Genomic DNA, 144,179 nt, shown 5'->3' on the forward strand with positions numbered 1-144,179 from the left:
GGGTGAGCCCTATTGCTGTGTGGGAATTATCCATGAACACAGGATACAATAGACTGTACATTTATTCCACTTATATATGTATCTATTCACGGGTCTAATATCGTGTGGACTGCAAAGGGAGATAACTCAATATTTACATATAGGCCACTAGATTGGTTGGTTGGTTTGTTGTTTAACGCCACACCCAGCAATATTCCAGCTATATGACGGCGGTCTGTAAAATAATCAAGTCTGGACCAGACAATCCAGTGATTGATATCATGAGCATCGATCCACGCCATTGGGATCGATGGCATGCATCAACCAAGTCAGCGAGCCTGACCACCCGATCCCGTTAGTCGCCTTTTACGACAAGCATAGTCACCTTTTACAGCAAGCATGGGTTGCTGAAGACCTATTCTACCCCGGAATCTTCACGGGTCTAGAGGCCACTAGAAAATATGGCAAAAAATATAACTTTACAACTGCATAGTGCTTACCTACTTATTGTCTTGATAGGCAGCACTGGGCTAATTGTGGCATGTATGGTCTGTATATGTAGGACACAGGAGACAAACCAGGTGAAGAACTTGGACTGCAGAGAGTAGATGGTTGGGTGACTGCTTGGAAGGTTCACCTCCAGAAGGTTTCTGAGGCGTCAGTCCTGCCCCACACTATATCATGTTTTGAAAATACAAGTGTGTGGGTGGCATCTCCTTAGGCAGGACACTTATTGAGCCAGCAGTGAATGTGTACCTCACTATGTAAATGCAAAACCTCCTAGCTCCTAATAGGCTGCTTGGGTTGTATACTCCCCAGTGAGCTGAGAATGTCATGTGTGCACACAGGTTTGAGGGTATGGATACAGCACAAAATAATAAATATCATTAATTATTATGAATATGTCCAAACTCATGCTGGAAACTTCCTATTCATTGAGGCAGGTCAAGCAACAGAGGATGCGTTGAACTCGGTGAGTTTAGAGATAAACATTATGTGTTTTCAGAATTGTGTGATTGAGTCTTCAATGCCCGAAAACCTCATTTGAAACCAAGAGCCTCATCCTGGATTATCCAGCGTATCTTAATGGGATGGAGATATAATAATACACTGGATAATTGAGCATGTATTCGCGTTAGCATTTAAGCCATCACTTGTCACACCGATGGCACATGTTCGATCCTGACATGGTTCCAGTGAAGTCCATGTCTGGTGTCCTTGGCTGTGATATTGCACGATTATTTGCTAAAAACTGCAAAAACCATTCCCACTTACTATTGGAGGTGAACTGAACTATGTCAGATTAGTGTTTTGAGACGTTTAAGATATTTGAGTTGAGTTGAGATTAACAGTATTAAGTCACGCCACAGCATCAATGTGGGTGGAAATCCCCAAATAATTAAGATCTTAGACATTGTCCACTGTTTTCTCCATCTACATTCGTTGTGATCAGACACAGGGATGTTGAGTGGTGACAGTGTTTCATACGTGACAAGAGGCAATTAAACACTGGTTTAGACAATATTCCAGTCACATCTCAAGTTAATATTGCAGGAAAGCCCAGTGTGATGAAGGGAGTAGATGTTTGACAAAGTGTTAACATGATGTTTTCACAGCAGCCTGCAAATAATCCAGTTTGGATCAGACAAACCAGTGATGGATATAATGAGCAATGTTCCATGAGGGTAAACTAAGCCACCGAACCTGACAATCCAGTCCACTCTCAGTCACCTCGTACAACTGTACAGTTCACACTGTCAGGGCATGAAAAAATGCAATCAACCACATCTGTATCAGTTAACTCTATATCACATCAAGTGTTCTGTCTCAGAATACACCCATGGGAGTAGCATGGGGTAATGGGGACCTATTCTGCCCTGGAATCACCACAGGGAGACAAGCATGGGGTACAGGGGACCTACTCTGCCCTGGAATCTCCACAGGCAGACAATCATGGGGTACAGGGGACCTATTCTGCCCTGGAATCTCCACAGGCAGACAATCATGGGGTACAGGGGACCTATTCTGCCCTGGAATCTCCACAGGCAGACAATCATGGGGTACAGGGGACCTACTCTGCCCTGGAATCTCCACAAGGAGACAAGCATGGGATACAGGGGACCTATTCTGCCCTGGAATCTCCACAAGGAGACAAGCATGGGGTACTGGGGACCTATTCTGCCCTGGAATCTCCACAAGGAGACAAGCATGGGATACTGGGGACCTACTCTGCCCTGGAATCTCCACAAGGAGACAAGCATGGGATACAGGGGACCTATTCTGCCCTGGAATCTCCACAAGGAGACAAGCATGGGGTACTGGGGACCTATTCTGCCCTGGAATCTCCACAAGGAGACAAGCATGGGATACTGGGGACCTATTCTGCCCTGGAATCTCCACAGGGAGACAATCATGGGTACTGGGGACCTATCCTGCCCTGTAATTCTGAGAACTTTATGTCTCCATGTCTCGGCACAGCTGACTTAAGGATCAGCACATGTGGTTTTCCCTGTAACATTACACTTTTATGTTTTACTTCCTTTCTTCTGTTCATCCTTTGAGATTGTTCTTTAGAAAGTTGAGTTCTGGTTTAAGAACCCACATAAATACAGACATTCCAAGTTGAACTGATATGAAATAGTTTTTATTGATAAATGTGTTATCTTAGAAGACAAAATATACAAATAAACATCCAAATGGATGGCATGACAATAGCTATGTAAAACAGTATACATTATTATGGGTATTGCAAGGTATGGAAGAGCATGTTTGACAATGCATGGCAACAGCCCATGGATTGAATACGATACCTATCAACTTTTAATAGCAAAAGCAAGACTTATTTACATATTATACATATATTGGTACTTATAGTTGGTCATTTATCACAAACACATTTCCATCATGAGCACAAGCAGTTGTACGACATAGCAGAATCAATGACACAATCATGTACCTTACTGTAGTGATCATCCAATCATCATTCTAGTCAGGTCTTACAAGCTTGGGAAGAAAGTATCACAGAGCTAAAAGACAATCACACAAGAGTGACTGAGTGGGTGAGTTTAACACCAATCTGGACAGGATTTCAGTCTTATATTGGCATGTCAGCTTAATAAGAGAGGAAAACTTGGGGTGATGCTTGTCCAAGACGTTTAGCACTTTGGTGAAACCCACGAGCATTGGTGTGGTGCTGACAAACCAAAAATTGTAAATTAGGTGATTCTAGGATTATCATGCCAATATAGCTGAACTTGCAGCCATATTGAAAACTGGATTTGAGCCTCTTGAACAATTTCACTTGTTATCACTGGTGGTTATACAGACCAGAAGAAACTGACATGAAAAAAATAATTCAACCCAGACATTTTGTACAGCAACCAAGTTGTTGTAAAAATATGTTAACTAAGTGCTTGAAAAATACCAAACCAAAATCAACCCTTTGGAATTCTTTTTTAAGATCATGTGAATCAGTTGACCAACTAGCTATCAGTATGTGCTGTCATACCAACATACATAGCTGCTTTTAATACTAAATGTCTGGGTTATCAACAGTTTCTACTTGACTATATAGGTTAGGTGAAGATGGGGCTTAATGTTTTGAACGTTTTTTGGAATGATGTGGCAGGGAATCGAACCCTGGACATTTTGCTCTCCGGGTGGACACTCTACCACAAGACCACTGAGGCGGTCTACTGGACTACATAAGCCTGCTGAGTTTATTATACAGATTTATTGACCTAGTAATTACTGAGATGTCTGCAGATGATGTCGACAGTGGATGACAGACAAGCAGGCCATGACATGAGCTCACTTGACTTTCAGTGGGGTGAGCTAAAATCAAACCTTCCCTGAACAACAAAAGGAAAAAGTATAGTTCTGTGAAGAGATTCCTGTCAACTAACATCACAATGGAGATAATGGAGGTCAGAAACGCCATCTGGAGTTTCATTTCAATACATTTCTACATCAGCTGTAATTTGAATTTGTGTGTCTTGTTGTGCGCTACTACGTCATACATCACATGCAACAGCATCGGGAGTGATGTCATGACTTTGTACCTGTGGTCAGTTACGAATAAATCATCGTTCAATTCAGACATCTTGTTGCTTGATGTTCCTCCCAGTCTAGGTGCGGGTCATACAAGTACCTGAGCATGATGTACAGTCTTACAAATACACTACAGAAAGCACTGCGAACAAGGTCTTAGAAGCATCTCAAGTACTGTGAATTCTGGTAGCACTGTACGGGAAGAGGGTGGCTGCATTTCATCTGCAGACATATGTACTGGGACAGAAGACAGCGATTCGGTGCGATCAGACTGTCTATTTTTGGTGAAAGGAAATATTCCTCTTCCAAAGGAAACAAGACTGAATCGAAAGCAACCATAGATACTAACCCTCTCAAGTCATCCAAAGATAAGGATTCTTTGAAGTCAACCACTGCAGAGACTGAGTTAGAGCATGGGAGTCAAGATTGAGTGAGTGAGTTGGATTTAACGCCAATTTTAACAGTATTCCAGTCATATCACGGCGTGTCAGCTTAATGTGGGAGGAAAGCCCGAAGTGATGCAGATCTCAGACGTTTACCACTTCGGTGAAACCCACGAGCACGGGTATGGTGCTGACAAACCTAGAAACATAATTGGGCCGAACCGGGATTCGAACTCACAATCATAGGTTTCTGGCGTGCCCAAGGGACGCAACTCTGCACAGCAAAACGCGGCGCCTTAGACGACTGGGCCACCCGTGCCCCCTAGTCAAGATTCAGAGAAGAGAACTAGACTGAAGACAATTTTCACCAAGTTTGCGCACACATGTTCCCTACATAGAAATAGTATGCAGCCTGCTTCACCTGCCCAACCATCTGCTACAGATGAAGAGACGGATGATTCTTTGGGTAAGTGAAATAGGGATCAATGTTTAAGAGTCTGAGATAGAAGAGTATGATCCACCACTGTGTGTCTGAGTGGTTGTGCAAAGAATAAAAATGAATAAAGGCAGTCAATTGTATTTAATATCTCATACTAATTTCATAATAAGACCACAAGGTAACATGACTGATGTCCTACGATGGTTCATTGATTCAATATAACACTAACGTGACTTCTATGCAATTCCTCTCGGGAAGAAAGGCATTGGATAATTTCCAGAGCTTGTAAGTGTCTCTGTTGACACCCAAGAATTTATCTGGATATTGTGCCTCTTGTAAGGGAATCTTTGTTTAATGAATAGGCAGAAAATATATCCTTCATTTTTATCTGGGCATGTTGTTTTCGCAGACTCGTCAATAAAGGACAAAAGTTCTTGATGAACACCTACAAAAAGTTATGCAGAAGACTACAGAATCTTCAGTATTGAAGACTTATGATTGATTACAGATGTCAAATGTTACAGAAAGTCCCAGAAAAGAAACGCCTGAAATAGTTATTGTTGAGACACCCAAATATGCGAGTCAATAGTCCCGGCCAGCCCGGCAGTGAAAAGAAGAATATCCGGGGAAGGCCAGAGCCGGCCACCAAAGAGATCACATAAGCAAAGCACCAGTCCGCATCCGGGATAGTTCAGGTGGGGTACCACAGGATCGGTCTAGCAGCCAAGATGCCAGACATGATCACACCGAATCCCCTTGTCCACTGCGGGGTTGCCCTACTAAAACCAAGAAACTAAAGAGACATTTTGTGGACCGGCATCTTCCGTGGTACTTCAAAGATAAGGAAACGAAAGTAACTATACAAGAACCGGAAACCCACTTCAGAAGGGCAGCCGCATTAAAACAATTAGTCCGATGGAACCTGGGAGCCGAGGGGACTGTTTTCCAGCTATTGGACTACGTCGATCACTATCTCATGATCTCACCACAGATTGAATTTGCCCAACTGGCTTGTGCTGGGATGAGGGAGTTGATCGGAAGGGAAGGGTGGTCACATCCTCACTGCCTCAGCCTCCATCCTCTAAATTCACCGGCCTGTTTGATATATTGGAGAATGCTGGTGTTGCTGATGAATGAACTCACTACTTCTCAAACCGAGCACCTGTTAGCGGAGGGTCCACAGCCGGTTCCTCAGCACAGAGTCAGCTTTGTCGGGGCAGTGGAAGTATATTGCAACCCCGAGACGTATCCGTAAGTGGGAGCCTGGGGAAGTGGAAGGTGGCAGTGGAAGTCCATCCCAAGAAGGTCAACCAGTTAAGTGATGCTAGATTCCGACAATTAGTATGCTTGTGCAGCCAGCCAGGAGTAGCGGTTAGGGAAATTGGACTGGATAGGTCAACAAGTCCTGCCGGATGGAGTAAGCAAAAGTAGGTTCTAAGGGAGGTTCTCGCCATTACGCCAAGGGACAAGGTGATAGTGCTCCACCATATTGCCAAATTGAGGGAACGCGTGCCATCAGATTAACCTCTGCATGTTCACTGCTTTATGGGAACTCAGGACACAGTTCAAGAGTGGCTCCAACACTACCCCAACACCTTCTTCGGGTTTACCATAAATTCGACCAACGGCAAGTGCAAGGACTCCTAGCAGTTCCCATGGGGCGATTACTATTGGAGACAGACTCCCCATACATGCACCCCGAGTGTGGACAAATGACTGCAATGACTGGGGGGGTAGCAGCCCTTGTTGCAGCCATTGCCGGAATTGGGTACCATGAGCTGTTGTCCAACATGTCTATGGGTGTTGAGGCCGGCCAGGGAACAGCCCCGAAACCCTCGACCGTCGTGGCTCTGGCGGTCCCAGTAATTCAGCTCCCAGTTGCAACTGATGTGCAGTTGGTTGCCCTCCCAGATGGAGGAGACCCAAGAAAACACATTGGAAAATTGTGGGTTCCCGGCAATGGATCTGTCGGGATGTGTCAAAGGTGAGAGGAAGCCCCTTCAGGGTTAGGGGGGCTAAGTAAACAGGGAAGGATGTAGTGATCGTAGGTTTCCAAAAGCATTCGGAAAGGTTCCGGTTGGTCGTCCCATGGCTGACTGCAGGAGGCCCCCTAATTTTGAGTGTGTTGTCAGTCATCATTGTAAGTGAACCAAGTCAAGTTTCTAACTCAATGCAGTATAGACCAATATACTGAGTCGACATACTGACAGCCCTTGTAAGTTAGTATATAACAAGGTTTGTGAACCCGAGATATCATTTTCACAACAAACATTAGGTAGGATGTAATACTTGTTTTAGTATAGCATGTATGACATTATTTCAGTGTACCGGTAGGTTATAATTGTGTGATTTGAGTGTATGAATGTATTTTAAGTCATTAGTATAAGTACAGTAATGATTATAAGCACACCATTCATGTTTATGATTTTCTGATATTATGTGAATGTGCTATAATATTTTTTGTGATACAGGCGACATTAGTATTTGTGTCCACCATTTTGTCGGCCATGTTTAATATTCAATATCATGGTACATGTAATGTTTGTGCCATGAGAAATGAATCAATATCAATTTAACTCATGTGCGTTGTGTATAATTATAAGTATATTACAGCACAGGTAATGTTGCGCTGGTAAGGCTTAGATAAGGGTATTTTTATGTAAGTTTATCTATACCATTCCATTTGAGATTATGTTTATAGTAGGTTTAGAATGAATTAATATGGCAGTCGATTACTATGTATATTATTTTATGATATTTATTTTTAACTAAGTTAATATGACATGTGTATGTTATCACTTATAAGAAGGGTCTGCAGTGACAAGCAGTTACAGTAGATTATACCTACTGTCACCCGAGTGCCACACATTCAGTAGGCATATGAAACATTTATTGTTTATATTTCATGTATGTTTATGCCACCAATGTGTGTGGATACAATTGGTATATTTCACATCATGATTAATATTGTGATATTCTATTTATAATGTATTCATGTCCTAGTATAAGCTATATATTTGTGAACTGCATGTATGTATAATTTACATCTTGTACATACAGGTATAAGTGCATTGATGCAGTTTAAGTAATATGTATCACAGAGATGTGTATTATGAATCATTTGATATCTGTCATAGGTTCATGTGACGGGATGCGATTAATGATTTATGTGTATTTGTCAAAACTAAGTTCTGAATATAATATATGGAGAACACCATGATTAATGTGGTGAATGCATTTAAATCATTATATCAATAACTGTGATACGTGCAATCACTCCATAACTCCATGAATGTTTTACCTATTTGTTGTTCATTATGTTTCAGGGTGAATATTGATATTGGCAAACATATTTGTGGTTTCTTGGTCACGACTCACCCCCAACTGGTGTTGGTCTTCCTCTTGAGTTGTGCACCACCCTAACCTGCTACAATTGAATAGGTTTGTTTCAGGACGTTTTATAATGGGAATTAAGTTAGACAGGAGGATTATACTGAAGTATAAGAAAGAATGATGCAAGGCTGATTTAAATTAACAAATGAAGGTTTTCCCCTTATTTGTGTTTCATAATGAACTTTGGATCAACTTCATTCATTTGTGTTTTGATTCTATAATTGGAAAAGAATACTGCCAAGGGAGAGGAGAATGCAACACAAAGCCATCTGCAGAACACATCTTAACCTTTACCATAGATCTATTTGTTCTACTATCACTGGGCGCCATTAGAGGGTACCTATTCCAGATTTAGTGCTTATTATTCTAATAATAATCTGCTTCTGACAAATAAATTGATCCATTTTTCTTCAAGACGGATGATCAGTTTTTTAGTAGTGCCGATGTTAATCTGCAGGAACCATTTATCGACTTGACAAGTTAGTTGAACCACCTCAGCAAAATATGTATCCAATATCTACACTGTATTCACCTCTACCTCAAGTTGGAAATAATGTCGGTTTAAGGGGTAGACAGACTGGTAGGGATACACTTTTAAGGTCAGGTTACAATGCACCTGCACATCAGAGCAGGGACTATCGGTTGTTTGGTCACTATGTACCAGACGGCATCATGACAGGTGGGTGTTCTGTTCATGTCAGCACTCCAGAAATACAACAGAATAAGTCAAGGGTTGATTTTTGGAGTCCCCCAAGTTTTGATAGTGCAAGACCATTAAATCCAGGGACCACTGTTTTGTAAGAATTAAGGTGGTATCAATTAAAATAAATTTGTACATACTGGTAGTTTAGGTTTTTTGTTTTTTTCTGTCTTGGGGGGAAACCTTCACGTTTCACTTTGTTGTTCTGGGAGGTATCTGGGAGGGCACAGATTGTTACTTTCAGATGGCCTTACAAGTACATGCCGATCAGAAAGAGATGGCAGACTCCTTGGAGTCCGAACACGCCATTTGGCCCAACGAGGGCATGGCCTGTGAAGTACCAGGATGTTCTGGTCACCACTATACCAAATAAAGAGACTTGGTTAACCATTGTGTTCTGGAACACCATCCGAAACACAACCTTCAGGAGTGCTTTATTTGTTAAAGGGTTTTTCAAAGAAAACCAGATGCATAGACACTCAGCCATCCAAGCTCTGCCAGTGTTCTTTACAACCGTGCAGCAGAGGAGCCTAACTTATAAGGACCGAGTAGCATGCCTCCTTCCACGACCAAGATATCCCAAGAAATACAGGGAATGCACTTTGGAGCCTCAAAGAAACAGATTTCCCTTCACACAGGGATATTTTACTGTGGTCATTGTTCTCACACATATTGCACAGTTTCAGACAATTTACAACATGGACCAGGAGCCATTGGGCTCACATGAGGCCAATTTTACAGGAGAGTAGGACAGGAATATGCCACTGTGGACAACATTGAATTTTTTAGTGATTGCCCTATCACAATACAGACAAAAGGAAACTTCCATCTTCTAACTTTGAAACCACATGAGATTAGGTTCAAGAGAGCTGTTTGGAACTTTTTGAGGCCAGTCATGGCACAGGTGCACAAGATGCTGTTTGGGGTGTAATGAAGAGGAATGAATGACACAGCAGCTTGTGTCAGATACCATGCAAGTATTGATGTTAATATGTCATTTCATATATACAAAGCATGACTGACATAGAACTTTCCTGAAATCAGTGCTTTAGTTTCTGCCCATTTTTCATATATGTATATATGGAAAAATACATCGGTGGAATATAAACATTTCAGGCTGTGAGCATTAACCACGAAATTAATCTTTCAACTCAAAATTCTCTTTTCAACTCTTTTTTTCACCAAAATAATATTCTAATAAGAGCACCTTATTTCTAATTTTGAGAGCGCCCTTGGCGCTTATTATGTCGAATACGGTATATAAGTAATGTATAAAAAATAATCAAAATCATGCAAAGTTACATTCTCACATACTAATATGATTATTTGAAATATAAGCATGATAAGTGAGTGAGTATGGTTTTACGCCGCTTTTAGCAATATTCCAGCAATATCACGGCAGGGGACACCAGAAATGGGCTTCACACATTGTACCCATGTTGGGAATCTTACCCGGGTCTTCGGCGTGACGAGCGACCGCTTTAACCACAAGGCTACCCGACCGCCCCTGTTTGAAATATAAAGTGTGCTTGGTTTATAATTTCAGTTGCTGTCTGTTATGAACAAGAGCAGTATCACTCTCAGTGAGAGTTCCAAGTTACCATTGCTCGGCAATTTTGGCTAGTACAACCAACACAAATATTTTTTCAAAACTTGATGGAAATAGCTGAATGTGAGATTGGACAATCACACATACTGATCAGCCAATCAGAGAACGTTTTACAAAATCAACATGGGTGTTCTGAAAATGTGGTCACTGCTCTGACCACAGCCATTGCCTGTCGAATTTATTTTCAAAGTGGGTCAAAGTTTTCAATCAACTTGCTCAAGTACTTTTATATCTTTGAGTGCAAACTTCAACTTGAAAGCTTATGGCAGTGACTGAAACGCGGTGCTATTTTTAGACGATACCTACTATTGGTTCCATGTTATTGAGATGTGCCGTGTTGTTTGTTACTGTGTAGTCTGTATGCCTCTATTGTTGTAAAAGTGAAATGGGGCAGTAATAAGTATCTTTACTATGGTAATCTGTCATTTTGTTTGTCTGTCAGGGTTGTCATCTTTGAGAGGCAATTCGAAATAATAACATCTGTTTAGATATCGTGTTTTTATCACAAGGGACATAACTTATGTTCTACACAGGGTGGTGCAACGATCAAGTCAAGAAAAGTAGGCTTGAAATGGCAAGTATGGACTCTAGGCTTTGATAAAGGCTGGTGGACACTCTTGTCTTGGAAAAATGCACAACCATGTGCTCAGTCTGAGGACATGTCAGGTCAATCACAGTAAGTGCAGTCCTGTCCCAAACAAATACAAGTTGTGTTATCTTTGCACAACCCTGGTAACAGTTACATAGGTAGAAGACAAGGCTGTAGTATGGACCTATTCTATACCTCAACTAGCACAAGTTTGTTGACCTTCCCTTTATCCAATCATGATCTTCATTTGAATTACCTTATTAGGAAAGAAATACTGACCTTCTCACATGAGATATTGCTTGTGTGAGGTCAAGAATACCTCCGAGGTTGCTGATCACCTATTGGTAAATTGACTGAGGTGTCAGCTTGTGGTTTAGATGTTCATGTGTTCATCAACCTGAATAAAATTAAGTCACTAAGACTTTCATGTTTGTTACAGAAACAATACTTTAATGAGTCACTTGGTATTTCATGTTTGCCAGCATTAATAACATATTGTCCAAACTATCTTTAAATCCCCACCCCCCACCCCAATATGCCTGCCACAGAAACTTATACGACTCAACATTTGCTAGGACCAAAATAGTTAAAGGTGTAGTCCTCAACAAATGTTGAGCTGTACAGTTTGAAATCAGTGATAAGTGTAAACACGAAAGATGTGACTACATGTTGTTGCCTGCTGACATCTCCATGATGACTGAATCAAAACAGGGGCCCAACTGCACCAAGGAGGAAAGAACTGTATTTGCTGACCATATCACAAAATTCAAGATCATCCGTGCAGCAAATCAAAGAGTAGGGGAATCAGAGAGAAGGAAAAATTAAAGAACAAGCCTGGGTGGAGGTAGTTGAGACTCTTTTGGAAGTCACTAGTTACAGTTGTCAGATGTCCTGCTTACACTACATTATAAATATAGGATTATATTATCTATGAGGCCGTACTTTGAAGCAAATAAATACCAGTACATAAATTTCAAGTAACAAAAAATGGTGCTAGGCAAAGCGAAGTGTCTCAATTGCATTGCAAACACAAAGTCTAGTGTATTCCAGCTGAAATGGCTGTTATCAACTCAGTATTGAAATATATCTGTGGCATGTAAGCAAGTTTGGAAATTAGTTATTCATCAGTACTTTAGGAAATTGGTGAAGTCTAGGCCTTGTCAGTCAGTGCACAGTCTCATCAAGCAACTCACCTGCTGTTCTCATTCCAAAGCATGCATTTATCATGTATGTGTGGAAAACAGAAGGTAGGAGAGACCAAGCTTCTCAGCAGCTACATCCACTACATATTCTGCACCAGTCATGAGAGCAGCCATAAAAAGAAAGGCAGACACTACTGTAAAGCAGGAAATATTCTGAACAGCACTGCTCTCTCCCAGGAACTTCAGAAACACAACAATGGTGTGCAACTGTACTTCATCACAGCTGATGAAATTCAAGGTGAGGAAAGAATATCAATCAAGATCAACAAACCATAAAGGTAGCACAGGGTCAGCACTGAGGGCAAAGTAACAGAATATGTCCGGTTGTTGTCACATGTATCACAGGAGGGAAAGCCCACTACAAGCAAATAGCCTTACACTGGTGACAGGTTACTGAGGATCACAACCGTTGTAGGTAAGCACCAAGGGTTTGTAGCTCACCTGGTCCTGTAGCTCACCTTGTCCTGCAGGTCACCTAGCCCTGTAGCTAACCTGGATCCATCTACACACAAGTTTGTTCCATGATTTAACGGGGATAAAAAAGGCATTGACAACTGAAATGACGATAGTACAAACCCACGGCAGTCCAGGTGCAGTAGTTCCATCATTCCTACATTACTTCATAATCCACATAAACAAGGCCTGCATGCACACCAAACTACCACATGAATCTCATGAGATTGGCTTATCAAGAACAGACACAATTGTTATTCTGTGCTCCCCTTTCTTGGTCAGAACCAAAAGCGTCACAGCCAAAAATGTTGTCAGGGTAGATTTGAACTTCCACTAAAAACACACAGGATTTCTTTGTACGATTTAAGTTCAGAAAAATACATTTTCAATCAAACAAGAACCTCAATTGTCTGTCTGAACTGATCCTCAAACAGATGATATGGCCTTTTTTATCCCATGAGTTAAGAGAAAGAAACAATATAATGTCTTAATTTGTAGGTAGAAATGAAAATGTTGATTCAAACTCTCAATCATTGTTACATGCAGCTTTATTCTAAAATAGCATTTAAAATATTGTGAATGATGAGATCTGTTGAACAAAAAATAAATCCATTGCAACAGGATTAGATACAAAAACAAGAAATATATATGTACTGGCACTGGAAGGAATGTTTGTTGTAATGGATTACCCATTCTGTTACAACAGCATGTTTGTTGTAATGGATTACCCATTCTGTTACAACAGCATGTTTGTTGTAATGGATTACCCATTCTGTTACAACAGCATGTTTGTTGTTTAACGTCGCACTCATCAATATTCCAGCTATATGACGGCGGCCTGTAAATAATCGAGTCTGGAGTCATGAGCATCGATCCACCCAATTGGGATACGATGACATGATTCAACCAAGTCAGCGAGTCTGACCACCCGATCCTGTAAGTCGCCTCTTACAACAAGCATAGTTGCCTTTTACGGCAAGCATGGGTTGCTGGAGACCTATTCCACCCTGATTTCTCCACGGGTCTTGATCAAATAAATAACAATTGTTGAAATTATTATCAGTATAATTTTGAATTTAAATCTGTGGCCTGACCTGGTCAGCCCCTCATGATTTTAACCCTCATTAAATGTTTCTATTTCTTTTCTATTTTTTGTTTTCAAAAGAAATAAAGCTCTTACATAAAAACTGATGCACAGAGTGCATACAGTTGAAGTAGGTCTAAACAGATGGCATCACACGTGTGTCTGAATATCTCATGTATGGTAGCATTGTCTTGGATAACACAATCTTAAGCAACACAAGCATTCTGTGATCAACAGTCCTTCACATCATCCTAAACATATCAAAATATGTGGAGATAGATGAGAATATGATGGCAGTAGTCAAAGAAAAGAGATCATTCATCTTTCGTCTTTGGTGGAAACATAGCAGCAACAGCCATGGCCTCCAGTTTTGGGACAGCGATGACGCAGAGCGCGGCGGCGATGACATACGAGAGGCGATAGATTGAGTCCATGGCATAGAGCAGCGACGAAAACACCATCATATACAACAGCCACGAAACCATGGTGCAGCTGTTTCTGGAAAAATGCAGAAAAATCATGGTACAATAAGTGGTATGCTCACATGGTATCAACCAAGTCACCAAGCCTTACCACCCGATCCAAGTCATCTCTTACGACCAGCATAGGTTGCTGAGGTACAATTCTAACCCTGAATCCCCACAAGGGACATCTGTTGGACAAACACAAGGACAAGATGAGCAAGGAAAGGTATGATCAAAATCCATTTTGTTTTAATAATATGAATATGGCATGGGTTCCTGATAGAAAACATTTCTTGAGGATACTCACTTCTTAAATTCTACTTTATCATTGATGAAATACAGCAGAGATACTACACTGGTGATGACTCCAACTATCTTGCTGGGGTCGGTCGACAGCGCAGCACTATACCTGCAAACAAAACAATATATATATATATATCACATATAATAATCATAATTAGTAAAAGCAAGGGAAGTTTTTAACAATATGAATATCACTGCAACAGGTCTAAGAACAGTTGGAGGGAGGAGAGAGATGACACAAAGGTTGAGAAAAGTCCAGAGACTTCCGGAGTTGCTTAGATTACAACCATTAACCATCAATATTCATTGTTGAGTGCGTGAGTAAGATGTTCATTCTTTGAACACTTAGAGACAGCTTCAAGTGGCAGTATATTTTTCTATGTGTAGAGCACAGGTCACAAATCAGGAGAAGTCAAGCAACGTTGGTTGTAGAGAGTAGTTGGATGGGTGACAGTGTTCAGCCTGCCCCACACTGAAGTACATGTAGTACTTGTGGGGTCTACTTAGGCAAGTGACTTTGTTTAAAATGTGCCTCTGTTCCCCCAGTAGTGAACGGGTACCTGGTAGGATGATATGGTAATGTGACTGAACCTTTTTAGAGCCTCACAAACAGCTTGGGTTGCATACTCCACTGAGAGCTAAGAATGAAAATCTAGTACACACTGATCCATTGATTGGGGTAATAATGTAGTGCTCAGACCAATCCTTAAGGGTGTGGATCTATCGCATTATAAATATGCACATTGGTATTATTTGTGAATAAACGATAATGTCACAAAATTACCAAGGATTTTTGCAAAGTGAACCATCTAGACACTTGGCTACCCTACTTTAATCACATTTGTAGCATCTCACCTGAAATTCTTGGCCCACACAATTAGAGATGGTGAATTGAGAACTAGCAGCCAGAGATATATCATCAGCAGTATAAAGAAGAAGTTGAACTTGGATTCATCCTCTCTCACTCTGGTGGAGGCCCACCTGTTGCACAGCCACAGCACCTGGTAGAAAACATACATTATCTTATCTTACACATTCGTTTCTTATTGCTTCCTGAATGGGAGATTTTTCCCCATGCACCCAGCTGAGAGATAAGGTAGAAATTTCACATGTCCCACTGGGAAATGTCGAACTTCTTACAATGCGAGTACAGTGATTTGATTATTTCATCTTGAAATGTAGCTTGGCGAACGCGGTGAGTATATCCGATGGTCATGCAACATCAAAAAACTTGATGTATTTACGTCCTCTGCAAGCTGTCACCATGTCTGTGAAACAGTTTACTAGCTAGATGGAGACATGTTAGATACATGGGTGAAAACTAAGCCAGTAAGGTAGATTTCTTGTCAACCAGTCCTTTAGGGTATACAGTGTGACGTACCTGTGTGCGTGTCTACGTAACCCTCCATCTACTGGCTACATCACATTATATACCCTCGCTAAGTAATATTGTCATATAATACTGTCACCCATCAAGATAAGGCTTTATCTCAGTCATACTGACCATTCAATACATGTATAATTTCATTTCTAAAGAACACAGGAAACATTCTATCCCAGATCCAGAAAAAAGAAAAAGCAGCATTGAATGTTTTGTGTACAAGTAAACAATGTTGACATGAGTTCTATGACTAGTACCAGATACAATGTTGACATGAGTTCTATGATTAGTACCAGATACTGACCTTTGCCACCATGAGGAAGTAGCAGAGAAGTATAGAAACAGATCCACACACTGTCAGGGCTGACACCAGCGCCAGGACACACACGCACACCTCCACGTACAGACTCAGATTCAGGATAAACTCGGGAACCCTTCAAAAAATAATTTTATGTTCTCACTAGTATGTAATTAAATGAAAAATCTACACAAATGCATATTCAGTGAGTGAGTTAGTTGGGTAAAATGCTGCTTTATAACTGTAATCAATCCTATCACAGTTTGTCAGCTTAATGTCAGAGGAAAGCCCAAATTGGTACATGTCTCAGATGTTTAGCACTTTGGTGAAACCCATGAACACAGGGTATAGTACCAAGAAACCGAGCAACACAATCAGGGCAAATATGGGATTTGAACCACAATCCTAGGTTTCTGGCATGGCTGATGGACACAACTCAGCATGGTGAATTCCTGAATCTTTGATTCCTGGGCCACCCATGCCCCCAAATATTTAATGAACATGTGCCAGATTTGGCTTGAGAACATCTCCTTACCATCTGAAGACAAGTCCGAGCACCCAGCTGACAACAGCGATCACACTCTGCGTGAACCGCACGTGAACCAGCGAGATGAGGAATGTTGAGAAGAACATGAGGAATGTCAGTGCCTGGAACCACAGGTCACGTGACTCCAGAGCCTCTTTATCATCTCGCGGGAGACCGAGGCTTGTGAGCAGTTTCTCTACTTTCTTGTAGCTGAAAGTTAGGAAAAGGTGAATTGAGCATACATTAAAATCTTCAGAAAACGACCATTTCTGGACAGTAGGCACATAAGTTTTGGCACAGACATAGTGCGCTGGCTTCAAGCCCAAACTAGCATCCTATGTCAAAGATTTTGAACACCAACACAACCAAATTTGAAATATGACACAAACTGGTTTGATGACTAAAATTGTTTCATTTATAATTAAGTTCCGACCCTTTTGGTTTCTGGTTCAAAATATCCTGGAATATATTGTGTTACTTGACATACATGATTAACATTGTCTTGTATATAATTCTTAAATAAGTTTCTTGGCCCCTAAATAAAGCTTTGGCTGGCATGAAAAGAACATAAGGAGACAGGCGGATAAGTGCCTGAAGATTCGCAGGATCAATTAGGCTAGCAGGCTCACAAGTGTGAGTGTGGCATCAGTATGCCAGGGACTGTTACAAGGGAAGCAACTCTGTATGGCTTGCTTGCATGACTAGGATTTATCAGTGAAAGTTTACTAAGAGTATTCATCAATGCAAAGAGCCTAAATGAAAACAATTTTAAAAGAAAAAGAAAAAAACCCAGCTTTACACATTGCAATCTTGCCTGTCTGCAAATCATTCAAATCAGACAAAATGGTTAATGGCACTGCACATAGAAACAAAAATACCACAAAAAATTTGTTTTATTTTACAAGTTACAATTTTATCTAACATGTTGAAGATATGATATTCCCCGTGGGGTTTCCGAGTTAGAATAGGTCTCCAGCAACATGTCCACAAAACATAGAATTGCTGGGTACCTCTTCTAGCAAGGACTTTAGGGGATAAATTCTAGCAGCAAGGATTTGGGGGGACAAAACATACCAGCAAGGATTTTGGGGGACAAATCATATACACAGCAGCAAGGATTTTGGGGACAAACCATACCAGCAGGGACTTTGGGGGACAAGTCATACCAGCAAGGACTTTGGGGTACAAATCATACCAACAAGGACCTTTGGGGACAAATCATACCAACAAGGACCTTTGGGGACAAATCATACCAGCAAGGACTTGGGGGTACAACTCATACCAACAAGGACCTTTGTGGTACAAATCATACCAGCAAGGACTTTGGGGGACAATACATACCAGCAAGGACTTTGGGGTACAAATCATACCAACAAGGACCTTTGGGGACAAATCATACCAACAAGGACCTTTGGGGACAAATCATACCAACAAGGACCTTTGGGGACAAATCATACCAGCAAGGACTTTGGGGTACAACTCATACCAGCAAGGACTTTGGGGGACAATACATACAAGCAAGGACTTTGGGGTACAAATCATACGAACAAGGACCTTTGGGGACAAATCATACCAACAAGGACCTTTGGGGACAAATCATACCAGCAAGGACTTTTGGGGACAAATCATACCAACAAGGACCTTTAGGGTACAACTCATACCAGCAAGGACTTTGGGGGACAATACATACCAGCAAGGACTTTGGGGTACAAATCATACCAACAAGGACCTTTGGGACAAATCATACCAACAAGGACTTTTGGGGACAAATCATACCAGCAAGGACCTTTAGGGACAAATCATATCAACAAGGACCTTTGGGGACAAATCATACCAGGAAGGACCTTTAGGGACAAATCATACCAGCAAGGACTTTTGGGGACAAATCATACCAGCAAGGACCTTTGGGACAAATCATACCAACAAGGACTTTTGGGGACAAATCATACCAGCAAGGACCTTTAGGGACAAATCATATCAACAAGGACCTTTGGGGACAAATCATACCAGGAAGGACCTTTAGGGACAAATCATACCAGCAAGGACTTTTGGGGACAAATCATACCAGCAAGGGTTTTGGGGTACAAGTCATACCAGCAAGGGTTTTGGGGTACAAATCATACCAACAAGGACCTTTGGGGACAAATCATACAAGCAAGGACTTTTGGGGACAAATCATACAAGCAAGGACTTTTGGGGACAAATCATACAAGCAAGGACTTTTGGGGACAAATCATACAAGCAAGGACTTTTGGGGACAAATCATACAAGCAAGGACTTTTGGGGACAAATCATACAAGCAAGGACTTTTGGGGACAAATCATACCAACAAGGACCTTTGGGGACGAATTCTACCAACAAGGACTTGGGGGGACCAATTCTAAAAGCAAGGACTTTGATGGCACAAAGAAGAAAAAAGGTTTCAACTTTGTGTAAGTTATTCATTTACCTGGCGACATATCGGAAGGCAAGCACAAAGGGCAGCACGATAAATGGCTTACTGTACACAAACACAGCCTCAGCTCCTGGGCAGCATATGTCACCTGTAAACATAGACAGGTATTGTGTCACCTGTAAACATAGACAGGTATTGTGTCACCTGTAAACATAGACAGGTATTGTGTCACCTGTAAACATAGACAGGTATTGTGTCACCTGTAAACATATACAGGTATTGTCACCTGTAAACACATACAGGTATTGTGTCACCTGTAAACATATACAGGTATTGTGTCACCTGTAAACATATACAGGTATTGTGTCACCTGTAAACATAGACAGGTATTGTCACCTGTAAACACATACAGGTATTGTGTCACCACTCAGCAACAATGTATCAGAAACACTACTTTACAATGTGTGCTGGTTTGATTTTGTGTTCACTGTCAAACTGTCATGTATGGGGAACCCCTTATCAATCACCAATATGAAGCAGATCTGCTGAGAATCTTAGGCTAAAAGTCCAACCTTCAAACATGTATTATGTAGTTATATATGTATATAAAGGTGAAATAATTACCATCTTACAACACACCATGATCGTTCATCTCAAAACTTCAGGAATTTACATTTTACACATCAAACTTTTGACCTGCTCCCTTATTCAAGGTTACCTAAATTTGAGTGATTGATAAATTTGGACAAATCACAATTACCGAAATAACCATGAAGTAGAAAGTGTATGATCTGGGACTCACCTGATGCTAGTTTCAGGAAGTGACCTCTGAGGGTCAGGAGCAGCACACACACAAAGAAGCATGGAAACAGGACTCCGTAAAATCTCACAAACTGAAACAGAATAAATATGTGTTATCCACATTGCCCACCCTCAGAACACTTGACTGTAGAGAGGAGGTGGATGGGTGCCCACCCTCAGAACACTTGACTATAGAGAAGGGTGGATGGGTGCCCACCCTGAGAACACTTGACTATAGAGAGGAGGTGGATGGGTGCCAACCCTCAGAACACTTGACTATAGAGAGGAGGTGGATGGGTGCCCACCCTCAGAACACTTGACTATAGAGAGGAGATGGATGGGTGCCCACCCTGAGAACACTTGACTACAGAGAGGAGGTGGATGGGTGCCCACCCTCAGAACACTTGACTATAGAGAGGAGATGGATGGGTGCCCACCCTCAGAACACTTGACTACAGAGAGGAGGTGGATGGGTGCCAACCCTCAGAACACTTGACTATAGAGAGGAGGTGGGTGGATGGGTGGGTGCCCACCCTCAGAACACTTGACTATAGAGAGTAGGTGGATGGGTGCCCACCCTCAGAACACTTGACTATAGAGTGGAGGTGGATGGGTGCCCACCTTCAGAACACTCGACAATAGGGAGTTTTAGAGGCTTAGGCCTGCACAATACTGATTCAAAGGTCATAAAACATGTGATGGCTCCTTAAGCAACTGACTTTGTTTATAATAATAATCACCCAGCAGTCAATGGGTACCTGGCTGGATGTGATGGTAATATGAATGCAAAACCTCCTAGAGCCGTAGCAGCAGTTTGGGTTGTATACTCAAGCTGAGAATGTCACTTGAGTGCACACTGATCCATTAGCTTTGGTAATAATTGTATAATGCTATGAGAATGCTTTAGGGACGGATACAACATATAATCATGATTATTATCATCACTATCAATATTTTACTCAGTAGTCACTGTGATCATCCAATCCCCAGATTAGGTACCATCAAAGACAAATATGATGCATAAGCAGGGACCTATGCCCTGGAGTTGCAATGACGTGACACATAAAAACATCAAATAGAGCTGAATGCTCTGATCATCAAAACAGGGAAACAATATTATTTCAAGCACTACAAAACACAAGACACTTTAAATTCCCATCAACATTACCTCTGTGTGACAAACAAAGATTAGAAGAGTCATCTTGGCTTTCAGAAAACAGATCAGAGTATAATTCTGACAATCATGTGTTTTTCTGTTCTTATGCATAAGATCAACCAATCTGATAGCCATAAAATCATGCATACATTTCCTGAAAAAAAACTTTTTTTCCAAAGAGTATTCTCCTTTATATCAATGATGACTCAAAATGCGGAAATTTCTAAACCAACTTCAACTATTTCTGACTTAACTGGCACATAAAATGGACGACCGTCCTGGCTTCAAAGAGTGACAAAAACATAAAATACATCCATCCACATCCTATTCTTTTGACAACGCCAGATTACGAGATAAACCAATTACAGAGAACAAGGCTATGTTTGCCAGCCTTCAGAACCAAGACACGACAAAGAGATGGAAAATTAGAAATTTTACACATGGGCACCCTTTACACTTTACCCCATCAATAAAAGATGGCCTCTGAGGAAGCCACCTTGTGTTTAGCCGATCGCGAGAGCACTTGGTACCAGTTATCTGATGAAGGAAAGCAAGGTTTAGGAATATTTCTACAGACACCCATTTTTTCCCAATTCTTGTTGAAAGGGAAGTCATTCTCTATTTCAGTGTTTGATGTTGGAACAGCAATTATTCATCATTGTCATTTAAGGTCTGATAGTATTACTAAAGGGGTTGATACAAATGCTTATTGTGACCACAGGTATGAGATACACAGGCCACATCAGAGCACAAAGTAGTCTATTGTATTTACTATTTTAGAGAAGCTATTGATGGTCACGGAATACATTTGGGTGTTAAAAGGCTTGGCCTTTGAATCTCTTGGATTAAGCCTTTTAACATAAAACTTTTCTCTGTAATATTTCCGAAACCCTGTGAATGGCATTATCACTGATCAAATGTATCCTTTGTAACCAGCAGTAAATGGGTACCTGGTAGGAACAGAAAGCCAAGTGCACACTGTTGAGCATTCTTGCTGTATCCTCCCCAGGGAGATGAGACAGATTGAAGGAAATTTGTATCCTATGAGTGAGTAAGTAACACCAGTTTTAGCAATAGTCAGGGCATATTAAGGCACTGGTAACCAGGATTGGCAACCATTTGTGGAATCAAACCCATGATGAGCGATGACATCACCAACTGAGCTACTACACCACCTCCATAACACATGGGAGATTTACATCAACACAAAGTTATATCAATTTTTCCAGTTTATCAGTTGCATGTCAACTTAATGCATTGGGAGGAATGGGAGGCCAGTCATCAATGGTGCTGCAATTTGCTGTGCAGAGTTGCATCTGTTGGGGGAGCCAGAAACCCATGATTCATCCCGACAATTCGTCCCAAAATGTTTGAGGTTTGTCAGCACCATACCCATACTTGTAAACATCTGAGACCCTCATCACTTGTACTGGGGCTTTCCTCCCACAACCTGACACACTGTGATATACTGAAATACTTGAAAAAGAAGCATAACAACCTCACTCACTCACTCACTCACTCACTCACTCACTCACTCGAAGACCCACCCACCAAACAATACATCCACTCACTCTATATTCCGGCACATATCACAAATCATGGTTTTAAGTGGCACTATTCAAAATGAACAAATCTGTTTAGGTAACCAGAGTATCATCAAGCTCAGTGTTCAGTAACAAAACCTCACAACAAATCTTTTATATGATGTTTAAGAATGGCCACAAACCTATTAAATAGATCTGTTTGTGTGCATTGGATAGAGTTACTGGCACAAATTCGCAAATTCCTCTCATTTCAACAACTTTTGTAACAGATCCCAAAAAAACAATCTGCTGTTTTTTTAAATTCTTGTTCCAGAGAAAACTGCATTACAAACAGATATGCAAAAACATGAACCAATCATTTATATCTCTACAGACTTAATATTGGGACAGAACTGATCACCCAAAGAATTATTCCATGCACGTTTTTGTGGAAGAAAACTGTAAACCACCATGTGATAAATCACATTAATAATCTATAAATACCAGCACCTTCATTTAAGACAGAGACACTCAAAGCCCAAATTGGAATAGGGCTTGAATCAGCTGGCTGTGGACTCGCACATATTATACAGGGGATCAGGAAAGTGTGTTCCATTTAAACAGCCATTCTGATGGTAATCTGACCAAACTCTCAGCATAGCAAGTAGGTGGTGACAAATCGGACGCAAAGCCGAGGAGAAAATCAGCATGACATTGTTGTGTATGATATTAGCCAAGTGACAGATCTCTCCTTCCATTCAACAGTCATAGCTACAGGTGGTGTCAGAGATCTGTGACTCAATGGCTGAGAGAACACCTTGCTGCCTCTGCTGTGATCGCCAGAGTCAATGTCCTTCACATGTCACATGGAGGGGGCTGGCTGCTCCTAGCAACGACATATAGACCTATTGATCCGTCCATTCCATCACAGGCTTGAAACGCAACACGAGTCGTGCCGATCGCCAACCGCTGCCGAGGATTGCCGTTGTTGGAATTAATGTCCCGGAGTAGTTGACAGAATCGAGAGAGTGGGCTGACAGAAGGGCGGACAGTGCTGAGGATAGGGGGCAGCACTTTAAATGGGAGACATCTATTAAACGTATGCTTGCTTGAGAATGAAGGTGAGTGCTTTTACATGTTCAATCTTATCTCAAATCTCTGCCAAATTACTTGAAGGATTCCATACGAAGCCAATCCTCTGGTGTGTCGTCTGGTGAAGTTGAATCTTTTAAATCAATCAAACATGTACTTGGACAGCCAAAAGAGTTAGCAGCTCAACTGGGTAATCACATCAGCAACGTTGGCAACAGTGCAGATAATACTTAAGGAAAGATTTGATTACTGAAATCCCTGTCCTGAAAATTAAATCTCTCAGCTATTATATTCATAGCTCCAAACTAATTATTTTTCCACATATAGTATTCACCTGCATACTTATCATATTCACAAGATTACAAACTTTCACATACTTCTACTTGAGTCCTTGATAAAGTATTTGAGATACATTTTACTAAAACAGTCATACCTAGGTAAAATCATTGTGTTACATTTGCATGAAGAATCCTTTTAACTTTCTACTGTTTTAACAGCAGGTCTGTTAAAAAAAACATTATCTACAAGACATACAGCTTCTGATCAACTGTAAGCATGGTAACATAATAGCTCATAATCTGGGGGTTGGGGGGGGGGGGCAGTAGGGAGCCTAAAATTAATTCCTTATCATGCCGAAGACAGGTTCAGTTTCCAACATGACTTCCTATGCGAAACCCATTTCTTATATACCTTCTTTGGATTATTGCTAAAAATCCACTTACTCTTAATATCCACATACAAATTTGTGCAAATCATTTGAAGAATTTGTATGCTGTACAAAGAGATTATGTGGACATAAAATAATAATATAATACAAAAGGTCAGCTCCTACACAATTATCATGTATATGAGCATCAAATACGTACATCGTAATATAGTGCAGCCAGCCAGCCAGCCAGAAACATCAGAAACAAGTTATGGCAAAACGACATCAAAGCAGTACCTCTGACAGAGAGACTATTGTACTTGTCAGCAGTCCACATGGAACAGCTGTCATCAATGAAGCAAATACTTTAATGTTGGTGTGTACCACTGTAGCTGCAGATTGTGTTTATGGAGTTCTGTCCAATGTAGATTGCCAATCTACATACTGTACACAAACATAAACATAACACTATTCATTGCTAACAGAGCTTTAACTGTAATGGTTGTTATAGAACAGAAGTCAAACTTCCTCTTTGAGTGAGACGTTGGTTTGTAATAGGTTGTGCTGGACCTTAGGAAACTTTAAAAGAAAATGTTTTAATTCTGAGTCCACTGGGAGAACTATTACCTGAGTTTGAAAGTCATAGCATCAAGGATAAATTGGTTTTCAGGAAAAGGTTGCAAATGACATCCAGTTTTTATTAGGGTGAAAAAAAGAGGTGTATTCTTGTGTGTGAAAACAAAAACAAAATACTGTAAGTGGGATTGCATTTGCTTATGAAGCAGTGCATGACCGCTGATATTATGTTTCTTTTATTTTTTTAGATTTTAAAGCTGAAACCTGTCAGGGTTTAAATATGGTGGTGAGGTGAAATGGGGTTTCATGTTGTGTTCAAGATAATTGCACGTACATAGTGATATGTGTCTGTGTGTGCCTCCATGCATGTACTAATCCGGACTGATGCTGATTTTATAGTCCAATCCCACTGAGATGTAACCATGCCGCAGTTTAACAGGAATACCCCACTCAAACACAGCATACGGCCTCCGAGACAACCAGTCCTGGTTTCAGCCCCTTAATGCCAAGCACAAGGCAGGGTAACAACAAGTACCATTTTTAAAAGCCATTTGGTATGATGTAGCCGGGGATCAAACTCTGACCTTCAGCACTCCAGACAGACGCTCCACCACAAAACCACTGAGGCGGTCGGGTTTAAATGTGCAATTTGACTACTAAATGAAAAAGTTGAATCTTTTACCCAATGCTCTGAACACAGTATGGAAGTTGGAAAATGTATTTTTACTGTTTTCTAGTATCACATGCCTCCCAACCTAATGTTTTTGAAGAGTGGCTATGGATCTGTTACCCAATAAAACAACTCCAAATCTAAATATCTGCCCATCCAACATTAGACACCTCTTGGAAATCCGGATAAGAAATGTTCCCCAGCTACTTATGCTTGTCATAAGAGGCAACTAAACGGATCGGGTGATCAAGCTCGGTGACTTGGTTGATGCATGTCATCGTATTCAAACTGTGTAGATCGATTCTCATAATGTAAATCACTGGATTGTCTGGTCCACCTATGATTATTTACAGACTGCCATCATAGTAGGTGGAATGTTGCTGAGTGAGGCGAAAACAACAAAACAACAAATCAGACAAAGGAAAACTCAAAATATTTAATGATGGCAAAAGAATTTCATTATGGTTGTGTAGGAGCGGTTTAACAGCGCTTTGAACAGTATGCTTAATGTGGGAGGAAAGCCTGAAATGATGCAAGTCTCAGACATTTCCCAGTTTACTTGCAAGCATTGGTATGGTGCTGACAAACCTAGAAACAAAATCAGGGCAAATTTGTGATTCAAAACCAAGATCAAAGTATTCTGGCATGCCTAAGGGACACAACTCTGCATATCAAATTGTGGCACTGCAACTGGGTCACCTGTGTCCATAACGTGAATTAAACAAAGTAGCAACATGTTGGGTAAATGCCCTCAAAAGGGAACTATTTTGATGAGGGTAATCATTTATCTGAGGTTGAAAGGTTACAAAGTAATAAAACGATTGAACTTTATTATCGATTGATCTTTGGTTAGCCAGTTGAATACAACAGACACTTGAGTGTGTGCAGGGAATATATATATATATATATATAACATACAGACCACAGGCTAAACAGTGTTTACACTCTGTCGGTCACTGAAGCATGACAACATTTGGAAAATACTAAAAAGGCTAAAATCACTGATTTCATAAGCAGTACACCTCTTCTTTGTATGAAGAGTCAGAGTTCAATGGTGTTTTGGTTGAAGACAGGCTTTATTCAGATTTTCATTATTCAGGTTTTCATTTTTTATATTTTTTTTATTTTCGTTCCAATAAGAGGTACACAGAGGTTTTAAATTTCGTTGTAATTCTTTGTTTTCCTCAAAATATGTGAATGAAATCAAGCTATTCTGGTCTGTCTGACATTGTGTTGTGAAGGATTGATAAATCTGTTCACGCCATAAAGTCCATTTCATAATAATCATAATTAGTTTGTTCAATTATCAAGAAATATACATAATGTATACAGTGTATAGTTTATGTGTAATTCAAAACAAATATGTTTTATTTGATAAGTACATTAACAACATGTCTTATCGCACATGAGATGAGGAAGAGTGTATATGAAACATGAAATAGTAAGTGTAAGGCTTGCATGAAACCGGATCAAACAAGATAAAACCAGATGAAACAAGAAGAAACAAACATAAAACCAGAGGAAACCAGATAGAACCAAATGAGGGGTCCATATTGTTTTAGAAAGGATGAGTGAGTGAGTAAGGGAGTGGGCTTGAATGATGTCAGCTGGTATGATTTTGTGTTCAAACTTAAATTGTCATGTGCCAGCAGTTCTTTAATGACAATTAAACTAAATGGCATACTAAACGATATGGGTGTGAGGTATTACCGGTATATATCGATAAATTGAGGTTCATCCTTGTCGCATTACGTATCAAAATTTCATTTTTTCATGCTTGATATTTCAAGTGATTTCAAATAAGGATTTTTATCACACGTTTAATGTTGTATACTTGCCAAATGCCTTGACTGCCCAGGAGCAAGCATCCGGAGCTCCAAGATCGCTGCGTATTTATTGACTGAGTAAACATTATATTGTACCAGCATCTTGTTTTGTTTCATTTATGAACTTCAATTCATACCTTAATATATCAGATTGCTTCTGGATTAAAAATTTAGAATTATACAATATCTGGCCTTGTGCATTGCAAAATATTGTGATACACTTTAACCTTTAGCCTGCTGAATTATTTTCACACTTCTTACCCCTGCCTGCTGGATTAATTTTAGCATAAGGCGCTCTAAAGAGGGTGGGTGATTTCAAACAGTCGGTGCCTCATTAAACAAGGGCCAATTGAAGAAATATTTTGCACATTTATTCCTGATAGAAAACTACACAGTACTATATAAAAATATCCCGATGTTTTCAATCATACCAATGTTAAGACCAAAGCGAACACAAAATTTGTAAATTTTCTTGAACTTACCTGAATTGCGTTATTGAAGGTGGTTTGCATTTCATGCTAGGAACCTTTTAATATCGTAAGATTTGTGCAAATTAAATTCAATAATCATATCTCCGATATCTTAATTTTAATTGAGTAAAAATTCGGTTTTTGTAATCAGCAAATAACAGCGCGATGGTAAATTAGGAAGCATTTCAGTGAATTTATTATCTAAACGTTAAACAGAAAAATAACTTCATTTTCGAGGTCATCATGTCGGTTGCAGAAATACGAATATTCGGGTTAATCTGACGTGTCATGTTATAAAATTTGCAGGAAACAATTAATGACTTATAAATATTCACTAATCCTAATTTCAAGCGTTTTGGTTGAATATTTACGATATACAAAAATAAACAACCCGTGTCATGATGCTAGCAGACGTCCTAAAATCAAACATGGCGCGCTTCGCTCGACCTCCGCATAACTTATTGCTATTTTAATATCAACAAAGTTTACATTGCCATTAAAAATATAACTTGGCGAAAGTTGACGATCTTCTCAATCGAAGAATGTTTTATTCGTCATATTCCAATCAATATGACGAGAGAAAAATGAAAATAAAGATCGTGAATTCTGACAGCACTATTTCAATAAGTGCATAGGTCACCGGATGTGATGTCACAGACAGGGGTAGTCTGCTGATAAGCTTTCGTAACAAAACAATTACAGTAAATTTTGAAATAGTTCGCCTATCACATATAGCAAAAACATAAGTCGATACACAGTATCAGTAATCGCCACTAACATGAAATAAAAATGTGACTTTGACGATATAATTCGCGTATTAGTTAATCCGTTTGACCTTGCATGCTCCCGTGACCCGGAAACGGTAGACGATAAATCAACATGCCACATGCAAGTTTCTCGGTATCTTTTATTTGAACTTCTGTTGATATTTAAGAATCACCATTCAATGTGGGGAATATAAATGGGACATGATTCATATTTCTGCGATGTACACGCTGATAAGTTTCACTACAACAAGTGTATCCCACGTAATACGTCTATGGATATCGTCGATCAGCAAGATCACCCTCTTCAACAGGTGCGCGAAAATGGGCTTGACAAAAAGTGTTTCAAAATAACATCCCCTCGTTGCTGAATATGATAGGGTATATATAAGCAATAAAATGCTACGTACATATTTTCGGTGTTAGTTCCACATTACATTTAGGATAGCTTTCCTTTCGGGAATACATTCATAGATTCTAGCATGATTTTAGAACAGTTACACGAAGGATTTCTAAATTTATTCCAAAAATATGAAGACCACCATGATGGCGTATTGATGATAGATTTGTAATTGTTTAATTATTTACAGCTGTTTACAGGTTTTAAAATTTAAAGTTATATTTAATAGTTATTTTTCTCACAATGATGGTGTGTGGGGACAGTAAATATTAGTCTTTGCATCAGCACAGTGTAACTGATCAAACTTCAATTATTATCTTTAGTTTAAACATATTTATTCAACAATTATTATCTTGCACTCTGAAAATCAACTATGTGAATAAGTAACTCTCTGATGTCATCATTTTAGTATTCCATGAATAATGAATAAATCAGATCCTTAACATATACATACTAAACTCATATGGACATTAATCTTGTGCATTATGTGATTTGTTTCCAAATAAAACAATTCTGAAATAAAATTTAATAGGAATTAATTTAATTTAATTACAGTAACAGTACTTGTAACAGTACATGACATTTTTGTTTGTTTAATCACAAGAACCATGGTGGCACATGAGCTGGTAAGTTTGCCACAGGTTTCTTAGAAAATGCTATCTCAGTCTTCTTGTTGGAATGAAAAGAAACATGCCTGTGTACATGTTTACCCTTGCCAGATGTATTTTTTCCAGTCAGCCAATCCATTACTTTTGTTCACCTTATGTGGTCTATTTTATACATACAGGTACTGCTTCCAACCTGTTTTTTCTTTGTATGCAATCACAGTATCACAACTTCCTCAGCTGGTGTGTATAAAAGTTCCCCTGTCATCATGAAAAAAGAATTATAAAGGAAAGTCATATTTTCATTCAAAAACATATCTGTCTTTCCTTGAATACTCTTTGTCTAAGTGCCAGAAATGTCAGTGTCATAACAAAATTAAAAACAGATTTTCATAAGGACTTTTCTTAGGTAGACCTAGATCTAAGTCAAACCATGTGACAAGTTAGGTAGAATAATAACCTTATAAGCCCTCATTTCTGAGGTGTCCATATTTTAAAACATTTTTAGGACTAAACGTGATCCGTGTAGATCTGCCTGTTTTGTTATGTAAAACAAATTCTTGTCTTAAAAAATGAGAAAAGGAATCATTCAGACGAATTTTTTTTATCCCATTGATTCACGAAAATCAGTTGAAATGTACAGTGGTGACTTTTGTACCCAAAATTTCTAGTAATTTGTTACCCAAATGGGTATGTGATTTTGTAGATCTACCTAGAATTATTTCAAAGATATACATTAAGTTGGTGTCTTAAACTTAACATATCACTTTCCTATCAAAACAATTCATTCTAACTTAGGTTTAACCAACTTAACTGGCCTCTCCTTCAGTGACAAGACGTCAATTTTCTCTCAAAACTAAACAATCAATTTCAAGGATCACAGTCATAATCATATTTGGAACTTGATGAAATATTTTATTGTGTGTTCTGTTCATCTACATGAAAACATAAATATAATTATAGATCTATTTTCTTATTTTCTTAGGTACAAATTCACAAAGTATTTTGGGTACAATTCAATTTGTTTTGGGTACAAAATCACATATATAGGAGCCTAGAATCTATATATATTTACACTAGCCTACCTCGTTGTGTACCAAAATTTTATCGGTTCAGAGGACAGGAGGTTCTCTGAAAGTTTTCAACAACATCGTTAATATTTAAATTGTTCTTTTTGTAATGTTAGACCTATAACAATATTATGTTATTATTATGGCATATCAATACGTTGTATCGCTCTCCGTTGCGTTCGTTTTTAGAAAATATTTTAAAATTAAAATCATCGAGCGTGAAATCCATTACGGTTTCGGATTTAGACTTACACATTTGATGGCGACAATCACGAAGAAATATGAAACAAATAGGAGTAAAGACTGCTCTCCAGATCAATAAATAGTAAAGAGTTGACGAAAAATAGTAAATTATGTATTTTCTTTTGAATTTGAATCTATTTCGGAATTTCTTTATGATAGCTTACCAACTTTTGCATATTTTGTTTCCATGTGTCACATGCGGTACGTGCTTCCGGTTTCAGAAATGATAGCTAATATTGCAAGTATTTTGATTATTTCTCGTAAAATGCATTATTTTGCTATTGAATGGTTTACCTAGAATGTATATCAGTTCAGATTTTGCGTATCATCCAATATTTGTCATTTTTCGCAGTGTTTGTTGACTTTGTTCAACTCAACAAATCGCGAGTTAGGCCACGCCCGAACGTATCACTGACGTTTGTCAGCTGTTTGTCGGCTTGTCAATGTGTCGGAAAGTTTATCAAACGAAATCATTTCCAAACTCTTTAAAAATGAAATTCTTTTTACAAAGATTTATACATACGTGTCAATAATTCTAGAAAATTAAGTTAGATGTAACAAAATGATTGTAATAGTCTAACGGGATAACTATGCATGTGGAGTTGTTTGTTTACCGCCGTTGCCATGATAGTACAAGTTTCATCCAATCGATGATGTTACGATTCAGATTGTTTTTGTTTACAATTAGTTACACCGAAAGTTGCTAATTTTTAGAAATTAAGGAACATGAGTGTTTTCCTTTCGTCAGCAAACAAAAAATTATGACCGAATAGGAAAAATGATGAAATTATAAAGAAAATATCGGACTGCATGCCGCTCAACGTGAAGTGCCAAAAGTCAACAATGGCCGTTTCTGGTAGTTGTGTGCCGAGAAGTTTGGCCGAAACATTTTTAACTCGCGATATTTTCTTTTTGAGGTAAATAAATGACTGAACGTTTTGATATTGAGCAAGCTGAGGATTTATGCATGTCATACGTAATTAAATGTTACGCAAAGCCTTCTTGGTAAATAGATATGGCGAGTTTTATTTTGGGGTGTTGTTATGCTATTCGCCTGTCGAATGGGTTCGACATCAGATGCACGGGGATGGACACCTCTGTCGAATGGGTTCGACGTTAGCGTGCAGAGCTTTAAACCTCCAATACCCATCCCTAATAAACGACATACTTAACATCAATATATCATTAAAATGAAGCGATGAAGCTAATATTGAATTAATTCCTATTTTAAGACAGGTTGCTTATTGCGCACAGCAAACATGAATGGCAGTAGTGCAGAAAGGATCCTGAAGCTGTGACATCACTGCATTGACACCTCGTTACGAGATGTCACAGCACTATATGACATCATCAGTGGAACGTCGCTATACATTCGAAAATGAGGAAATTATGTAAATGTGCATATTTTAATCCATTTGCTGAATATTCCACACACTGACATGATGTTTTTTCCATCTGAGGTTAAAATATTTAATAAATATGAAAAATATTACTCACATTTATCAAAAACTGTTCACTCACTGATTTCTCTATATGTCTCTTTCGTAAAATGTAAATTTGGCTCATTCGGCAGTAAGATTGCCCAAAGTAATAAATGCACACTGAAGCCCTTCTTGTTTCAATTGGAAATTTAACTACAGACCCTTGAACAGTATTCAGTATGCACAATAATAACCTTAATGTGCCAGGAAAGCCCAAAGTGATGCAGGTCCTTAACATTTATGATTTTGGAGAAATCCACAAGATGACTCAGTACAGTGCTGACAGACCCAGGAACATCATCAGGGCGAATCTTGGATATGAACACATGATAAAGAGTAAGGGATGAAAATTCGGTCTTGTCTGCTACCCCAAACCAGTTTTGCTTACAGTATTTTCTTGAGTATAGTGCACACTTTTTTTCCAAAAAAACACAGCATTATACACGCCATAATGAGTTTTGATGTTTTTTGTCCCCCAACGCAAAGACATTACCGTGAGCACGTAACACCGGAAATACCATGTCGACAAATCGATACTGAAGTGCGCAAATTAATCATGTAACGACACTGTCTGCCTATAAAAAGTGTTCATTATATATCTGGACTTATGTTTGTAACTATTTTCATTTAATTTTACTCAAAATTCCTTTTAATATTGTCTTAATAAATTTTGGCAAAATCATGTGTGAAGCGATCGGAAGATCGCACAACTCACTGTTATTAACAGCAACCAGGCCAGATTACCACTATTGACGCCTTGAAACGAATATTAGTTGACAGAGAATGGATACATATATCATAAATGCCATACTTTGACTCGTTAAAAGTCATATTTGTTGTAGTTTGACATGAAGTTCTCTCGATCACGTGCGCGGCAGCCTCGACGGTGACTGGTCAAAATGTTCCATGTGAAAAGAAATAACCGGCAATAGCAATCAGCTGCACCGACGTGCTACGCTTAGGGTTATTACAATTTTAAATATATTTAGTAAAAGCTTCAACTAAAATAACAAGATCTTGGAATATATTATTCCTGATAAAAAAAATAGTTTCAGATACATTTTTTCCCGATCCTTGCATCAAAATCCTTTAAAATTATATCATTGGGTAAGTTTTAACTGAATCACCGGAAGATTCCAAGAAAATGTGTGTACAGCTGATTGCTGTTTCCGGGTTAGTTTACGAGGAAAATACAAAAGGTAATCTTAATCCCTGGACGTAAAACAATGCCTAGCAGAGCAAAAAATACAACTTAAACAGTTAATCAACATGTCTGGTGATTTTTTAGCTCAAATTTCAAATTTGTACTGACCAAGTTTCTTATCACACGTTCGTTTACTGGAATTCAGTGAGGGGATACGGTGTAATCTTTTTCTGCGCATAATATTCGAGAAAGAATTTTCCAAAATACTGAATCTGCTAGAGTGGGGTGCGCATTATACTTGGGTACACACTATACTCAAGAAAATATGGTATGTTAAAGCTATCCTAACGGCTAGTAGAATTTCAAACATTTGGAGGGGGCATTGCTGTGTTATGACTATTTGGGCTGGAAGAAGTTCTTGGTTAATTTCCATCCCTGAAGGAGACCTAACTCTCACAAGTCACTGAAATGCTAACAAATCATCTAAGCAACTGTCAATGACTTATGACGTACATATTTTCAATCCTTAACCAATTGCAGTATCGTTTCTTCGGAAGTTAAAAATATATTCACCTTACAACTTTAGAATATATTCAACATGATTCTTTGGAAGTTTTATACTGAATGGCTGCATCAAAAATATTGCCCCATCAAAACCAAGATGTTGAATTACGTATAAAGTTCACCTGAGCAATCTGACAAGAAATCAATTTTGCACAACAGTGCATATATATCGGGTTGCTGGTGACACATAGGTGTGTGCTGTTTGAGAGTCTTTGATGTTACTCCAGGCCACATAGCAGCACTGTTGGCGGTTGCATTTTGAATATTTTAATACAAATGGAGTTGTACACATAGAATACTCAGTTCATAACACAAGAATGTTGTTTGTGTATGAGTCAAAACAGTATCTCATATTCGATCTGTTACAAAACATGCATGACAAAATCAGTAATTGTTCATTCACCATACTCATGTCTTTTGCTTTTTGTAATAAGGTTTATGCACAATAATATGCCTTTGTTTCATTGGCCCCAACCACTTTCATTTTACAGGACTTTTGTCTGAATTTTTTTTCAATTCAATTTCTCTCAGAAAAGAGAAGAAAACCAAAACAAACAAAAAATAATTTATAGCATAGTTTACAGAGAACACAACATTATTCAATTTTCAAATTCTGCCAGATTTTGGTCAAGTTTGTCCACTCAACATCAAAAGGTACTGCCAGACCTCACAGTGGTGAAGTGTTTGTAAGACTGCACTCAGCCTTATTCACGGCTATATGAAGGCAAGCCGTAAATAATCAAGTCTGGGCCAGATCAGCCAGTGATTGATATTATGAGCAAAAACCCATGCCATCTGGGTACACACAATCAAACTCATCACCGCGACTGACCAACCGATCCAATAAGCCGCCTCACATGAGTGAGTGAGTTAAAAAATTTCATCACATCGGCAATATTGCTGCCATATCGTGATCCGCCTCACATGAGAAGTACAGGTAGCAGGGAACACATTCTAACCTGGATGTGGCTCATGGGTAGGGTGTTAAGTGCTTTTAGCATTGTTATCAGATGAGGGGACCCCAAAATTTCAGACCTGTGAGACCCATTGAAACAATACCATCCTGGACAGTTTTGATTCCATACAAATACACTGGCTAACATATACTGATGCAAATGAATAGGGGAACACTTAGTTTTAGACACAGTAACATGATATGCTATCATTGGTTCCCAGCCTTGTCTACCAAATACGTGTTGGAAACAATACACATTTCAACATTTGATTGTTTGTTTGTTGTTTAACGCCGCACTCAGCAATATTCTAGCGACATGACAGCGGTCTGTAAATAATCAAGTCTGGACCAGACAATCAAGTGATTGACATCATGAGCATCGATCTACGCAAATGGGATACAATGACATGAATCAACCAAGTCAGCGAGCCTGACCACCCGATCACATTAGTTGCCTCTTACGACAAGCACACTCGCCTTTTACAGCAAGCATGGGTTGCTGAAGACCTATTCTACCCTGGATCTTCAAGGGTTGAATTTGTATGCATAATATTTCAAATTTACTGACAGTAAAGCTTATTTCCCTATATTTTTCATTGTTCCCTTAATCGTTTCCATCAATATATCTTCTTGCAGATAAGAGAATAATTTGATCCCAAATTAAGATCATCTGGGAATAAGATCACTGGACTAACCAGGTTTCATCATGGCTGCCAGAGGAGTTTCCTCCAACAAAAACAGGCCATTAATATCAATACCCAAAGCAATGCAGTCAACTATAAAGACAACCTTAGTGTCAGACAATCGTATAGGATCTCCAGGCCTATTGCCTAGACAATGTGTTACTGAAACAAAATACAGACCCTGGTGATAACCAGACACTGAGGGTTGGTAGAAATAATCAGTTTATGATGACACTAAAAACACATGTGACATCTTCAGTGTTGAAGGTCCGACACGACCACCATGTGTACTGCCCAGTAGCACGAGGTCTGCCATAATGGGAGACAATATCCATCAAATAGACTAAATAATCCTAGGTTTAAGTTAGGTCTAGACTTCTAATGAAAACAAGCGTGATATTCATTGTCAAGTTTGCCATATAAATGTCCAGGAATAGCTGAGGTAAATGTGGCTCTGTCAAGGGTTTATTTTGACTCACTTTCCGTGCTCCATGCGTTCAGGTTGGTCAAGTTTTGATGAGGAATCTAGTATCTTTCAGTCTGCTGGTTTTCTGTGTGTTGTTTGTCATCAATATGACATTAAAACCAAAGCTGTCATATACTATTTCCAATCCAGACGATTATATTGCTCTAATGCTGCATCTAGTTCTGCCATTATTTTGAAATTGACAAGAAGTTGGGAAGTTTCTGCATGCTCTTTTTCCTTTCTGTAAAAAATATATCATGAGTTTTTGTGGCATAATGAAAGCCGATCTGAAAAGGCTGAGTACAAAACAGTATTTGCTGAATGTTTTTGAGCAACTTCAATAGGATAATACAGACTCTTTATCACCTCTGACAGTTAGGACATCAAATGAACCGATCCCAGCAAAGACATTTATTGACTGTTTAGGACAAAGATTCAGAATCAGCTGGGACATTAATGAAATGATTAGGACTGGACTCCAAATCTCTCTTCACTGAAAGAGTGTAATGGATGTTTTATAAACAAATTAAATTGTTGACAGACAACATATAAGGAAAACTGCTTTGTCCACATCTTCTTATTGAGGTAGAGTTCCCAGTACCCAATATTGGTCTCCCTGCGGGGAAACTTGGCCAGAATAAGTTCTCAGTTTGTATCCACTTGAGATTCCAAGTCAGGGTAGGCCCCAGGTACCCTATATTTGTCTCCCTGTGGAAATTCCATGTCAAAACAGGTCCCAAATACTTCATGCCTTTTGTAAGCTGATTAAACTGAGGTGCTAGAGCTTACAATTCATGAACTGTTTTTGTAGCATTAAATCTGGATCATTGCTCATGCTATCAACCACTGGTTTTTATGGCCGCATGTCTTTTGTATGCAGGATAAGGCGATACAGCAGGGAAATAAAACAATACTCAACTTTTGATAGGGTTATACATTGTGTAGCAAGACACAGCAAAATGATAACTTATATGTTTATGGAAACATAATGAATTATCTCAAAATTAAGGAGCTCTTGGCATCCTTGAAGTCCTCTTCTATCATATTTTAATCAAGGAACCCCCTAATTTCAAACACTGTCTATCCTTATCAAAAGTAGAGTAGCTTAACTGCCAAACATATGATGGCTACATTGATCAAAAATGGAACATGCTACAGAAATCTACAAAGTCAACTCCTTCACCAACTTTAAAAACATAAAAAAACAATGTTTGAAACCATTGATTGGAAAACTTTAGTTAATAAAACTCAAATTCTTGCAACATAAAGTAACCTCTATCATGTTTTAATTATAAGGATGAAAAATATTCTCTCTAACACCCAGCAATCACGTCTTCCCCACAACTTAATTCAATTAAATGTGAAAAGTTACGATGCCAAGATGATGAAATTTTAAACAGATGGAGGGTACAAAGTTATTAGCTAGAACTAAATCACATTTACAGCGTGTACAAAATTAAAGAGTAAAGAGCATTAAGATCAAAGGTGACACTTGACTGTTTTTCAGTCATAAATCAATGTCTTCTGCAATAAATGAGGATAAATCAATGCCTAATACCAGCATGGGAGATCGATCAAGGCTGTACATCATCACTGAGTCAACACACACATCTACTAATTTATATAATCGAGAAACTAACATTTGTGAAGACTCACAAGGTAAACCGATCAACTGAGAACTATTCAGTGAGCCTGTCAAGTGATTATACCTGTTGTGATGGAATTGAGGTAGAGGAAAATGACTATAAAAGCCATAAATTTGACTATTATGCCAAGATCAATGTTTTAAATTGTCAACACTTGGTTCGGAATAATATCCCAGGTTTATTTTGAACAAGCCAATTTGTTAGGATCACCAGCCATGAATTATCAAATTTGTTTGAAGGGAGATCTAAGCCATGGCTTCAAAGAGTTTGAGTTGATTGAGAATGATTTCGTCTGACTAGTTCCTGTAGTTCAGACACACAGAGTGAATCGTTTATGTAATCAAAGATTCCCTTGGATATTTCCATGTATTTCTGGAACTAGGGCACTGGGGTGAGCGGGAGAGTGGTTTATTTTTGTTACATTAACCCAAATTACAGTTTACTATTGTCGTCCTGAATAATCAAGTCAGGACAAGGCAATCCATGCTGTCAGGTACGATGACAAATAGCTGGAAGGTCCGACATTGTGACCACTCAATCCTCATTCAGTTCACTGTCACAACACGCCTGGGCTAATAGGGGCCCCTCAAGTAACTCAAAGGATGGCCCCCTCAAGTAACTAAAAGCATGGCCTCTCCAAGTAACTCAAAGGATGGCCCCTCAAGTAACTAAAAGCATGACCTCTCAAGTAACACAAAGCATGGCCTCTCCAAGTAACTCAAAGCATTGCCTCACAAGTAACTAAAAGCATGACCTCTCAAGTAACACAAAGCATTGCCTCACAAGTAACTAAAAGCATGGCCTCTCAAGTAACTAAAAGCATGGCCTCTCAAGTAACTCAAAGCATGGCCTCTCAAAGTAACTCAAAGGATGGCCCCTCAAGTAACTAAAAGCATGGCCTCTCCAAGTAACTCAAAGGATGGCCCCTCAATTAACTAAAAGCATGGCCTCTCCAAGTAACTCAAAGGATGGCCCCTCAAGTAACTAAAAGCTTTGCCTCTCCAGTGACTCAAAGCATGGCCTCTCAAGTAACTAAAAGCATGGTCTCTCAAGTAACTCAAAGCATGGTCTCTCAAGTAACTCAAAGCATGGTCTCTCAAGTAACTAAAAGCATGGCCTCTCAAGTAACTCAAAGCATGGTCTCTCAAGTAACTCAAAGCATGGTCTCTCAAGTAACTCAAAGCATAGCCTCTCAAGTAACTCAAAGCATGGCCTCTCCAAGTAACTCAAAGGATGGCCCCTCAAGTAACTAAAAGCTTTGCCTCTCCAGTGACTCAAAGCATGGCCTCTCAAGTAACTTAAAGCATGGTCTCTCAAGTAACTCAAAGCATGGTCTCTCAAGTAACTCAAAGCATGGTCTCTCAAGTAACTCAAAGCATAGCCTCTCAAGTAACTCAAAGCATGGCCTCTCAAGTAACTCAAAGCATTGCCTCTCAAGTAACTCAAAGAATGATTTCTCAAGTACTCAAAGCATTGCCTTACAAGTTACTCAAAGAAAGACCTCTCAAGTAACTCAAAGCCTCTCAAGTAACTCAAAGAATGACCTCTCAAGTAACTCAAAGCCTCTCAAGTAACTCAAAGAACGACCTCTCAAGTAACTCAAAGCATGGCTTCCAAGTAACTCAAAGGGTGGCCCCAGAAGTAAGTTCCAAAGCGTCTGACAGCTTATGGTGTCTGTAACCTTGACACATATCTGTCTTATTTGCCGACTCAAATATCAGTCAATCCCTGCACATGATGGCATGAAAGCATCAACAGTGTTGAAGAACCAAGCCCTCAAATCCATTATTTAGACTCACAGCCATATTGATTGTTTCACATCCAAACAAGAGACAATTACCTGGCTGTGATGGGAAGGTGTATACCTGTACGTAACGTTCCGGTAACCCAGAGTACAGGTAAATATAAGATAGAAAACTAGTATTAATAATATTTCTTATGATCAATAATATTGTACACAGTAATCTGTTATAATTTAGATTTTTATATTGTAGGGTATGTTTAATATAATCCAAATAATATATACTACTCAAAAGTAGTTAAAGAACAACCCATTTTTTCATATGATTATAGTTAATCTATCATGACGATAGTTTCATATGACTGTACTTAATCTGTCATGAAAGATAACAATAGTCATCTGAAAACATTGGGTGTTCTTTAACTTCTTTTGAGTAGTACATTTCTATTTTCTACCCCAGAAACCTTAAATGGAGACTTTGGTCCACTGACTGGTGGCATATTTTCAGACTAGGTCGCGATGTTGTAATAAGTCCATATTGAAAATTGACACATTATCTGTGAAATTAGGGTATTACTTCTTGGTTGATATACTTCATCAAATTTGACTAACACATTGTGTCTTTTAAGGACAGGAAACGAATCTGCTAGAACTACCATTTTGTTGGGGACCACATCCCCATAAAGTAAAACACCTGCTCACATGAAAATGACAACAGCGCCTCACAGGCAGCTTGGTATGTATATTCCCCAGGGAGCTGAGAATGAAAAATCGATTGCATTGACAGGGATAATAATGTAGTGCTTTCAGCATGCATTACGATGTGGATTTGGCGCAAAATAAATGTGCACATTATTATTATTAACATATAGTAATGAAAATGTCTTAAGTTGTTTAGATTTGAGGATGTCTTGATGAAACAATAGGCACATGGTTCACATTATCAGTAAAATGAAAGTAATACACAAAGGATATGTTTGAATAGAAAAATATTTTCTTTTTAAATACATTGTACATTCTTTTTTCCAAAAGGTATTCCTTTGTTTCTCCATCTGTCAATCCACTATCTGACAGCTAAATAATAATACGACTTTTACTATATCAACATACAGTTATGCAGTTACTTAGTGAAAATCTTGATCATTTATCTCACAGATCTCCTACCAGTAAATGTTCACATTTAACAAATGATTCACAGTCGGCTATCTCCAAAATATCTTGACAATAATACAAGAAACAAACACCACGTCAATCATAGTCCCCAAATCTTAAGCATAATGGTTATATCTCACCTACAATATCTTAGAATTTCCTACCATACAATATGCTTCGCATGACTTACACACTATAGGCATGTGGGTAATACCTTGTAAATCTCAAATCTGCAGGAAGCAGAATAATGAGATTAAACGGGATCATGTCCCTGGCAATCTCGGGTAATCCTCTCCCCTCTTCAACCTACCCGTATGTTTACGTTCGCATCGCTGACGTAGCTTTTATTACGCCCAGTCACACGGAAAGGTACATTAATCCTGTGAAACAATCGTTGGCATGTCCAAGTGATTGGGAATCTATCCAGTGCCAAATCCTCAATACTGGAGATTACCATATGATAAACAGGCTGGGAGTTACTAAACCATATGAGATTAAGTGTAGCCCGGTCTGTTGTGAGGGCATTTAAATGGGTCATTTCTGCATGTGTCAAGTTCTCTATATTGGGTTGTATTTTTTCTGTTAAAAGGACAGGACTTGGAATATATATCGTTCTGAAGGAAGATGGCACTTGGAAACTTTGTTATGTAAAGGAGAACTCTTTGAATATTTACCACTGAAAGCATAGCTCTTGTACTGTTCATCATTTAGAGGATAAATCTTTAACTAATTAAGCGGTAGCACTCTTGGAATGTTTATCATTTGGAGGATAGCATTTGGAATATCTATTCTTCAAAGGATAGCACTCGGAATATTCTAGCAAGAATCTTGGCTTGTAGAATCTTGTCACAATGTGCCCACTAAAACAAAAATGATAAACATTACCCAGATTTCATAGGGAACATCAACCCAAATACCAACTTATAGTATTTAACCCCTGAAACATGACATAGCCGAAACACATAGCAACATAACACCTAACTTGCTCACTGGCATCTAATACACGGAGTCCAATAATTCATCACTGCACTCTTGATAAGAAAAAGAAAATTAACCGTTTTTTCGCAAAAGCCCTGCCACTTTACCATTCATGGCAGCAACAATTAACACTACTCAGACCCTAAGGAACAACCCTGAGCCAAGCTGCACCTATTTCGGGGCCAATCAGTATAATAGCATAGTTTGCATGCAGGTCCTACCGTATCTCACTAGATCTTTACAGATCTTAATGGTCAGAAATACGGCTCATGTGCCAAGACTGTGTAAAATGAGTGACCAACACGAGCAGCGCTGTGTGGTAAAGGTTATTCTGGCATTAGTTCCTGACCCACCATTGGCGCTCTTGGAAATGACTCATTCCTGGTACTCTCAGATGCTGAGAAAGTCAACGGCACCAATTCTACTTGTAATACCATCACGTTGTTCCTGTCTGTGAGCACTGCTATCATTACCATTTTGTTGGGAACTACAGTTTATTGATTTTGGTACCGTTGTAAATTATCCTTTGTAAAATGCCATAAACTGATGTGATTACTGTGTATATCTATGAATATTATCATACCGATTCATGTATAGTTTCTTCGATGATGAAATTCTTCGATCTCATTTCCAACATGCTCAGTGATTATGAACAACACAAATGTAATATTGAACAACACAAATGTAATATTGAACAACACAAATGTATAATTGTATTTGAAAAACAAACAGCAACAGATGTTTGTGCCACAATCTGATTTGTTTAGAAGAGATGTCAGTTGCATTTGAGCCCAGCAATTTACAGTGACAAGATATGATAAACACTGCAGCAGCAATGACAGCAAGATATCCTTGTCAATTTTACGATAATCAACAGGAAACCTTCATTTGTATTTGAACCCAGCAATTTACAGTGACAAGATGTGATAAACACTGCAGCAGCAATGACAGCAAGATATCCTTGTCAATTTTACGATAATCAACAGGAAACCTTCATTTATATTTGAACCCAGCAATTTACAGTGACAAGATGTGATAAACACTGCAGCAGCAATGACAGCAAGATATCCTTGTCAATTTTACGATAATCAACAGGAAACCTTCATTTGTATTTGAACCCAGCAATTTACAGTGACAAGATGTGATAAACACTGCAGCAGCAATGACAGCAAAATATCCTTGTCAATTTTACGATAATCAACAGGAAACCTTCATTTGTATTTGAACCCAGCAATTTACAGTGACAAGATGTGATAAACACTGCAGCAGCAATGACAGCAAGATATCCTTGTCAATTTTACGATAATCAACAGGAAACCTTCATTTGTATTTGAACCCAGCAATTTACAGTGACAAGATGTGATAAACACTGCAGCAGCAATGACAGCAAGATATCCTTGTCAATTTTACGATAATCAACAGGAAACCTTCATTTATATTTGAACCTAGCAATTTACAGTGACAAGATGTGATAAACACTGCAGCAGCAATGACAGCAAAATATCCTTGTCAATTTTACGATAATCAACAGGAAACCTTCATTTTAGCTGAATTCTACATTCTCCTAACATTGTGATTTTGAAAAAAGAAGACACGTGTAATGTTTGATGAAACAAACGTTTGATGATGTTACCCGAAGTGTGATGACTTGAGCCAATGTTTGGTATCACGAATGACATTGCTCACAATGACATCACATTACACTAAATGATATTAATAGCTTTTCACAGTTTTACAATCAGACTTCAAATTAAACAGTTACGCCATTTTTAAAAGAGAATTTATTACATTGCATCATCTAGGTTTTATCCAGTCATTCAATTACAACAAATTAGAAAATAGTAACCCCAATTCGACTGAAAATAATTGCTAGAAAAAAATTGAAGGCTATTACAGAAGCTACTTGAGTGTGCCATAATGATCCTCCGCCATTCAACACCTAAATCCATATACCAGAGCAAACCACTTCATCTCATCGGCAATCTCAGCCCACACAATCGCCCTACCGTAAGATGGAACCTTTTGTCTTGGCGCATGTGAGAGATATTGATTGGCTATAATACATCCTACACCTTATTATGTTCAAGGCTGTACAATGAGTCTTCATCAGCATTGTGAATTATGCAATAAACTCTTGATTAATAGAATGCTGTCTCGGACCAGATCAGTCATCAGTTCACACATCACTAGGGACACACTGAGCGACAGAAAGACATATTGGGACGAATTATGCATCATAAACTAGATAACCAAATCACAATTGAGCAATGGTTAAATCATTAGTGCATGTACGATCTCTGATTTGGTATTTTATCCCATTTAGTTGTATTAATGAGATGAAAAAGATTACATGATCGATGAGTAATGGTGTGTGGAACAAAAGTTAATGAAATAAGACATATGTTATGCAATGTGTCAAAACTTAATCATGGTAGAATCAATCTAGACAGGCTTGATTTGTTTATCTGAAGTAAATAAGGGACGAACTGATGATGACCTTGGTAACAGTACACGTAATCACATATTTATACTCTGATTACAGCTTCAGCTTCCGTATCTTCAGAGAGGATGTCAATTCACTAATCGGCATTAAAAAAAGCCTGTACATGAATATAACATGACTACATTCATCTTCATGGAAAACAGGACTGATTAGCAAATGATTACACATATTGTCATTGATGGATGATAATTGACTGAGAAGTATTTTTAGTGTTTTCACGGGCCGATTGCGAATACACCGAACAAGACTTGGTGAATGGTGTTTAATGCCATAATAAGCAATATTACAGCCTTATCGTGGTGGCATGCAACTGAACAAACCTTGAACAGAAAATTCAAGTTTCATTACACTTTGAAAATTATTTAAGCTATCACTAAATGTCGACAATGTGAAATTAAAGCCCAATGTAATACAGGTCAATGCAATTTACCAGTTGGGGGGGGGGGGGGGGGGGGGGGGGGGAGGGGGAGACCCTTGAACAAACAGATCAGGTAAGTCCTCAGTGAACTTTGACCACCCAATCAAAATGAAGTCTGCAGTGGTTCTTGAACCAATCAGTTATTCAGGCTATGATGACATGATTATTTCCTGTGGCCACCCATCCGCTTACATTCACCATTTTGACCAGCAAATCCCCATGTATAATGACAAGCACAAGGCACAGCATACAGAGCTGTTCTGCACTACTATAAGTATGGGAGACTATCAACAAAGAGAAATGACAATGCTGTGAGTTTTTTTAACCATGCAATCCCTATTTAATGTTTTTTTCTTTCTCAAATCACATAAATATACAGTAGAATATGAAAGGTCGAGGGTTTTTTTGCTCCATAAAACACACCATCGTGAGTTTTGATTTTTATCAAAAATTCTTGATTCAGACTGTTGAAAAAATGCTATCATTGTTGCAAGGTGTTTTTCTTCAAATAAAACAGGCTCATAGTTTTAAGTAAAAATCACTGTAGCTCAAAACATATGTGATTGAGAACCAGGCAGGGTGACAACAAGTACCATTTTTGGGGGTATTTTATGACGCAGTCGGGTATATTTAACCACCCACCTTCTGCTCTATTCACCAGACCACAGAGGCAGTCTTCTACCCATTAAGCCCAGTAGATTACACCTACAAAGACTAAAGATTTTAAACAGACACTCGTTCGTTAGGTGATTTATGAGTTAAATTAGGATATAATTTCTTTGTCAATGTCTTTTCATTTCATTGCAAGTTTCTATCAGCGCACAAATCATTGTCAAGAGTTTGCTATCAGTTGACGACACACGTTGCGGCATCGTTGAACCTAGCTGACATGCACAATGTAATAATTGCTTAGACATTAACTTGTTCAAAAAATGAATGAAACTCAACATCTATTTCCCACATATAATCCAAACTTGGCATTATCATTGATGTTTTCCCAACATCAATCAAACATGGATGCTACATAATTGCCAGTTATTATCAAGGGAGTCATACTGATTATCTCTGCCTCACTTATAAGAGAACAAATAACATCTACACGTTTCATGAAGCTTGGAATAAGACATTATACAATGTCAACATTAAAGAGTTAGTTGTTATCCTTTCTATGTATGCAGTGGGTGTATTCAGTATTTGTTCTGCAAATGTGTTTCTGTGTGAGGACAAACAAGTAACTACTTATCAGAAGCTTTTCAAAGAAACTAGTCTTTCAAATGCAAGAAAAAAAAAAGTGACATTTTCTCAAAGAGAATAAATTACTGACTGTGTAAATGGTATTAATCTGTTCAAATGGAGATGTAAATAATTAAGCTGAAAGAAAGGACAGTGGGTTACCTGATTGTGTTCAACAGCTTTAGCTATCGTGGGTATATCATTACATTGAGATTGGGGTTGAGTGGGGTTGGAGGTCGAGTTGGAAATTTAGTGGGATGTGTTTGGGTGATTAAACAGTAAAGTAAAATTTTATTTTAAGATTGGTCAAAAGTTGAAGAAAATAGTCATGAACTATGTCAACACAGTTCCGATTTTTTCAAGCATAGTGTCTTTCGGATGCCACAGGATGATCCAGACCTAGTCAAGACACACTTTGGTGTTTTTTAATATCCCTCAATTTATTTGAGTCCTAAAATAACATATCCATTTCAAAGTCATAAGTTATGGCTCCTACATTCGACTCTGAACACATACACTTTGGAAACTCCTGGATCACCCTTGAAAACATGTCCATTCAGTCTTACATGCATTTTACATATCTCTTTATTAAAAAAATATACACAAATCTAAAAAAAATAATTGAAAAAATTCACATCATTGATAGAACATTTGATTTTCTCTATCAAATAATTAAATCAAGAATCTGCTGACCTTGCATTCAAATGTAATAATTACCCTCACCCAACTCAAGGCCAACTCTAAACATGTCTCAAAGGGTCAGGCAATGCTTGTGTCTATGGAGGGTATTGTGACCTTCACACAGGGTTCTAAGCAGCACGCAAAGGAATTACCCATGCATGTAGTTGTCTGATTAAAGATCAGTGGAGCCCTGCGATACCATCACAAGTATTGGCCATTTTACTTGGCTTTATTCAGCCATCAACAAATGAACCTGGCCCATATAGCCACAGATCAGATACTCAACCACATTCAATATTATTACAATCTGATAGGGAAATGACCTATTGAGGGGGTATTGTGGTATTTACCAAGAATAAGTCTTGATATATAGATGTAAAGGTAACGTGTAATTGTATACAAATAGATGGTATAAATACAAATGGGTTCGCTGATGTCTTCATTACTGGTGTTGAGATTGGCTTTGATGTAGGATTGGGAACACAGCTTGGGTTTCCCTGGGGGGAGTGAAGCTGCTTGCTTGATTTGACGCCCGACCTTCCTATAGTTCACAAGTCATGTACCAATGTAACACCATGGGCAAACCTTCCTTGGTTTTGGAAGCAAAGCTTTCTTACTGACATCAGACAGATTCAACATTTTGTCTGGTTGACCAGAGTGCCCTGTGATTTTGTGCACCAGAACAGTTGTTGAGAATCAATTTAGAAAGCAAAGATGACTTTACATTGACATGAGAAAGGTTCAACACCACGTAAGTTGATGAGAGTATCCTAGCATCTGTGAAATGTTGAGAATTGTTTGGAATTATAAAATCAATCATTGTTACAATCGGTTGCTCACACTGATTAATCATCAATGTATGCGAATGAATTGGGTTTAATGCTATCTTAAGTAGTCTTTCACTCATATCATTGTTAAACAGCTTATTTTTTAAAAAGCCCAACATGAAAAAGTTGCAGAAGTTCACCTTTTTCATGAAACCCACAAGCAAAGGCATGACGTGAAAAGACCAAGGGTCATAAGTGAAACTGAGACTAGATCTCACATCAAGCAGATCCTGGCACCACAAAGCAACACAAAATTGCACAGTGAGTGTTGTATATTATACCACTGGTATCCATATTTTCAATAACAATGGCCCCATAACTGAGGAACTGAAATGTGTTAAGGTTCCCTGAACAAAATGATTCAAATGGATATTAAGTGTCCACAATGCCTGCAGTGTTAATAGTCCATGAATGATTGGCCTGCCTGACTATAGTGTCCTCATGTTGCTGATGATTCACAAACGTTCAGCCATTTCTACTTCCTCTTTCAAATTGGAATGTTAGATTGAATCATCTACATTTTAAAAATTCCAATCTTTGAAAGAATTCATTCCTCTGAATAAAGACAAGTTGACATCCTTAACACTCCACCATCCCACTGATCACAGCCCAACAGCAAGAGTCGACCATTTGATACTCTGGGGGGCCAGGGACTTTTATTGTTAAACATCTGTTCCTGAAACTGCTAGAAATACAATATTTAGTCATATTTGTAGAGAAGAAATAAATCATTCATTCATCATGCTGGATGCTCTAAAAACAGTGTGTTCTGGGTGCTACTCCACTCAAAAGTTAAAACATGTATATGCTTTGAAGCAATCCCAGCCCTAAGAGTATAAAATAGAGATCCAAATTGCCCCTTGTTACAGCCCCCCTCCACCCACTTCCCAACTGTTTCTTGTTACAGCCCCCCTCCACCCACTTCCCAACTGTTCCTTGTTACAGCCCCCCTCCACCCACTTTCCAACTGCCCCTTGTTACAGCCCCCCTCCACCCACTTCCCAACTGTTCCTTGTTACAGCCCCCCTCCACCCACTTTCCAACTGCCCCTTGTTACAGTCCCCCTCCACCCACTTCCCAACTGTTCCTTGTTACAGTCCCCTCCAACCACTTCCCAACTGCCCCTTGTTACAGTCCCCCTCCACCCACTTCCCAACTGTTCCTTGTTACAGCCCCCCTCCACCCACTTCCCAACTGTTCCTTGTTACAGCCCCCCTCCACCCACTTTCCAACTGCCCCTTGTTACAGTCCCCCTCCACCCACTTCCCAACTGTTCCTTGTTACAGCCCCCCTCCACCCACTTCCCAACTGTTCCTTGTTACAGCCCCCCTCCACCCACTTTCCAACTGCCCCTTGTTACAGTCCCCCTCCACCCACTTCCCAACTGTTCCTTGTTACAGCCCCCCTCCAACCACTTCCCAACTGCCCCTTGTTACAGTCCCCCTCCACCCACTTCCCAACTGTTCCTTGTTACAGCCCCCCTCCACCCACTTCCCAACTGCCCCTTGTTACAGTCCCCCTCCACCCACTTCCCAACTGTTCCTTGTTACAGCCCCCCTCCAACCACTTCCCAACTGCCCCTTGTTACAGTCCCCCTCCACCCACTTCCCAACTGTTCCTTGTTACAGCCCCCCTCCACCCACTTCCCAACTGTTCCTTGTTACAGCCCCCCTCCACCCACTTCCCAACTGTTCCTTGTTACAAACCCTTGCCTCCACCCACTTCTTTACAAGCCCTTAAGATGGTGACGGGATCAGATTGACTCTTTACACATATGCGGTTGAGCATTTCCGCTGCTGTGTTAATCATTAATGAGGTGAGCTGTATGGTGGGGAATGACACAGCTCGACATAGCTTGTGTAGCATCTGACAGTGCAGGTGTCGCACTCCATGTTCTCTCTCCACACGAAGAGGTGCTATACAGAGACGAGAGCAGGGTAAGATTCATGGACATGCCAGTGACTGGCACTTTTCGGGCAAATCTATCATTAATGAATATTAACATAATGTTTGTTTGTTTGCTTGTTGTTTAATGCCGCATTCAGCAATATTCTACCTATATGACGACAGTCTGCAACTGGGATCGATGACATGCATCAACCAAGTCAGCAAGCCTGATCACCCGATCCCGTTGGTCGCCTCTTACAACAAGCATAGTTGCCTTTTATGGCAAGTATGGGTTGCTGAAGACCCATTCTACCCCAGATCTTCACGGGTCTATTAACATACGATTCCTCATTATGTTATGTTCACGATTCGTCATTAACATAATGAGGAATCATGAAAGAGGTTTTATGGTTTAGTTTTAATGAAGGAGACACAGAGAATGACAGGACATAGAAAAGGACAGGAATGAAACCAGGGACAAGAAATGACTATCACAAGACTATTCTATCAATAATTCAACAACCAACAAATGCAGTAAGCAGAGCCAGTGCAGGAGGTGTCCTATGTCAATCTGTAGGACTGACCTCTGGGGAATCATAATCACTATATCACTGTGACTGCCTCACAAATTCCCTTTATAGGGCCTCACAAGCTAAAAGTCGTGTTGAACATGTGACTAACCATGTATGTATTTTTGCTTTTAATGGTTTGCTGACAAAGTGAGTCCATCATCCTCTATTATTATAATACCCAACACCCATTCACCACAGCTTCATTTCCGAAATAATCTCATCTCCATCGTTCTTATCACTCTCACAGCAGAAAATTCATCTTGCCAGTAGAGTTAGTGGCTATATCCATTTCTCTAGCCCATTCAAAACGTCACAAGCCATGGTCAAGTAGGCTAGCATTGATTATCAATACAGAAATGCATAACCATTTTCTAATATATCATATGTTCAAAGTTTATTGATCTTCATATGTTACGGCCAGGTTAGTGTATGTGTTTTAAGTGTTCCTAATGTCGTACCATCACACAGACTACCTACAGTCCAGACAGTTCAAATAATATGTGACCTCTCGAGTATCCGGCTATTAGCTGTTTTATCTGGCACCATTTGAAGAGTTTCAGGGTAAATAAGTAATAGTGATCTGTTTGTGAATGAGCAGTTGACTGGACCCACAGCTTGGTCATAGTATATTCTTAAAGGTTCTTCAGCATTCCTTGTCAGTTACCATCAGAGTGGTACCATGAAGGCGTCTAAGGCAACTGTAATAATCAGCTGCAACAATACTCTGTGTATGGAACTACTTTTTTTAAACAGATTTGTGTTTTTTTCCTCACAATAAGGGACATTTTGGTATTAGGTTTCTTAAAATATATTTCTTTGTTACTGTGACTTGACCCGCTCCTAAAATTGCCCCTGCTTTTAATAAAACTATTGTATCATTTTTAAACACTGTTAAAAAACATATTTTTCAAACTGATTTTCGTTTTTCGGCCAGATTCTGACTTTTAGCACAAGAAGAAGTAGAATGAGGCCAAAATATGTCACATGATTCATTAGAATTTAAAGCTACTCATATTTACTCAATACATTTGATGAATTATCAACGACTGCCCTCTCGCCATTTTGGTAGAGGGAACTTCAACTAAAAATGGTCCACAGATGAACCAATCGGATGCAATCTATAAATGTCTGTTAACGTGGAACTTGATACCCAAGCAATGTTAACACAATTCAGAAGAAAATTCAGTTGAGATGTGTGTTAAGCAACTGTGTTTTAATTCAGGAAAACAACACTGACAGTCAATATTTATACAGCAATAAGTGTCCACCACCCATCATCCACCAATCCATCAATTACAATCAATCTCCTAGACTCCTACAACCATCCACCATCCACCACCCACGCTCCCTCCTTACCATCCACCACCCACTATCCACCCTTACCATCCACCATCGACCCTTCACCCATACCATCAACCACCCACCATCCACCCTTACCATCAACCACCCACCATCCACCCTTACCATCCACCACCCACCCTTACCATCCACCATCGACCCTTACCATCCACCACCCACCATCCACCCTTACCATCCACCACCCACCCTTACCATCCACCACCACCATCAACCCTTACCATCCACCATCAACCCTCCACCCTTACCATCCACCATCCACCATCCGACATCCACCCTTACCATCCACCATCGACCCTCCACCCTTACCATCCACCACCCACCCTTACCATCCACCGTCACACCCACACCAATTAGAAATAAACTGCATTACATGATGTCAGACCCATGAAGATCTGTGTTAGAATAGGTCTTCAGCAACCAACACTTGTTACAGAGACGACTTGAACGGGATCGGGTGGACAGGCTCGCTGACTTGGTTGGTGCATGTTATCATATCCCAATTGTGTGGATCAATGCTCATGGTATCAATCACTGGATTGTCTGGTCCAGACTTGATTATTTACAGACCGCCATCATATAGCTGGAATATTGCTTAGTGCAGCGTCAAACAACAAACAAACAAACAAACAAACAAACAAGCTAGCATGATATCTAGTGTGAGGATTAGTATCACTGTAATTCTCCAGATATCAATCACCAAACCACTGACAGGTAGAACAGCAATCCCTGGTTCTAGGCTGACCAACAGTGTAAAACCTAGGTGAGACATGTAGATGAAAGCAATGAGTCCTATTCTCATACCTGACATCTGCATAATCCAGACCCTACCAGAAGATATAAATGACTAATCTTCCTATATCTCATGAATAAATATTGTGTGCGATTATCATGGCTTGTGCTTCAGCAAGAGGCTTAGTTATTGGTGAGAGTGTCTTCAGAGAATGTATATTATTTCACTATAATATCATCTCCAGACAACAAAGAATAAAGTTGTTCAACATTGCCAAGAGTTAGGTGAACATTGATCAGAGAGACAAGGCTAGAGAAGATTTACACCAGCATGTTTTGTTGTTGTGTTTGGACATCAAGAGATTCTTGTGAAGCTGTTGTGTGATTTATCAGAACATATTGACAGGTTCAGACAGTACATGGAGACTGACAAAGAACAAATGTCACTCCATGTAAAAAATACAGGACTCTTTTGTATCAAGCCGGCTTGTCAACATGAACAAATTAGGATCTTTCTGACATCTATCTTTGTATCCGAGATAAGATACATGTAGAACTATGTGACCACCAGTGTTGCACTTGTGTCAGGTTTTCACTTTGAAATACTGGTTGAGAAGATTGTAACTGGAATATACCAGTTTGTTCTTGCTTTTGACACCCTCAGTGTTCAGAAGGAAAATGTCAATATTCAGGAAAACACATGACTATGGTCACAAAGTATTTTACTGGACATATTGATAATTTGTTTTTACTGGAACTATTAAGCAGTTGCCAAGATAAGACTAAGTGATGACATTATTATTGGAATATGTAAAGTTTTAGTCATTCCATTTTTGTGTCACCATAACAGCAGTGGAAGTTGATGGTTTTGATACACTGAAAGTCTGATAAAACAAAATAGTTGTATTGATGTTAAAATAGTTGTATCATTGTATCTCTGAGTGAGATTGTGGTTATGGGGTTTTATGACTCCATTAACAATATTCAAACCATATCAGGTCAGTGACACCAAGAAATGGCTTAACACATTGTATCCATGTGGGGAATCGAACCAGAACTTTGAAGTTATGAGCGATTGCTTTAAGCATGAAGCTACTAGAACCCTGTGTCTATATTACTTTGACTATTTACAGAATACCTTTTCTTGATGAGAAACTTTGACCGGGAGGTAATAAATAAAAGAAAATTGTCCCTTTGGGGATTTGGGGGCAAACTTGGTCTTAAAGAAAGAGATGACTAAACTTGTTTTTCAGTTATTACATTGTGAGACCTGATCAATTGATGGTCATCATGGCAGCATGTTTCTCTAGCCCAGGCTACCGGTACAGGCTGTTGTGACACGACAGAGTACAACACAAGATAACATCACATTCAAATGTGCACTCCAGCATCACATGGCTGTGAGGTTAGAAATGGTTGCATTTGTTCATTGGAAGTCATTATCCTTGATTATAGTGTTGTTTAATATTTTTTTTCTTCTGTCTTCTTTTGAACATAACATAATCATGATAATTTATAAACCCATTAATACACTTGGTTGGCAGTAACTCCTACAAGCTACCCTTAAGCCACGACGGGGCCAAGCCACAATTAAATGAAGAGATTCACTCGACTATGTATTTTCCTACCAGTGAATGGTGGATCATATTATTGATTTTACACTTGAGTGAGTTATTACCAATTGTCTTGTGAGTGAGTGAGTGAGTGAGTGAGTGAGTGAGTGAGTGAGGTTTACAGTGCTTTGACGGAACCCTGCATATCATATTGCAGTACCTTAGAAGACTGGGCCACCCATGCCCCTGAGCCACAAGGAACCACACTGTTTGCTTGATATGATACAAGGGGTCCTTATACAGGAGATTACACTCAACTCAAACACTAAACTCAACTTTCACATGTTTGCAGTGAATGGGTACACGGTAGGAGATCATTTTAACTGTCTAGCGCCTCACAGGCAGCTTGGGTTGCATACTCCCCAAGGAGCTGAGAAAGAAAATTGAGTGCACACTGACCCTTTAACCGGGGTAATAACGTAGCGCCAGGAGCAATCACTTGAATGTAATTTGGCACATTATAAATGGATTTATTACGATGTTTGTGGCTTGGTTTTGTATGGCTTCATGATGTCATCTTGTCTGGTCCCTTCCAAACCAGCTTAGGTATAGTCACTGTGTCTTTATACCAGTCTCTCATTGTCCAAATCCCAGAAGGTCGCTATTCAGTCACTGACTCTTTTCAGCCTCTACAATTTAACATCTGGCACCAACTGACACAACATAGAGAATTATCATTGGGACTTATAGCATATAAATCTGATACTGGTGTCACGATGTGCCAATTTATGGGTGCGCCACAATTCACAGATGTATTTATGCATGTTACTATACAATACACACCACACTTATCTATCGATTCATATATTAATCCAGTATTGATTTGTAATAGTAATATCAATGAAGTCTGTCAACAAATACAAAAACAAATAGCTGCTCAGGCTAGCTTACCATACTGCCTGTCAAAAAACACATAACACCCTGATAGGAGGATAATACTATTAGAACAAGCATGAACTAACCAATCACTGGTTTATAGCAACCTTATGTCAGTAATCGCCACATGTTGCATCATGAGACAAACTGTTTCGGGAGGTATCTCATTGATACTGCAGTATATTCATACATATTGTATCAGGAGGTAACGCATTGCAACATGACACCCCAACAATCTGACCTCTTTGGAACACTGAGAGTTACCACCTATCTTTGAAATAAACTCTCCAATACTGTCAAACCATAAGTTACACGGATAAAACATATGATTAACCAACCTGTCCTTTCTGATCAAAACTCCATAATCAATCTGCCCTCCTTTGAACTCAACAAGATAACAATTACAAAAGAACATTCCAGTAATATTCCGATCCACTCATCAATTGACTCATCAACTGACTCACCATGCTTCCATTAAGATAGATAAATACAATAACTGACCTATCCTTTGGAAACCTAATAGACAGCAATCACAAAAGGTCTACCAGTAATAAGCTTGCCTCCTCGTGCTCAACCGATAGGGAAAAGATAATCACTGACATGTCTGTCCCCTTCTGAACCCCAGTAGATGCAGACATAAAACTTCACCACTGCTCATTACTCCATCATGGTGGCTGTTGCCAAGATGACTATCTACCAAACATCCAGCACCCAATACTCTGCACGTCTGTCTGCTCCCTCTCAACCCAGGGCTTACCGATTTATATGTTGAGTCAGTATCATTCCAAAGGAGACAATACTCCACAGAGTTGCTATCTCATGTCATCAGGGTCCATCTTGCTGCTTCGTATTCAGACATTAGGTTTTGATGCTGTTCAAGTCAACAACACAAATGTTTGGAAGGAAACTTGGGACAGGCTCCAGAAATCCCTTCATCATTAAATGTCCGATGTGAGGGGACATAGTCTGATGCCTATCACTGAGTTTGTGTCTGAATAGGGCTTAAAGATAGAGTTAGAAATATGAAATTTCTGAAGAAAATGCAATGTCAGTGAAGGACTAATTATTAAGAGTTGAAAGAAATAATACTTATTTTATCTATTTCTGTTCATGACGTGACTGACATCTTGCAGTACATTGTGTGATTGTGTCACTCTCAATACCATAACAAAACACTCCAATTGCTGTGCGCTGATATAAACAAATTGGGTAAAGAAATAATTAACATTTCGAACAATTTTAATCATAGTTGATTCTCTTACTGAAACACTGCATTTTCAGAGATTGTTTTGTGTGCTCCAGTATCATATATATCGTTTGACATTTTGTTAGCTGTTTTACACTGCTGTCAGCAATATTCCAGCTATCTATATATCACAGCGGTATATCAAGTCTGAACCAGACAATCCAAGGACTGATATTATGAGAACCGCCCCATGCCATCAGGGCCAGAGAAACAAGTGGGTGATATATGTATGGGGTACATCAACACATGTATCTTCCCATCAAGCAATAGAGAGCTGGGGACGTATTTTAACTCTATGATGTCTGTGAGCCAGTGGTGATCTCCCAAGGTCATCACCCATGCAAGAACTGTCCAAATCAAGTGGCCATTCTGTCCACATCAATCCCCATCTCGTGAAAGGAAACTTATTAACTTTCCCAAACCCCAAGGGAGACCTGCGTGAGTTACTTGGGGCTTTTTCTGCATATGGGAAGAGAAACAGAAACCAACTCAGAGATAACTGTTCGAGGGAACCAATCCACTCTGTTAATCCAAATGGTGTCCTTTCCTAGTCCTACATCTGACTAAACTCATTATTATAGTTTTTCATAGATTTAACATTAAACACACTTATGAAAACAATAACAAGCATTTAGGAGCTAGTTCCGAGATTCAATATTGCTTTAATTGAATTTTCTGAACTACACAACTCTGTGATGCAATAAAAGTGCAAAATTATTGCCATTTACTCTGTAATGTATTTTCTAACCACATCCTGCCTGCAATTCCTTGTCCATTTCACCACACACAATGGATCACGTTAATGGCAATCTACAACTGTCGAAGCCAACGTACTGATTTTGTGTTCTTGTCAGACTTACTGCTCCCATTATCATGTCATACAAGACTCCATTCTGTTTATTTTCAGAATATTTTCAATTTACCCTTCCAATCAGTGCAAGGAGGTCCAGAATAAAAAGTACATAATGGAATTGTTGACACCGCAATCTCAAGCCAGTTATCATGAACCAGTTGTATGGTGAAGTTAATTAGTTGTGAAAGAGGAAATGAAATGAAATCCAGCCTATCTTCATGCTGTAAAGGACAGAGCAACAATCCCATCACAGGGGTACGATGACACTCAATCAACCAATTCACCAAGCCTTAGACCACCCGTTTCATTTACTTGCCTCTTACGACCAACATGGGATGCTGGGGACCTTTTATAACACAGACTTCTCCAAAATTCAAATCTCATACTTACCCATAATAAACTTAGGATTAACTCATTCATAATACACATAGACTCGAAAGTTTGACTAATATCAGATATTGATCGATACAAGGCAAAACAAGTATTAAAAATATATGAATAAAACTTCATATCAATGTGAAACATATATTGTTCTTGCATTGCTGTATATAAATATTACATACTACTGAAGTAAACAAGGCCTTCTTTCGCTGCCTCCACAGAAACAAGATCATTATCATGTTTGCGTTCCATTTCCACAATAAATTAACACAACACGTTTCTTACACAACTTAATCCAAAAGCAGATAACTCCCTTTTTAAACCTTCCTTTTTGACAATGATTAATCCATATATACTACATTGACAAAGCTAGAGTAAATATTTCTGCTGACAAGAATAACCACTCCTCCATAGTTTCCGTAACAGCCCTGAAGTGTTCAGCGTTAAGCAGCTAGGCAATCAACAAGCTGTGTACCCCCTACTGTCATCCCTTACCCCCAGTCCTCCACACTCCACCCCCTACCTTTTCACACCTGGGACACCTGTCTGCATTAATCAGTAACAGGTACAGACACCAGGTGAGGTCATTCTACTTTTCTGTTAATTAATTAACACAGGATTTGATACAGACTTCACAGTTCAATTTTTTCCCTTTGTAGCCTTAGGTTTATTTCATTCTCCATATGGATCCAGTGAAACTGTGTTGGGTCTTTAAATATTGCTTTAGCTAAGATAAAGAGGCAAATCATATTCAATACTAAGAGTCAGCATTCTTAAAAATGATTATTGCATAAACATAATTTTGGCTCTTTAAATATTGCTTTAGCAAAGATAAAGAGGCAAATCATATTCAATCGTAAAAGTCAGCATTCTTAAAAGTGATTATTGCACAAACATAATTTTAGTGTGTACAAGTTATGTTTGAAAACTCATTTGGTTTCTCACACATAGCTTTCTAAAGGTGGCAATACATAAAGTGCATCTTCGTTGTTGACTAATCACAATACTTTTGATAATGATCTTTTCTGTGGGACAATACTATTGATACTGATATTTGCTGTGGGACAATACTATTGATAATGATCTTTGCTGTGGGACAATACTATTGATACTGATCTTTGCTGTGGGACAACATTATTGATACTGACATTTGCTGTGTTACAATACTATTGATACTGATCCATCTTGGCAAGTTATATTTGAGTTATTTTGCAACCTTTCGGCAAATGGTCTGGGAATCTATTCTTCCCACAAACACTACATTGGCCATCCTATTGGAATTCAATAATGTGATTAAGGGCCTTCAAATTTCTTCCTGATCAAACAAGATCATTATAAAAAAAAATGAAAAAAAGGTATTTTGGTGAACTACGAACACTTAATAAGAGTGATATAAAATGCCTTCACTAAAATCTTGTAAGCATCACGTGATAACAAATCAGATAAGGTCAAACCCTTTGGATTATCAATATGAACAAGACTGACATGATTGATGAATGATAGATAATCAATATTGATTGATATTACCATGAAAAAAATTCTCATATAAAGTATGTTGGTATATGTTAGCATGTTATTTATGTAAAGTCAAGATACCCATTCAGAAAGTAGAATTTTATTAATTCCTTCTGTCAGACTGAAAGATTCAAGTTATATATTGTTAACAGGTTTTGGAAGAAAATAATAGTACTGCAGTATAAATACAAATTAAGTTGGACCCTTGCAGTTTTCAACATGAAACAGCAAAACATGTCTGCCATTACAGACAGTGAGTGAGTGAGTGGGTTGGTGGGTGGATGGATGAATAGGTTTTGGGCCTGAAAGCTGCTTTGATCATAAACCACTTTGATGAAATCAAAGAGCATGTGTATGGTGCTGACAATCAAAGAAACATTATCAGGGTGAACTGGGATCAAACAAGCTGAAGGGACACTATTCCGCAGACCGAAATGCAGTGTCGTAGATGGCTGGGCCATGCATGCCCCCAATGGTTCCAGCAGTCTTTCAGGGAAATAGTTTGAGGTATTAAAGGCGACAGCTCTGATGATTGCCTTATATCAAGTTTTGAACATGTTTCAAATTAATACACATCTGTTCTGTTGTTATTCATTCAAGCCACTCATGTTAATCTCTCTCATGTATGATAATTCTTGCTATAGTTAATCCGTCACCTACATATAGTTTTGTACCATTACTAAGTCTTCCTTGACAATGGTATAAGTATCTATACTAAAATGTCGCTATTACAGTAATAACAAAAAGGTTGTTATCCATATACTGTGTCTACTTTGTCATCCATCAACTTCAAAGAAATGCCTGTCACAATTGAAAACACATCTCTAACAAAAATATTCTTTGAGAAGAAAGAATGGAAAAATAAGAATTATCAGTATCAAATCATCTTATTACATCTGTTGAAACTATCAGTAGTAAAGGGCATACAATACCCACTGATAGCATTGCTTGTCATTGATGTCTTGCCAATGGGCCTAGGTGATGGCAATGTATAGATCGTTCAGTTGTTACACCCACAAACAAATCCTATACCAAACAGCTGTATCATACTTCATTGTCAAAAAACCAATACTTAACATATATATGACTAAAAAAAGTTAAGGGCCACCTGATTCATTCATTCATGTTACTATGGTTACTAGTCATGCCATAACACTTTGTTTGTTGTTTAACGCCGCACCCAGCAATATTCCAGCCGGCGGTCTGTAAATAATCGAGTCTGGACCAGACAATCCAGTGATTGACATCATGAGCATCGCTCCACACAATTGGGATCGATGACATGCATCAACCAAGTCAGCAAGCCTGACCACCCCATCCCATTAGTCGCTCTTACGACAAGCATAGTCGCCTTTTACAGCAAGCATGGGTTGCTGAAGACCTATTCTACCCCGGATCTTCACGGGTCCATGCCATGTCAGGTTTACTATAGTAATATGAAAGAATCAGATGGTCCTTAACTTTTTCTTTTTTTTAAGTCATATATTTGTTATGTATTGGATTTTTGACAGTGAAGTGTGACACTGTTGTTTTGTATCAGATTTGTCTGTGGGTGTAACAACTGAACAATTGGTTGTCCTTAACTTTTTTTGAAAATTATATGTACCACATTATCAACTTTCAAACAAACTCTGTAAGAGTTAGAAATAACAGCACTGATATACCAGAGATAAATGCCCAGACTTTGTCTACAAAGTGTATTTCAGAACACCAATAACGGTATATTAGTGAAAGCTTGATCTCTAACTCCATGTCACATACATATCAATAAGGCCTTTTCATTACCAAGTCCAACAAGGCAGCACTACCAATTACCACCCAATAAAAACTCCTTGCCTGTGTTAATGAAATTGGCTGTCATTATTTGCTATTCCCTTCTCTAATCTGCCTCCCAATCTACCCCCTCCCAGGCGTGTGGCTTTTGCACCTACAGGTGGGTCAATTACCTGCTTACACACCTGAAAATCTCATTACTCAAAGCCTGTTTTGTAACAATGAATCAGATTTAAACCCTGCGTCTCTATTGCCTGTAGATTAATACCAGTCATGCTGTTGTGTGTTGCAGATATCCCAGCAAAGTGTCCCCAGTCATGAGGGCTTCCTGGGGTAGATTGCACACCGGTTGGAAGGAACTCACCCAGCCCTGGTGATAGCAGAGTACTTCTCCATACCCAAAACAAAGGGGGTGATAACAGGTGACGGTCATCAGGATGGATGAGAACACGCTTGCCTACCACACCAAGCTTCACCAGTGGTATGAGCTCCACAGACTCAACCGCAGTGGAGACATGGCTAGTCTCAAGCTCCCAGAGGATGGGGCTCATCTCACTCCTCAGAAGGCTGTTGAGATTGACTTGTGGAGGAAGGAGGTCAATAAGATCTTCATCAAACCAAAGAAGATTGAGAAGAAGTCCGAATTCTGGAGATGTCATATGAGCGCACCAACCTCGGCTACAAAATATTACAGCAACAATGCCGACCCGAGACGGGTCAAATCAGCCCGATTCTTCTCCAACCGAGGCAAACCGGGAGTGGTTGACATCAACGCTCTTCCGTCTCACTTGGCTGAAATGTCCATCCATTACAACCGTGAACGGAGGGGTGTTTACACTTCACGGTTCTCGGCCGAAGATCTGCTGGTGAAGGGTAAGAAGCAGGAACTTCATCTGCCGCAGTTCCTCCGGGCAATCCGAGGTCAAGGGTCAGATGAAGGAGCGAGTCACAGAGAAGGAGGCACCGATGTTTCTATTCCCCAACTTGTGCGTGACTGTGACGTCACTATCCATGAGTCAGGTATTGGCAGAGAAACAATAGACCAGGCTCCAGTGAACCGAAAAGCTCTTGTGTGTGATCGCTCTCAATCAAACAACCTCCTGAATGTTATGTCTATCGATGACTGTAAAATGGGCCTCCGATACCGGCCACAACGTGTCATAAACACCCACGAGTTGGAAAGATGTGATGATTCAACTAACGGTGACAGTAACATAGATGAAAATGGGAATGCTTATCCCTTAAGAATCAGCCAAGGTACAGGATCTGGAATGACTCCAGTCTCTCAAACACGAATCAACTCATTACTTTCAGCTCAGAAAATAAAACACAAGCATTTGGTGATAAATGGCAACAATCTGGCTCCAGAACGACCTCAGTCGGCCATCTTGGCTCGAGCATTTGACACTATCCTTCAAGAAAACTCCATGCTGTCTGCCCCACTGCACCCAAAAGAGGTCCGTTTCTTTGCTGGCAGCAAAGACATGGGGTACTCTCCCAGTGGTAAGCACATTTATCAGAGACTCAACTCCACACTTAAGAACAAAATGAACAATGTGGTAAAGGCAAGGTGTGAAGGCTTGAAGTCAAAGGACTCAATCAGCGCTCGTGTGCAATACAATGGCACGGACAGTCATAAGTTCAGTAAAAGGTCAACAGCTACAGAATCCCTCGTCTCTGATGATGCCAAACAGCTATAAATAACCTGTTTGAAATTTGTTGCATTCTCTGAGGTCACGAGGACGACAGAATCCCTCGACACCGTTGATGCCAAACAGCTATAACTAAACCTGTTTGAAATTTGTTGCATTCTCCGAGGTCGCGAGGACGACAGAATCCCTTGACTCCCTGATGATGCCGAATAGTTATTACAGTGTTGTTTGACTGAAATGTGTTACTCTCGGAGGGTCGTTTTCTGTTTTCTGAGGATAGAGATCAGTGTTGTCCATATTCTTTTCTACTGTGAGAGGGAACCTGGATTATATCATATTGGGTAGACTTATTTGTGGTAAGTTTCTTATGTACAGTATCAGAAAATTGGAGGTACTTTACAAGCAAATGGTGTTGTTGAGTTCAATGATGATTAAATGTTGATGAAATTTGTTTTGCTCTATTTACATTGAAGGGATACAAATAGGAACCATCTACATGGGTTTCATTTTTGTGTGTGAAAAACATCCTTGTGAAGTGTTTGCTGAAAGTCACAGCCTAAAAATAAAATTTAACAAAAAATGTATGGTTACCATGGTTACTTATTTTATCAACCTCTTTAAACATCTCCCACTGTCTCACCAACAGCATCACAATAATCACAACCAAGGGAAATGAAACAATGACAATAATATTCATAATCATTTGAATAACATAAAAATGTGAAAATGATTAATTATCACAAACAGTAATTATCAAATTGTTGGTGTGTGAAAAGTTTGATCAAATATCTCAATTAAATTTTCAGTATTGTCCATTTATCTTGAACACTCATGAAGCAAGACAACACTGAATCTGAATTCCCATTATCATTGATTGAAGCTTAAAAAATGTTTTTTCAACATGTATTTTATACCTGGTTGATTCATCAGAAGTGACCTAGTTTCTAAAGAGTGTATTCACTCATATCATAGCTTGAAGTAGGAGGAAAGCCCAAAGTGATACAGGTCTGAGACATTTACCACTCTGGTGAAACCCACGAGCACGGGTATGCTGCCAAGGATCAAAGCCAGCGCAAATCTGAGATTTAAACCCCTGATGCTAGCTTCTGACAAGCAACTCTGTCCAACTGGGCCACCTGCTATTTCAACTGATCAGCAAGATTTACAGTAAGGTATTGATCATGCTCATTTCTATAACTTCAAATACCACCCACAATTAGATGTACCACTCAGCAAACTGAACTACTTTCATTTCCTCCAGTGAAGGACAGCAGGGGAACATTCCCTCAGGAGTTACAGAGTGATGGTTAAACGACAATCACACTTTCCCAGGTGCCCATTATGTCCTGGCAATCTCACTGGGCACATTTACTACAAACACAATCTACTCCAATTTCGGAATTAATTGACCACAAAAAAATCCTTTTCCTTCCATTTTCACAATTCCTCCTTTGAGGTGAGTCAGCGTGTGACTATTCCATCCCCAGGATGTAATCCATGCAGAGATCATCCTTGAAATACAGATCGATATAAAATATAATCTCAGTTACTAGGCTGATGCATAGGGTCAAGGTTCGCCTGTGAGACATTTATCAGTGTTAATTAAAATGCCTATTTCTTGTTTGGCACGGTCCCTGGTTTATCCCCAGCAACTATCTGAAGGGCTTAGCCTCAGTCTGATAAATTTTGGATTAAACTAATACCTTATCATGAGGGGATCATCTCAAAATATATCAACCATAATAAGAATAACATACAAAAAAAACGAAAAGCCAAAAGGCATTATTGGAATAAAGTTGGTTGGTTTGTTGTTTAACGCTGCACTCAGCAATATTTCAGCTATATGATGGCAGTCTGTAAATAATCGAATCTGGACAAGACGATCCAGTGATTAATATCATGAACGTCGATCCAAGCAATTGGGATCGATGACATTCATCAACCAAGTCAGCGAGCCTGACCACCCGATCCCGTTAGTCGCCTTTTATGACAAGCATAGTCACCTTTTATGGCAAGCATGGGTTGCTGAAGACCTAATCTATCAGGAATCTTCACAGGTCTATTACAATAAAGGAAAAATAAACCAGATATATAAAAGTTATAAAGTTCATCATATATTTGTGTTTATAAAGAGAGCAAAACACCAGCTTATGTTGGTTGATATCATGGTTTTTTAACACATTTTGATTTGTTTTAGTAACATGTTCATTTCAAGAGCTACTTTTCGAAAATTGAACACTGAAACATTCAACATTTTCAGTTTTTCTATTTTCCAACTTGCCTCTTGGCATATTGATCAATACAGATAATTTGGTCTGGGTAATGCCATTTTCATTCCATTGAAAGCAACTGAACACAACCAACTATTCAATTACAATCCACAGGAACAAGCTGAACAGCAGATACACAGAATATTGTTAAACATTTCACAATATGATACACAATCTAAAAGGAATCTAATGTTACAAAATGCTTTTAAAACATGTATAAAAGAATAAATTGTCTCAAATATGCTTTACATTAACTCAAACATTTTTTGTATTTGATACATAAGTTTGCAAATGTTTTATGACAATACGTATTGTAGTGTAACCATGGAAACCACTGCCTCTTTCACTTTAAGACTTATAATGGGCACAATGCGTATCAAGGAATATGTTTATCTTTGTAATTACAATCACTTGTCAGCACAGGTGAGCATGTGGAGTACATTTGTTCCCTGACCTGTCATATTTCTGTGATAAATATCAATGTTTGTCGTACCATGTTTATACATAGGGAATAAATACTGATATATGACCATGTGATCTCAGTGTGTGTGTCTGCATATTTAGTCGACAACAACACCATATCTCTAACTAACATGTCAAGATTTTTATTTGTGATGTTCAAAATATTGCCTATAGTTGAACATGTTTGATAAAGAATTCTCTTTGAAGAGTTTTTTATTTAAGAAATAAATAGCAAGTGGGAGTTGTTTATCGTACAATAAAACACTGCAGGGAGAATAAACCATGAGGGGCGCATAAACAACAACCATTAGTCGCTTATTTCTCCTATGAGATATCAACATATTGTTCCGCCATTTTTAGGGTGTCAATCAATTGTACAAGGTTCAGAAACATTTACCGTATTTAAACAATGATGACAATCCAATCTTGGCAATGTTGGACAACTCCATTTTTTGTAAAGGGGGGTTAAGTTCAGAATCCTCACATCGATTATCTGTACCTTTTCTCCTAATACTGATCATTATATCTCTCCCACTTTGAAATGCAATCGTTCAGCCTAGGTGATCATCTGCGCTGTCCAGCTACATCTATGGGGAACAACTTACTAGACACTTCCCTCTCAAAAATAACATCCTCCGAATTTACGATGTCATCAAGTTGCGACTGCACAGCTGAATCTCCATAAATGACATCATGACAGAACAATGTTTATCGTGAAATAAACCACACTTCGTTCTTCATTGTTGTTTGCAAATTAACACGTAGCTGTCTAATATCATAATATTTGGCAGTCTTTTAAAATGATTCTCATCATGATCAGTTGTGTTCAAAATCAACAGAAACTGTGAGCATTCACTGTGGCATGGAACTACAGTAAATATGTTTATAACGAACACACTTATAACAAACGGATGGACATAAACTGTTTTTTCTGTCAGGGCCATTCACTGTATATTTTACCATATAAAACTTATGGACATAACGAACATGCTTACAACAAAATATCAGATATAGCGTACTCAGTTTGAGGTCCTGTGTGTACTCTGTCTACGACAATGCTGATGTATATAACCAACTGTTAATCTCTGAGCTGCTCATGAGTCACTAATCAGCTGCCATATGCGGCTGTTCAAAACACCAATAAACAATTGAAGGCAAGTGATTAACTGGGTTAAGTTGTGACACCTTGTCCTGAATTCATACCCTCCGTTAACAATAGTAAAACAGTGATTACAGCCTTGGAAGTGGTTATGTTCTGTCTGTAAAACTTGACGTCTGCAGTGAGGAAATTTAGTTGAAATGCTTACAACAAACTAAAATTAGTGACCCTTTGAGTTTGTTAAAACTGTAGTATACTAAAAATCATTACCCATGGAATCTACCTTTTGTTGGTTCTTCCTTATCCTGAAATCAGTCATTCAAATTTTTCGCCCTACCTCTACAGAGAAATTGGTCAACATAACGATTTGTAAAAAACTATTTTTCCGAAATTAGTGAGTAAGGTTTTATGCAGCTTTTAACAATATGCCAGCAATAATATGGCAGTGGACACCAATACTGGAATCGGCAAAATTAAATATGTTACTCAAAATAGACTCCGGATCGACCAGTCCTTCTGCCATCCCCCAAATGCCGAGCACCAGGTAACAAGTACCATCTTTTAACGAGTTTTGGTATGACGCGCCCAGGGATCGATCCACCGACCTTCCGCTCTCCGGGCAGATGCTCTATCCATTATACGATGGAGGCAGTCTTCCATGTGTGATTTGTTTGTTAATTTGTTGTTTAACATCATACTTAGCAATATTCCAGCTATGTGACGGCAGTCTGTAAATAATCAAGACTAGTCCAGACTATTCAGTGACTGATATCATGAGCATCGCTCCACGCAATTGGGATACGATGACATGCATCAACCAAGTCAGCAAGCCTGATTACCTGATCCCTTTAATGGCTTCTTACGACAAGCATAGTCCCCTCTTACAAGAAGCATGGGTTGCTGAAGACCTATTCAACCCGAACATTCACAGGTCTCCTTACATGAAGACACCCGTTACTTAATGTTAAATCAGCAGGTGTAAACACCCTATCCCAGTGGGGATTCAAGGATGGAATTGGACTTCATGAACCTGTGCTTGGCGACATGGTTGTTTAGTGCCATATAACCGACAGTGTGGGACAATGCTCATCATACTGATCACTGGGGTATTTACTCGGCTTATCTACGGCCATATACAGTCTTTTTCTTTGACAGATGGAAAGACTGGATTTCAAATCTTAAACCTACAACACTGTTTAAATTTACTGACAACAGGTACTTATCTAGGATTTTTTAACTAGATGACCAAAGAAGGCAAATGTTAAAAACAAACAAAAGAAACATTTTCAGTCCTTACTATATTACTGCATTCAATGCCATCATGTACAATTAAGTATACAAGCCTTTTCTCTTCATTGGTCCAAATTAGGATATTCCAATTTGGGAATACAAGACCAATATTTTCTGTAGACCTCTCAAAACACAAAAATAAATCCCCATATAAAATCTGATTCCAGGATTCAAATTTGCATGTTGTACATTTTGACCTGACATTGCCAGTCTGATGCAACAACAACAATTATTGATCTGCACCACATGTTGCGCTGTTTATATTGTTGTTGTGTTTACTCTAGCAACTGCCCCACCCTTCATCTCTCTGGCAGAATGGACCTTCGTTCACACATGTGCCATATTGATCATAGCATCAATAATTAATGTAATGAGAATGAATATAACATCTGTTGGCTAACCACATGCAAGATAACAAACACTATGTATTAATGGGGACACAAAGGACAATCTCAACATGCTTCATGCTTGAGGAAATGCATGTCAGCAAAATCATTTTCAAAGTTTGATTAAATGACAACTCAATAGTTTCTCGTCATTTCTTTCGCTTCTAAGTGTGGGAGTACTGGATACATATTGGCATTCACCATAGTTTTCCTCCGGAACAATTCTTAAAATTAACAATGTTTAGCATGTGATTCATCACTAACATGAAAACAACAGCTTATTTATAAAACTATAGTACCAAGTTGTTGCTCACCAAGTACATTCAGAAGGGTTGTCAATTATATCAATACTCTGGCTTTACTTTAAAGAGTAATGTTTTATGAATCTGCCAACATTAAATGAAGAGGGCAAAAAAAATAATCGACAAAGCACTCGGTTTTTTGCCTTTCTTTTTCATCTCAACTTACTTGCTCAGCACCAACATTTATGGATACAATCAATAAAATGCAGGACCGATGAGATCAGCTCAACAAACAGCACTTATCATGCTCCTAATAGCACACTCACATCCTGAAGAACAAATCACAGAATCAAAATGTCTTCGCAATGTTTATTTTATTATTTCCCCTAACGACCAGAATGTTTCACAATAAAATCTGTAAAACAAGACCTAGTAATATCTGCCTGCAATGGACTAAGAGTTAACATGGTTATATAAGTGATATTTGCAGTGTGTTTGTGTTGCTTTACGCCACACAAAGCAATATTCCAGCTGTGTAACAAGTACGTAAAGCAATTATGCCAATTTACAAATTTTTCAAGCAGAACAAATTATATATAATTTTCTACGGCTTTGACCATGTGACTTTAACATTGCACCTTTTCTATTTCATAGATCTGAAACTTGGGGAAACAAATATGAATCCTTTGAAAAAGTTCACACTTCATCCTTGATGTGATATTTAGGTGTTGGTAAATATACTTCAAACAAGGCCATGCTCGGTAAAACTGGATGTTGTACTTTATACATTTCTTGTCACATACAAGTTATATTGGTTGAGATTATAAAGGATCGATGTACACAGATAACTGATTCACTGTCATAAAATGTCAAAGCACATGGAGACAAGCATGGGGTACTGGGGACCTACTCTGCCCTAGAATCACCACAAGGAGTCAATCATGGGGTACTGGAGACCTATCCTGCCCTGGAATCTCCACAAGGGCACAATCATGAGGTACTGGGGACCTATTCTGCCCTGGAATCTCCACAAGGAGACAAGCATGGGGTACTGGGGACCTATTCTGCCCTGGAATCAAAACAGGGAGTCAATCATGGAGTACTGGGGACCTATTCTGCCCTAGAATCAACACAAGGAGTCAATCATGGGGTACTGGGGACCTATTCTGCCCTGGAATCAAAACAGGGAGTCAATCATGGAGTACTGGGGACCTATTCTGCCCTAGAATCACCACAAGGAGTCAATCATGGGGTACTGGGGACCTATTCTCCCCTAGAATCACCACAAGGAGACAAGTGTAGGGTACTGGGGACCTATTCTGCCATAGAATCACCACAAGGAGTCAATCATGGGGTACTGGGGACCTATTCTGCCCTGGAATCACTACAAGGAGTCAATCATGGGGTACTGGGGACCTATTCTGCCCAAGAATCACTACAAGGAGTCAATCATGGGGTACTGGGGACCTATTCTGTCCTGGAATCACTACAAGGAGTCAATCATGGAGTACTGGGGACCTATTCTGCCCTAGAATCAACACAAGGAGTCAATCATGGGGTACTGGGGACCTATTCTGCACTAGAATCACCAGAAGGAGTCAATCATGGGGTACTGGGGACCTATTCTGCCCTAGAATCACCACAAGGAGACAAGTGTAGGGTACTGGGGTCCTATTCTGCCCTAGAATCAACACAAGGAGTCAATCATGGGGTACTGGGGACCTATTCTGCCCTGGAATCACTACAAGGAGTCAATCATGGGGTACTGGGGACTTATTCTGCCCTGGAATCAAAACAGGGAGACAAGCATGGGGTACTGGGGACCTATTCTGCCCTGGAATCACTACAAGGAGTCAATCATGGGGTACTGGGGACCTATTCTGCCCTGGAATCACCACAAGGAGTCAATCATGGGGTACTGGGGACCTATTCTGCCCTGGAATCAAAACAGGGAGACAAGCATGGGGTACTGGGGACCTATTCTGCCCTAGAATCACTACAAGGAGTCAATCATGGGGTACTGGGGACCTATTCTGCCCTAGAATCAACACAAGGAGTCAATCATGGGGTACTGGGGACCTATTCTGCCCTGGAATCACTACAAGGAGTCAATCATGGGGTACTGGGGACTTATTCTGCCCTGGAATCAAAACAGGGAGACAAGCATGGGGTACTGGGGACCTATTCTGCCCTGGAATCACTACAAGGAGTCAATCATGGGGTACTGGGGACCTATTCTGCCCTGGAATCACCACAAGGAGTCAATCATGGGGTACTGGGGACCTATTCTGCCCTGGAATCAAAACAGGGAGACAAGCATGGGGTACTGGGGACCTATTCTGCCCTAGAATCACTACAAGGAGTCAATCATGGGGTACTGGGGACCTATTCTGCCCTGGAATCACTACAAGGAGACAAGCGTAGGGTACTGGGGACCTATTCTGCCCTGGAATCACTACAAGGAGTCAATCATGGGGTACTGGGGACCTATTCTGCCCTGGCATCCCGAGAGGCTCCTGAAACTGGAGACAACAATAAGAGGAATACACTTATTGGATTTCATGTACTTTGATAAACAGAATATGGTAATGCACCACTCTCCTTACGGCTGCATATTCATCCAAAGCATACACTGACCAATGTGTCATCCTTCCATTATTCTTCTGCAGGAATCTGTCATGAAAAGTCAGTCATTCTCTCTGTATTGCACAAACATATCAATACAATCTCATCAACATCAGACAGGACCCAAGATGATTCTTACATCTAAAGCAATTTGCAGCAGTTCTTCTGCAATTACTCAATAAGCCTGCCTGAAATATTGATTGGATGAAGAAAGGGAGCTGTTGTACACTTAATTTACATGAAAACAACTTTGTGCTAGCTCCCAGGAGAGTCAACAGTATTGGTCGCATCTTTTTCACCTAGGATCGATGACTCAGCTTGGATTTATAGATTTGATAATATTTTCCTTTAAGAGCTGTAAAGTCAGTGACATTTACATCCATCCATTTACCAACATGTTGACTTTGATGTAATTCTGTCTGAAAGGATGTTATGGAACACTGGCATAATATTAGCTGTGTGAATTGAATGAGTGAGCAAGTGTGGTTTAATGCCGCTTTGAACAGTCTTTTAGTTACATCACAGCATGTCAGCTTGATGTTGGAGGAAAGCCTGAAGTGATGCAGGTGAAGATGTCCTACCATCTCAAGTCCATGAGCTCTGGTACTATTAGGGGGTTATAAATCTGGATTTTCAAACAAGTGGATCCTAGCATTGCAAAAGAGGGTTCTAAGATGCATTTCTAAATGATCAAAGGCTCCAACTGTACTTTATCCTGCAATAAACACTTTTTAAGTGACGACATAATGGGCTGACGTCACTGATGCTGTTCAAATTACCTCCCCTATGATCAAACATATTCTTGGTAAACTTGTTCCATCATTCCTGTCAATCAAGATGGTGCATCCTCATCAATTATCGATCATTGTAACAGTTTCTCCAGTTGAAGAAACTTGTTGGATAATTGAATATCAGTACCTGGGAAGAAATATGGCAAGATGATGCCAACCATCTCTCATCCCGCAGGGTTATCCCAAGCATGTACAAACAACGATGTCTGTCCATCAGCTGCTACAAAGTGTCTGAGGTGGGTGTTGGCACCCTATTATGTGTGCCTGTTGCTCAGTGTAGAGAAACAGTCTTCCTCCGCCATGTTCATCCCATGACGATGCCATTTCACACCCCAAGCCATCGATTTACATCAGTTGCAACTGCCGGTTATGGTATCATGTGGTGCAACCAACTCGTTAAGCACTCCATTTCATGGCTTGCAGTTGCTTGCAGTGACCGCTCACATAAGTGATGGAAATATAAGTTGCAACTTTTACAACACAAAACACCTCAACACACAATAACCAGCAACAGTCAACTTCGGCTATGTACCGGTATACATGTGTTAGATTGGCTGAACAAAGCACTTGTGGAATGTTTTGAGTCACATGATTAAACTGGACAAAGTGTATATAAAACACTAAATTTAAATCCTATTTATTTCTGCATGATATTTGAGATAATCATAAATCTGAACCGATAACTTGTGACTCATTTAATCCTTAACAACCCATTTTGGGGGTGCTTTAATATGCTTAAAACATATTTTTCTCCTAACACAAAGTTGTAGGCAATTAGGTGGAACAGGCTGTCAGTTAGGAGCACCACTTATTACAGATTTTATTTTAAACCCATCTCAAATAAAACACAAGATAAATTTTCAATTCAGCATCTTAGAAAAAAGTAATAAAGTGTCCTCAAGCTTTAAATGTAATAGTTCAGCAAAAATCTCTTTTATTTTATTTACACTACACAGATAGGTAGACCAAACATTATTTCTTAATTATGGAATACAGAGTGTGACATTTGGTAAGAGCGAATAGATATTCTTCCTATCAAACAATATTAGTCATATCACAGCTTGGTATGTTCATGGTGATATTTGTATAGCTTGATACAAGTGAGTGGGTGAATTAGGAGATAAACATACAGAGTAAACCTATCTAGAGAATTTTGACCCAATCAGAACTGTGCCATTTGTAACCTACACTTTTCCATATCATCATTTCATAATGCATAACGACAATGACTGGAACGAAGTATTTCCTATAAGTAATAACTTCTGCAGTGATGCAGATGTCAAACCAAATTTTTCTAAATAAGAGGTGGTTATTGTGATTTGAAACCTTTGTTTGACCAATCACAGCAGTCGGTATCAGTAAATAACAAGATGACCACATTTACAAGAAAATGAAGAGCCAAAAAATATATGTCAGCCCCTCAAAAGAATTATGGTCCTAAGATACATAATATCCCAAGAAAGATAATATCACCAGAAACAAATACATTGTGTACAAACAAACATAGCACTCAAGAAAGATAAAATAGGACCCTCATAAGAATTCTAGGCCTCAAGAAAAGAAAATATAACAGTATAGCTACAGAACACCAAAAGAACTTGATCAAGCAATCGCTGTTGCACAACCTCAAACCAATGTCCTTTGAACAAGTTAATTATTTTGCGAGCTTTAACAAGACATAGGATCAATCTAGCAGCCGCCTCTGTTAGAAATTCCCAGCCGTTTATTGATCTCGCTCATTAAGTCAAGCTCATGATGATCCCCTCTGATAATGGCTGCTCCATTTATCTAAACCATCACAATGATTTCACTGGCACACAGATCAACAAATATGAACAGACAACAATCAGAAGGAGGTTTTAATTTGTCACTGAGGCATTTAAGAGCTATGCATATTTACAAGCTGAAAACCCTTTTCTGTTCTTCAATTACGGAACTCTCATCCAGTAAATACCCGTATAATAAGATTGAAGCACTGAGTTTCCACTTGGACATAGCTGACATAACAGGGATATTTGTACTGTATGATTACAGCAGTTATTGAAAGAAGGATAATAAAGTTTGTGGTGATATACCATCATATATCCTAGTGAATGATAACTAGTCATAATTTCCCAATCATCTCTCATATCAACACTTGGTGAACGACGGCTGGATTTTTTTCCTGAGCACTGATTGTAAAGATAGATCTATAGAGAGAGTAAATGGTTCCAATGGGTCTATCTCAAGACTAAGTCCCATGGCTGGAGCTATTACTTATTGTGATGTTACATAATAAGTATAACGAGGCCTTTCAGCACTGCAGCTGATACAGCTAATGATCTGTACTTAACCAACTTCTGGTAATCAAGGACGATCAGACATGTCATGACCTTATCTTGCAATACAGTCAGTGACTTGGAGTTGTGTGGTACAACACTACAGTAAGTGTTGTGTGGTATAACACTACAGTGAGTGTTATGTGGTTTAACACTACAGTGAGTGTTATGTGGTTTAACACTACAGTGAGTATTGTGTGGTATAATACTACAGTGAGTGAGAGTTGTGTGGTTTAACACTACAGTGAGTAAGTGTTGTGTGGTATAACACTACAGTAAGTGTTGTGTGGTATAACACTACAGTAAGTGTTGTGTGGTAGAACACTACAGTGAGTGTTGTGTGGTTTAACACTACAGTGAGTGTTATGTGGTTTAACACTACAGTGAGTGAGAGTTGTGTGGTTTAACACTACAGTGAGTGAGAGTTGTGTGGTTTAACACAACAGTGAGTGAGAGTTGTGTGGTTTAACACGACAGTGGGTGAGAGTTCTGTGGTTACACTACAGTGAGTGAGAGTTGTGTGGTTTAACACTACAGTGAGTGAGGTGAGATGAAATGGGGTTTAACGTCGCATCCAAGATTATTGCACTTATATAGCGACGTGCATGTACGTGTGTGTGTTTGTGTGGCGGATTGTACTAGTCTGGACTGATGCCGATTTATAGTGCTAGCCCACTGAGATTTCATGACGCAGTTTAACATGAATACCCCACTCAGACACAGTATACTGACTCCGAGCCGACCAGTCCTTGTTTTAGCCCCTTAATGCCGAGCGCCAGACAGGGTAACAAGTACCAACTTTTAACGTCTTTTGGTATGACGCGGCCGGGGATCGAACCCTGGACCTTCTGCTCTCCGGGCGGATGCTCTACCACTAGACCATGGAGGCAGTCACAGTGAGTGAGAGTTGTGTGGTTAAACACTACAGTGAGTGAGAGTTGTGACGTTTAATACTACAGGGAGTGTTGAGAAGTTTAACACTAAAGTCAGTGTTGATAGCTTTAACACTACAGTGAGTGTTGAGAGCTTTAACACTACAGTGAGTGAGTGTTGTGAAGTTTAACACTACAGTGAGAGTTAACATGACAGTGAGAGAGTGTTATGAGAGATAACATGACAGTAAGTAAGAGATCAAATAAAGGCACAAATTGTAGGAATTCACTGGAACCGGATATAAAGTTCGACACAATAGTTTTCAACTGTCCTAAAAATTACCCCTCCTTAAGCCCTCATACCCTCCATGTCTTATAACCTTCTTATTGTACATCTGTGGGCATACCAGGGAAGAATACAGGTCCCCTGAAACCCATGCTTATCGAAAGAGGCATCTGAATGCATCGGGTGGTCAGGCTTGGTGTCTTAGTTGATTGCATGTCATGAAACCTCATTAGTGTGGACAGCAATACTCATGATGTCACTGTGGCATATAGCTGGGATATTGCTGAGTCCAGCATTAACCAACCAACAAAAAAACCTTGCAATTTGAAGTACTGAAATATAACTGGACAGACATGAAGGATAATGATATAGCTGTTCTGGACACTTCATTCCTTTCAGCCATGCTGGAACAATCATATCACTCCTCAGACACACAACCAGTCATAGGAATCAAAATTGTATTAAGCTAGACAATTAAGACTTGAGTGTCCACCAAGTGTACAGTCCAAGAATAATCTTGCCCAATTTAAAGACAATTGAGTTTCAGCTAGATAATGTTACAAGAATCATGTTCCAATGGGTCATTTAGCTGACGCTGTCCGCTAGTAACTTAGTTGAAACAGATTAGGCTCTAGGTGACCACTTGCAGACGGCACATGACCTAATCTCTTGGGAGTTGCTACACTGAATTTGGGCACTTAGAATTAGAGAAAATGAGGTTCTCTGTCAAATATCAACCTGGTCTAATATGTGAACATCTCGAGAAAAGCTAGACTGTACCCAGTCTCTTCTGAGTCAAATACCAAACTGGGTCTGTCATGGAACTATGAGGGGTGGCAGTGAAGTTCTGAGCCAAACCATGGACTGCATTGATGGAGTTGATTGCTAATTATTTTTCAGTGTTTTCCCTTACAGAGTCCACAAATTGCTGACAATGCTGGAGTACCCAGATCCCATTAGTGTAGAAGGCTTCCTCCAGGTGGTGAAAAAAGTACTCCACATCAGAAATGATGTCATCATCGTGTGCATAATGCTTGTAAGACAGTTCTTTCTTCAGGTTTGGGAAAAGTTGGAAATCTGACAGTGCCATCTCAATACAGAAGATGTTCAATGAGTTCAAAGCCACAGTACGCACTGCATCCATGGCAACAACAGACTTGTGCACAGGTGCACTGTCCTGGTGGAACAACACAGCTTTCATGCATTTTCCTTGACATTTAGCCTTGATATTCTCAAACAGTTGCCTGAGCATATTAGCATGATTTTGGCTATTAATGTTTTGACTGTTTTTGAGGTAGTTCATCAGTAGGATTCCTTTGGAACACCAGAAAACCGAAGCCATCACTTTGTCAGGTAATGGAACAGACTTTGCCTTTTTCTTCAGAGGAGGTGTTAGATGTTTCCACTGCTTTGACTGTTCTTCAATCTCTGGCTGATAGTGATGAACCCAGGGCCCCCTTGCACAAAACGATCTTAGCACTAAGATGAACTCCCATACTTTAACATAGGCTTACGATAATCATAGTGCTCATATCGCTTTGTGCAAGTGGGTCCAGGACTCATCCTTTCTTACAAATTGTTCCCTTCTCTCAGGAAAGATGGGAGCCTATGGGATGTGTGGTCAGTTGGCGATCATCCATAATGATATGAAGTATTTTATCAACATTTTTCATAGTGGTGACAGTTGAAGGTCTTCCTGACCTTTGATCACCTCTGAGGCTCTTTCTTGAACTCCACTGCCCATCTCTGAACAGATGTAAAGGAAGAGCATCATCCCTTAAAGTTGACACCATGTCCACTTGGGTATACTTGATGATAGCAAGGTAGTCAATTCTCCCCATTTCCATCAACAGAAGACCTAGTCACTTTGATGCCTGCAGAAATATACTGCCTGGTTATGGAGTTGGTTTAAGTGCAGCCTTATAAGCATGGAAAGTATCGACTTAATACATGCAAACTGTTAAGGATGGACTGTACATCCTTTGTAGTTAGGCTTAGAACTATTCAGCCACCCCTCATGCGCCCTTCTGGAGACATGCTAGACTATACCCAGTCTCCTGTGAGTGAGCTTCTGTCAGTTAGGGATTTCAAAGGGAACTAGACTGTACCCTTTACTGAGTGGGTCCTCAATATAATGTAAAACCAGGTCTGTAACATTGTTTTCGTAGGTTGTTACAGGCATTCATCAGCACTGTTCCAGCCATATCACTCAGACATGAGACACAAGCTAGCCTTGCTAGTATGTGTTTCCACATCCTACTTACACAAATCAAACAGATGTCCATATTATACCTACAACTCTGAAATATTGAAAACATATATTATCATATTGTCAAAGTATTGTCAAAGGCTCTTCACCTTTTCTTCAAAATGTTTTCAAAGGCCTATAATGATATTCAACATAATTAGGTGAAAATTATTTTGGTGAAAAACAACAGAGTTGAAAGATCCTGAATTTTGTGGTTCATGCTGACAGCCTGAAATGTTTATATACAAACCATATATATTTTTCCAGATTTTAATTTCCAATAATTAAGAATGCATATAACACACGTATTATACACGAATAATAAATAAGTCTTGTGTACATTGATCAATCGGTAGGGGTGCTAATTAGGATTGTTCACTAGCCAATATATTTGCAAATATCGCCGTGGGCGCTTATTATGTCGAATATGGTTCATGACATTTGCCTAGTTACCCTAACATCTTCAACTGAGTGAGTCACATCATGCTACTCCAAGCAATATTCCAGCGACAGTAGGGCCCCCAAGAATGTGCATGATGAGCCTAGCACCAGGCTACCCCACCGCCCCCTCACGTTCAGGAGTGATGCTCACAAGGTGCAAAACAACTCATTTTATAACACCTTTTTAACAACATCAAGTAGGACAAAGAATTGATCAGGCACATCTGGCAATTATCAACAAATCCATAATGTTCTCAATGAAACTGACATCAAAGAGTGTTGACCAAGATGTGAAGTGTATTCTCAAAGTGGCAGATTGAAGTAACATCTCAGGGCTAACTGGTCTTACACAAAATACATTTATTCAAGGGTTGGATGTACTTGCGGGTTGCAAAATTAAATGTGAATGAGGTTTGACACTGATTTTATGTGATTTTAATGTGATAGTGGGAATACACTAACCACTGACTTCACACATATCAATTATGTGCAGAAATGAACCAAGCTTCACCATGACGATCGAACGACAGGGACAAAATATTGCCTTGAAGACTTGAACAAAATAGTAGAACATGCCTGTGTGCGTATCTGAGTTTGTAACAAGGAATTGGCGTATACATAATCATTGACACTTTCTTTGTCCTGACCCTGTGAATCTTGGAACAACACCTTCTGGATGAATACAGCTGGGAAGCATGCAAAAGGTCTGTAAACATGTTTATTTAATCTAGAAACTTGTTAATCTGGACGATTTCACTGGGATGGAATCTGTCCGGATTAACAGGGTTTCACTGTATTGACTACAAGACTAGAATGAAAAAGACATTTGTTTCATCTACTGTAGAATGTTTTCTCCACACAAACTACACAGACAGATGTAAGCTGTTAGATGAGAGGGATAAGTGGTGATACAGTACATTCTCCACACACAAACCCAAACACACACAAACAAGACAAGAGAGATTTTACAGCTGCTTCACCTGCCCTGTCACAGCTTTACCATAGAAGTCTGCAGTGAGTGCTGTCAAACCACAAGTTCAGGTGAAGTGAAGTGAAATGGGGTTTAACATCACGTCCAAGATAAGTGCACTTATATACCGATGTGTGTGGCTGCAGATGCTCTACCACTAGAACACAGAGGCAGTCCACAAGTTCAGGCCTCAAGTAATGTGTCATCATAAGTTCAACTAATGCAACAATTTTGTGATTTATTTGGTCAAAGATAAAGGCACCAAAATAAGAAACTTATCTTTGTTTTTAGTCAAGATATGAGATTGAAATTTGGTCGGCAGCCATTTAAAAAAATGTCCACCAGGACTGCCAGATGTCAAATTGGTTTGGAGTCCAACCTTGAATCAAATTGTTTTGGGACGTACTGTGTGCCAAGTTTCATACTTGTATGACAAAGTGCCCAACTTTTTGCTAAGCCTAAGGACTAAGAACCATGCTAACTGGATGAGATCATCACGGCACCCGTATACAACATTCAGTATGAAGGTGCCCTTAGGCAACCATCAGAGCAAGTTGGAGAAGTGCAACGCCTACCTGCCCCATGACGTGTACCGGTGACGTGGTCAGCTTGAGGTGGTACGAGCAGGATGGGTGGAGGAACATCTCCAGGTGAACCGCCTCGTCCTCGGCATCACGTGGCTTGCCGCTCTGCACCTTCACCGGGAGATGTGCAGTCTCGCGGTACCTGAAAACAGGTCATAGGATGCACCCTCATGGTTCATATTTGTTTATGATACACAGGGATTGATAACTGAGCTTATTATCCATAGATTTAGAAATAGCCGAGTTTATAAAAATCCTAAGAGCACTAGTGCAAATAGCACTTCACAGGCACCAGTGTACTGTTTATGTCTTCCAGACGGCATCGTTGACCTCATTCAAATGTTACTGTGATTTAAGGTCAGAATGATGTCATACAAGAAACGACGTCATAGCTGAAGATTGTTGACATCATTCGACTATTGTGTAAGATGGCGTTCCGATAAGGGAATTTTTCTAAGGGGGAGTTCAAAAGGTTTAAGACCTAAAGGGTATTAAATAAAGAGTCATATGTGTGTCATATTTATTGTACAAAACCTGTGTAAGAAATCATGTATTACTTTACTCGCTCAGGAAATACAAGAGTTCTGACATTCATTTCATAAAATCAGTATGACACAGATGCTCGTATAATAATGTCTTGCTGTTTCCCATTGTAAACCCCATAAAACCATTGTATAATGCAACCCAGTGGCAATACATATTTATTTTTACGAAGGCTACACTTTCATTTGTTGATTTATGGATTTGACTGACCGTAGCCAAAGGCCATAATACAAATACATGAAAAAACAGTATATATTTATTTGGTATTTGTCGACCACTCAGTTGTTATGAAAGATACAACTTCAAACAAAAGTTGTTGTTTTTTTAAATAACTTCAAAATTATACTCAATGCAATGTGTATAGTCTCTGGCCACAGCCAACATCACATAAAAAGATTACTGCATGTTGCTGACAGTACTGTTGCAAAGATATTAATAGGTTAGGGAAAAATGTAAACATCGACATTTTAAAAAGAATCAGCTTACTCGGTATATTTTTTCACAGTAAACAGACCAGACCAACAAACTGATGCCAAATGAAATTAAGTTGCACATTTATGTTCATGAAAAAAAAACCAGCGATTGTGGTTTAACATGAAACGTTGATGCTTCAAAGAAATATCCTCCTGATAATGTGGCACTTACTTGCTGAATCCGTAGGTGCTTTCGTTACTCCAGGGAACATTCAGAGTGTATACAATCCCCTCATACTCAGCTGAAACACAGATATATACACAACGCTTAATGATAATAATCATAATCAAAATCACAAAGAGGCTAAAATAATTAACCTACCTTTAAGAATCCTATTTTAATCACACTAAGTGTGTATATGTTTATGATGTAGTTACATGTAAAAATGAATTCAGTCGTTTTATATTTTAGACCATTTTTGATTAGGTTAAAAAAAATTTAAATAGCCCTGCATCTCAGGCACCGCCACATCATCACAGTCTGCCGCACATTTCGTTTTCATTTCCACTTCCCCCCACCCCCCACCCCCCCAAAAATGGGTAAATATTCTGTGTGTCAAAAACATGACCCCGGCAGTGAAATGCTGCAATACTAAAAATAAGACAAACCAATATAGCATGCAGTTACTTCCCTTTACATAGTAAGGATAAGATATATCCCTTTGAGATGTTTACATGCGCACTGCTCATGTTATGGTTAGGGTGGCAGTAGGAGTTTGTGTGCTTGTTTTGCTGTTTGCAAATTTGGTCTATAAAAACATGAAATCTATGATAAAACATCACTAGACATGATGATTTACAAATTTACATTTTCTCTACATTTTACACATTGAACACTTTCACAGCCAGATAGTGTAATAACAGGACCAACTTCCATACTTCAGTATGGTTTTGTTGACATGCTACTACCAGTGTTACGTGCTCACGACAATGTCTTTGTGTTGTGAAATAACATCGAAGCTCATTGTATGCGTGTATTATGCACACACTCGTAGTCAAATACTGTATTTTACTCATCAAGGAATGCATTTATGTAGGGAGGCCCTTTCCCAGGTTGATGGTACACAGCTGTTTATTTGGTTACATACAAGTTGGAACAACAACAAATAAAACACACACAAAAAAGTCGCCTGTCCACACCATATTTTCAAAAGCCATTGCCTGAGAATCAATTCTTTTATTTTTTTTAAGCCTTAAGTAATATAAGGATATTTAACAAGTCTCGGGTTTCAGACAAGATGCCAAAGTGGCAGACTGCCCAGTGCCCAGTGCCCACCTGCATGGAGTTTGCGACACCTGCGAGGAATGATTTGTGCGGTGTAAGCCCTCAAGGGGCCTTCCAGTCCGGCCAGATGCAGGCTGTAGTACACGGAGTCGTTGCGGATCTGCAACATGGCCGCCATGTCCAGCACACTGACCGGGTAGGATATGATCGTGTCGTATATCCCTGGCAGGCCAAATATGAGATGGCGTTCAATCATGGGGTACTGCTCAACTAACACTTCCACCTGCATCATAGAAAGAGAGAATATGCTTCATTAACAATTTGAGCAACCATATCTAAGGCCTTTTTCAGGCCTTCTCAAGACACAGTCTGCTTTCAAACAAATTTCTTGAGACATTCTTACTTTATTTCTATGTCAGAATGCCTCCATTTGTACATCCAACATGTCCAAATATGCTATAAAAATATTCATGTACACATAGCTTTTATGTGAGGTGAGGTGAAATTGGGTTTAACGTCGCGTCCAAGATTATTGGTGTTTGTGTGTGTGTGTGTGGCTGCTTGTACTAGTGACTAGTACTGATGCCAATTTATAGTGCTAGCTCACTGAGATAGCATGCCACAGTTTAACATGAATACTCCACTCAGACACAGTATACTGACTCCGAGCCGACCAGTCCTTGTTTTAGCCCCTTAATGCCGATCACCAGACAGGGTAATATGTATATGATAGTAATAAACCCAACAACCAATGTAATAAAAATGAGGTGAGGTGAAATGGGGATTAACTTCACATCAAAGATGTGATGTAACTACCGTATATAGCGCCGTTCATAAAGATGAAGGTGAGGTTAAATTATTGCACTTATATAGCAACATGCATGGACGTGTGCGTGGGGCTGTTTGTACTAGTCCGAACTAATGCCGACTTTATAGTGCTAGCTCACTGAGATACTATGCCGCAGTTTAACATGAATACCCTACTCAGACACAGTATACTGACTCCGAGCCGACCAGTCCTTGTTTTAGCCCCTTAATGCCGATCACCAGACAGGGTAACAACAAGTACCATCTTTTAACGTCTTTTGGTATGATGCAGCCGGGGATCGAGCCCCGATCTTCCTCTCTCCGTCGGACGCTCTACCACAAGACCACAGAGGCAGTACACACACAGCTTTCAATATCATTTATCGTTATGGACTAATCATTTACTACATGAGGGACAAATATTATTTGGATATATTTATTTAACTGCAGAATTAAACATGCTTGCTAAATTAAAGGCCATTTTATCTCTATGTTAGGCCTTTTCAAGGACGGACTGCAAAATTCAAGGCCTTTGAGAACCTTGGAGAAAAGTAAATAGAACTCTCAATCTTTCGTAAGTGAGAGCCTGAATGTTATTTTACACAGGTTAATTTTAATCAGATACGTCACATATCAGAACCACATGGTCTTTATAAGGGACCAACTATTTAATATTCTGGGAGCTGAAGCCAAGATATTTTTTGAAGACAGAATAATTTTTTTGTCACTGCTTGAAAACGTTCAATTTTGCTTCTCTGAAGAGGCATATAATTTGAGAGGGAATAACAACATATCTTTTCCAGGACATCCAACATGAATAGTTATTTTTTATTATTCTTAAATCCCTCCAGAGTATCAAGTGGTCGGTCCCTAAATGGACTCTTGGGTACCGGGGACTTATTCTCCCCACAAATCCCTACAGGGGAAACTATAAGGAGAAATTGAAATAGAATTCTCCAAGCTTGGTGTCATGATTGATACCAGCCGCTTCAGTCATAAACAAAATTCAGACATGTGGATCCATGTCTCTTGAGGAATTCAGTTCACACGGGTCGGGTTAATTTACTAATAATGGTTGGTTGGTTGGGTGGGTGGGTGGGTGGTACAGATATGGTGCCTACAAACCAACAAACATAATCAGAGCAAATCTGGGATTCAAACCCACAATCACAGGTTTCTGCCATGCCTAAAGGACTCAATCCTGCACTGTGAATTGCAGCACCTGATGACTGGACAACCAATGCCCTCAAGAAACTATTGAAGACTTAATAAAGACTGACTTATCATGGTCATGGTGCTTTTCTTTTGGGTATGTCACACATACATATATATAGACCTTTTGTTTCATTTGTTGAAACATCTGATAGAAAGGTCATATCTCTAACAAATCTTAAACATACAATATGATTTGCTTATGAATAACAAATTAGTTCTAGAATATTATCATAAAGGATGAGACAAACCTTCTGGACCTACCTTCTGTTTTGAGTGAGCAGCAATGACAACAATATGAGTTGCCTCCCCTAGTTCCTTCAAGTACATTTTTATAACCTGAAATGATCAATATTATAATGCATAATTTATAAGATTGAAAACATGCTAAAGTCTCCAGTATATGATTTGTTATAAACCCAACAACCAATGTAATAAAAATGAGGTGAAGTGAGGTGAAATGGGGTTTAACATCACATCAAAGATTATTGCACTTACCGTATATAGCGACGTTCATAAAGATGAAGGTGAGGTTAAATTATTGCACTTATATAGCAACCTGCATGGACGTGTGTGTGTGGCTGTTTGTACTAGTCCGGACTAATGCCGATTTATAGTGCTAGCCCACTGAGATATCATGCCGCAGTTTAACATGAATACCCCACTCAGACAGAGTATACTGACTCCGAGCCGACTAGTCCTTGTTTTAGCCCCTTTATGCCGAGCGCCAGACAGGGTAACAAGAAGTACCATCTTTTGTTTTTGTAATGGCGCAGCCGGGTATCAAACCCTCGACCTTCTGTTCTCCAGGTGAATGCCCTACTATTAGACAATGGAGGCGGTCTAAAGATGAAGGCAACAAAGTCATCACATATATTGCAATATTTTGAAGATATCCAGGCCAATGAGGTTTGAATGTTGGACAAAATCAATAAGCATGAGAAGCTGTGAAAGTATCATCACAAGCATAGGCTAAAGTGCTGACAAACAAGGATCCTGAAAGTCAAGGTCAGACAACTCTGCAAAAAAGGTAACTGGATAAGTGCAGAAAGTGTAACGAAAGGGACACAACTCTGCCGAAAAAGTAAAAAGGGGAAACAACTCTGCACAAAGAATAAATAAGAGAAGACAACTCTGCAGGGAGAGAAACTAAGAGGAAACAACAAACACCACTGGGAGGCCACCCGTGCCTCTAAATACAGGTGCAGTTGACTGAACCATTCAATAGTATACATGATATAGTCAAGGCATACCTTTTTATTGGAGTAGGTAGGCGGCAGAGATTGAGCTTTGGCTGAAAGATTGATGCAGCTTGTGCTGAAATCAGAATTTATTCTAACGATATAAACACAGATGAAATCAGACATTATTTCAGTGTGACAACGCACAGATAGAGCGAAGAGTGTGTGCTTGCATCCTACCTCTTTTTTTTCAGAGACCTTCATATGTAAGCAAGTGTGTAACCATTCATACAGCAGTCAGCTATATCATGGTGGTCGGGAAATTATGGAGGCTTGAACAGGCAGACAAGTGGTCCATAGTACAAGAAACTATCAACCAGGTCACACATTGTAACCATCCATTCCCCATTAAGTCAGCTCTAGGGACAAGCGTGGAATGTCGGAGGCACATAATGCCCCAGAAACTGTATCAGTGGGAAACACTGTAGCAAATATACAAGCAAAACCAAATCAACATACCATCTGTCTTGGTTCTTCTTCAAGGTACATGCACACACCCAGTCATCTCTAGTCTGGAAAGGAAAACACATTCTTACTAAGAACACACCATGTAAACAACAACAACAATAACAATACAAAAAGCTAAAGTTTGTAGTAGGAATTGAATAAAACCCATTTTCAAGAGATCACCATGTCTGCCAATGAACATGATTACAAACAAAGATCCTCCTTCTATGGAGTCAGTTGACACAACTTACAATGTTGCTCATGATGATAACAGAGTCAATCTCCACTGCTGATTCTTCTGTCTCTCGTATCACGGGGATAGCAAAGTACTTGGTTGATGACATCTGATCGACAGAAACATTTCTTAATTATGAAAAGACAACAAAGCTAATAAAATAACCATCATCTTTTAAAGTATGCAGACAGTTTTTCGGTAAATTTTACATTCAGTATCCTTAGTTGACAAATTTCCCAGCATTTACAGCCTGTGCCAAACCTTCACTAGCCCGAACTTGTCTAGTGACATGATTTTGAGTACTTGGTGGGATAAAATACTCTGTCCCTACTTTAAACAATTCACAATTGAATACAGTCCCCACTGCAATTCATAATAAATAGTCTCACTTTTTCAGCACTGAATCTGAACAGTTTGTCCTGTTTGACTTCCCATGGAATCTTTGGATCAAGAGTCATCTCCCCTGGTATGTTTTCCCGGAGTTTCTGACTGCCAGAGTTAGACAGGAAGTGGTGTCGGAACACATGCATCCTCCTGTCAGCATCTGTAGTCACCTGCAACATAGTCAATCACAGATTGATTATTGCCTCAACTCTACAGCACACTTTTATATTAACGTAGAATCTACCCATAAAAAAAGTCAGTGAGTGAGCTTTGAGCAGTATTTCAGCTCTATCACAGCAAGTATGCCAGCTTAATATGGGAGGAAAGTTCAAAGTGATGCATGTTGTGGATATTTACTGCTTTGGTGAAACCCATGAGCACTGGTATGGTGTGGACAAACAAAGGGACCTAATCAGGTCGAGGCTGGGAATCAGACTCTGGCATGACAAAGGAAAGCAACTCTGCACATATTTGGTATGCTTCAAAAAGGGTGTGGGTACACTTGCGCACTCCTCTACACCTGTATACACATCTGTGCCATCCAACTGATATCAAAAACTATAACATACATTTTCTTCAATGACCCTCTATTAATTGATTCCACTTGCATGGTACAATGATCTGAATGGATGGGGGTGACGGTTATCAGAGAAATCCTGTCACAAAACAGAATTACCACCCCAACATACATTCTTGTGGTCTCTCAATGAGCAGTTCAACAGATGAATGTGGGATATAAAAATTAATTCCTTCAATTTTTTAGACATATCCTGACATAACACCTAAATGTGGACGATTCTGCAAGAAAAAACATACAAAAAATAGTTCCATTACTTGGCGTTATAAAACAGCACAACAGAAGTTGTGGAGCTACACCATACAAGGAAGGTTTCTGAAGTAGCATGACAAAGACACATTCAATTTCTCACCTGGTGTGTGTTAGGATCGATGATATCAAACATGGCTCTTTTAGTCACAAGAACCATCTGTCTACACCTGAAATACATGAAGCAGAAGAATCATCAACTTCACAAAACAAAACTTTTAACAAGACAAAAAGTGAGCAGGGCTCACTAATACCCCTGACTTTAACTGCCAACATATTTCAAAGTTCAAAACATGAAAAAAGCAATATTTCTTTCAGAAAATACATGTATCAAAATTAAACTTTGATAAACTTTAATATAGAAACTGTTCACCAAATTTGAAAAGAATCCATGAAGTAGTTTTCTAGTTTTAGGTCATTTAAATAAGCAAAAAAATTCTAAGTAAACAGCTGCAGTATATGGCTAAACTGTGAACACTTTTGATCGAGAAATGGTCTGTAAGTATTGCTACAGAAACAAAACATGACAGGCGGGCAGTACCCATTTCTATATTGTGGTAGGAAATAACAAAAGGAAATGCTTCAAGAAATGCTGGAACAGAGATTGACCCCTTACCATACAGCACACAGATGATCAGTGGAAACCCAGGCTTTGGGAACCGACATTGTCTGAATGTAGAAATAACATTATTACCATAAGAAACACTACACAGCTACCTTATACACGATACATGTGCAGTGAGTGTATTAGTTGGCTTTGAACAGTATTTCAGGATGAACAGTATTTCAGTATTGGATGAGAGCTTCAAGTACTTTGGTGTGATACATGACCACATGTATTGTGCTCACAAAATAGAATCTTACTCAGATAAAAACTAGCAATCAAACCCTCAATCATAGATTCTGACAATGCCTAACGATAAGAACATAGACTAATGTGTCATCTTGTATGCTTGTTTGTTGCCTCAATCAGCAGCATTCCAGCGTTTTGAAGGCAGCCTATAAATATATCAAGTCTGGATGAGACAATCCAGTGACTGATATTGTCAATGAGATGACATCAGTGAGTGAGTGAGTTGGGTTTAACGCCGCTTTTAACAGTATTCCAGTTATATCACGGCGTGTCAGCTTAATGTGGGAGGAAAGCCCGAAGTGATGCAGGTCTCAGATGTTTACCACTTCGGTCAAACCAACGAGCACGGGTATGGTGCTGACAAATCTAGAAAAATAATCTGGGCGAACTGGGATTCGAACCCAAAATCTTATGTTTCTGGCACGCCCAAGGGGCGCAACTCTGCACAGTGAATCGCGGCGCCTTAGACGACTGGGCCACCCGAGATGACATCAACCAAGTCACAGAGCCTGACCACCTGATCCATTTAGTTGCCTCTTATGACCAGCCTCGGCTGCTGGGGACCTATTCTAACCCAGAAGCCCCCCACAAATGCCCTTGCCCCCTCTTACATGTACAGATCAAGTGTGCTGATTAAAAACGACCGAGGTCCTATTGGATGGAGTGAGACGAGACAAAGACCACAGTTAATATTGTCATCACTAGCTAAACAGAGTCAAAGATACTCACAGATGTGCTGACTCCTCTATCCTGACTCACAACCTGTAAACAGAAACATAAAAACTCTTAGACAGTAACTGACAGCAAAAGACATAAACTATCACATAGACATCTACTGGGGTACAATTGAAAAGTATGGAATATATCTTACCATACACTCTTTAAAAGGTCTCTTCAATATCAGCTGTACATGTAGAGAGAGATTATTAGCCGAGTGGCCTGTAAATAACAGTCTGGACCAGGCAAACCTGAGACGAAGTATGGGCAACAATTCCTGCCATGCAGTAAGCCCCTGGCCACACAATCCACAGTAGTAGATTCTGACTACAAGCATTGGGTGCTGGGGACTTTGACACCTGGGGTGGTTTACTACTGAGTCAAGTCAGAGTTATACGAACCTAAGATGGAAATAAACACTGGCCTGAGTCACTTCGTCTTAAGAATTTAACACTGCACTGAACAGTATTTTAGTCCTATTACGCAACAATAAATTAATCCTGAGATTTTCATCAATTTTCTCTCAACTATTTGCAGCAGGAGGCATAAGGGATCTTCTTTCTTTTTTCTTTTTTTTTTAACAAAATCTGTTTAAGACTTCTGAAGCATAGATGTTTAGGGGCACTACATATGTCGTGTATTTTGTCAAGTAGAGAAAAAACACAGTTAAAGTGGTTTTCCAATGTCCAAAGTGGCACAAGTCTTTGAAAGGCATTTAGAAGTGATACACATAAGGAAGAGAATTTATGGATGTCAACTCCTTATTATGAGGAACACAATGTTTCGGAGTACATGCATACTCCTTCATTCACTTACTGAAGGTGTGAGCATTTACTCCAAAACGACATTAACATCCATAAATTCTTTTACCAAAGTGGCACGGTTTGTAGGCATTTACCACTCTGATGTGTGAGTGTATGAGTTAAAATTTATTGTTGCTGCATTAAAAATGTTCCAGCCTGCGACCCACCAGCACCAGTGGATATCACGATAAGGGCGTACTTGAGACTCAAACTTACAAGCAGAAGTCAGTGGGATATTAAAGGGACACAACTTAGCACATTGACATAAAGATATCTCATGGATCTGTATTCAAACTAAAACATTCTTGTGTGCAATTACCACTCTCGCTGACATTTCAGATTAATTTCTAGCCAGTAAATGTGCATCATACCCCTTTGAGCGTTGTGAGGCCATTCCTGACTAGGATGTCTCTGTACCCGCCCCCTGTACTGACAACTGTCACGTCACGGAGTGTGCTGTTGGCATGGAGTCGCCAGTATGTGTTGATCTCATCGTAGAAACTGCTCAGCACATTATCAATGGCAATAGCTGAAAATTCAGACAGGTTCATCAACCCTACCATACATTAACATCTGTGGAAAAAACACAAAAACAAACTGACTTCCAAGTTATACCCTGATAAACAAATGCCAATAGAAAATGTTAAAGAAATAAAGAAAGAATTTTCCTCAAATTTAATCAAGGAATATTTCATAAATATAGACATCTTCCCGATGCAAGATAGTCAAAGTCTTGTTTCCACCCTTGCAACATCATGCCCACTTTCCTGTGCTAAATATGATTGGGCTAACTCACATATCAAGTCCAATCAGAGAATGTTCCACAAAATCAACATCCACCACTGGTACACCCTCGTATGAAAACGATTTACAGCTGCCTGTCTTTGTTGACAGGAATATGTCTTTTTCATCTCTTAAACCCCGCAACAATTGCCTACGTTTTTGTGTCTGGGATGAAATCATGAATGTTTTCGTTATCTGATCGACATGGTAGTAGTCAAGTTTATAAAGGTGAGGTGAAATTGGGTTTAACGTCGCGTCCAAGATTATTGCACTTATATAGCGACGTGCGTGCACGTGTATTTGTGTGTGTGGCTGCTTGTACTAGTCCGGACTGATGCCGATTTATAGTGCTAGCTCACTGAGATACCATGCCGCAGTTTAACATGAATACCCCACTCAGACACAGTATACTGACTCCGAGCCGACCAGTCCTTGTTTCAGCCCCTTAATGCCGAGCGCCAGACAGGGTAACAACAAGTACAATCTTTTAACGTCTTTTTGTATCGAACCCTGGACCTTCCGCTCTCCGGGCGGACGCTCTACCACAAGACCACGGAGGCGGTCTCAAGTTTATAAAGCTAGACGAGAAAAGAACATTGACCTGATTGCATATCGCGTTTACCTTACAAGGGGCTACAACTCATGATCACAGCAAGGTGGTGCCAGGGTCGAGCCAAGAAAAGTGTCCTTGATGTGGCAAGGGTAGAGACTATTTTTTTATATAGGCTAGTGCACACGCTTGACTCGGGAAGATGAAATATAGAGTGAGTGAGTGAGTGAGGTTTTAAGCCGCTTTTAGCAATATTCCAGCAATATCACGGCGGGGGACACCAGAAATGGGCTTCACACATTGTACCCATGTCGGGAATCGAACCCGGGTCTTCGGCGTGACGAGCTAACGCTTTAACCACTAGGCTACCCGACCGCCCCATGAAATATAGAGAGAAAATGACATGGCTCATTCAGCATATTCCAGCTTAAGCAGCATTATTTCATCTCCAAATGTACGGCACTTATGAGTGTGAGTTTAGAGAGATGTTTCAAATTTAAGTGATCGCGTCATTTACTTTTTCTTTAAAATGGAAATCATTGTCCTTCTGTATGAAATGCAAACAAATAAATTAATATAAAATAATATTCCAGCTGATAAACCAAGGATAAGGATAATCTTGGCTCAGTTAAGATTCGAACCAACCAACAGTAGATCCTAGCATGGTTAAGGACTGCAAAGACCGTACCTTAGACCACTGAACCACCTGTGCCTGCTTGATACATGATATCAATACTCCTCCAAACATACTAATAACGAGCCAGATGATGGCCTACAGATCCCATCGCTGGGGTCACGCACCTGGGGCCTGGTGGGGTGTGGCTTGAGTGATGATGGTTGTCACAAGACTTGGGTCAAATGTAGGCAGGGTGAACAAGGCTCTAGCTAACAGCCCTCCCTGTAAAGTACAATGGGTTGAATTAGGGTGGATGATTGGATGCAGATGGGTGGATTAGTCGATTGGTAAATGATTGATTGGTAGATGGGTGGATTTGTGTTTGGGTGGATTGGTGCGTGGATGGATTGTGGTTGGACAGATGGATTGAGTGGCAGGTGGAATGTGGGTGTATGGATGGGTTGGTGGGTGGATAGAATGTGAGTGGTGGATGGAGTGGTGGATGGAGTGGCAGATGGAATGTGGGTATGGATGGGTTGGTGGGTAGATGGAATGTGAGTGGTGGATGGAGTGGTGGATGGAGTGGTGGATGGAGTGGTGGATGGAGTGGTGGATGGAGTGGCAGATGGAATGTGGGTATGGATGGGTTGGTGGGTAGATGGAATGTGGTTGGATGGATTTGTGGATTAGTGGGGGGATGGAATGTGAGCGATGGATGGATTGGCAGACAGGATGTGGGTGTATGGATGGATTGTATGGGTGGAAGGGGATGCTGGCCACTTCATATATGATCAGATATAGTAAGTGTAAACACAATACAACACATACCAGTAACTTACCCAATTGGTAACATGTTTTCAACAAACTTAACAAACTACCACAACCAAGTTGCTTCCTGGACTATTTGCATTCATCTTGCAATTGTACGTTTACGTGTGATCAGAAAGTGCACCTTTACCAAAGAGCTGTATTTGAGCTTGATTAATAAATCTTTAACATTCACATTACAGTAAGCATAAAGAACCAAATGGCCCCTCTTACCATGGAATGTCCCACTAGGATGACAGATGTCGGAGGTTTGGGTGCTCCAGCATAGAAAGTCAGAATCAGCTTGATGCACTCATGGACAAACTCTGTCAACAGAACACATGCTCAGCACATTCAGTTACTTGTACAACAGGCCAGTCTGCCTACAATCTGGCAACAAAACAGGAAAAAATCCTGTGATTGATTGATAATATCATCTTGTTTACAAAATCTTTTTGCAGGATGTGTTTGTTGATGCTTCAGTGGCAGAAAACTGATCACATTTTCCAGGCTGATCAATCAGTGACAAGGCACTTTAAATTTTTAAACATTCAGTGCTTCACTTGAGTGAGTGAGTTTGGTTTTACGCTGCTTTAAGCAGTATTCCAGCAATATCATGGCGAGGGACATCAGATGTGGGCTTCACACATTGTACCCATGTTGGGAACCGAACCCAGATCTTCGGCATGACGTGCGAACGCTTTAACCACTAGGCTACTCGACCGCCCGCACTTGAATAATGAGTGATGCAGATACAGCAATGATATAGGGGTGTAACTATTGAAGAAAACACTGATGAATCCCCAATGTTCATGACCCGATGACAATACCAGATTTTCTGGAGTATAGTGAGCACCCAAGTATAATGCGCACACACACACACACACACACACACACACACACACACACACACACACACACACACACACACACACACACACACACACACACACACACACACACACACACACACACACACACACACACTCTCTATCAGATTCAGTATCTTGGTTAAAATAAAATTTGAATATTATGCGCAGAAAATATGGTACATCGATGACAAGCTGAAGTACCGCTAGTTACCATTGATGTCATGCTACATGCACTGATGGTATTGACAGATGAAATAAAACAACAGAAATACTGTTAATAACTTGCATTTCAGTTTGTTTTGATCCCAAATACACTTAGCTTGAATTGTTCATAACTGTGTATCGGACAAAATGAGTAAATGAGTGTGTTTCTCAAAGTACTACAGGATCCCACCATCCCCACCCCAACCCTAATTTCAAACACATCAATAATCACTCCTAGATACATACTGGTATTAAGGAAGCAGAGATGAGTACACGTCTTACCTGTCTGATCTTGAATCAACCCCCCAAACAGGCCGACAAGCTCCTGTGGATTACACACAACATATGAAACATGGCCAGAATCAATAACGTAATGATCATACCTTATAATAAGTCAGCTTCATTTCGAGTATTTCATCATGTTCATCATTTCAATGTATGCCATTCACAATTAAGGCCTAATCAAAATATCCTTATGTGTTATATTGTATTTTACATTGAACAAGTTTTATTTAAGAAATAGACGACAAGTGGGTGTTGTTTATCGTCCAATAAAACAACATTCAGCAATATTCCAGCTACCGTATATGATGGTGGCCTGTAAATAACAAGGTTGAGACCAGGCAAACCAGTGGGTACAGGGTTTGATGACGCCCGATGCATTTAGTTGCCTCTTGAAACATGTGAGGTGAGGTGAAATGGGTTTAACGTCACGTCCAAGATTATTGAACTTATATAGCAATGTGCATGCAAGTGTGTGCGTGTGGCTGCTTGTACTAGTCCGAATTGATGCCGATTTATAGTGCTAGCCCACTGAGATTTCATGCCGCAGTTTAACATGAATACCCCACTCAGACACAGTATACTGACTCCGAGCCGGCAAGTCCTTGTTTTAGCCCCTTAATGCCGAGCGCCAGACAGGGTAACAACAAGTACCACCTTTTTAAGTCTTTTGGTATGACGCGGACGGGGATGGACCTGGACCTTCTGCTCTCCAGGCGGACCCTCTTCCACTAGACCACAGAGGCGGTCTCTTGAAACATGAGGCCTATGGGGCTTTTTCTAAACAGGAATCTCCACAGGGATTGAGAAGAGTGAAGATTTGGGAAGACAATGATAAATCTGGACAGTTCCATTCCCTGTGAAATCACCCACATTAATTAGGATATAAACGTCCTGTGTTTTCAATGTAGAGCTAGGTTACCTGTAGATTTAACTGCGCTAAATTGAATTTGGAACCGAATGCACAGCCCTAATGAGCATCAATCTATGTAATTGGGATACGATGACAAGTGAGTGAGCGAGCCTGACCACCCGATCCCGTTAGTCACCTCTTCCCAAAAACAAAGTAGACTCTTAAGACAAGCATGAGTTTCTGAAGACCTATTGTAACCCGAGTGTGTTCAAAGATCGATTTTGTGTGTGGACAAGTAAGGTTTCGTCAGACAAAAAACTTGAACATGTTGAATTGTTTTCACTAAATAATAGGTTGGATTGGTGCATGTTGTATTTTGCAAAATTTGTCACACTTACCTCATTAAGATTGACAGAGAAGTAGTTAAATTCGAACTTTGAGCGAGATGACTCTGCCTTCCTGAGTGCCACTGATGCCAGGGATCGGACTGAAAACATAGAGGATGAGGGAGCGATCATTGATTGATTGGGTCATTGTTATGTTTGGGTCACTGTACAATTCATACAAGACCTGAACAATTTTATCTTCTGAACAACGCATTGTGTTTTCAGTACATCCAATACGTACAGCAAACAATGTCCATGTTTTCTGTGAAAAGAGTGAGTGAGTATGGTTTTACGCCGCTTTTAGCAATATTCCAGCAATATCAAGGTGGGGGACACCAGACATTGGCTTCACACATTGTACCATGTCGTGAATCGAACCTGGGTCATCGGCATGACAAGCGAATGCTTTAACCACTAGGCTACCCGACCGCCCGTCTGTGAAAAGAAATCCCCATGATTGTTCCATTTCTTTTTTGTATCCTAGAAAAATCATTTAAGATATAATTAGAACTGGTCTTCAGCAACCCAAGCTGGTGGTAAGAGGCGACTAACTGAATCGGGTGATCAGGCGCCGTGACTTGGTTCATACATGTCATCGCATCCGAACCGCGTCTGGTCCAGACTCTCTTATTTACTGACTGATGTCATATAGCTGGAATATTGCTGAGTGCTTCATTAAACAATGAATAAACAAAACAAACTTTAAGATACAAAATTGGCCTCGCCCTATGTTGAATTTGAGGTATTACCTTGGCGATAACTACCAGCATTCCCAGGAATGAAGAGCACAGGAACTCCAGTCAACTTCAAGGAACTGAGGCAAACAATAATGATAAGGATAGTGAGTGAGTGAGTGAGTATGGTTTTACGCCGCTTTTAGCAATATTCCAGCAATATCATGGCGGGGGACACCAGAAATGGGCTTCACACATTGTACCCATGTCGGGAATCGAACCCAGGTCTTCCGCTTGACGAGCGAACGCTTTAACCACTAGGCTACCCGACCGCCCCTTGATAAGGATAGAAAGGGAGCAATGATCAACATAGTAACCAAACATTTATTGAAGTCTTTCATGTAAGAGGTTGCAATACATGCAATAGGTGGGTAAACTATCTACAGTGTTGTAGAAAACATGTGATAAACATCAGTTTATTTATTTACATTCCACACATGCTCCAATATTTTGTTCACAAATAGAATACAATTCCAGAATGTAATGCATTATAATTTATATTTGGTATAAACATGATAAATGTCACAAGCATGGCAAGAGAGCAGTAATGTAAATACTTACCTAACTTTCCTTGCATATTCACTGAAACATAAAATACCCAGAAACTAAAGAAGACTGAATAGGAAGCATTTCCTGTATCCTTCCTTCTGTTGATGCAAGGTGAGATTTATCATTTTACAGATGACCAAATAAGTGCTCCAGCAGTAACTTTCAAGGCAGCTTTAGGATCCAGGTGATGATATCCTGAATGTCTCTACAGTAAAGTTAGCATTTGACTCCATAAATAGAAGTTCAAATCAAAATAGTAGGCACAGTGATATATTCCATCAAACAGTAGTTTGAAAATCTTTTATACAGATACAAAGAAAATCCTAAATCAAAGGTTTTTGTGCTCAAGTTCTTGGATTTACAATAAGGTATATATTTGAAGCTATCTTGGGACATGTAAACCACGGCATAAAGGCATGTTCATTGTCTTACCCCTCTCCGTATATGTGGAGCCCATATTGTGGAAATCTGCGAGCTACTGCATCATCCATATGAACTTTCTGTGAAAAAAATTGAAGTATGTCAGTGACAAATCTAGCTTGCAAAGGAGGGATAGAGTATGCTTTGGCATGATGTCAAAATTCAAACAATGCATAATTTATTTAGTTATTTTTATTTGGGAGAGCGGATTAGTGTATTTGAATTTATTCTCTCACTCACAACATAATTCTATATTTGACTTTTTTATTATCCCTTTTTTTCATTTCAACATCATATTTTCTAGTAATATGATAAAAGGATTCACAGCAGTTCATGCCCATGGATATAGAGTCAACATGTCTACCTGGGCAGTCAAAGTGTTTAAATCTGCAGTGTCTAATTGGCAGTGAAGCTTTACGCACCAGTTTGAGGTCTGTGTCCAGCTAAATTTCAAATCAAAGTTCCTATATCATACATTTTAACATTAAAATCCACTAAAATGATGGCAATTGACAAGTTCGGAGTAGAAGACTTAAATGCTTTGGGAATTAACCGGAAAGAAAGTGTTGATGAAATTGAAAATTAGTTTTATATAGTAACCTCTTTTATTAAATTGTGATTTAACAAACATTATTATCAGTTTCAATTATTGTAAACTACTTGATTATTATAGGAAAGTGTAATTTCTTGATGCAAATATTATCTTAATAACCTAAGACTCAATTCATTATCACAACATCCTCTTAAAGGTCGCCATCAAATGATATCCAAATGCTGAAAGACATTAAGTAACATGTAACTTAAATATGTCAAAGTGGAAATCCCTTTCTGCCCACAACACTACTTTTCTAGGGAAAAATAATCCTCTTATTTGTTTTAAACCTGGTCAAGGGGAGGTAATTTGTCTGGATGTGTTTTAGGGTAACCTTTAAGAAGGGGAGATAACTCTTAAATTGTGTTATCTACAAGGGGCATAGTCATTTCTATATTTGTTGCAGGTGGAACTGTGTTGATATGCACCATGTTTTCAGTTGTGAAGGCCACCAAATGTGCTTGAATTAGTTAATACCACCCTCCCTTTCCCGAGGGATGATCTGTTGGTCACCTTGTCAAGTTTATCTCATTTTATATACTTGACCATGTTACCCACAAGGGCTCCTTTACATTATGTTAGTAACATTAAGTTGGTATCTATGGCTACAGTTGCTAGTCTGTAACAAAAATGATTAAAACTACCCGGTAGGATTACATGAAGAAAACCAAGTGATGCTAAACATAGCAGAATAATATGGAAGGAATGCACCAAAATGGCCAGTCAAAAACTGATTAGAAACAAAATCACATTTTCATTAACCCTTTTTATTGTCCATATGCATGTATTATATATCTAGTATGGTATTTTAATATCAGAAGAAAACAACAGAAAAACTAAGAAATTTAAGTAAGCATTTTTATGTCTCCTTTGTACACAAATCTACACAAATCTACACATATTTCATCATTATTGTGTCAATCCTGAAATAATCTCATAAAAACAATGCACACTAAATTTACAAAAACAAAACAAATACACAAATTGAGTTTGTTATAACTGTAGTATACTGTATTTGAAAACTGTATTTTGCAGATATATTTTAACCATAACTGCATGATAAATACATAATTTGCAAAATGCATCTCCCACAAACATGGTGCCATTTTGGGTGTTGATGTGTTTGGTAAAGAAGCAAAGTTGTAATCAGTGTTGTCAGTTTTCACTGTTGCTGTACTCAGGTGTATAACTCAATAATATAAGCCTTTGTTGGGGATAAACCCAGCATGGGAATACTGCTTGATGGCTACCCTAAGAATGAGCATGGTGAGACAGCACCAAGTTTTTGTCATTTCAGGTGTTATGCAATATGATAATATTTTAATCATTGTAATATATTCACAAGGAGATAAAAAAACACACAATTAAAATCAATTTAATATCAGTGTGAAAGCTACCATGAATTGTTTTTAAATGTTATATACTCTGCAAAAAAAAGAAACGCAAAATATATCCATACAAAATTGATACCAAAATTGAATTGGTCATTGCTGCATGGATTGGGAATAATTTGGGTGGAAAGAAAGAATGAGGTATTGCAGAAATTTGGTGAAAGGATGGAAAATCCCAAAAACACAACCACATGAGTGCCTGGCGCCAAAACACACCAATGTGACATGCACATGCAACATCACTTTTGGGGCTATAAAAACATTGGGTTTTCATTTGTATGCCATCACAATTTTACAGCAAGTGAACTGCAAAACATACCACAACTGATGGAAACCCAACGCAACAACATCATTGGCTGACTGCAAACAGGAGAATGATCTATGGCCATAGCCAGTTTTTTCCCCACATAGCACCAAGCACCATTACAAACATGTAACCTTCCCAGGTCCAGTCAACCATGTATCACAACTAGCGCACAGGACAGACTCATATGGTTATGTCACTTATGTGAAAGAACTCCCACAGCCACCTCTACAACTACGGCAACTACGATATCAGCCTAGACAATGTATATGCTGAAGATATTTTCGCAAGACAACAAGTTTGAGGCGTTATATTGAAGGACCTGCATCATCGGATGCGACGTCAATTATGTCAAGGTCACAGAGTATGGCCACAACTGCGATGGAGACAAGATTGGTTTAGTGACGAATCGCGTTTTATGCCTCACAGTGCGGATGGTAGAAGTCGTGTTTACAGGCATCATAATGGGGAACGTTATGCAGGAAACTGCACACAGGAAGCAGACAGATTTGGTGGTCATAGTTTGACGATGTTGGCTGCTATCTCCTACACTGGTAGAACAGATTTGGTGCAAGTTCTGGGGAATTTAACGGCACAATGTTACATGAGATGAGATTCTTCGGCCACACATCCTACCATGCAACAAGTGAACATCATTTTCCAACGCCCAACCTCACACTGTATGACTAACAACAGCCTTCTTCAGGAATCCCAACATCCAGGTCCTGCCATGGTCCTCCAGGTCTCCAGATTTAAACTCAATCGAACATTTATGGGTGCACTGGATCAACGAGAGCGGGCATGTCAGCAACAACCAAGAAAATCTGACAGTTGGCACAAGCACCACAGGCAGAGTGGGTGAACATTCCTCAGGCCACAATTCAGGATCTGATTGCTTCCATGGGACAACAATGCCAGGCAGTTTTGGACTCTAATGGTGGCCATACAAGATATTGAGCACAGATAACAATCCCCTTGGAAAGCTACTGTTCAATGACAATGATGTATGCCAATTTTGAACAATCAATTACCTTCTGTTGATCATTTATATGACATATAAAATTTGAACCGTGAAGATTCCAGGGTAGAATAGGTCTTCAGCAACCCATACTTGCTGTAAAAGGCGACTATGCTTGTCGTCAAAGGCGACTAACGGGATCGGGTGGTCAGGCTCGCTGACTTGGTTGATGCATGTCATCGATCCCAATTGCGTGGATCGATGCTCATAATGTCAATCACTGGATTGTCTAGTCCAGACTCGATTATTTTACAGACCGGCGTCATATAGCTGGAATATTGCTGATGTATTGCGGCGTTAAACAACAAACAAACAAAACAAAAACAAAAAATATAAAATTTACATTTTAAATCAATTTTTTCGTTTCTTTTTTTTGCAGAGTATATAAATGTCAAGATGATGCCTGCATTATTAAGAGCGATTTTGGTGAGGTTGTGTTTATAATGGAATAATTCTGCGAATGTTGTGTCTTACTCTTTGTGTCCAATATTCACATATGGAGGTGGGTTAATAATTGTTTGGGAAGTACTTCCTTTACCAAATGATCAGCACACAATTGACAACCTTCATGCACAAACATGAAACTTGATAAAATTTGTACTGATTTTCCTCAAATTACATTGAATTAATTATTCACAAGAAGCGACAACTAACCCACACCCAACCTCACAACTACCCTTATTACAATGAGATAATGCCCCAATACTATACAAAGCACTTAGTACAACATCTACATCTATCTATGCTATATCTAGAAGTGAGTAGGATTTTAAACCGCTATTACAGTAATATTCCAGCAATATCAAGGCTGGGTGTGTGTGGGGGGGGGGGGGGGCTATTGCTCGTGTGAGACAGTCAAGTTGACACCAACAGAGCTGGGTGCCCTCAACCTTGACCCGTTCATAAGCCGGTAGTCGAGTCATGTAGCTCATCCATGTTTGGGACTAATAACAATAGGACACACAATTTCGACCAGGAAACTTAGGTGTCATGTCATTGGGTTGAATAATTTTGCTAATGAGCAATGGAATTTGGGATTATTTCTTCGTTTTTGAATGTCGGAACAAACTGGCGCGTCTTTTAGCCCTACACAAGAAAACTAAAAGACACCAAACACGCACAATATATTTTGGATATTCAAACATCCATGTCATTTCACATCCATTTTCTTCAAAGTTCTTTAGGTAGTCGTATATGCCTGCTGACAACAATCCCAGTGATGCGACAGCAAAGATATACCGAATGGGAAGCGACATGCTAGAATCTAATGGGCGCGGCCATGAAGAATGGTGCATTCTGGTTATCCGATTATAGCGTTAATTTCACGCTTTCCTCCGTATATACTGATCTAGATATATTCCCAAGTATAGTATCTGTTGTCATCTCTGAATAAAATGCTTTTTAATTGCCTGATTTATCACAATATTCTCTTTTCACCACTCTCGTTGGTTATCGTTTCCTTGTGAGCCTGAAATTTGACTTCCGCCACGCGAACGCTGTAAACAAACTGAAAAATACGGTCATGGCAAGCGTACGCGAAACATACGATTCCACACTTCTTGGAATATTGTCGAATGAAGGCGAGATTACCAATTTTCTGGATGTAGTTATCGGATTCCTATACAGAAGGTTAGTTACTTAATCACCTTGTTTGTGTACCTGCTACTTACCGTCTGTCAAACTCGGACTTCTCAACGAGTGAACCAAGCAAGCCTCTTTCAGTGATCATTTGTGATGATAGGACCTACCTTTCGTCTGACATGTATTCTGCCATAGCTGTAAAGTGTCTGCCTATACAGTTGTAGGTGATAAGCCTGTTTGATATTATTTCACCTCACCGGCATTAATTTATCAATATCCGCTGATATTTCCCAGACAAATGACCAGCATGTTTCACTTACCGATCTAAAATAGCTTTGCTGGAAGTTTCAGCTAAGCCATTTTAGATCGGTGTATATTCTAGGACATTGATTGATTGAATTCCAAAATTTCCTAAAGATTTTATTCAAGTTTGGTAATTATATAGCAGAATGTCTTGTACGCAGCTGGTACAATCAGAGCCATCACCAAGTTGTCACCGAACACACAGTGGGCCAGGACTTGTAATAGTGTATTCTGTAAGGTGACCTTTTAGATGCCGATGGATTGATTTGTTGTTTCAAACGCATGACAAATGTAAGTCTGAAAATATTATCTTTTACTGATGTAAGTTGAAGTGCCTTATTTTATTACGGGTGCAGGCTAAAACGGCACCTCAGCAAAACGTCACCGATTTCTCTGGCGAAAACGGCACTGCATTTGGCATTGTTTGGCGAAAACGGCTACTATGTGTCGGGCGAAAACGGCACCTCTATTTTTAATAATGATAAGAACGATTTTTGTAGTAATATATATGGTTTATTTACATGGTATTTGATGTATTTACATGTTATAGGATGTATGTGATGTATTAATACGGACAGGTAAGAAGTCCTCGGCAATCTGAAAATATGAATAAAAGTTAAAATACAATATTCGTTCTGTTACAAAATTGCGGTTATTCTGAGAATTTATACAATAGCATTATGTAGTTTACTTTATTATTAGTAGTCCAAAGTCCTCGCTCTTTGGGGCGCAACAGTTCCCGGGTTCAGTTCGCCATGCGAATGAGGGTTGAGTGGTTTTGGTGTCCACCAGCCTGTTCAGGGTCGACGAGTCTCTGTTGAGCATCTTCAACGATACTGGCGCCCAATTTGTAGATGTTTTCAACAGCTTGTTCCTTTACCTAAAACATAATACGTTCAATTACTCTACTGTAACAATAAACTATTCAACATGTAATTGAGAGCTTATTGTAAATTACCGAGAACAATACATCAATCAGTTATAACAACAATATTAATACCTCAACTCGGACTTGAATTGCTGTCAACACTTTCCTGGTACCTGGTTTGGTACTCTCATTTCTTCTGCATCTTCTGATTGGAAACTGACATCAAAGTTACCGATCACCTTTTCAATGATGGGATCTACGCATCTCAAACAGCGGAAAGGGAAGTCTTCTTCTGTCCGTCAAATTTCTTTTTTACGGACCACAGTAAGCACATGATACAGCATGTTGATTTTTTCTGACATTCTTCTCGCATGCAACACATCGAAAGGCCATTGTGAATAATTGTGATCTGACAGCACCATGTTTGGCCTCTTAAATACAGTTTCAGCTTAAATTGAGTAAAAGTACTTAAAACTTCAAAGCGTACAGTGTTTTCACAATAAGTTAACTGCGCCTACCCATCAGAGTCGGCGAGTAAATTGGAAAAGGGGTCTAATTTCTTACTTGTTTTATGTAAGTTTATTATCATTTATTTGACCAAGGTGTAAAAAAATAAGGTGCCATTTTCACCAGGCAATAGTAGCCGTTTTCGCTTGAGTCGAGGTGCCGTTTTCGCCAGTTGGTGCTGTTTTCGCCCTGTGACATTTTGCTGAGGTGCCGTTTTCGCTATAACCCTTTTATTACATTCATGATGATGATACAAATAACAATGACAATAACATTCTCTATTCTCACAGGACAGACTTTTTCCGCATCATGAAAAGCAAAGATGACAAGCTTGGTTTTCCACCAGGAACTGCAGCTAAACTACTATTGAAGGTCAGTATATGATAATTGACATGACTAAGCTGACATGCCATGTCACAATCAATTTCAAAGTGGTGTTACCAAGCATTTATAAGTGGATGTAAATTATATAACATGTATAATGTGATTAACATCCCATGTATTAATATTATTCTACTGTCACAACAATCAATCTTTTCCCCTGAAATTGATCTCACTTTTCACAATGGACAAGAAACTATAATTTAACTTGTTTTGAACTAAGTGTTTAAGTTGACCAATAATAGTGAGTGAGTTAGAATTTAACGTCGCATCAGCATTATTTCTGTTATATAGTGACTTGACAATAATAAATGCATGTTATTGCAGTAACATATTTATTATCAACATCACAACATGACAAACAGTTTCAAAGTAATATCAAACATGTCCAATAAACCATTATTTTAGTTTAACTTGTGACCCTTTTAAGAATATTATTACCTTATGTTAAAATGATTTTGTTTTTATTCACAATTATCATGATCATAAGTGCTTTTAATTCAAATGTCTGTTCCTTTTTCAATTCTAATCAGGAATTCCAGAAGTATGAAGCATTAGCTCAGAAGGATGAGATGGAAAGAGAGAAGAAAAAGGCTGATACAAGTTTGGCCAAAAGTAAGTATTGCCCTGTCCTAGGTTGAACAAAGGGCACACATATTCACACACACACTTTTTTCAGACGCCATACATGTTAACTGCACCAAAAACGCAAAGATTTAATGAAAACAGTTCTTATAGTTATAAATAGATATGTGGACAATAATTAATACAAAGTCCAGTGTTCATTCTAGGCCATGCCCTTGCGTCATTGGTGCACTAAAGTTTTATATGACGCATTGAAAAAGTACAGGCGGGTCATCAGCGGTAGAAACTAACACTTTTAGTCTACTTGCCCTTATCATGATAACATGTAGCAAAAAATGGCAAATTTCTACTAGTCCTTATGATACCTTAACTATTGGGCAGTTTGGCAAGGACTATAGGACTAGTGCCAATTTCTAACGCTGGTCATGTTGGCGCACTCGTGAAAGATAAAAGCTTCAGTCATTTCTGTGTATGCATGATCATTCAGAGCTCCAGTAAAACAATTCCCAAGCAGCGAGTACCTGGGTAGGGTCATCTTACTGAGGCAAGGGTGTCAACTGACTATAAAAGTCTGTTTCCCACCCTTGACAACCTAGTGTCCCGGGGAGTAAATTCGGACTTGTCCCAACCCCACACAGAATCTCTTGCAATTGTTTTAGATAGTATTATGTCCATGCTTCATGGTTTACTTCATATTTGCCTGGTCCATCCACAGCCAACTTTCAGGCCACTTGATATCAGTGCTTCAGACTATAGACTAAAACTGCATTTACTTACACCTTACTGTGTATCTTCACTTATTTACATATTTCTTCATCAAAAAGCTGCACCGACACAACCACCAGTTACCCGTGAGACAACAACCACATCCAAAACTAACATTCCTGCTACTGTCTCCACACCAAAAGCAACAGCACCACATGCCACCGATACCACTGTCCCCTCCACAGTTGGTGCTGGTGATGTGAAGACTCTACCAAGTCAGAAGAAGGATGAAGATACAGGCACAGTAACTTCCAAGTAGGTTGCTGTCTTGACCATAACATGATACTGTCTGCTTGACAATAATATTAAGCAACTCCACACTACATAGGGCTATGCTAAAAGTTAATGACATATGACCCCGTTCAACATACATGTCAAATTAAAGTGTTCAATTATTACACTTATCCTATCTCACACTATGCATTTCTTCTTAGTCTTTGATCCTGGTGTGGAAACGCCCCAGAACAAAGTTTCCAGCTTTTAAAAAACCACCCCAACACATCCCATACATCACAAGGTCACCACTGTGACCATGGGTTACACACAACTGCAATCATGTGCAACACGACCCCTGCGGTCTGATCACCTGACATATATCATGTATATAGCACCTCATTCTCAATTCTGTCGGAAGTTATAGCTAACAGAGAATACTTTTTTCTTTTTTTTTAACTCAGAGCTACCACTTCTGTCTAACATTACCTTGAATATATGTTTACAATATGGAGTTGTGAGCACCCTCTGCACAGACTGCAATCGCCTGTTTTTTCCGCTTGCTCCCCCATCCTATTTGTTGTGATTGTCGTTGAGTGTGTGATATTGATACATGATGTCAGCAGTGTGTTACCCTGTCAGAATCGGCTTTCAAAACTTACCATGCTTACCTTTGCAAGTGTTTAAAATGGGCGGCGCTGATCCTTGGTTTAAGCATGGGCCTTCCTCCACGAAACAACCCAATGGATTGTGTAATTCCATGTGACTGTGCCTTTGTCATCTTGCAAAAAGAAAAAAGAAAAGTCATCTTTCCATCACTTCCCTTTGAGAAGGACTTGCAACCGTGGAGCCAGATCTTCCTCTTCTAGGACCGTCTCCTTCACTACAGGATCTGCCTCGGGTGAGTCAACCATGCCGGTTGACTCTTCCACCATGTAACTTTGTTCCTGACTGGGTTCTTCTGCTTGCTTATGGTTATGCGTTCGTTCTTTGGATTGACGTCCTGTGTGAAACCATGGAATGCATGATTACCCAAGGTCATGCTGTACCACAAAGAGGGCTTCTGAAGCAACCCTTAAACAAGTTTAAGCCATGTGAAATCCTTGAATTTAATCATTGTTTCGTTCCAATTTCCATGTGTATGACTCATTATGCTCATGGTTGAGGTCCTTTTACAGACTAGGGTATCTGCGCCCCACCCTCCAACCGTGGGATACATGCATAGTGTGAGATAGGATAAGTTTAAAAATTTGTAATTTTACAATATATTGTATATTTAAATACTTATCCTATTTTAAACACGTAATGCCCACCCAACCATCCCAACCATAGTTACACCAGCCTGTATGCCCTAGATTGAGAATGAGGGTGCTGGATATGTCAGGTGATCAGATCACAGGGTTCGTGTTGCACGGGATTGTAGTGGTACGTAACCCATGAACACAGTGGTGACTTGGTGATGTGTAGGGGTAAGTTGTATTTTGAAGCTGGAAACTTTGTTCTGGGGTGTTTCTACACCAGGATCAAAGAATAAGAAGAAATGCACAGTGTTAGGTAGGAAAAGTATATAAATATACATTTTTTTATAAAGTGTACAATTTCTATTGTATGCACACCTTCCTGGGGAGCATAAAACTCAAGCACAGTCTTCAGCCACTACTCAGAAGCCTGAGGCTTGTAAAATGTCTTTTGGTCTAATAAGCATGATTGATAAGCTTAAGAATATTCATTGTTATACAATTTTGAGATATTGGCCTACAGGTTTGAGTGAAATGTTTCCATGTCGATCAATTATAGGGAGCAGCAGGCATTCCAGGATAACCCAATGAGTTACAATGGCGCTGTGAGGGAGAAGTATGTCTGGTCACAGTCAATAACAGATGCTGATATTCGAATCTTTGTAAGTGGAAACATTACTCATACGGCAATTATTAGGGGTTTTTTTAATATCAAACAGCTTTCCGGTGTTAACAAGAGCAACAATAGCTGAATACGTTTTGGAATTATTGAAGTAGAGAGAGATAAAAGTTTGTCATATTTCTAACAATAGAACTTAGAACATCGAATTTAGCTGTCTGCCTTGAAAGACCTTAAAATTCAAAAAACATAAATTGAGTTTGGTAACCATCATGACCATTGCTTACTGGTTTTTTTTATTAATAATACATGGTGGTGTCATGTAGCAGAAGGTTAGTCAATTGCTCAATTGATAAATAATATTGAAAAATTGATGTGTGGGCTATATTTTAGACTCTGAAGAGCTTGATCATTACCTTAAAAGGTCATAACTAAGATAACTTGGGCATGTTGGGTGTCTTAAGTTGTGTATGATCATATATTAAAATAATGTACCTGTTAATGTGTTTAACAGGTTATCTGAATCATTATTACAGGTGCCACCGTACATTAAGAAAGGAAAGCAGGTTGAAGTAACCATTGAGAAACGGCATCTGCGAGTGTGTTACCGTGACGACAAGAATGTGTCTCAGACAGTCGTAGATGGTAATCTGACCTGGGATGTCAACAAAGAGGAATGTATGTGGAGTTTGGTTCCTGCCGAACACGTACATGTAAGTCAGATTCTGCAGATGATAAGAGGCCCATTCTTGGTGCAAACTCATTAAAATCACATCTTTTACTCTGGTATATTGCTATCTGCTTGAAGATCCGAGGACTCCTCTATAGGAGGTTGCGTCAGGTGAAGCCTGAGTGAACTTTGACTGCCCAATCTATATGAAGGATGCATGGGTTCTTGAGCCAATCAGATATCAGCTTCCTGATATGGTTGACTTCCTTTCGATGAGTACAAATGAAAACCCACACAGAAGACAAATATTCCTTCGATGGTACTACCTTTTGGGTGTAGATGCCATGGTGCTCAGAAACATCAGGGTGTATACAATATCCACTACAATATAATGGCATAGCCTTATTAATTACAAACACACAATGCCAATTAGAAAGTGGTGGTCAAATGTAACAAATGTTATATTTGAGATAACACTTTCTGATTCTTGTACTTTTTTTTGGTTGAGTCCTGTCCGGGATTCGAATCCACACTGCCAGAGTGAGGCACCTAATCGCCAGCACACAAAGTCAGCGATCTAACCCGCTCAGCCACCGAGACTTCCACAAAAATAAAAGTCTGACAAATGGTAGTCTTGTCCGGTTTTATTGCAAACAAGATCATTTAATTTGAATGAAAAATATTTTGTCTTAAAGGTTTCCCTTTTCCCTTTGTGTTTGTAAATGATGTCCAGTTTTGCATTTTAAATAATTCTAGTTGAAACACTTGTGAGACCAACTTCTGTAGTGTAAAGGGAGATAAGCAGTGTCAAACTATCTTCTTCCAACATTATCCCTAAAATTCTTTTTATCTTGAAATATCTTGTTTTACTTTCTTCAATTACAAAGTCCTAATATTCCATGGATGATTTTCAGGTAAGTTTAGAAAAACGAGAAGAAAGATGGTGGGAATCAGCATTAGAGGACGAGCCTAAGATTAATGTTCGTAACATTGACTGCAGTCGGCCTATGACGGATCTTGATGATGAAGCCCAGGCCAAGATTGGTGAGATGATGTTCAATGAGCAGCAGAAACGCCAAGGGCTTCCACAGTCACATGAACAGGTGAGGATACTTTGGATTTATCCAAGACAAGACATTTGGGGAAAATAATGCTATTTTGCTATTATGTAACCAATAAACAGTTGTGTAATCAATAAACAATTGGTACAATCAACCTGGGAAAGGGCCTTCCTACATAAATGTATTCCTTGATGAGCAAAATACTGGAATACAGTATTTGACTACCGTTGGACTGGGAATATTTAAGGATTTGGGGGGGGGGTTAAAAAAAAAAATGGAAATAAAAACGAAACGTGTGGCAAACTTTTTGATGATGCGGTCTGTGCCTGAGAACCAAGACTGTTATTTTTTATAGCCTTAGTTATTACTATTTACATGAATTCTGAAAATTGTAATTCCAATTTGAGAATTGTTATGGAGGAAATTATGAGCTACAAGCAGTTGTCTATCCTGAGTGCATTAATTATAATAACCCACTCCTAGGGAGTGGCACTCAACATTATTTCAATTTCATGAGGGAGAGTTGTTACGAGGTAATATATTATTCTATATGTTACCCATAGGTTTTTTTTAGTTATAAAATGTAGAAAAATTTGGGTTTCTTTATCAGCTCAGTCAGTCTGTTATTGTCATGAAGTTACATGACGTCATGAATAATAAATGACATTTCAGTTAAGTGCTTTGACTTATTGCAGGGGCTTCTGATGCCAAGAGAGCTAGATTTTTTGTATTTCTGACTCAGGTTTTGTAAAATAGGGAGGATATAGAGATGTAATAATCTGTTAATTATTTACTCTTTTTTCACAATTACTCTTGTTACAAGGTGAATTGTCAACAGTGATAAGATGTGATGTTTTTAGATAATAGATTAGGTTTCTTCTTTCGATTACTTTATGGTTTTGAATGTTTTACGGTATTTGATATAGAGAATGTTATAAGGACATAATATTTATCAGTGTTTTTATCATCCCCAGAAACAGCATGAAATGCTTCGGAAAGCCTGGGATGCCAAAGGTTCGCCCTTCAAGGGCCAGCCCTTTGACCCTTCAGTCCTAAACATCAATTCAGAGGGTGTCATCTCGGCCAATGTCAACAAGTCCTGATATAATTACTGTTTGTGTATTATGAATGTCACATCCGAGTGATAATATTGCAATTTGAATGTGATAATTGTGTCATGTAACTGTCATGGCCATTGTCATATTGGAAACAAGTGTTTGAACTGTGTCCCCTTGCTGTTGGTCGAGAGTGAAATGCAACTATCACTTCCATAACAGAATGACGCTCTGTATTTGCTTGGGTGAAATATATGTACAGTGAAAACACTTTAGTTCATTTGGCCCAGAAAGTGGATGATGAATACTGCTGGGAATGGACATATATGCAAAGGAAAATTATTCCATGTAAGGAAAAAAGGTAATTGTGGGCATTTCACAAGGAAAGTTACTGTCTAGATCAACAGGGCATCACTGTATTCAAGTAAAGAGGACATGACTTGGAACATAGTTCTTTAGTGTGTTGTTTGGTCATAATGTCTGCAATCCTAATAATAACTGCCAGCAAATGATGTAGAAAATACATAATGAGACAGTAGCTATGCTAACTGGTCTGGTAAGATTTTCCACTTTGCACATGGACTTCAAATGACATTTTTAATGACAGGAGAAGGTGAATGCATGCTGCTAGATTTGCTTACTGCAATGTCTTTTACACAAGGCCTTCTTGTTTCCTGAAATGGATAGTTGTTGTCTGGCTGCTTTAAGGGTGTTGATGAGTTGTGTTTGAATGTTGTTGTCTGGCTGCTTTGAGGGTGTTGATGAGTTGTGTGTTAACGTTGTTGTCTGGCTACTTTGAGAGTGCTGATGAGGTCAGTATGAATATTGTTGTCTGGCAACATTGAGGGTGTTGAGGTCTGTATGAATGTTGTTGTCTGGCTACTTTGAGGGTGTTGATGAGGTCAGTATGAATGTTGTCTGGCAACATTGAGGGTGTTGTTGAGGTCTGTATGAATATTGTTGTCTGGCAACATTCAGGGTGTTGTTGAGGTCTGTATGAATGTTGTTGTCTGGCTACTTTGAGGGTGCTGATGAGGTCAGTATGAATGTTGTTGTCTGGCTACTTTGAGGGTGTTGATGAGGTCTGTATGAATGTTGTTGTCTGGCTACTTTGAGGGTGTTGATGAATTCTGTATGAATGTTGTTGTCTGGCTACTTTGAGGGTGCCAATGAGGTTTGTATGAATGTTGTTGTCTGCCTACATTGAGGGTGTTGAGGTCTGCATGAATGTTGTTGTCTGGCTACTATGAGGGTGTTGTTCAGCTCTGTATGAATGTTGTTGTCTGGCTACTTTGAGGGTGCTGATGAGGTCTGTATGAATGTTGTTGTCTGGCTACTTTGAGGATGCTGATGAGGTCTGTACGAATGTTGTTTTCTGGCTACTCTGAGGGGGCTGATGAGGTCTGCATGAATGTTGTTGTCTGGCTACTTTGAGGGTGCTGATGAAGTCTGTATGAATGTTGTTGTCTGGCTACTTTGAGGGTGTTGATGAGGTCAGTATGAATGTTGTTGTCTGGCTACTTTGAGGGTGCTGATGAAGTCTGTATGAATGTTGTTGTCTGGCTACTTTGATGGTGTTGATGAATTCTGTATGAATGTTGTTGTCTGGCTACTTTAAGGGTGCTGGTGGGGTCTATGAATGATGTTGTCTGGCTACTTTGAGGGTGCTGATGAGGTCAGTATGAATGTTGTTGTCTGGCTACATTGAGGGTGTTGAGGTCTGCATGAATGTTGTATGGCTACTCTGAGGGGGCTGATGAGGTCTGTATGAATTTTGTTGTCTGGCTACTTTGAAGGTGTTGATGAGGCCTGTGTGAATGTTGTATGGCTACTTTGAGGGTGTTGTTCAGCTCTGTATGAATGTTGTTGGCCTACGTTGAGGGTGTTGATGAGCTCTGTGAATGTTGTTATCTTGTTGGCTTTCTCCATTGATACAGAAATTGTTATTTTGCTTACAAAAATAAAAGAACATGTATTCATAAATTGTTATTTCATTTGATTGTGTTATCTTTGTACTTGGCCATTAACACATGGATAATAAGATGGTAAGAGTGTTTTCATAGAGAGATGAATAAGTCATATATATAACTACACTTTTGGAGTGTCATATAATTTATTGTTACAAGAGAGTAGAGTATGCTACGCTGTATCAAAATACTCAAATTACGATAGAGACATTTTTGTATATCCAAAACACAGAATTAGAAATACCTTAATGTATGTTACAATTGTTCTGATATGATTTTTCAAAGCTGTAATGCATTTCAAATTAGAAAATTCCAATGTTTGAAATATGTATTTCCGAGAAAAATTTCCAGCTGGAGCAACATCCTTTTTTTCTGGAAATAAAAGCAACAAAACCCTTTCCATAATCATATATCTCTGCCAAAAGCAGAGTCCACGGTACAATTCTGCCCACCAGTGGCACCCATCACAAACACGTGAAAAGGCAAGTCAAAATAGGGAATTGCATCAGACATCATTTTTTGTCACTGATGCATCAAATTTGGAAATTACCATAAAACTTTAAACAAAGATCCATTTGCAACCAAAATGTCGATTCACATTTTGTTACTGAGTAAGCTTTAGTAAGCCCTGAATGTTGTAACCCAGATCAAACAACTTTTGAGCTATAGTGATATGAAAGTACAGCCAATTCACAGAGCAGCAAAATTTGCTCAGTTGATGTGACATAGTATGGATGGTAGCATTCTTGTAATGGCCGAAGAAGTCCTGATCGAAATGCATTTCCACTTTGAGTTGTCATCACAATTGTCTAAACCAACTTGGGACCTGCATAAGGTGTTGTATTTTGTCAAGAGATGTCATATTCTTGGTAGCCTTGTCTGATTTCTGATTCCACATAAATCTGTTTCATGATTTAAGACTCCATTTTGGAGGCATATGGAACACTGAATTCTGATCTCATTTAAAGTTTTACATTTTTGTAGCAGGCCTGTTTCAAGGTATGAAAAAATCTCCTTTGATGTTTAATTTCAAATGTTTTGATCAACACCAGTGAAGTTTATTCCTGAAATCAAATTTGAAAATGATTGAATAAGCATTTTTTTCTTGAAAGTAAAGCTGTTTTGTTGCAGAGTTTCAAAGTACATTTTTTATGTGTATAATTTGTGTCAAGCATGGACAGATTCTGTTGAAACCATTCTTTGATATTTCTTTTGATATTTTGTGGATGGTGTTAATGGTGTTTTTTCAGAAATTTCATGTACCATGATCTTGAACCAATAGAGCCTGAAATATCCAAACTGCCACACATACCCAGCCTTCATAGATTTACAGTAAGACAATTATTATAGACTTTTTAAAAAAAATGACAGTTGCACACACTGCTTTTCAGAGAATGACCGAGTTCATGAATTCAAGTCTGAAGCGACTGGATATGAATGGTGTCATTCTGTTAAGTTGTGACGAATAACTGGGATTTTTTTTTTTTTTTAAATGAATACACACTACTTGTATCACTTTATGAACTTACAAATGGATTTAGTAATAAAAGGCCTCCCGTGTGAATTCCGGCAAAGGGTAGGTGTCCCCTTTCCTGTGCATGTGGATCCACACCCATCAGGTGGTCAGGATGGTTGTCTTAGCTCTTTGCATGTTGTCGTTTGTTGTTTGACACCGCACTCAGCAATATTCCAGCTATATGACGGCGGTCTGTAAATAATCGAGTCTGGACCAGACAATCCAGTGATTGACATCATGTGCATTGCATGTCATCATGCTAGATTGCGTGAATCATTGTTCATGCTTTCAGTCACTGGTTTGTATGGCCCAGACTCAATTATTTACAGGCTACGTTAAATAGCTGGAATATTGTTGACTTCAGCCATACAAAAATTTCACTTCTACCTAAAAAACACACATAATTAAGTCTGGACAGGGAAATTTTAAAAAGTCAAAAACATCTTGTCCAAGTTAACTGAGTGACTTTCAAAAGTGTGAGTTTTGTGTCGTACCCATGAACAACACCCCACTACAATACCACAATGTCCTTTCAATAATAGAGACAAACCAGTCACTGATATTTCGAGGAGGGCCCTACCCTTGAGTCAGTCTCATAGACAAACATTGGTTGGTGGGGCCTATTTTAACCTGGCATCCCACAGCTCCCCATGAAAATCACAAGAGCAAGATGACATTGAGACTGAATGGCCAGGCTCTGTGACTTTGGATTGCATACCTGGTTTACCCATGCTTTCAGTGGCCCCTGAGGATCCCAGATAGAATAGGTCTTCAGCAATCCATGCTTGCCCTGAAAGGCGACTACGCTTGTATTAAGAGGCGACTTAGGGGATCGGGTGCTCAGACTCGCTGACTTGGTTGATTCATGTCATCCTATCCCATCCCATCGATGCTCATGAAGTCAATCACTGGATTGTCTGGTCCTGACTCGAGTATTTACAGACATAATTATAGCCGTCATATAGCTGGAATATTGCTGAGTGCGGCGTTAAACAACAAACAAAAACATGCTTTCAGTAACTAGTTTTTCTGACCCTCATTCGTCTATTTAAAACGTGCAGCATTGAACAACATTCACGCGCCCGCATATTTTATGAGGAATTAATATTCGAAGAGGTATATCTCGATGTGCATGGACATGGATTTCCGGAATGATATGTAACATTGTAAGTGAAATTATTGTGGAGTAGTTTCACCCAGTAAAAATACGATCATTTCATCGTCCTGTATTAAAAAAATTCCTATTTTACTCAAAATAATTCTTCGATTACTCTCATTTATCTTTTGCTAATCTTAATAGAAATGGTTATTTGACGGCAGACGTTGACGAAGTACGTTATAATTGCGTTACAAAATAAACACCAATCAATCGCTAGTGTTACCATGTCCTCCTATGGCACAATACTTGCTCGACAGCAAATTAAACACTGAAAGTATCTCATCTCATAGATTGTACAAAACAGTGTGGTTGACAGCCAGTATTATCTGGACAGCTAGGCTATTAATGTAGCCCTCCTTGGTTCGTGGTCCTACAACCAGGCATTATTACTGGCTCAACAATGTGCATAGTGCCAACATGTTATATTCGTGATCGGTGTCCTCGATCAATACATGTCAGGAAAGAGTGGTTTTATCCAACTTGAAATCTCAACATGTATTGAGTAATCAGTTGGTGACGTGTCCTCGGGCTGGAGGGATTATCCCCTTCAGTTAGCAACATCGACGACAACAAATTGCCAGTGTTTGCCTCGTACTTTGGTTCTATAACTTGACGAATGCACGGAGTTCCAATGTTTTGATGATATGAAGTTTAAATACCGGTCCATGTAGTTATAATAATGATAATTGTCTGACACTTATTAAGGGTAAGGTTCCACATCACAGAGTATAATGCTCCGGTTGACATCAGTTTGTATTTGAATGTCATTCTCAGCTCCATCGGGAGTATACAATCGGATCTGCCTACAAACGGTTTTGCATTTATTTTTAAAGCTTGTGTTCCCGTGCACCATTTCGTAGCTGTGATATTTGTTGTCAAAGCCATTCGTCCTGGTGTGGAGCTATTACCCGCACACCTCATTACCCAGCGTGGGCAGGTATGTGTATAGTATTAAAATTATCCGTCCAACACACAACAAACTGAATATTTCGCCTGCAGCGTTTCTAAACTAACTCTGCAGCTTTTTATGAAACTTGGTGAACCATTGCCACTTGTGAGGGTGTCACGTGGTCACACAATCGGCTGGCTTCGATCCTGTACTTCACCTCGGCCATCACTGGGAGGAATCCATGATGGAACAGTTTCGTGCACGTGACTGTCACATGACACAACCTAAGATTGTCACACTTGTGAACCTGTCACAATGTTCAGTTTGTTTCTGTGTCCTTTTGAATTCAAATCAAAGTGTGTCCATAATTTCTGTAAATCATACACTCACTTAACTTCCCCATTTGGAATGCGGGTTATCTGCAAGTCGCCGTGACATAGATGGACTATTGTTGAATACGTCACCTATGTTGAGTGAATGTTATTTTACGCCACAAACTGAAAAAGTCCAGCTCTCTCGGATGTCTTGGCTTTGCTTCCTTGCAATAGCAACGATCCACAGCGATGTGATGATGCAATGAGACAGATACTAGAAATGGACCCTTTACTAAGGCACTAGGAGACCTCTTGTGGTTTCTTAGGGGTATAAATCTGTTATGTTTCGGCGTCAATTCTTAACCTTAAGTCATAATTATTACTATTCAAACATTTGTCTGCTTGTAGTAGGTGTCTTCATTAAGATGTTTGTTTCCAATTTAAAGCTTTCGAACGTAGATTTGATACCTGTACATTCACTAGAAACCGTGAACCACACATGTAAGTCACGTATATGTGTAAACCAGAAATTGTAATTGTCATACAGGCCATGTTGCCCAAATGACGGAAATAAACTTCTGTTCTATGGTTCTGCTCTTGTTTTTTTTCCTGATGTGGCTCATCATCTGCTGCACTGACTTTGATTCCAACAAAGTGTGTTGAAGTGATCAAATCATTTGGTTCAATATTCTCCATTATTGATCGTGTTCCATTTTCGTATAAAAAATATCTACTTTGAAAAATAAGTTTGAGTAAGAAAATATTCATATAAATAGATGTATCCGATCAATTCGACTTCAAACTGAACACAGCTTGAGTGTGCGAACGTCGATTTTCAAATGTCAGATATTTAAATATAACCATTCAGTGATCATTTACTGAGCTGTTAGCCCTCGTTTTTGTTCCCGTTTCGATTCCCGGTCAGCTCTCAATTATCATGGCATCAAAATCTGTAAAGACTCTTTCAGGCTCCAGCACAGATGGCCAATTTGGATACAGTTGCAGACAGGGTAACTAACATTTTTTGTCTCCATCAAAGTTATAGATAGGTTTCCAGCCTTCATATATTGTATATATATATACGCTTCAGGCTTCTTTCTGAAAATAGCTTCTAACTAAGTTATTGATATGTCTGGGCTAAACTTGGCGAAAAGCCACGAAGTCTTACAACCGTAAGACACTGCAGTCACTGTGTGACGTATTTTCTATTATCAAATTACGGCATGAAAATGAAACCATTTTCAGTGATTGAAACCCGTCATTGGATCCGCCAAACCACTTGCATTTGAACACCATTATCTCGGTGGTATGTGTCTTCTTCCATAAAGGTCTTCTAAAGTAGTACCGCAACCATGATGTACTTCACTTACCTGAGCTGAATTCTACCTATTTTGTAAATATATATATTTTCTGGATTTTTCTTCAATTCAAATTGTAGACCTAATTTCATTGTGCATAAAACACCATGATGTCAAATATTCTACGCAGTCATGTTATATCACTATTTCAGTGCTGCCCGTTGTATTGTGCTGAAAGCTAATAAGCTAAGTGACATCTCTATAAGGAAAAGACATGTTGCAAAACCTTCAGAAGCACGGACATCGGTGGAAACCCTTCACAGATGACTGATGATCTGGGTTCGTGGTGTTCTGGAAACCGTACTCAGTCAACTAGTGCTTACTGAACAAACCCGCATACATAACACCGCTGCAGACCCCTTTCCATTGTTCCTTACATGGTTTACATACAAATATACTTAGCTTCTTCATTGTCTCATTGTCTCCAAGTGGAGAGTTTGTCGATAACGTTTGTACTTTTCAGTAATGACTTGAGCTACACGAATGAGTGCAAGCTTTAGATTCATTGGTCATATTCCGCAAGGGATAGAAATATATTATAATGGCGTTCATGGTCTTATGTTGTAGCATTATAAAACCAGTTCATAATGGCGTCACCGTGGTTGCGTTTTCTCTGAGGTCCGCGTCTTTGAAAACGCTTGAATATGAATGTTGTGAATATGAAAGTTAGGCAGTAGTGAATAGTGGTAATTTTAAATTCCTTGTGATGACCTTGCTATGCAATATGCAACATCATGAATAATACAAGTGTTTTGTTTTTTTGCCACAGTTTTTGCTAACTCTGAATTTCGCCAGTTCCACGATCTGTAGGTGGCATAAATTAACTATCGAGTATTGTGTGGACGTCCAGTTTGGAAAAAAACCACCAAATGCCCACCGTTGTCATAATTATGTATATCATCATTTCAATTTCGGGGAAGACGTCCGTGTATTTTAATATTCCAAGCCAGTATTTACTCAGAGAGTGAATATCTCCTACATTCCCTGTACACAGCTGAAAACCTGGAAGAAAAATAATTTTACCTCCGTGTACCAAAATGAAATAATCAATATAGATTGTTTATTCAGTGAGTAAAATATTTACTTATATGTATCTGAATATTAAATTATTATTTTTTCCTAAGCATCGAAATCTAATTTGAAAATTCGAGCCATATATAGGTCGAATTCTGTGGGAAATTAGCTTTTAACTCCGTCGTGAATGTACATTTCCTATTACGTGTAACCTTTTGATTATTTTCGACTAAACAAGCAAACGAATAATGAAGACAACACGACCATTTATAGCTAGCCAAAGCCTCAAATACGCGATTCAGGACTCAGGTTATGTGAAGTGTTTCTTTGCAATGACTGTCATTGTCCTCTTGATAAAACGAACATGATCATCTTGCAACGAAACTGTGCGATTGATTACTGCCTCAGTCAGTATACTTTCATGCTATTTTAGAAATATTCCAAGGCATATCACCGCGGGGACATGGAGAATTATGTTCACACATTATACCTACATGGGAAATAGAATTCGAAACGTCAACGCACGTGTATTATAAGTTTTGAATATCTGCCGAAACAGATTCCAAAGGGGTAAAAGGCAAACGAGTGATGGAAATTATATGAATGGATAACTGAATATCAATGACACCAGGTGTTCATGATACTGATAGTGAATATCAATAATGACACCAGGTGTTCATGACATGGATAGTGAATATCAATGACGCCAGGTGTCCATGATATGGATTAGTAAATATCAATGATGACACCAGGTGTTCATGATACTGATAGTGAATATCAATGATGACACCAGGTGTTCATGACATGGATAGTGAATATCAATGATGACACCATGTGTTCATGATATGGATTAGTGAATATCAATAATGACACCAGGTGTTCATGACATGGATAGAGAATATCAATGATGACACCAGGTGTTCATGATATGGATTAGTGAATATCAATGATGACACCAGGTGTTCATGACATGGATAGTGAATATCAATGGTGACACCAGGTGTTCATGATATGGATTAGTGAATATCAATGATGACGCCAGGTGTCCATGACATGGATAGTGAATATCAATGATGACACCAGGTGTTCATGATATGGATTAGTGAATATCAATGCTGACGCCAGGTGTTCATGACATGGATAGTGAATATCAATGATGACACCAGGTGTTCATGATATGTATTAGTGAATATCAATGCTGACGCCAGGTGTTCATGACATGGATAGTGAATATCAATGATGACACCAGGTGTTCATGACATGGATGAGTGAATACCAATGCTGACGTCAGGTGTTCATGACATGGATTAGTGAATATCAATGATGATACCAGGTGTTCGCGAAATAGTAAGGGTGTCCTCTACCGGTAGCACCTGCCCACCACGCAATTATATGTATGTCACAGTATGGACAGCATGGCGCATCATTTTGACAAGCGACGTGTCATATTTAGTAAATTGCTGTGAATGTTCATAAAATTTCTGGGGGCGGTCGGGTAGCCTAGTGGTTAAAGCGTTCGCTCGTCACGCCGAAGACCCGGGTTCGATTCCCGACATGGGTACAATGTGTGAAGCCCATATCTGGTGTCCCCCCGCAGTGATATTGCTGGAATATTGCTAAAAGCGGCGTAGAACCATACTCATTCACTATTGTAAGAGTATGTCATTAATTCTCTGAAACAGGAATAACAAACCTAATGATGGAAACTCCATAAAATTTCTGGAATGACTCAACAAAGCCTTTGATGGTGAAACCTTGATTGAAAAGCTTGCTGTAGGTAAAATGTCTTTCCATGAAATTTAAATAAAATGTAGATATTGCAAAGTGCATAAGCAATTGAGAAATGTGGAGCCATAAGATGGAGCTGATGGTATATTGCTCGACATGAAAAGGAAATTCACGAATAATATAATCGACAAGCCCCCTCTTGTCGTATAACTTGGTACAGAGGCTGCCATCATTGTGAATTAATGTGCATAGATACAGATAAGCCACTGAATGTGGTTTCTCGGGGGTAGAATAAATGAAGATGCGCATTTATCTTGGCAATAATGAAAGCAATGAGGTCATCTGTATATTTGAGGTTGAACATTTGGCAACGTTCCTTTCTTTCATTTAACTAATGTAGTCAACAAATCCCACTAGTATGCAAAGAGAAACAGATCAGCTTGGAGAGGGGCACACATAGTTCCCATGGGAATACCTAACACTTGTCTAAATATTCTATCGCCAAATTTGACAAAGATATTGTAAATACGGGAATCCAGCAACTCACATATTTGGGAATCTGAATACTTCTGAGAAGAGTCACTACTCTACTGGCCCCTTCAGTTATTGTAAGAGTAGGGGCAGTCGGGTAGCCTAGTGGTTAAAGCGTTCGCTCGTCACGCCAAAGACCTGGGTTCTATTCCCGACATGGGTACAATGTGTGAAGCCCATTTCTGGTGTCCCCCGCCGTGATATTGCTGGAATATTGCTAAAAGCGGCGTAAAACCATACTCACTCACTATTGTTAGAGTATGTCATTAAGTCTCAAAAACAGGAATTACAAAACTAATGATGGAAAAATTCCATAGAATATTCCAAGAGAAGCTGAATGCCTTGCACGCTAGGTATTTGTAATTAAACCATTCCCGAGTTTGACACCTTCACGTATCAGCCAACTGCACACCATGACATGGCTGTTCTCCACCAACACCGAGACAGCTCGGTCTATTAATGTAAATGTAGTCCATTTACGATATTGCATTGCCTCCTTAGGCTTTCATTGCATTGCTCTCATTGTTAAACCATGATGGGAAATCCTGCATAACCCAACCGACAGTTCTAATTTACACTTGTGTTTCCAACAAGCTCCACTGTTATTACACACTTGAAAATGTGCATAAGGCCCCTAAATGTGATCTGCGCGTCGACACAATCGATATCTGCCAGGAAAGAGGGTGGTTTATCAAACTTGAACTTGGAACGTGTATCGTTTTATCTTATTGGCGACACGTGGTCTGGTTTGAGGGATTATACCCTTCTGTGACGTCGCCTCCCTCTTCTCACAGCATCGACTCAACATACTTCTTTATCTTGCTGAAGTGAAATGTTAACTTGAATTTATCAATGCAGTGAACCCCAATTAGATGGAAACTGATGGGAACGTCTATACATATACTCACCGCCAAAAGAAACGCGAACCAAAGAAACATAGAGAAGTATGTACGTTAAGAAGAGATGTTTCCAATGTGTACCACTTAAAGACAAAACTAACAATCAGTCAAGTGTTACCACAGTGTCTTTACTCTTATCACGGTATGCTACACGTGATTTCCAAACTTGTCATGCTAATCCTGCACAAGACAACTAGTGCATCTCGAGTCATGGATCTATGACGTCACATGTGATGCGTTCATGAGCGTCGGTTCACACATCATAATAGTATGTTCGTTTGTGCATCGAACCAATCTAAAATCTCTTGAATATGAGTACTTCTTCGTGTAATAACCCATATGTATGTTATTCCCGTTTCTTTGGTCTGTGAGTACATACAAAGTGAGAGTGATTTTCGTTCAGTGGCGCCTGGAACTGTGTTTCGGTTGTCATGGCAATTTTATGTTGGACGAAAGCCAGAAGTGATTCAGGTTTTAGACATTTACCATTTGTAGAAACCCACGGACGCGGGTTTGGTGCTGACAAACCAACAGTGAGTGAGTGAATATGGTTTTACGCCGCTTTTAGCAATATTACAGGAATATCTGGCTGGGGACACCAGAAATGGGCTTCACACATTGTACCCATATAGGGAATCGAACCCGACCCTTCGGCGTGACGAGTGAACACTTTAACCACTAGACTACCCCACCGCCCCGACAAATCAAGAAACATACTCAGGATAACCTCTGATAAAGTTCAGTGTGTTTCTGTGTCCCTTTGATTGCAAATCAAATTGCATCCATAATTTCTGTAAACAATATCTGAGTGTGTGAGTATGTTTGATTTTACGCCGCTTTTAGCAATATTCCAGCAATATCACGGCGGGGGACACCAGAAATGAGCTTCACATATTGTACCCATGTTGGGAATCGAAACCGGGTCTTTGGCGTGACGAGCGAACGTTTAACACAAGGCTACGCGACCGCTCCGTAAACAATAAGCACACACTTAAACTCACTCGTTGGGATTCCGGTATATTTACAGACCGAAGTGTCATGGTTGGAATATTGTTAAATTCATTCAACTGATGTTGAGCGAATGTTGTTTAAGGCCACAGACGGAAATAGTTCAGCTCTATCACGGCGCCTTGACCAAACTATTTTGCAGGAGCAACGGTCCACTCCCGTACGATGACGCAGACGGGTCCCATGAACTATTAATGCGCTAGTTACTTAACCTGTTGCACGCTTATGGACGTGGATTTATAAATCTGTTCAAGTTTCCACGTCAATTCTTAACGTCAGGTCCGAAAAAATGCGATTCAAGTTTTAATGATGTGGCTGCTTGGAGATTTGATAGTGATTCATAAACACATGCTCATGATATGGTCGGAATTGCACAATCAGCTCTACTTTTATGGAAAGGTTTTGTCGCTTTTCCATAAGATATTTTGGAGATAAACCAACTTGGTTTCCAATTTAGAGGTTTTGAACATTTATACAATGGTTTAATGAAACGACCAACTGGGGCATATATGATAGAGGAATATTGGCAATCCTAAATCCCTCATGTCGTGTAACCTTGCCGTGTAATATCCAACACCATGAATAATACATGTGTTTCAGCCAAAACGTTATTGCCGACTCTGAATTTCACCAGTATGACGAAAATAGTTTTATGACAGCCTTAAACTCTTTCTTCAATTATATTCTATTTGGAAACAATGCTAGCTCGCCATTATTAACGACGTTTGAGAAGGAAGTAGAAATCGGCTCTTACCACAATATACTCGGCGTTAGCAATTGGCACTAGTCCTGTAGTCCTTGTCAAACTGCCCAATAGTTAAGGTATCATAAGGACCAGCAGAAAATTGCCATTTTAAAGGCTTTTACTTTGTTATCGTTCAATCTCATTAAAATCAGATCTAAGTTCTCGCTGCCGCTAAACAAAGTTAGCAAAAGCGAGAACTGAGATCTGATTTTGATGAGATTATGGACTAGTGGACTAAAACTGTTAGTTTCTACCGCTCAATATCACTGCTGCACAACACTAGCGACCTGTGGTCTCGCGTTGTCGTTCTGCAATGTCTCTCCAGGGACGTTCTGTTGCAAATACAGTAAAACGTCTGTTTGCAAAATCTCGCAGCATTCAAATTCTCATTAATCATAATCAGTTGAGTCTTTCCTGAAGCCGTTATCCCTCCAAAGATCATAATTCCCAAAACATCTAAAGTATGGAATCCTAGACGGGACATTGTCGCGTTGTGGCATTGTCGCCCTCACCAAAACAAGCGAAAAGTGTCAAAATTAATCAAAGCGTGACAATGCGACATCGCGACATTTTGGCCATTTGTGGCATTGTCACGCTTTGCATAATATATTAATATTTAACCAAAGGGTAACAATGCTTTAAAGCCACATTTTTCAAGGAATCGTGTTGTTGAAGAGGTGGTTTCTCTGGTCTCATTTATTTACACTTCAGCTGGTTATATCAATGGAACGGAATTGTTATTGGACCATTAGTGAACTATATCAGACCATCGATATACCTGAAGTTTAGTTTAATTCTGGGCAAAATGCCCTTGTTCAGATTTTGCCAATACGCACATAAATTCACAGATGAACAAGGAGGGAGCGCAACTGGTGCCCACGGAGATGTTTACTTCTTGTCCACTTTGTCAAGGAGGGAAGCCCATGCAAAACTGCGAAGCAAATAGACAAACAGGACATCGAATTTAGTATACACCAAGACGAACAAGCCAAACAGAGAGCCAAAGAAGTGACTCTCCTACCAGATACACCACACCCTACTGGGACGCGCATGTCATCAATCTTGGGACACCACAAGACGATCAGCAATTAAATTGAGATCGTGATAACCACGGGAACGGACCCGAGGGTTATTGAAAGATTACCGAAATGTAAGCACTGGAGATATAGAGGATGCTTGGAGGAGATTTAGGCATGAAATTTGACACTCTTCGGCGAACACGGATAGCTAGGTAAACAGGTTTACCTGCTGTGTATCAACCACAACAAATGTTTTCTAAATTCAATTTGTTATTTTGCGGGAAATGGACACATCAATGCAACCGCGTAAGTGATGACATTAGAAAGATTAGTGTTGTGTGTATGCTGCATGCCTAAAGGTTAATCAGATTGAACTATATTTTTTTAAAATATTTTTTCCAAGTCCACACTGTTTTAGTTTTCCTGGTTTGACATTCACGAGATATTGAACAATTATCCCGCGATGGGACTCGCCTTAGTGAAATCCTCTTATGGGCGGAAACATCTCCTGCCTGTGTATCAAGGGAAGTGATTTAGTCGAGATGGAAATGTTAATGGGTCATCTGAGGCGACACAGGCATTATGTGCGGATGGTTCACTTCAAGGTTGCAACGTCAGCATTTGGATTACGAAGACAGTTTACACAGAACACTCAGTTTTTGCTCAGTCGACTTCGGGAAGCAAATGTTTACAATATTCAACAATGGAGCCTCAAAGACTTAATCGTAACCTATTGAGCATGTTGGCACAATAATTCATAATAGGATCGTGTGATGCTGAAAGATGCCCAATAATCGTAATAGAACTTGTTTCCCTCGTGCCATCAGATAATTAGGATCACCCTTCACAGAACCGAATATAACGCTGTCACCGAGCGTATTATAACGAGGGGAAGAAAGCATTCATCAAAGCATCTCGTTCTTATTTGCCCGTGTAGGATGGTAGTTTCTTTTTAATGAACTCAGGAAGCCAAAAGATTCTGTGACACAAATGGAAGCTTTTTGCTACTAGTCCCTGCCAGTCCTCTAATTACATCTGACACAGTCGCTCTTCAACCATTATTGGTTCCTATGTTAAGGCACCTATTGCAAAGATTGGCACATGAATATAATATTTCTGATGTCAAGATGAGAAGCTTGTAGTAAAGGTGTTCCTTGGAAACAGACTATCTTTCCTGTAAAGCCTAGAACATATAATCAGTTCATAAAATACTAGAGGTTCATTTGTAGTGACGACAATCAGAACACAATGAAAAGTTTGATTATTTTTTTCTCTTCCAGCGTTCGGAAAGCGAAATTCATTATTCAAAACTGGTTTCTACTGGAGAGATCTTTGTTTACTTCAGGACTCGATATTCAATATAAAAGATACTGCGTCTCCACTACAGCTATGTTTTAAAGTTTGTATAATAAGAGAATTACATTTGTGTACATCCTCTGACTCAGGATGTGCGTTTTTCCCGAGCGAGTGTCACAAACACAATCATATAAGGTTCTCTATGAATCGATCCCCCTATGTTATATGAAACGGTTCAACCATGTTATAATACAACTACATGAAATATTTCTCCACACAGGAATTAATTACCACAGGATCATACAATTTCCCAACCGGATGTGCCTTTCCTAAATTGGTGACTGACAGACAGCCGCCCATGGAGATTCCTGTACATTGATCTACTAAGAGGAAGCCTACTGCTGTGAATCCATTGAAAGACAAGATACATTGGTTAAACATCCGGCTGACAACAGCCGAGATTTGAAGAACGTTTGCCCAGCACAACATGACGTTGCAGCATGACGTCATATCATATCAGACCATCAAATCGAATTCTTGCACACAACAGGACACTAGCACCTCCCAACATAATTAACCATATACAGTTCATCTCCATTCATGATAAATCATACCTGCTTGACCATAAGATGAAAAATCACCCAACCACCCAGTCTGAAGCCACATAAATTTGTATGGACCACAGTTAACGTTGGTTAAAAATATAGTGCGCCAACAACAGACTCAAGTCAATTTGAGCTCAAAAGATGGGGACATTTGCCTAACTGCTTGTATCGGATAATTGATCGCTGTCAGAGTCTTTACACAAATACTTGTCCTATGATAGTGTCACCCAGATGAGACCTAAAATTTATTAAGCATGAAATAACTTATTGAGAAAATGTTGTAGGAAGTTATGTTGCAACACCACTTCAGTACTGCCCCTACAGAAGTGCAGGCCAAGGGACAAATCCTTCCAGATGACGTGATGAACACAGTTTGCGGTTATTGTTAGTGTAATATCATTGGTTACTTAAAAATAGAGAAGCGGTTGTTGTTAACGTTTGAAACTAACGAGATGAGTATGTGAATATGAAGTTTAAGAAGACATTCCTCACATTCCGACATTATTAGAAATATATTAAAAGGGCGTTCAAGCCTTCTTTTCAGAAGCATCATAAAACAATCCATAATGGCGTCTCCGTGGTTGTGTTTCCTCTGAGGTCTGCGCCCCTGAAAACACTCGAACATTATCTGTTAAAGGTTAGGCAATAGTTATATATTGGCAATCATAAATCTCTTGTCATGACATTGTCCAAAGGCCGTAAATCCTGACTATGCAATATGCAATACCGCGAATGATACTTGTGTTTGTGTTTTTTCTTTGATCCAAACTTGTTTGATGATGGCGAAAAATCCCTTATGACAGCAAAAACGCTTTTAGAATGTTCTGTTGAAAAAAAATGTTATTTTGCCATTATTGTGGATTGAGAAACGACGTGGAAATGTTCATTGCTCAATATCCAAAGACCGAATATGACACTATTCATGTGCTATACTGAAGACATGTCAAGCAGTTAGCAGAAGATGTGTATTGAGGTAATATAATACTTCACTGTTATCATTTTATTTTAGGCATTGAAATACACAACTTGGGAACATTTATGATGGGTGCTTCCGATTCGCCTTTTCGCGTATACCTGATCCCATCACTGTTTGATTGTGATTCATAAACACATGCTCAAGATATAGTCGGAATTGAACTTCGGACTCTCCTTTTGATAGAGATTTCTTATGAATATGGAAATGTTAATCATATTTTCAAAAGCATAATACGATTTACACACAAACAGAACATGGAATTCAATTAGTTATTTACAAAAATAATATTTCAGTTCAACTAGTCAAAACCTAACCACGTATTTCTGAGAATACTTATCTAATTTGATAATTCATTTTTGGATGTGATTGCCTAGTACATGATCTGCAAATGTTTTATCTTGAACTGTCGAATAATGCCACCGTGGCCACTTTTATCAAGATGATATGAGTGACTGAGTATGGTTTTACGCCGCTCAGGATAACCTCTTACAAAGTTCAGTTTTGTTTCTGTGTACCTTTGATTTCAAATCAAATTGCACCCATAATTTCTGTAAACAATAAGTGAGTGAGTGAATCGAATGCGGGTCTTCGGCTTGATGAGCGAACGCTTTAACCACTGGGCTACCCCATCCCCCCCATCAAGATGATGTAGCATATCACGCTGGAGATGATGTTCGCCATTTTAAATAGTTTGAACCAGGGTTTGTTCATCATGTTAAAGAATTTACATCGAGTGGATTTCTGCCACAGAAATGATTGTTCGTTGGACATGCCGTATGTCCTGAAATTAAAGAAACAGATGATCATGTCCCCAGAATCCCAGGCCCCTGATGCCAAATTATGTTTCTCCAACACCATTTGGCCCCAACCGCTCGAATATGCAAATAACATTTTTTGGCACTATTGTAGGCTGTTTTTTGGCTGGGCATTGAAATCTAAGATGTCTGAAGATTTGGTCCAAGCAATTTTCTCATACATGTATGTTGCTGTCATCTTTTGATTTGTTACGCGGAATAAGTGACCGTTCTTGTAAAAAAATAGCTTTCATCCTCATCTTTAATGCAAATTGTTGTCTTTTTGTGTAACTTGTTATTGATTTCCACAAAATGATCAATTATATAATAAAAGACACGACCATTTATAGCAAGCCTTATCGTCATACACGCGATTCAACACTCAGGTCAAGTATTTCTTTGCAATGACTGTGTAACTATTGTCCCCTTGATAAAACAAACAAGATCGCCTTTCAACGAAAATGCCCAGACACAATTTAGTACTGACTTTTAGTGAGAATGGATTTATGCCTCCTTTAGAAATATTCCAAGCCAGAGCACGGAGGGGACATCGATAAATTACTGAACACATTAACCGTTTGTGTAAAGGAGCCTCAGCCAATGCTTTAACTACTATTCCCTTTAGTTATTGTAAGTTATGTCGATAAGTCTCTTATAGAAGAAGTACCAACCAATAATGAAAATGACAAATTTCTTAGTAGATCTACCAGGAGAACGTGTGATTAAAGTGGGTTTAACGCCGCTTTTTAAAAATTATTCCAGTTATATCACGGCGCGTCAGTTGAATGTGGGAGGACGGCCCGAAGTGATGCAGGTCTTTGACGTTTACCACTTCGGTGAAACCCACAAGCACGGGCATTCTTCTGACAAACCTAGAAACATAAACGAGCGGACCGGGATTCGAACCAACGATCACAGGTTGCTGAGGTGGTCAAGGGACGCAACTCTGCACAGCGAATTAAGGTGCCTCAGACCACTGCCCCTACCAGCAGAAGTTGAAGTTGTGATATGGCTATTTATAAGTAAACCGTTTGCTAGTTTGTCGCATTTGCGTAACTACAGACTGTTTTCTTTATCATGGACTGCACACTGTAGCATGGCGGTCCTCCAACAACAACGAGACAGCTCGGTCTATTAATGTAAATGTAGTCCATTTACGATATTGCATTGCCTCCTTAGGCTTTCATTGTATTGCTCTCATTGTTAAACCATGATGGGAAATCCTGCATAACCCAACCGACAGTTCTAATTTACACTTGTGTTTCCAACAAGCTCCACTGTTATTACACACTTGAAAATGTGCATAAGGCCCCTAAATGTGATCTGCGCGTCGGCACAATTGATATCTGTCAGGAAAGAGGGTGGTTTATCAAACTTGAACTTGGAACGTGTATCATTTAATCAGGCTGGTGACACGTGGTCTGGTTTGAGGGATTATATACCCTTCTGTGACGTCGCCTCCCTCTTCTCACAGCATCGACTCAATATACTTCTTGACCTTGCTCAAGTGAAACGTCGTTTTCTTCTGAACTATGCGAGGCGGTCGGGTAGCCTTGTTGTTAAAGCGTTCGCTCGCCACGCCGAAGACCCGGGTTCGATTCTCGATATGGGTACAGAGTGTGAAGCCCATTTCTAGTGTCCCCCGCCGTGATATTGCTGGAATATTGCTAAAAGCGGCGTAAAACTATACTCACTCACTCACTCTGGACTATGCAGTGAATCCCAGTCAGTTTCGACCCTGTTGGTCAGAAGAGACCTGTCTTCCGGATGATTACTGCTGGGAACAGCATCTACATGTATACAAAGTGAGTGACACCCGTGAAGACCCGGGGTGGAATAGGTCTTCAGGAACCCATGCTTGCCGTAAAAAGCGACTATGGTTGTTGGTTGGTTTGTTTGTTTGTTGTTTTACGCCGCACTCAGCAATATTCCAGCTATATGACGGCGGTCTGTAAATAATCGAGTCTGGACCAGACAATCCAGTGATTAATGTCATGAGCATCGATCCACGCCATTGGGATCGATGACATGCATCAACCAAGTCAGCGAGCCTGACCACCCGATCCCGTTAGTCGCCTTTTACGACAAGCATAGTCAACTTTTACGGCAAGCACGGGTTGCTGAAGACCTATTCTACCCCGGAATCTTCACGGGTCGACTATGGTTGTGAGAGGCGACTAACGGTAAGGGGTGGACAGGCTCGCTGACTTGATTGATGCATGTGCCAATGGCCCCTATTGCGTGGAACGGTGCTCATGATGTCAATCACTGGATTGTCTGATCCAGACTTGATTATTTACAGACCGCCGTCATATAGCTGGAATATTGCTGAGTGCGAGTACGAGAATATGTACTTTACTAAGAAAGTGTTATCCCAAATATAACATCTGTTAAACACACCTGAATGAACACTATTACTGTATACATCAGCTTGATGTTTGGAAGACAACCCGAAGTAATGCATGTTGTTTGCCACTTTAGTAAAACCGACGTGCAACAGTATTGTGCTCCACATTAGCCAAGAAATATAACCAGGCCGAATCTTGGATTCGAACCAACGATCATAGATTTGTTGCACGCCTAAGGGACGCAACTTTGTGATTGGTGGCGCCTTAGACCAAATCAGCAGGATGTATTATTTACCGTCAAGCCTCTATTTAAGAATGACATTCGTGTATCACTGTTGTTGACATCGAACAGACAGATGTACCATATGCAAAGAAGACAATTCTGAGAGACAATTTTACCTACGTATATAATGGTTATAGGAGTGGGGTGTATTTTGAAACAAACGTATTTGACCCGGAAATTACTGGAAAATCATTTTTGACAGAGTATATGCATGCATGGGTTTATATACCTAATATGTATGGAAGCAAACAACTCAATTTCCCCCTTTTATAGAGCTGCATCTGATGGGCAGAATGTAAGTGATGACATTTGAAAGATTAGTTTTGTGTTAATGTTGCATGCCAAAAGGTTAATAGGATTGAACTTTATTTTTACAAAGGTTTTTTTTCTGGTCAACACATTTTAAGTTCTCCTGGGTTTGACATTCGCGAGATGTTGATCAATCCTCTTTTGAGGGGGAAACATCTCCTGCCTGGGTATCAAGGGAAATGGTAATGGGTCCTCCGAGGCGTCACGGGCCTTATGGTTCACGACCGACACGTTACAGCACCAGGTTTGCGATTAACAAGATAACTTTGATCCAGAGGATCAACACAGCGCAAAGTATTTTGTAGCATACCTACCTTTTGATGCATGTACCTATACCGTCATAAAGCGCACATATGTAATCCAGAAGGTATAACAAATAGTAGTTTGCATGTGGTACCTTCAGATTCAGAAATTAGATTATGACATATTTCAGTTTCATGTAATATAAACGTAGAAAACAAATATATTATGAAACAAAACGAGTAATACGAGGGCTGGTCAAACAGTTCTAAGCCTAACAGACAAACCAGCAATTGTGAAAGTGTTTGTAAGTTTATTTTTCAACATAATCTCTCTGCTTTTCAATTCACTTCTAGTCAGGAAAGACCCATTAACGACAGCTTTGAGGTCATCGTTTTCGTCATGTAACGCTTTCTGCGAAGGTGTTTGTTCACTTTAGGAAACAGATGGAACTCACTTGGTGCCAGGTCTGGTGAGTATGGAGCGTAGAGGAGGCTCTTTGAACCCACATTGTCGCACAGCAGCTTTTGCAAGTCGAGAGGTGTGAGAAGAGGCATTGTCATGAAGGAATAGAACTCCAGCAGTCAGCATTCCTCGCCGCTTTTCTTTGATAGAATTTCCCAGGCGATGAAGCAAAATCAGCATAGTAGGCACCGGTAATCGTCTTTTGACTTTCTAAGTATTTAACAAGGACCACACCCTTTGCATCCCAGCATACAGAGGCCATGACTTTCTTCACTGAAGACTTGAATTTCCTTGGTGCCGGAGAAGTCGAATGATGCCATTCCATGGATTGACATTTTGACTCGGGATCATAGTGTTAGACCCATGTTTCATCAACCGTTACTAATCTCTTTTTAAATTTGACGAAATCCTCCTCTAAAATTTCTCTGGTAATGTCAGTTCTGTTTTCCTTAAGATCAGAATTTAGAAACTTTGGCACCAACCGAGTCGATATCTTATTCATCTGTCAATGTTCAGGAATAATAGTTTTAATGGATCCATGGCTTAGACCTGTGTCTTCCTCAAGTTCAGCAATGGTAATACTATCTGACAGTATAAGTTTTTCTATCTCCTTGATTGAATCTTCAATGACGGAGTTGAGGGACGTCCAGAACTAGCGTCATGATCAAGGCTTGTTCTCACAGCCTAAAGATAGCTGCCCAACGTTTGACAGTGGAATAGTTAGGGCACTTATCCCCATACACTTGTGAGATGCAGTCATGATTTTCACGGGGTGTACTTTTCTCTGAAGTAAAAACTTGATGACTGTTCGGTACTCGTTCTTTCTATTTCTGTGTCCATTTGACGTTTTGACCAGCCCTCGTATGTTTTCAAAACAATGCCTTCCTGAAACATTTGTTATTGTTTTCAAGAAATTGGGTATTAAGTTGACACAACTATAACGGTATACATGATTCTGTTGAAAGTGATATATCTACAGACGTTGAGTATTAATAATTGTTCAGAATTAATCTCTTCAAAGTTATAGTTACATTGTTGTAATAAAATTTATAATGAACGAGATCAATGGAGACATACAGATATTGTTAAAACTGACACCCACAACGTTGTAAGTGCTTATTGTTTTTTCAACCATGAACCATACTTCTCTATGAGAGTTACCTCCCCAATGCTAACATGTTTACTCCTGTAGTCTGATACATCAATTATTCACGCTGTGCAAAAGTACTAATACCTCGCTACACGGAAACTTGGACAACGTTTCCCGCAGAGCGATATGCTGTCCCTGTCCCGCATATTCTCACAATCCTGACTCTACATCTATGGGGAACAACTTACAAGACACTTTCCTCTCAAACATAGCGCCGTCCAATATATGACGTTATCAAGTTGCGAGCGCATATTCGAATCTCCAGAAATGACGTCCTGATTGAACAATGTTTTATCGTGAAATAAAACACGCTTCGTTCTTCATTGTTCTTTGCGTTTTATCTCGTAGCTATCTTAGATAATATAATAATGTTTCAAATATAATAATAAATCATCTGATAAATACACGAGGAGATGATGCAGTGACCCACATGCATGTTCATAAAAGAAGTTCTTTACATGGACTGGTGGCGCTGCAAGTGCCAATAGTGCCTACACAACCTATTTACCTGGCGCAGGCGGGTAATTAGGATCGTCACTCAGAACCGAATATAACATGTCACAGCACATGTAATAATGACAGAAGGAGAAAGCATTCATCAGAGGATAACGTCTTTATTTCCCTAACCTGTCTAATTTAAGGCGGTATATTCTTACAGATGAGCTCAGCAGGCTCAATAAATTCTGTGTGACATAAATCGTAAGAAAATTTGTCAAAGGTAGGGCGTTATGTAAAAACCAAAAGTTATTTAATTCTTGTTTTAGCTCATGATTTCTTATGATTATGAAAAGGGTTCTGTCGCTTTTATTTATTATTAGCCGCATAAAGCTCACAGCAAAGATGAGCTGGAGTAAGTAAGCACTTTTTTATCAATTCCTTCACAAATTAGCACACAAATACGTTGGATTTTTTAAATATATAAACATTAATTATACGTTTATCCGAGAGTCTTAACAGGGTGAATGATTTCCACATATGGCTCCATTGGAAAGTGTGAATTCGGCGCTGTAGTGATTCCATGTTATATTCACTTGCACCCCCTTCTTTTATCACTTTGAAAGGTTGACATCTTTCAAATCAAAATGACTTAAACTGTGAAGATAGCTGGTCTGCCTGAACTGTACCTAACGACCTGAAGTATTAAAGCGTTGCTTCTTTCCTTTCGTTTTGATAGTACCATAGTACAATTGTTCGAGCCTTTATTCAGTACCGTCATAAAGTCAGCTCATAGAATGTGTTTTCTGTGAAAACTCGACAACACAGACTGTTTGTCTCCCAAGGGTTCTCGCAATCGTGAATGCTCAATAATAAATCCCATGAGATGTCCAAATGTTGTAAAACCTTGCAAGGCAATATGCAACGTCATAAATAATACAATAGTTTTATGCCTTTGCGTGGACTCTGGATTTTATCCAGTGTTTGAGAAGTGATGACGAATAAATCTGAATCGCAGCATAAAAACTCTACTGCAATTAGATTCTGTTCTGAGAAATGCTGCGTTGGAGAAAAAAGTGAATGTTGTTCATTGCTTTATTTATAGATGAAGATCATAATAGTTTCTATGTACAATAAACTATGTCAAGCAGTCAAGCAGCTCAGAGCTTCCATTTAAAATATGGATGATAAGGTTAAGGGATGTTGAACCATCCTTTTCACTTTAAAATGTAAATGTTGTATTCTCTGTAATACATGTATTATATATTTTGATATAAAACGTCAACGCCAGAAAAAAATCTGTCTCGATTATCCGACGAAACAATTCTATTGGGAGTAGAAGACAAGATAACGGGCAACATTACATGAATGGATCAGTTAAAAAACAGTGACGACTGAAGATGTTCGCGAAAAGGTTAAACATGCCCTGCCCAAAAGGTGGCACCCAGCAATTATATTTCAAATCTAATGGAAGCGAACATAAAGACACCCCCTGTAAATGATCGAACTTGGGTCAGACAGCCACAGCCAGCGGCCGACAGCACGAGCAGCGTCATATGCCGAGGTACGACGATACAGTCTTAACATTTCTACAGCTTAAGATTTGAGCTTTTATTCTGGGGTTAAAGACGGTGTGATAGGTAAGGACAGGACAGACACGCTCATCCATTCCGAAAACACCATGTGCCATTACTGCCGTTGAGGTTATACACCAAGATATAAATATGAAATTTCAATGCCAGAGCATGATCAGTCTCGATTATCTGCACATGAAATGCTAAATCGGGTTGTACTCATGCTCTTGTTGAACAGGTATTGCTACCCCGTGTACACCTGGTTGCCAGCGTCATAACAAGAAGCGTTCTCTTCTACCTGGGATTCTGGAAGACCAGTGAAGCCTTGAACGTATATGGATTGTATAATCATTGGCCTCTACATCACATCAACTCAACATTGCACCAAATATGATAGTTTTGAGGATAATAAATATTCAGTGCTTAAACATTTACATTAACATATATCTAAATGTCAAATCACTGAGTTGGTTAAGCATCCAAATGCGAGGTGTTTGAAGATTTTTTTACAAAACGTTTGTCGTATGTATGTTATCTTCTTTTGATTTGTCTGGCGTAAATATGTGACCAATCCAGTGAAGTAATAGCTTTGATCTTCCCCTTTATGTCAGATCAATACTACGTTCATCTCGTTATTAGTATTTTTGCTGAAACATCAAACGGCTAATGAATAATAACAATCATTTAGCTTGTCTAAGCATCACATTTATGCAACACGCGATTTAGAATTCAGGTCCTAATAGCGTTTGCAATAACTGTATAACTATTATCCCTTCAAAAAAGCGACAAAACCCTTTCTATATTCATAAGAAATCTCTCTTCCGACAACATCATGAGTATGACACTATCTTTTAGTGATAATAGCAGGTATTCGCGAAGAGGTGAGCGACCGTCACAAATACATGCAAAGGCAAATCTCATGTTCACTTGATAAAAACAATTTGAACGTATGGGTACAAGTCAAAATAGGAAATGGCATCGGACATCATTTTTCTTACATTTGGACATGTCCTCTACATGTCTACGATAAAACTGTGTTACAATGATCCGTTTGCAACCAAAATGTGAAGGCACATTTTCGTAATGAGTAAGCTTTAACCAGTAAGCAATCCAACTAGCGTGTTATGTCAGCGACTCATTATATTTCTAAGGGCATGACATACTTACCCTTTTCGCGAACACCTGGTGTCATCATGACTCTTCAGTGAGTTACTCATTTAACTTTCACCGCAATTTTGCATCGATAATCGAGACTGATTAGTCTTTGGCGGTGATGTTTTCTATGAAAATATATACATGTATGATAGAGAATACAGCATTTATGTTTTAAAATGAAAATAGACGATTCAATATCCTTTAACTTTATTATCAAAATCTTAAAAGGAAGATCTGAGCTGCTTGATTCAGTTGATTGCACACAGAACGTTTTTTTTGTGTTTTTATTTGTTGTGAATTCCTTGTTTGTTTGTTAGTTGTTTAACGCCACATCCGGCAGACATAGTCGCCTTTTGCGGCAAGCATGGGTTGCTGAAGGCCTATTCTAACCAGGATCTTCACGGGCCACATAGAAAGTATGATCGAGACTGGTTTTATATTTACAAGCGAATTACTATGCATCAAAGCAAGTTAGATGTACGAAGAGACATTAAATGCTGTAAAATATGGGTATTTGTAAGGAATCCAGATTCGTTATTACAGTCTGCACACCACCGAATGATTGTCCCTCGGCACCAATGAATCAGCTCGGTATATTGATGTAAATGTTGCCCATTGCGACACTGCATTGCCTCATTTTGCATTCATTGCATGGCTCTCTTTGTTAAACCATGACGGGGAATCCTGCGTAACCGACAGACCTGATTTACAATTGCGTTTCAACAAGCTCTGCAGTTATTACACAATCGAAAAAATGGGCATAATATTAATTAATGTCATTTACACGTCGACATAATCAGGAAATGAGTTATTTATTTGAAATTGGGCGAATATATTCTTTTATAACTAATGCCCCTGCTTTCAGGCAGGAGTTAGACGAAGTGAGTGAGTTTTACAATTATTCAAATTATATCACAGCGTGTCAGCTGAATGTGGGAGGAAAGTCCGAAGTGATGCAGGTCTCAGACGTTTACCCTTTTGTTAAACCCACGAGCACGGGCATGGCGCTGACAAACCTAGAAACATAATCGGGGCGAACCGGGATTGCAACCCACGATCACAGATTTTTGGCGAGCCCAAGGGACGCAACTCTAAACAGAGAATTGCGTCGCCTTGCACGCTTGGGCCATCTGTGCCCCTAGACGTTAGACTAAACATTGCTATTTACGTGATCACAGTAAAGTGTCATTACAGTTTTAACTTTATACCAAATCTCCATAAGTTAGCCACTTTACTGGGAAATTACTGATGAGAATGACTACATATAGTGTGTACATGTTATCCCGGCTCGTGCGACCCGTGAAGATCCGGGGTAGCATAGGTCTTCAGCAACCCATGCTTGCGTAAAAGGCGACTATGCTTGTCGTAAGAGGCGACTAACGGTATCGGGTGGTCAGGCTCGCTGACTTGGTTGATGCATGTCATGGATCCAAATTGCGTGGATCGATGCTCATGATATCAATCACTGGGTTGTCTGGTCCAGACTCGATTATTTACAGACCACCGTCATATAGCTGGAATATTGCTGAGTGCAGCGTTAATCAACAAAACAACCAACCAACCGGCTCGTGTACGCAGGAGGCATACAACCACATATACCCCTCGTGATGCTGCTGCAACTTATGAATATAAAAAGCAAAACGAACACGCAGCAAAGAGAGTTAAAGACGTTACGCCACTGTGGAGTTCATCAGACCCTACTGGGACATGCACGTCACCAATCTTTGACGTCTCCACAAGACCATCACAGATCAAACATTACAACAAACGTTTCCTTTTAAGCCGATGGGGGAAAGGACCCGCCAGCACCAATCCGCAGTATAAACAGTGAGTATTGTGGAGAATGTGTATTGTAGAACTTTAGCTAGTCTAGTCAACGATTTATGTCCCCCTTCACAAGTTAAACAAAATGTATGGTTTCGCAGGAGAGATGCATCTGATATAAACCTTATACTTCATGACTGCTACAAGACAGTTTTAACCCCTGCACTCACACATGGTGTCTTCATTGTAAATTCAAGGATGTGTCTGAGTTCCAGTTTTTATACATTTTGACTCATTTTTCACCTAAAAACAATTGACTGAAAAGAAAGAAAATTGTTGTTGTTGTGGGATCCCCAAGTAATAAAAGGAACAAAACCCTTCCCATATTCAATTCTCTGCAAAAAGCAGAGTCGATTGTACGATTCCGACTATATCAAGAGCATGTGTTCACGAATCACTATCAAATAATGATGACACCAGGTGCTCGCGAAAAGGTGTGCGTATCCTGCCCCACCGCGGCACCTGTCAAAAACATGGAACATACATTACAGGTCAAAGAAGGGAATCGCATCGGACCATTATTTTCACTGATGCGTCAAATTTGGAAATGTTCTCCGCATGTCTTCCATAATACCTATTGAAAGTTTAACTGAGGGCTTGAATGTTGTAACCTTATCAAACAACTCCTGAGCAAGATTCGTATATGGCACTCAACATATGTCTGTGTCTTTCTTGCGTAAAAAATAAAAAGAGATGTGTATCGACAGTGTATGAACACAAACAAATAATCAATTTCATTATGGAACTGTGACTGATTGACACTGCTGTGCCATTTGGAAGTGACGGCATTGGGAAGATGTTGGTTTTTTATATACTGCATGCCAAAACGTTAATCGGATTGAGCTTTATTTTTTCAAATGAATTTGTCCCACACTTCTAGTTCTCATGGGTTTGACATTCTGGAGATGTTGGACAATTATCCCCTGATGGGACTCACCTTAGTGAAATCCTCTTATGGGGCGGAAACTTCTCCTGCCTGGGTAGGGAATTATTTAGTCTGGATGGAAATGTTAATGGACCAACTGAGGCGGATTATCTGCGGATGGTAGCAACGTCATCTTTTTTGCGTCTTGCTGAGTCGAGATCTGCTCGTCCAGAGAGTAAATGTTTACAATATTCAACAATGGAGCAGCATATAAAAAGATGCATTAATGACGTAGTGCTCAACATGAATGTTGATAAAAGAAATTCATGATAGGGACTGGTGGCGCTGAAATTAGCAGTGCAGAAATAACCTGTTTCCCTGGTATCGTCACATAATTAGGATCGTCGCTCACAGAAGCGAATGGTGTCACAGTGCCTATTATAACGACAAAGGGAGAGAGCATTCATCAGCGGATAACGTCCTTATTTGCCTCGTGTAGGACGGTATTTTCTTCTAGATGAGCTCAGGAGGCAATAGATTCCGTGTGACATAAATAGACGGTTTACCACACGTTGACCGCCAGTCCTCCAACCAAACTGTCGTTGCCTCTCTTCTATCTTCCTGTCTCCAGGACAGGGTCTTTTGTACAGCGATATGTAACGTGATGAATGCATCAACAGATAATATAAAAATTGACATGAGTTGTATTGAGCATATGTATGGTGAAATAAGCTGTTAAAGAACATTCACACATTCACACAAGTTCACTACCCAATGTCCCCCCGAATTGGCATTGACAGCTGGTAGACAACGTTGCCTATTGAAGTGGACTGTGGCTATAACGTCGAGGAATCTTCCTTCTATCATACTGTAACTCAGGGAGAAGGCGCCTGAGTAATATCCTAGCATCGATCCAAGACGTGACACACTGGGGAGAGATTGGACTTCTCTATTGTTGACACTATCAACCGGTATCAGTTACATATAACCAGTTATTCTAAAATGGCCAAAACTGAAATAGATGCAACAGAGTTGGGACAAATCCATTCTGTCCCAGCCAACTGTCACCCAAGGTCTGGCTGACCTACATGAAAAGTGTTTGGTCCCCACTCACAAGGCCTCACGTAACTTAACCTGTACATGTATACTATCAGATCTCTCCGTCCTGACACCATAATTCTGCTTAAAATCCCTGCAACTAGATTGGGAGCATTTGGTCAGAGAACTTACAAGTTCTCGGCCGTTACACTATGGAACCAACTGCCACTTGAACTGAGACTTTCACCCACACTCACATCTTTCAAGAGTGGATTAAAACACCCTGTACCATAAACACCATGGCCTCACATGAATTGTCTTCAGTATAGCATTCATATAGGATAGTGATGCGTCAAAAAGCGACAAACCCATGTACGCTGTCATAAGAACAATTAAAGACACTATATAACTGATCTAAATCTACCTTTGGAATGCATGATATAAGGTCATTTAAAGTGTATAGCATGGTTATTGATTTGTTTGTTGCCAATTTTCAATTTAAGTGATATGATCACGAACCCTATATTTCAACACTTGCCATCTGATGTCGTTGCAGTTCATGTGCGGCCGACCAATATTGTGATTTCTTATTGGGGTTCGAGAAAATAACAAGTGAGTTAACACTGTTTTATGTCCTTAAAGAGTTCGTACCAAATATTGTCACAAGGCTAACGGGCCTTCCACCATGAATAGAGGCTTGGAACTCCGTTTATTTTCGTCTTTTGTCGTTAAACAGTATGTCACAGAAGCTTATCAAATAATGGTAAGATGAATAAATGTAATAGATGAAGTGGAAATCTACATGGAATTTGGTCTCGGCTAAACATTGGATGTTCAATCAGACATGGACAGTCTGACAACTGTGTGTGTGTTGGGATATAACTCCGCTTTGAAAGTATTTATGTTATATTATGACATGTCACAATATGACGAAGGCCTTAGGCTTTTCAACTTTTGTGAAAACCACGAACATTCGTATGGTGCTGATCAAGCATCATACCCATGAAGATCCGGGATAGAATAGGTCTTCAGCAACCCATGCTTACCTACAACCGAAATGCTGTTTCACCCACTCACTAATAAACCCACCCATCCACTCAGAAATCATTCAGGACAAGGGAGGTTGTTTTCCGTAGATTAAATACTGACATTTAGACACAATGAAATCTGGACTTATATACGTTCTTCTTTAGTGTAGACATTTTTCCCCGTCGAAAGGTCAATAACATGAAAATTCTTACGAGCTTTCATCGACTGAATTGTTGTTTCTACTCACGTTTATTCAAGGATAAGTGATCCTAGCTGTCCTTCTTTTTAACAGCAAAATCAATGGCAACAATGGATCATTGGCTTACGGCTGTAACGACTAGACTAACACTGGCTCTAGTTGTCGATAGGCAACACCGGTGTCAAGTATTCTGCGTACCAGTGAGTACAACAAAATCTAGTAAGCCCGGTAACCCTGTCACACTACAGTTGACCATCGTTTATCTGTTCGATTCAAAACAAAATATTTCGGATTTAAAGGGCCACTGGTTCAATTAGGTCTTTTTCAATCTGGTTGTACCAAATAAAGTTGACAATCCTCAACCCGGATGTCAGTGGACTGGTGCCAAATGGATTAAGGTTCAAATACTTGGTTTGAAAAATAAAATAGTTGCTGACAAATATTCTGCCGTCTGCCCCCTCCCTTGTCAGTTGGGGACAAGTGATACTTGTACAAAAAAAAGTTAACTACGGCCTTGGCCTTTATCACGTCGGTAATATTTTAATGTATCAATGCACTTATAATAAGAAATATATAATCTTATGATATCAATGAAAAAAAAACCACACAGTCAGATGACAGTTAAAACTAATGAATGAAAGGAGTGATGGCGCAGTATATTTAGGAGGACATACTAATCGATAACACCGGGAAAATCTATTACCATTTAAAGAGACAACAGCTATCGAGATTAAAGTAAACGTCAGCGATGTTATACTGTCAATGATAAGTGGGGGCCTTCATTTTTGACATTAATAAGGAAACATATTCTAATCTTGTCGAGGGAACCAGGTTACCTTGTACAACGTCGCCTAATCCCGTATGTGACGTTAGGCAACTTTGTAATTGAATTACGGAAAGAAGTTAATTTCATTTGAGGAACGAAGGTCGCAAGATTGGTTGCCAGGATACGGTTAGAAAAATTTCTGTCAGAAGTGTTCTGAATATTCAGAATATTCCGTCGTTCAAAGACTCTTGTTAATTAGTTCTCACGTTAATAGTTGTAAAGGTTAAATTCAGTTACAAAGTGATGTCAAAAGTATCACGTTAGATATAACAAGGGCTGTTTGTATAGAGATAAGTTACCCTATATATTTAACAAAAGGAAATGCCATAATAAAAGACCGATTAAATAGCTTTTTGATTCAAACAAAAGTCTTGAACAAATGTCCGATATATCCTTGCTTGCAAGTTTCGTATCAGTTAATGTAAAATATATGCATGTCAATTATACAGAAAAACAACGTTCTGTACAGTGAACCCCCCCCCCCCCCCAGACCATCATTGAACGTGAGTATACACATGCCAAGGAATATTACTCCGTATCCGTGTGAACCCCCCCCCCCCCCAGACCATCATTGAACGTGAGTATACACATACCAAGGAATATTACTCCGTATCCGTCTGAACCCCCCCAGACCATCATTGAACGTGACTATACACATACCAAGGAATATTACTCCGTATCCGTGTCTAAGTGCGTGTGTGTGCGTGCGTGCGTGCGTGCGTGCGTGCGTGCGTGCGTGTGTGTGTGTGCAGGGTATGCGTCCTCCCTTGTTCCAAATCCTGGATTTGTCTTTGTATCCAGACGGTTTCCCTGGCAACGGTACTGCCAGGTTAAATGGGGTTTCCCTGCATAATGCAAGCTGATCTGTTAGTGATTTCTTCTAGTTTGAGCACTTTCATGTTTGTTCATTGTTCGGTCCTTGGTGAAATGCACGTTCACGCTCCGTCTCAAAGTGAATTACAAAAACAGACTTACTTCCATTAAGACTCTTTTTGTTGCAGATATGCTACGCTCAAGCCAAACAACATGATCAAAGTCTCATTGTGTACATAAAATCACTTTGCAAATAACATATTATAGAGCAACGACATTTTCAGTGGAAAGTTAATTACCGTCCAGGAAGGTCAAAATGATCAACTCGTTCAGGTAATTGCAAGCAGCACGAATTCCGCAGGTTTGTTCCCAAAGGATCATACACGACAACTGGAGGGGCGGTAGGTGGCATAGGTGTTGGAGCGTAGGCTTGGTTTGATTCCTCATAAGGATTCAATGTGTGAGGTACATGTTTTGGGCAGCCCCGTTATGTGGCTGTAATAGGTTTCAAATATATACTCACTCACTTGAAAGAGTGTTCTGTCCTTATGCATGTACACAGGTCATCAAAACTATTTACGCCACTGGGTTCATTGGAAGTTGTTAGATAGGGCCAACCCTGCAATACTTACCAAAACAATGAGTGAATGTTGTTTTACATCTCAATGTAAGTGTTGTTTTACATTGGAATCAGAAACAATCCATGCTTTTGGCGCGAAGACACATACCCCGCAAGGTAAACTTTTGTAACCGTGCGTTTCAACCTTACAGATATATAGAGTACATGTAATTGTGCTTTACAAATTGATATTTTGACGGGAGGGTAAGCCACGGCAGACAATATATATTTGATAATAAAAACAGAATATTTGTCAGCAACTATTTTAAGTATTTGAACCTTGATCCGTTTGGCACCAGTCCACTGACATCCGGGTTAAGGATTATCAACTTTATTTGGTACAACCAGATTGAAAAAAGACCAAATTTCCTTGGTGCTGCAGTGATGCTACTATATCGTGCATATTTAATTTAAACAAACTATATTACTCAATACTTGAAGCAATGGCCCTTTAAATCCGAAATATTTTGTTTTGAATCGAACGGATAAACGAGGGTCAACTGCAATGTGACAGGGTTACACCGGTGTTGCCTACCGACAAATTGAGCCAGTGTTAGTCTAGTCGTTACAGCCGTAAGCCAATGATCAATTGTTGCCATTGATTTTGCTGTTAAAAAGGTGGACAGCTAGGATCACTTATCCTTGAATAAACGTGAGTAGAAACAACAATTCAGTCGATGAACGCTCGTAAGAATTTTCATGTCATTGACCTTTCGACGGGGAAAAATGTCTACACTAAAGAAGAACGTATTAAAGTCGAGATCTTATTGTGTCTAAATGTCAGTTTTTCGTCATGCAGTATTTAATATACGGAAAACAACCTCCCTTTTCCTGAATGATTGCTGAGTGAGTGGGTGGGTGGATTTATGAGTGAGTGGGTGAAACAGCATTTCGGTTGCAGGCGTTGCAAAGCGCCTTAGCTGCCAGGATCCTGTGGTCGCGTTCGAATCACAGATTCAAGACCTATGATGATGATGATGATGATGATGATGATGATGATGATGTTTGTTGGTTAACGCCGCAGTCAGCAATATCCCAGCTATATGACGACGGTCTGTAAATATTCGAGTCTGAACCTGACAATCCAGTGATTGACATCGATCCACGCAAACTTTGTTTGGTTTGTTTGTTGTTTTACGCCGCACTGAGCAATATTCCAGCTATATGACGGTGGTCTGTAAATAGTCAAGTCTGGACCAGACATGATTTATGTAATGAGCATCGATCCACGCAGTTGGGATCGATGACATGCTTTAACCAAGTCAGTGAGCCTGACCACCCGATACCGTTAGTCGCCTCTTACGACAAGCCTAGTCGCCTTTTACGGTAAGCATGGGTTGCTGAAGACCTATTCCATCCCGGATCTTCATGGGTATGATGCTTGATCAGCACCATACGAATGTGGTTTTCACAAAAGTTGAAAAGCCTAAGGCCTTCGTCATATTGTGACATGTCGTAATATAACTGAAATACTTTCAAAGCGGCGTTATATCCCAACTCACACACAGTTGTCAGACTGTCCAAGTCTAAGTGAACATCCAATGTTTAGCCGAGACCAAATTCGATGCAGATTTCCACTTCATCTATTACATTTATTCATCTTACCATTATTTGATAAGCTTCTGTGACATACTGTTTAACGACAAAAGACGAAAATAAACGGAGTTCCAAGCCTCTATTCATGGCGGAAGGCCCGTTAGCCTTGTGTCAATATTTGGTACGAACTCTTTAAGGACATAAAACAGTGTTAACTCACTTGTTATTTTCTCGAACCCCAATAAGAAATCACAATATTGGTCGGCCGCACATGAACTGCAACGACATCAGATGGCAAGTGTTGAAATATAGGGTTCGTGATCATATCACTTAAATTGAAAATTGGCAACAAACAAATCAATAACCAAGCTATACACTTTAAATGACCTTATATCATGCATTCCAAAGGTAGATTTAGATCAGTTATATGGTGTCTTTAATTGTTCTTATGACAGCGTACATGGGTTTGTCGCTTTCTGACGAATCACTATCCAATAGGTATGCTATGATGAAGACAATTCATGTGAGGCCATGGTGTTTATGGTACAGGGTGTTTTAATCCACTCTTGAAAGATGGGAGTATGGGTGAAAGTCTCAATGCTAGTGGCAGTTGGTTCCATAGTGTAACGGCCGAGAACTTGTAAGTTCTCTGACCAAATGCTTCCAATCTAGTCGCAGGGATTTTAAGCAGAATTATGGTGTCAGGACGGAGAGATCTGATAGTATACATGTACAGGTTAAGTTACGTGAGGCCTTGTGAGTGAGGACCACAGACTGT

The 144,179-nt window shown here is 39.4% G+C and overlaps 3 protein-coding genes across 6 annotated transcripts; 2 read left to right on the plus strand and 1 right to left on the minus strand.

Annotated features, from left to right (window-relative positions):
* Positions 1-8,607: 8,607 nt before the first annotated feature.
* On the minus strand, positions 8,608-100,311 carry LOC124134329 (GPI inositol-deacylase-like). Its single transcript, XM_046499090.2, has 27 exons — positions 100,151-100,311; positions 95,737-95,804; positions 95,317-95,337; positions 94,771-94,835; positions 94,034-94,122; positions 92,783-92,825; positions 91,659-91,750; positions 90,803-90,899; positions 89,040-89,197; positions 87,878-87,910; positions 86,912-86,964; positions 86,399-86,465; positions 85,475-85,639; positions 85,102-85,194; positions 84,863-84,915; positions 84,416-84,479; positions 83,427-83,501; positions 81,195-81,426; positions 80,091-80,160; positions 78,894-79,044; positions 20,051-20,141; positions 19,303-19,396; positions 16,863-17,063; positions 16,334-16,463; positions 15,504-15,649; positions 14,653-14,754; positions 8,608-14,379 (listed from the first exon to the last, which is right to left on the minus strand). Exons 1-27 carry the CDS (start codon positions 100,283-100,285, stop codon positions 14,196-14,198), a joined length of 2,772 nt encoding a protein of 923 aa, XP_046355046.2. The 5' UTR covers positions 100,286-100,311; the 3' UTR covers positions 8,608-14,195.
* On the plus strand, positions 23,337-62,469 carry LOC124134330. 2 transcript variants are annotated; one of them, XM_046499091.2, is made up of 2 exons: positions 23,337-23,849; positions 60,659-62,469. In XM_046499091.2, the coding sequence occupies exon 2, from the start codon at positions 60,804-60,806 to the stop codon at positions 62,064-62,066; it is 1,263 nt and encodes a 420-aa protein (XP_046355047.2). In that variant the 5' UTR covers positions 23,337-23,849; positions 60,659-60,803; the 3' UTR covers positions 62,067-62,469. The 2 variants fall into 2 exon arrangements, with proteins under 2 accessions (XP_046355047.2, XP_046355048.2); XM_046499092.2 differs by lacking the exon at positions 23,337-23,849 and adding an exon at positions 49,374-49,499.
* A 173-nt stretch (positions 100,312-100,484) lies between the features above and the next one.
* LOC124134331 (nudC domain-containing protein 3-like) lies at positions 100,485-110,864 on the plus strand. Of its 3 annotated transcripts, none has more exons than XR_007219916.1 (9): positions 100,485-100,658; positions 102,579-102,660; positions 103,203-103,284; positions 104,079-104,274; positions 106,030-106,132; positions 106,626-106,802; positions 107,674-107,862; positions 108,795-109,776; positions 109,866-110,864. XR_007219916.1 is itself a non-coding variant. In XM_048392127.1 (8 exons), the coding sequence occupies exons 1-8, from the start codon at positions 100,552-100,554 to the stop codon at positions 108,921-108,923; spliced, it is 1,065 nt and encodes a 354-aa protein (XP_048248084.1). In that variant the 5' UTR covers positions 100,485-100,551; the 3' UTR covers positions 108,924-110,864. The 3 variants fall into 3 exon arrangements, 1 of the variants encoding a protein (XP_048248084.1); XR_007219917.1 differs by having other exon boundaries at positions 108,795-109,730; XM_048392127.1 differs by having other exon boundaries at positions 108,795-110,864.
* The last annotated feature ends 33,315 nt before the right edge of the window (positions 110,865-144,179 follow it).

Source organism: Haliotis rufescens, unplaced genomic scaffold (genome assembly GCF_023055435.1).
Source record: "Haliotis rufescens isolate VD_foot unplaced genomic scaffold, xgHalRufe1.0.p SCAF_11, whole genome shotgun sequence".
Lineage (NCBI taxonomy): Eukaryota > Metazoa > Mollusca > Gastropoda > Lepetellida > Haliotidae > Haliotis > Haliotis rufescens.

Excerpts from the sequence above, each read along its gene's own strand:
- LOC124134330 (XM_046499091.2), top strand. The coding sequence starts at position 60,804 with ATGGATGAGAACACGCTTGCCTACCACACCAAGCTTCACCAGTGGTAT.
- LOC124134329 (XM_046499090.2), bottom strand. The coding sequence starts at position 100,285 with ATGTCGCTTCCCATTCGGTATATCTTTGCTGTCGCATCACTGGGATTG. Across the intron at positions 87,911-89,039 it reads GCCTCACAACGCTCAAAGGG|GTTGTGAGTCAGGATAGAGG; the intron begins GTATGATGCACA and ends TTCTGTTTACAG. Across the intron at positions 86,965-87,877 it reads ATAGAGGAGTCAGCACATCT|ACAATGTCGGTTCCCAAAGC; the intron begins GTGAGTATCTTT and ends TTCTACATTCAG.
- LOC124134331 (XM_048392127.1), top strand. The coding sequence starts at position 100,552 with ATGGCAAGCGTACGCGAAACATACGATTCCACACTTCTTGGAATATTG. Across the intron at positions 106,803-107,673 it reads TTCCTGCCGAACACGTACAT|GTAAGTTTAGAAAAACGAGA; the intron begins GTAAGTCAGATT and ends GATGATTTTCAG. Across the intron at positions 107,863-108,794 it reads TTCCACAGTCACATGAACAG|AAACAGCATGAAATGCTTCG; the intron begins GTGAGGATACTT and ends TATCATCCCCAG.